Source organism: Harmonia axyridis, chromosome 1 (genome assembly GCF_914767665.1).
Source record: "Harmonia axyridis chromosome 1, icHarAxyr1.1, whole genome shotgun sequence".
Classification (NCBI taxonomy): domain Eukaryota; kingdom Metazoa; phylum Arthropoda; class Insecta; order Coleoptera; family Coccinellidae; genus Harmonia; species Harmonia axyridis.
Genome location: NC_059501.1, coordinates 6,144,585 through 6,288,763, shown reverse-complemented (window position 1 = coordinate 6,288,763; position 144,179 = coordinate 6,144,585). Strand labels below are relative to the sequence as shown.

The 144,179-nt window shown below is 36.3% G+C and overlaps 1 protein-coding gene across 2 annotated transcripts; it reads right to left on the bottom strand.

Annotated features, from left to right (window-relative positions):
* Positions 1 to 36,730: 36,730 nt before the first annotated feature.
* Positions 36,731 to 130,980, bottom strand: LOC123684036 (homeobox protein abdominal-A homolog). Of its 2 annotated transcripts, none has more exons than XM_045623133.1 (3): positions 129,742 to 130,980; positions 128,081 to 128,125; positions 36,731 to 39,616 (listed from the first exon to the last, which is right to left on the bottom strand). In XM_045623133.1, the coding sequence occupies exons 1-3, from the start codon at positions 130,388 to 130,390 to the stop codon at positions 39,210 to 39,212; spliced, it is 1,101 nt and encodes a 366-aa protein (XP_045479089.1). In that variant the 5' UTR covers positions 130,391 to 130,980; the 3' UTR covers positions 36,731 to 39,209. The 2 variants fall into 2 exon arrangements, with proteins under 2 accessions (XP_045479089.1, XP_045479097.1); XM_045623141.1 differs by having other exon boundaries at positions 128,093 to 128,125; positions 129,742 to 130,977.
* Positions 130,981 to 144,179: the final 13,199 nt, after the last annotated feature.

The window sequence follows — 144,179 nt, the reverse complement described above, 5'->3', positions numbered from 1 at the left end:
CAGGCATGATGTCATTCAAAACGAGAGTTAATGAACATCGAATGGATATCATACTAGAACAATCTTCAATGTCTGATGATGAACTTGAAATAAGTTTGAAACTGCGCGTTTTCCAAATTATGAATACTATATTTTTTGGTAGTAAAAAAAACTTAATAAGAAATGATAAAATTTGAAATAGGAAATCAGGAATAACCCCGAAATATTCCCTGACCTTATTAATTGGATGGATATCCATTAATGTTAATGTTTTTGTGATATGTTAGTTGTTGAATAGTTGAATGTTAGTGTTGAATTAATTGAATTGTTTTTATTCCAGATGTTGGAGCGATGACACCAGTTAAGGTTAATTTCCAACTGCTTCAGAAAGAAAGCACTGCAAGATACGAGTCATAGTGTTTTTGAGATTACCACCTCAAACATCATTCAGAAAACGATAAAAATGAGTCTCAGGAAATGTCACATTTGAATTGGAGGATACAAGAAACTTTCTAATGTTATGGAATTTGATTGAATATTATTTTATGAAGGCATATAAACCTATGGAAGAAGAAAATTGGAAATAGTTTTAGGAAATCACTTTAAAATGTTTTCATATGTTCAAGATGCAAATGATGTTACGGCAATTTATTCTGGAGTCATAGAAGTTTAATTTGAAATGCCTTTTGGTAATAAGAATTTTAACTTGTAGTTACTTTGGCTTATTTTTGAAATTCGAGTAGTCTTTCATTATTCAACTTACCTGATGAGATGAAAATATTTTGTCGAAGGATTGAGTAAAGGGCGAAGAATGTCAGTATATTGGCATTGTAGCTATAATCTTTAAGTTAGATATGACTGCTGGAGGTGTTGTGGAAGACTATCAATATTTTTGCATTCATCTTAATCTGAGAAGCATCAAATGTATTCATACTGGCCAAACCAATTGTATGTCTATATCTTGTGATAATTAGTAAAACATTAAAAGGTGTTCATTCTTAATTGTCATTTTCATTAATCCAAGACGTACAGAACTTACTATAGTTCCATCTCAATGTAGGTACGTAATAATTATAATAGAAACTTTCAAGACATTAGACTTTTCCACATTCTACATATCCACTTTTCAAGGCTATCTAGATTTTGGACACGGCAGATCTGAAATGCTAGCTCGAAGAGATAACTACTCTCTCAGGCTGCGCAGCCAAGATTGTCATCTTCTCCCTAAGTTTTTTCTTCTTTGAATATTGCTCTGTAACATTATGTGTACAAAAATTGCAATTTGCCCCTTTTTAATGTAATCACCACAACTCCTTTTTCGTCCTCATCCTCTTCATAGAAATCTCGTTCATCGCACCATCCATTCAGTGGCAGTGACAATTACTCTTTGTTTGAAGTAGAGCTTCGAGTTAATTCTGATGTCCTTGTCGTCCAGCTTTTTTGAGGAATTGAGTATGGCAATGAGCCTTGTTGTCATCTATGAAACACGCATAAAGTGGTTGATTCAAATCAATGCAGCGCTGAACTAACACGTCTTTCTATAGAAAAGGTATTGAAAAGTTGGACGAGCCATGTATTTCTCTTGTCTCTTAAAACTGATAACATAGAGAATCGAAGTTCTAAGGAGAAAATAGAAAATGCGTTTTTACTGGTTAGGCCCTAGACTTATTGAGTAAACTATTAAATGCACACTTACAAGGGCCAAAGGCTACGCCTACTAGAATCGACTCTCACCAAATTGTAACTTTTCACCTATCCAATCATCTCCATTTTCTCTTCGAGATATACACGTTCTAAACCAAACCCCTGTCGAGTGTATAGGTACCTACCTGCCCAAGACCCTCTTAAATCGAGATATTATACACAAGACCCCATCAAACTGCGGCTTAACGATCTATCAGCCGTAATTAAAGAACCTTCGGAACACGACATATCTCAAATAAGACTCTTTTTACCGCCCAATATCAATTTGGATAGTGGGCATCCCGACTGCGTCTTTATAGGCTTATGGCCCATGTAATATTCAACAACGGTCAACATAATTCCAAAAGATGCGCGCCTTTTGAGAAAAACCCGGACGTTTTAACGACCCTCCGTTCTTTTTTTGTTTAATAATCACGAACAATACGAGTTGAGATTCTGTGATTCATTCGTTTTGACGTATCGTGCCGTTCTATGGTCCGGTAAATGGGAATGTGAAATTTTAATGTCGTTTTCGTATAATTTCTGTGGAGTTTTATGGTTTGTTGTTTGGGGTTTTATGTGTTCGATGAACGTGGTTTTATTTGATTATTCATTGGGTTTTGATTGAGGATGATGATTATGGGAGGGGCTTTCGGAATGGATTTATATGGATGTAGAATTAATATTTGAATGTTTTTTTTTATTCTTGTAGTGTAAAATGTGTGTATGTTTGTAATTATCAGATGGAAATTAATTGAATGAATGAGAAGGATCATAAATGTATGAATAACCCTACCCAACCTAATTGGTTTTCTTAAATGAGGTAGAAACATACTGTATGACCAGATAAACAATAAAAAATTGACCAAGTTGGAGTTTGTTCTCAAACCTTGTCAACTAGGTATTGAATTGAATAAATTGTTATTCCTTAACGATTTTTATATGATATTTTCTGTGAGGTTCAATCCAGATGATGTGGTCAATTCTGAATGAAATACTTACAAATTTATGGGTAAATTGAGTAAATTAAAATTGGTGAATGATTCATATAGACCTATAAGAAAGAATGTAGTAGATTCGAGTCAAGTATATTTTATTTTCCAAATATATCAATAATTTCCACTAAGTACCTACATGATATGCTTCAATGTAAATAATGTAATATAGTTGGTATGATTGACCAAAGAAAATTTTTATATTTGTTGTGAATAATAAAAAATATTTTTAAGACAAGGATATTGAATTGCTTAATTTCAATTGTTTCTTCATTCGAAGAAAGGAGGTACCTATATGTATTCGGTATTGTATTTAATAATTCCAAATATACCGAAATTCTCACATATTATCTTGTTCGGATCCAATATAGGTACAGGTTTAGAACTATTTAGAGGGGCACTAAAGGAATAACGAAAACTGTTAGAAATACAGGGACGCTTGAATCACAAAAAAGTTGCGTTTTGAGGGATAAGTGTGTTACTGTTAACAGATCCGGAATATCTCCAACGGCTCCCGAGATATTTCGAAAAAACTAAAAATCGAGATTTTCTTTTTTTCTGTATAACTCATTTGTTTCTGGACTTCATGACTTCATGAAATTCGGTTTGTAGCCATTATCCATTATACAGATTCTAATGGTGTCGTCAGAGTTTTTCCATTTTTCATTTTTCAGACGATAATAATTTTTTTTTCTTATGGACGCTATATTGGTACTCCACATAAGGTGATAAAAAAAAATTCAACAATGAATCACACTCTAAAAAATATCGAGTGTAGCTACGCAAATTTCAACTTCCTTTTCATTTTTTCGATAAAGAAGTAGGCTGGTGCCACAATTGTCAAATAACTTTTGTTATTGCGTTCAGTTGTTATGTAAATTCATCAATTAATTTTTGTAAAAACCTGTGAATGCTGTTTGATTAGTTACGTCCTATTAATTACAATTTATACCAACACTCTACATAGCGTACAACTGGCAATGCCTGGAGAATTTGTTCTACATAATTTTAAAAAACTCAAGTGATGGTTTCAAATAGCAACTGTCAACAAAGTCATTTGACCATTGGAGATATTTGGATCTGTTAACACCAACACACAAATACCTCAATAGCGCAACTTTTTTGTAGTTCAAGCCACCCTATATTTCTAACAGTTTTCGATATCCCTATAGTGCCCCTCTAAATAGTTATAACCCAGGTTACATGAATCAACTTTCTTGCTTTGTCAATGTATACACAAATAATAAAAATGCTGATAAATCTTATATATTTTCACAAAATACAACTAGGAAAGAAACACCTGATAGCCTAGTAACTACCGAGTTGAATTGAAAACAATTATTTTAGTTCAAATTCTCCCTCAAAATCGTTTTCTGAGAAGTGAGAGGGTTTTGAATTCAAAAAAATGGAAATGTATTTAATAATTGTATTTTGAAGAAATATATTTCATTCAGTTTTGCCTACTTTATTTTGTGTTTGGGAGGATTGGATTATTGAGTTAGAAGGGTAGGTATGATTGCCGAATATGAACCGTGAACAAAATCATCTTGTCAACCATGAAAAAGAAAATTAACAAGTTGACCACCGACTGGACCAACACTTTACATTGTCGTCTCGGAAAGATACCCAATACAATACAATCAGTTATGAGAAACATCGATATATCATTTTGTACTGTTAATAGATGTTAAAATTGTTGAGAAATCTTTTATGTCATTCGAGTAACTATAAAGAACGAAAAAAAAATGGGAAATATCTACAATTCCAAGAAAGTTCAATTCGAAGCTCCGAACATCTGCTCTATTACTTTCAAACCTACCATTCACCCTTTATGGCACAATTGTGCCATAGTCCGATTTTAGAAAGTCCTTTATTATGCCGCACATAAAAGTATGTCAACGTCGTAAAACCCTTCATCTTAAGGGCGCTAAGTCAACGAAAAAAACAACCATAAAATAGCACAAGCACCAGCAATAAAATCGAAGAAGATCCCAACACTTGTCTTTGAGTTCAGTTTACTTCAAGTCTTCGGAAGATTCGAAGTACCTATATTTGAAGGTAGATTTTGGCTAGAACGATTAAAAATTCGAGTGATAATGTTGGCGTTTTGTTTTTGTGTGTTTTTGTTGGGTGCTTGTGTGACAATTTGCAAATATGGATTTTCCAACCTAGCATTCAATTGAAGTTTTCACTTTCTCTCAAGATAACATGAATACGGTGAGTTAGAAAAATAAATTCTTCAAATTCTGTCAATGTCTAATGCATTCTATTAAATCAGAAAATATTAGTTCATTATTGACAATTTATATTTATCTAAAGAATTCGAAGGCACAACAATATTAATAGAATTTTAAAGTATTCTAGTAATATTGTCAAATTCCTCCTAGTTAGAGACGCACCTGATAGAAATTGGCTTAGTACCTTTTTTCTCAGTAGTAGTTTGAGCTCCCAAAGTCGTACCAAATTTCATAATTTTTGCAGCTATAGTTTTTACAAAAAAATATTTGAATTTTCCTACATATTTTTGATTTTAAAGAATGGAGATTAATTATTAACTACAAATTCTGCATGAGACCCCTTGTATTGTTATATAGACTTGGTTTCTTTCATAATAAATAATAATAATTGATAAAACAAAATATATATTGTTTCCTGGAGTAAAACATTGTGACCATCGAATAACAAGAAAGATACATTTTTCAACTGATAGCAACGAAAGAATCAATTGAAATAAAAGAAAATTTCTAGAAAATCAAGATCCTTCCTCTATCGTGAGAAATCCTTTTATTTCTATCCAATTCTCTGAAGAATATTATTGACATCAATTACTTGAAGAAATGCATACCTATTGATGCATACAATATTCATAATTTTAATGGTTTTTTTTTTGGGATTAATTATGAGCCTTGGGCAATTCTGATTTTTATAACTAGAGTCGAATAACCCTCAAATCTTCTTTGATTTAATTTATATTCTAATAAATCTTAGATTTTTAATATAACAAAGACAGAAAAAATCAAAAGTAAAAGGAAAATAAAATGAATACTAACTTAATTTCACTCAGATACAAGAAAATCGAACAAAACCCTAATTCACATCACGTCGCGACATCTACCACAAAACCGCCCAATTAACTCCTGAAATCACTTACCTCTGTTATAGCGGCCGATTCCACTTAACGCACCTACCGTTAAGTGCGAGCCCCCGCCGTCAGATGGCACGCCGTAATCCGCAGATCGTGACCTGTAACGAAAAACGAAAGTTCGCCCGGTCTATCCGCCTCGGAGGACCATAAACGGCGCGCAACAATGGAGGCGTGGGCGCGTAGGACGTCCATTGATAAGGAGCAGGTATAAATCGCTAGATCGCTCCATAAAACACCGGCACACTGTTAAAATTGGCATTTATAACTGTGTCCGTAGTTATTTTAACGGCCGTGCTTTATTATCGTCGCGATGTGGAGTCCGCGCGCCCCTGTGCGGTAACAGTGGCGCGTGCCTAGAGCGGGGCCCGTATCTTATTCCACCATCCGGACGCACTTATACAGTTTTAACTGCAGTAAAAGTCGTTTTAACGGCCTTTTTATTGCAACCACCTATACGGCTCTAGTGAGGACACCGTCGTGCGTTTGGGAAAGAGATGGCGGCGATTTTATTGTTCTGATTTTGTAACGTTTTTACTGCCTGATGTGCCGATAAGAGGTCGGAGCACGGGTATATATATAACAAAAGCTGGGGTCAAGAGGGCATTCGAATGGCATCTGTTTTTGTCGGAGAATAGTATTTTTCACAGAAATCCTTTTAATTTTATTATTTAGTTAGAGTGTCTCGATCTTATGGGAGATTCCACCAAAATAAGGTTTTTCCAATAGGAACGATGGATTTGAAATGGTTTTAATGACAACTATGGGATTCAGGGCTTGGCTTGATTTTCGAGCTATTTGGCTTGAGCTTGACTTTATTTCAAGACAAGCTCAATTCAAGAAGTAGTTTTTCAATCTCAATTCAAGTCAAGTATTCATTTATTAAGTACTTGAATCTTATCAAGCTACTTGATTTTCAGCAGTTTTATTGTGTAGTATTACATCAAAAAAAATTATGGAATGAGAAAAAACCTTGCAAAAAACACTTCAATATATTGAATTCATTGTATCAAAGAACAGAAAATATCAACTTTATTGAAATAGCAACAAATTAAATCACTAAATAAATCATTACAAAAAAAAATTATAAAAAAATTAAGTTCACTCAATATTGAAAAACCTCCAGGCTTTGTTTGATTTCATAATTTTCCATCCAGGATCTAAGACACATGAGGTATCTAATAGATTTGCCGCCTATTTTATTGCGAGTTTTTGTAACTGTAGAAGCAGCTCTGGAAAATTGTCTTTCAACAGAAGCTGAAGATGCTCGTGTTGATAAAAAATCCTCGGCCATTTTGGCCCAGTATTTCTGAACCTACCATAATCTACCAATAGATTCCATAGCAATGTGAAAAAACTACTAATAATGACTCACTGGCGAATGATTCAGTCTTTCGGCGCTCGAGGAATCCCCTTATTTAGTCTAAGCGCGCCCAAGATTGCAGAAATATATATTATGCCGTGCGACGCGTGCATATCAAGCTCAAGTAATATCGAGAAGCTTGATGTCAAGTCAAGCAATAAGCTTCTAAAATCAAGTCAGGTAAGGTCAAGTGTGTAATTATTCACGAGCTTGATTTTCAAGTCAAGTGGTTGGTTAAAATGTCAAGCTACTCGGCTTGATGAATCACTAATGACCACACCGTGTATTATATTCACATTTGTTTTATGATCAGTAGGTTATGCCGAATCAAAACCGTGGAAATAAGCTATGATCAATGATTTTTTATGGCCAAAATTGGAAAATATTGATGTGGGCTTCGTTTATTTTCTACTAGACCACTCTACGTGTCACACCAACAAAGAAGCAATCGTAATTTTGCAAGAAGAGTTTTTTGGTGATCACAACTGGCCACCGAGATCTTGTGAATTAACACCTTGAGATATTTTTGTTAGGGCCACGTGAAAAATAAGGTTTATGCCACTGCTCCACAATCAATTCATGACCTTGAAGATATAGGTCAATCCAAATATAAGGTACATTATGCGAAGTTTCAACGCCAATTTTTTTCAGTCTGCTACTAAGACTAAGAAAATGACCTGGAAAGTAACCGAAGTGGTGTCGGCCATTTGACTGATATCGTTTTCCATCGTCAATGGCATATTTTTTTACAATGATATACATGTCCATTGATTTTTATTGAAAAATCCTCAATATGAGACAATGATGTCATCATAATAAATTATAATATCTCATATAATAGGTACGAGCAACAGTTCTGTGATTTTCAATAAGCACATAAAAAAACGACCCATCCGAAGTTCCTGACAATTAAATGCTTTTAGTGAATTTTTCACTTTGAATGAGCACCTTTTATTTCACTGCTTATTTGATCAGTTTTTGGTCTTTTTTATGCTGAAATAGTCGTATGCCTCTTCAGTCATTGAATCGTTGCTTCATCCCATCCAAAGGTCTAGACTCTAGACGAAAACCATTCAAAACACCAAACATTCCCAAATCCCACCCTCCAAACCGAATTCCCATCCTTCCCCCAACGTAAACCAAGAATTAAATCTCGATAAACCCCCCTGCAAAACAACCAAATTTCCATCCAGAAGCGGCATGACCTCTCCATATACACCCGTATATATATACCCAGCAGACAAACTCCAGCCATCCTGCTTCCATATACTCGCAAAGCCTAGTAAGACGAGAGTAAGACGTCTCCGGCGTTATGGTAAACAAACAATTTCTGGAGATGAGGTGGAAATTGACGAAGAACGCAATGGAGACGACGTAACGGGATATCTGATGGGGCATTTTCAACCCTTGAGGTTGGACCTGCGTCTGCCTCGGTCCTTGGAGGGATGCTGCCTCTGTATCCGGTGTAACGTCGTTTTATCGATTGGTCCCCCGGCATAGGGGGGTTTGGAGGTGGTGAAATGCAGGTCCGGATGGGGGTTTGAGTGGGTACGGATGACAATGGGGTGATTCTAAGCGAGGCTGCTGATGCTGCAGGATGATTTCTTGAGACGGAGAAGGTTTGAGAATTGGTTTTCATCGCGTTATTTGTTTTCGCTCGATTGAGGGGGTTATTTTGACGCAATGTTGTCGAAATGGTTGCATGATCAAATTCAGTGTTGTAGGTGCGATAACTTCCATAAAAAATATCTCAGCGAGCTGAAATTTGCAGCACGAATAGAATAATGTCAATCTGCAGAATGTTTTCGACGACTTATACTTATTTCTCACATACTCTGTAACTTTTATATTTGAAAAGGTAAAGATCTGTTCTTACTTATACTGATTAGATGGATAATATAATGAAAACAACTTGATTATTCTTGCTTAATTCAACGGAATCAGTTAATTAATAATAATAATACTTCTTCATTTCAGCCAAGGTTTACAAATAAGTTGTTCTCCTGAAATAAAATACTTAGTATCTCTATATAATTTATTTGTTAACTTCATTAATTTGAATGTTTAATTGTTCTTCAGTTTGCCGGTTGGCTGTTTGTTTCATATCATGTTCTTTTATTATCGCAATGCACTACTATATTTACACTTCAAAATTGCAGTTTTTGATAGCACAACATTTGAAATATTGTGAATTTAGTCTCATTTTTATCGGAGACATCTTATTCCGCCATTTTGATAGGTATCTACCTAATTGGAGATATGCAAGAATGAATTTTCAGAAATGACGAAGATCAAACTGGCAATATTTTGACAAGAAAATATCATGAATTGATAAATTGAAAAGGCCACTTCCACAATTGTTGATGGGATTCTGTCCGTTGTTGAATTAGCATTTTTCATCCTATACAGGCTGTCTGGTAACCAGTTGGACAAAATGTTCAGGTAGAGATAGAGGGCATCTGTGTGAATTGGGAAATGATATTTAGACCTACCTACTTCAGGACTATCTTTTTCGAAAATTTGGAAAATTTACTCACATCTTTCACTTTCATAACAGCCAACCAATTTTGGTGATTTCTTGTAAGATTGGTGATCAGAGAAAGTGGAGTTTGTGACAAAAATTTATTCCCGAAATTCCATGTCCGTAATCAGGACTTTCATTTTTTCTGAAATCAATGAAAAAACACTCTGTGATAATCGAAAGCGGATATCGAAAGAACAGAAGAAATTCTTTCAGATCCATCCATCAAATTGGATGGCACAAATTTCCATCGTCATTTTCACTAGTAAGGATCAATGAACACAACAAAATTTATGCATGTCTGATTGACTAGTCCTTGAATCTGAAAATCAACAGATGCCAGATATATCCCTAAAAATAGTCAGGTATTTGAGATATGGAAGACACATAAGTGGCTTTATAATCTATAGCTCTACCTCTCTAAAAAACATAGTGCCACGTTCCCAAATTTTGCCAATTCCAAGTTTATTCACCTTAAAAAAATCACTTAGTATTGGTCGTGTGGAATTTTCTTTACACGTTACAGGAGAATGAGTAACAAGTTCTTAACAAACTTGTATGTACTACTCTCAAATTTGTTTTCAATACGACGAATAGTGAGTCTAGTGAATCTCATCCATGAATTCTTGAATTTCTTTCGAATGAGCATTCCTTGTAATGGAATAATTCAACAATTCATGAACCTTGTTGAAGCGAGTATCTTTGCATGACCAAATAACATAACCTTCTGAACACAAATGACATAAGAAATGTCAAAAATTCACACACAGTGTTGCTATTACAAACATTTTGAATTGTATCATTTTTATTGGATATCCCTTCATAATCAAGATTAGGCAAATACATCTCCTTTATGTATACTTCCTAACAAAAAAATTAGCAACATATGCAGGTGTGCATCAACCCCAAAAAAAGTATTGCAAATCGTCTGAACAAACAAAACCCGTTTTGCCTCTTCCCCATTTCTATAATCCGCACAAACCTTTTTCCAAAACGCCACATCGTGAGCCGGAGCAAACCCATTCTAATCCTCGATGACACCTCCTGAGCCTCCACAATCTCACTCCGGTCAATTCTACGATCATCTAACCGCATAAATGACAATGAAACAATACTGCGAAACTTAAATCTCCCGCGTAAAATCAACTTAATCGATATTAAACGCCGAACGACCTGCCTCATACACCCGTCTCTCATTGTCCCACATAGTAAAGCGAAACGACATCGTAAACGTACCTCGTAACTTCATTCACCAAATCGCGGAACGATCGATAACGGCACTAACACAAGACGTTCCGCAAGTTCTCCATCTTCGTCCGACTCTAGTGTTTCGTCCTCGTTTACCGCTCGTACGTAATTCCCGGGCAACATTGGGACCAATAGCGTAATCGTAATGGCCTCCGCACGGTTCGTTACTTCGCCGCCAGATAGCACTTAAATAGCACGTCGTAAATTCTCGACGTTTCCCGCCCATGCGGGAGCTAGGCGGTGCTTGATCCGTGACGTCACCGGCGGGCTGTGCCGCCACGTTCCTAATCCCGAGAGCGACTCTCTCTGGTCCTTCGATCCCGGATTTCTTCGTTGGAAACATGGGGCCTACGCTGTTCTACGGCGACTTTTTCTTGGATTTTGAACGTGTCTTTTGTATTTAGATTATTTTTTATGTTTTGATGATATAGAAGATTTCTTCTAAAAATTTAATGTACAGGTATAATAATTTTTTTTCACGATAATACCAATGTGAATGAGAATTTGACTGCTTCGATGTATTCAGACTCGGATTTGATGAAAAACTTATCTTACTGATGTAAGTAAAACTGAAGAACACTGAGCTCTAATATGTATGTCTTTACATAAGTCATAAGTCTATATCTATGAGTTGTATTGAAATTCTATTATTCTTCTTCTAGAATGTTCATCGATTCAAAAACAGATCAGTGATATTATATAGGACCTTACACGAGTACTAATGATGGTTATTATTCCCGTAATGTTCTCCCAATTGTTGATTGATACAATGAAAGAAATTTAAATAAATATAAATATAATTCATCAATATGAAGAACGACTTTTCATTGTATTAATGTTTCTGTTCATCGGTTGAAAATCAATGACCTTTTCCATTGAATTCATGTATACCTTTATTTCAGTGTTGCTATCATTTGTATCGCATTACTTACTATTATTTCGTTTTTATTGATTTCTGTATAAAAACCTTTTCCTAATATGTTAATAAAGTACGAACACCAAAAATGTAAGAACATGTAGTAGGTATATTAATACATTCTAATATGGGGAGTTTTGTGAAGATATGTCAAAATTGAAACGAAAATCAGTTGACTCCATATAATATTTTCGAATTGGTCTCCCTTTAAAAGTTAGGTACAGCCCAAAAAAAATAATTAAAAATTATTTCACCGTATTATACGCATTTTATAGAGATGTAACTCAGAAAGGGGCGAATTCAATGTCTGAGATTTTCATCCACTTGTTTATTTAAGTTTTATTTCTATGTAGGTATCTTATACCGGAAAACTATTGGTTCTTGTAAAAAAATTCATGAGAAATTTATTCCTCATAAATAAAAATTTTTTTCTTCCTACAAAATTTTGCTAGATAAGGAATTGAATATACCTAAATCTATCTAAAAGTAAATGAATAAAAATAAAATCAAATGAAGAATTACAATGATATTCTTCTTGCGAACAAAATCTTTGCCAGAATAATATATCAGATAACACCTGCCTGACCACTACTAAAATGACCTCTGGAGCTTCTTGGATATTAACCTTAACCTTCCGAAAATCTGACGAAGATGACCACAAAAGAATTTTATAAAAATTTGTAGAAAATCCTGAGATTTTTTCACATGGTGATCCTGACATCTGTGTTCTCATAAAATATTTTAAGTGTCTAAAATTTCTTATCGATGTAAACTTGGATCTCTATTTTACTGGAGACGTCCATCTAGATATGTTGTGCTATTCTCAGGTATTCAAAACTATATTTATAGGAGAACCAGAAGCTAGACTAATAGAATTAACATAGTAATGCCCCACAATTTGTATGTAATTATTTTTATTGTTATATTTATGTTGATATCCCGACTATTTCCGAATAAAAACTGTCGAGATGATAAATTCCATTTTTTGGTAGACTAAATTTTTATTCATGAACTTATTTTTATTTTAATGAAATATCAGAAAGCAAAACAATCTCGAAAGACTAGTCTTGTACTGTTTTACATAAATATTTCAGAATTATGGTAGGTATAACATGAGCAATATTTATAAAGGGATAAAAAATGGGTTTTGTCGTCACGACAATAATTGGGCGATAGGATAATGAATAGGTATAGTTGGGATATAAATGATGTAAAATTATTCATCATTAAAACAGGTATATGAACCATATTGTAGACTTCTTCGAAAATATTAGAGAATTTGTATAGAGTAGAGTGTGGCTATTACAACTTTATTATAACATTATGTATATGATGTCGACTGTGGAATTCATATCCTCACTTTGTATTATAAAAGAAAAATTTAGTTCTACTCTAGCATTTTTCTTTCTTCATTGAAAGTGGAAAATTGAAATTTTTCTTCAGCGTTTTTAAAATTTTCTAGAACTAGATTTACAAGTCAAATAATGTATTGAAACGGACGTCTATTATTTCATTTAGAATTCACCAATTTCATTCGACCTCATTACTGAACAAATATTCAGAAGAATTCATGAACCAAATTATTCAGTTAATCGACTCACTATTCATAGTATTGTGGACAAATTTAAAAGTGAATTTTCTTTATACTAAGTATATACAATAGTACGGGACCATTGTTGTCCATTCTTCTCAAATTTCTCACAGTGTACACAAATGAGCACTGACTTTGATAAAACAATATCTAAACTATGTTGAAGCGTGTATACCTTCATGATTGGATGGCATAACCTTCTGATCATAAATGACATGGGAAACGTCAAAAAATAATACACAGTTTTGCCATTATAATCATTTTGAATTTCGTATCGTTTTTATTGCAAAACCACTTATGCATAATATTTAATTATGTAGTCTCTCGACTTCATGGGCGTAGCCAAGGGGGTTTAGGGGGTTGAAAATGCCCCCCGAAATGTCGCCATTTATTAAAATGAAAAGAGGCGAGTAGGCGTGCAGCAGCAGTCGATAATCTGAATCTTGAAACCTGGCTATACGCACGTGCCTGACATTACAAAAATAAGTATATTTTCGAAATTGTAGTTAGTTATGTCATTTTTATGCTTTCAGCAACTCAATTGTTAGTTAAAAATATATTTGACAATTTGATCGGTTGGTTTCAGTTGTCGATTTTATGACTAATTCTGACACTCGTAGAACCAAGTTGTTAAAAGATTCATTGAGAACTTCTTGGTCCAACGGATATTGATTTACTGGTAAAAGGTTAAAAGGATATCGTTAAGATAGATAGATGACTTATTAGCATTTCCAATTTTCAATACGACACTTCGAACTATCAAATCAAAGATTACTCCATAGATTACTAGATTTCTACACCGACCAATTCCAATCGTCACAACAAGATTAAATTTTCTCTCATCGAATGGGTTCTCATGTATAGCAGCTACGAAATTCAATTTTCGGGTAGGATTCGTTAGACAAGAAGAAAGGACCGGTGTCAGATCCCCTGGATAATACCCCCACCAATAAAGTACAGTCATATCCGAACAACAAACGAATAAATAACAGGCAACAGTTGACACTGATATATCGAGGCAGAAAAATTCTTTCATTCGAGTATTCGACCACACATTCCTGTGAAACCAGTTTTCTAGAAACCGAACGGATCTCGGGCCATCTTTCTCTCGAGAGCGAGCACATACGTGCATGTACACCAGTGGCGTCTTTAACGGGGTAGCTAGGGAAGCGCAGCTTTCTAAAAAATACGTGAACAAAGAACAAATGCATCTACTGTTACGACGTACAAGAGGGCAAAAGCAAAGCCTTCACATGTTCGAATCCCCAGCGCTGTGTTGCACCACACTTGAATTTTCTATTGATTTTCATTTGTTTATAGTTTCTCGTTTAAAAGTAAATAACCTCATCCTTCTAGGAAAATTATATTAGTATTTGAGCTTTTGTCCCAGAATATCATAGAAGCCTTGCAACTCATATTTCTTAATTATTAATAACTACAAAATTCATATTATCCTTGTTGTGTTTCACTCGTTTTCTAAACTTAACAGACAAGTTGAACGGAATTCTACAGAAAAAAAAACTATCGATAGAAGTGTTGCAGAAAAATTAGTTGAGGGTATAATTTCAGTATTAAAATATAAAAGAGTTAATATCGATCCTTGCTTTCATTCAATTCTCGATGAAGTAAAAGATTTTAACTGAAGATTGGACATTTTGATACACCTTCCTATAGTCAACGTATATAATAAGACAAATAAATAGGGAAAATGTTGTAACCTTTAATCTTGAAGAATATTGCAGATTCAGAATATTCATCAAATTGTTGGATAATATTTCACAGGATGTCAATTTTCGATTCGGTTCAATTTCTCTGCCAAGTTACCTGCCTGTTACCTTCTCTTATACTGAAGAGAAATCAAGCAGACATGAAAAAAAATGGATGACATTTTGAGCCATTATTTACAATCTTTCTCAAAAGAGAGTGGAGAGTATTTTTTCAATAGATTGCTGTTAGAAATTGAGTTGAGGGTCGAAAATCTCAGAACAACCGAAGGACGTATTCAAGAAAGTGCGATGAAGATACTTTTCCGATCATTAATTTTTTGTTACAATCGATAACAGTCAAGTCCGTAAGTGAAGCATTTGCAGAAATAAAAAAAAACACATAGGATCGACTATAAACTATAATTATGGTTCACGGCTTGGCTTGATTTTCGAGCTACTTGGCTTAACTTGTAGTAGTAGTTTTTCAATCTCAAGTCAAGTATTCATTTATCAAGTACTTGAATCATGACACGCACAAGTGTCATACTTTTGTGGGAGATTTATGTTTGTTCATTCATTAATTAAGGAAGAATTGATGTTTATTATTTTTTTGTATTTCGGAATGAATAAACATTATTATTATATATTATTACTATTATTATTATATCAAGCTACTTGATTTTCGGCAGTTTTATTGTGTAGTGTCACCTCAATAATAAAATGATGAAATGGGAAGGAACCTTGCAACAAACACTTTCTTTTATTACACTTATTGTATTAAAGAACCGAAAATATCAAATTTTTTGAAATAGAAACATGAATTAAATCACTATAAATCATTACAAAATAAAAAATAATAAAAAAACATGATATTGATATTGAGAAACCTCCAGGCTTTGTTTGATTCCATAATTTTCCATCCAGGATCTAAGAGAAATGAGGCATCTTATAGATTTGTCTCCTAACCTATTGCAGGTTTTTGTAACTGTAAGAGCAGCTCTGGAAAATTGTCTTTCAACAGGAGCTGAAGATGCTGGCGTTGATAATAATCCTTGGTCATTTTGGCCAAGTTTGGAAAGATATTTCTGAAACTATCAAAATCAACCAATAGATTTCATAGAAATGTGAGAAAACTATTAATAAAGTGACACTGGCGAATGCTTCAGTCTCTCGTCGCTCGAAGAATCCCTTTATTTAGTCTGAGCGCGCAAGAGGTTGCAGAAATATATGAGGTGCGACGCGTGCATATCAAGCTCAAGTAATATAAAGTAGCTTGATATCAAGTCAAGCAATAAATATCTAAAAACAAGTCAAGCTCAAGTATGTAATTTTTCACGAGCTTGATTTTCACGTCAAGTAGTTGGTTAAAATGTCAAGCTACTTGGCTTGATCAATCCCCATTACCGCGTATACTTAAAGACGCATTCGTCATCAACGAGTCGAACCTTATCATTACAGACCATTCCCGGATCATCATCACCCCCACATCTCAAGGTCCAACCACGCCACTGCCGCTCGCACCGAGGCCCATCGAGACAAAGATATATTTAAATAAGCCATTCGTTATTTACGATGCAATAACTCATAAATTAGTTAAAACGGAATGGTCATAATTCAACATTGTTTCTGTGAACGTACCCGGTTATTTTATTTCCAAACCATAAACATCGGCACACTCGAGCTCTCCGAACAATGAGGAAGTTTATTTTGACTGTGGAATAAATGCCTTTTATTTTGTCGGGTATATTGTTTCTCAACGCGTCTCGAGCCTCTCTAGAGTGCCTTGGAAAATCTAGCGTTCCGCGTTTAAAATGTATCCGCGGGGCTATTCGGCGACTTTTAGCGCGATTTGCTGTTGATCGACTGCGATAATGAGGTTGTGAGATGAATTAGGAGTGACCGGGAATGATGGAAATGAGTTTTTCCGCCAACATCAAAAATTCAGCCTTCGATAACGTCGGGTAATAATTTTGAAAAAAAAAAACACCGATTTGTACGCTCTTATCACCGGATTTAAATCTCCGAAATAATTTGTGCTTAAGAGGGATTACTACCACGTGACATTCCTTGTACCCGAGTAACTTTGGTACCCATACATTTTCATTCTGGCGCTCCTGCGATGACCAAACTTTGTACGGTGTACGAAGTTGTACTTTCACTTCTTCATCTTCTTTCTTTTTTTGAAGCAAATAAGTAGAGGGAAGCACTGTACGACGGTCGATTAGTTTTTCACGAAATTATATGTTTCACCTCTTTTGTTGTGATTTTTGGTAGTTTTTTTTCGCAAATATTCTGAAAATATATCATAAATATAAAGGGTGTTTTTTTTAGAGCTATAGAACTTTAAATTGCAATAAAACAACGATGAATTATTCGATTGACATGAATTTTATTTATCCGCAAGATAATCTTGTGGCATTACATTTTAAATATGATTTCTGGCATATGACCGCCATGGCTGGCTCGGATGTAGTCCAATCTGGACGTCCAATTTTCGATGACTTTTTCCAACATTTGTGGCCGTATATCGGCAATATCACGGCGAATGTTGTCTTCCAAATGGTCAAGGGTTTGTGGCTTATCCGCATAGACCAATGACTTTACATAGCCCCACAGAAAGTAGTCTAGTGGTGTTAAATCACAAGATCTTGGAGGCCAATTCACAGGTCCAAAACGTGAAATTAGGCGGTCACCAAAAGTGTCTTTCAATAAATCGATTGTGGCATGAGCTGTGTGACATGTTGCGCCGTCTTGTTGGAACTACAGCTCCTGGACATCATGGTTGTTCAATTCAGGAATGAAAAAGTTAGTAATCATGGCTCTATACCGATCACCATTGACTGTAACGTTCTGGTCATCATCGTTTTTGAAGAAGTACGGATCAATGATTCCACCAGCCCATAAAGCGCACCAAACAGTCAGTTTTTCTAGATGTAACGGTTTTTCGACATACACTTGAGGATAAGCTTCACTCCAAATGCGGCAGTTTTGTTTGTTGACGTAGCCATTCAACCAGAAGTGCGCTTCATCGCTAAACAAAATAAAATGGACGTAGTGCGCGATACGTTTTCCGCACAGAACCATTATTTTCGAAATGAAATTGCACTATTTGCAAGCGTTGTTCAGGCGTGAGTCTATCCATGCTGAATTGCCAAACCAAACTGAGAACAAATCACTTAACAGCTGTTAAATCGGTCGCCATCTTGAACAGTCATGTTTACTTTAAGTTATATACCTCGAAAAAAACACCCGTTATATATAAAGTACATATATATCATCAATTTTTTTTGCGGAAAACAAAGAGTTACAATGCTGATTATCATTTTAGGAAATTATGTGAATATTCCATAAAAATCAGTGATTTGTAAGAAGAAATATCTCCAATTTCATTTTGAATTGAACAGCCACGTGGTGTTCCATCTTGAGATTTTTTTTTGTAATTCACCAAATATCTTTTTTTATATTTTTTTGGTATATAGCTAAGCCTATCTTCTGCTCCTTTAAGATTGGTACTTCATATTCATACCCCGAAGGGAGCAAAAATTTTGCTTTGTATGGTATCTGTGTGTTGTTTTTCAAAGTTGTTTTTGTTGTATTGTCTAATTTTTCGTGATTTGTGCCTTCATAAGCGAATCTGTGTAATTGAGATTGCTGATGAAATAAATAAATCTGCTTCTCCATTATGTTCGCAGAGGTACATGGAATCTCCCGAAGTGAAACACCCTGTAAATCGCCTCCTGATCGTTCTATTGTTGTTTAACGATCGATTTTCAAGTCGTAAACTATCTGCATGGGTCGTTCAATGGTTCGATTCGAGTTGAGGGTATATGTAGTTGGAAATTTGTCATGGTAAATCGTTTGGAGTGCATTGAAGAAATCGAGTGTTCTGTTGTTGGTCCTATTTTGATTGGTTCCACTTCAGAGAATTGTTGGAGAAATTGTAATATGTTGGAAGCCGCATAACAGAAATCATTTTGATGGCCGTTTTTAAGTTTTTTTTCAAACATTTGAAGACAGCTGCTTTCGACCATCCCATATAAAAAAAATGAGAAGATATGAATGGATGAGTTTTACCAAAATTTCGAGTTTAGTTTCCTCTTCAACTGTGAGATCTACGTAAAATAGGTGAGTGGTGTGGACATTGACGATCTCTTATTAGCCAAATTCCGGTCTCACCCAAAACTTTTTATGTTCAAAATTTTCACTTAAATACGCAATACCTAGACCTTAAAAAATCAAAAAAAAGTAAAAGTTCTTTCATGTGGTGTTTATTTATACCTTTCTTTCAATCGATATCATCACGTATTAAAACAATATTTCAGAAATTATTGGTTATAAATTGAAATTTTGAAAAAAAATTAGATAATTTTTCTCGAGGATGCCTTTTCTTCTGGAAACATCATCATGTTGTAGATCATAACTCGATATTCGAGAAACGTTTTCATTTGTGGAGTCTCTAACTAATATTTTAGGAGATATAACGATTCTCGTGAAAAAATTCAATTTTTACTGATTTTTCCTGAATTTCGAATTTGGTTTCCTCTTAAACTGAGGTCTACAAAAAAATTGGTGAGTGGTGTGGAAATAAACGATCTCTTATTAGCAAAATTATGGTCTTACCCAAAAATTTGTATGTCCAAAATTTTCACTCAAATACACAATACCTTAAAAAATAAAAAAAAAGGGAAAGTTCTTTCATGTGGAGTTTATACTTTTTTTTCAATCGATATTATCACGTAGATCACGGAAATGCTTGAAAAAACGAACTGAAATTTTGAAAAAAAAATTAGATAATTTTTTTTGAGGCTGTCTTTTCTTCTGGATTCAAGATACGGACTGAAAACCTCATCATGTTTTAGACCATAACTCGATAATCGAAAATAGTATATTGTGCAACAACTGGGGAAAGTCCAACTTTTCTCGCCAGTGTGTAAGTTTGTGGCACTCGCCTTTCAGGCTCGTGCCTCAAACACACGAGCGAGAAAAGGACTTTCTTCACATGTTGCACACTATACTTTTCCTACAACTGCACAAATTTCAATAATTCAAGTAATGGACTTGATTCAAATCAAAATGGCCTTCGTTGGCAGTATGTGCTAATTTATTGCGTTTCCATAGAAACGACTCAAAAGCCCAATTTCATTGGTCTACCAAGCGAAGTGTGGGCAAACAGCAGTGAAAAATAATATTTCCCACAGTATGAGCAATACATAGTTTTGAAATTGAGTAAGCTATGAAGAATACGCTAGTTTTCATAGCAGTTGTAGAATAGTTATTTATAATACAAGTGCAGAAGGCATTGATATTCTTCCACGAGTTCAAAATTCAAAAACGAGTCACGAAGTGGCGAGTTTTGGAATGAACGAGTGGTAGAATGAGCCTTCTGTACCAGTATTATACATTATTTTCTCTAATTCATTGCATTTTCATTGAAATTAATGAAATATTTCCATAAATATAATTTAGTGATTTTTGCATTGAAAAATGTTGGTTGGCAGAACTGATTTCTTTAAAGCAATTTGATGAATTGACAGATAAAGCCGTAGCGGAAAGTTCGGAGTGCCAACATAGAATAATAAAATATAACCATGAAAACTGTGCGTTTCTGATATATTCTCGCACGATTTTGTTCTACAAGATGTGGAAGAATGAACGGAATAACCACAGAATTAGAGAAAACGTTTTTATTTGAGTGGTCTATAGCTAATATTTTAGGAGATATAATTTCATCTGTTCGCAGATGAAGCTTCAAAACTGATAAGTCTTCAAACCAACTGCGAAGCCATACCAGCAATCTTCCAAATACATTTCAGTTAACCTTCACGCACAATTAAAAAAACTACCCCGAATAACAAAACCATTAGTTTTCCCCTTTTCTTCTACTCGAAAGCAAACAACCAAAACCCATCCAACATCCAGTCGAGCGTAAAAATCATGAATGACGCACCTCTGGGATCAACCAGGACAATCTCCCGAACCTTCTACGGAACCCGTAGAGAGAATAAAATTAATTTTTCTCGTATATGCGCTCCGCCAATCTGCCGGATTGCCCAGAAACCCATCCAATCCTGGGGGTGTCGATGAACAATACAAATTACGGTTAGAAGGCTGTTCGGACAGGAAGGCCTGACTGCACCCCCTAGTACGGGAGAAAAACGGCCTAATTAGAATAGATAGATGGGGGGAGAGGGTGAGGCGGGTGGGCGTTGAAACCCACCCCCACGGTGCGCCAGTGCCAGACCGTGAAATTGCCGTTGCTGATGGAAAAGTCGACGGAAGAGTTTTTTTTCTCGATTGCAATTAGTAGCAGGATGCGTTATACTAGATTTTATGATCGAATTATATTTGTTTCTGAGGAGAGAACGTCTGCTGTATTAACCATTCAAGTTTGTGCTATTTTCGATATCAAAATATGAAAATTTGTTACAAATCTGTACTGACAGAAAAGTGTTTGATTGATTTGGTCCTCATTTGATGGAAATTCATTCTCAAATAAAAAAATAGTTATTTATGCAACAAGTGCAAAAAGTGAATGTTTATTCCACTCGACGTGAAATTGTCCGACGAAGCCGTTAGGCCGAGTTGGACAACACATCGAGTGCAATAAACAATTTTTGCACGAGTTGCATACAACTTTTTTTCTACGTTCATGCAAAAAGCAAAAAATGATTTATTGAGGTGCAGCACTAGGTGTAGGAAAATGAAAAGCGCAACTTGAATACTTTATTATTAATATCGATTTGCATTGAAACAGGAATTAATACGTCACGAACAATTTAACTCAAACTTTATTTTTACCCTCAATGTTGAAAGTGAATGAACAATTGGTGCAATTTTCAATAAGTATGAATATTTCGTAGTGAAGTACTTTTTAAATCCACTTCTTGATTTGTTACTGCTGTAAACGTACTAGTTCTTGGTAACTGTACATCGTTATTTCCTTCAGGCTGAAATATTTGTTTGTCATGATTACAGCACGTTGAAGTAGAATGACAGATGAGTGCAATAAAAACTTTATTGCACTAGTGCAATAAAGAACTTCTTTTTCCACTAAATATAGTTCAATGAAGTTTTGCTTTTTGCATGAATGTAGAAAAACGAAATTAATTTCCACAAATATTTTAATTATGGCAACTTTTAAAGTTATTTGGTCTATTTTAGCTTATTTCATGGAGTTTTTGGACGACGTTTGAACGTTGGTAATAAAATTTGAAGTTTATCACCGATATAGGTGATTCAATCTCAGAATCCGTACATTAAAGAAAGAACCTTCTACTATGTTGGTTAATTGGTTATAAGCTAAATTCGATTTTTGTGGGAATTCGTTTACAATATGGATAAAAAATTGTTGCAGAATGGCGGATGCGTTGGTTTATTTTAGATACATTTTCAGGAAGACTTGGAGTCAACTATCATCAATCAATGAATATGCCGAAGAATTTTTTAAAGCTTGTTATTATGTTGAATTCGTTGATTTCTTACTAATGAACAAATCACTTTGCAAACGAAATGATAATAAGTCATCTTAAATATTTGTAGATATTTTTATGGAAACTGTTAATTTGAATTGCACTTAGTGTATGACAATATGCAATAGCAGGACATATTTCAAAATCAAGGAATATATCTCAAATTTAAAACAAACAAAACGAGAAAAGGGATGCTATATAGATTATAAGACAGTGGCTGACGTCAGAATAGATAATACAAAAGCCGAATTTAGGCCAGAATCATGTCCGAAGGGTCCACTAGTAATTTTATATTGAGTTTTCAACTAGCTATATGATGAAATTCGAAATAAAAAATTATTCAGGGAGTATTTCATCTATAGTACATATTTTCAATGTTTATTTTTAATTATTCAGTTAGTGTTGGGTTATCAGCATAAACCTGTGACTTAACCTATCCCCAGAGAAAGAAATCACACGACCCAGGAGGATAATTAATTGGACCCTTTCTTGAGATGATTTAATCACCAAATTTTGTTTCCAAAATACATTGTTAAGGTGACTGTGTGGCAGTTGGGACTACCCTGTGAAAAGCACTTATCCTCCAGATTATTCTCAACATCTCATTCATCTCACATTGTTCTGTATCGCTTTCCAGTGACTGTTACTCTTCGACCAACAGTATCGTTTGGATTTTCTATACTCCTAATTCTTCAATTCTGTTTTTTTTTCTTGTTGATTTCAATGTTGTATATTGGTTTGAGATAAAAATTTGTATTCTTCTATATAATGACGATTTCTAGCTTCGTGCATAATTTCATGTTGGTCGTTTTATCAGAACCAATGAAAATTCTTGAAGAATATTTCGAAAAATTATCTAATTTTTCCATGACAATGAAATCGACGAGATTTTAGTGGAAAAAAGTTTCTAAACTCCGTGCAGAATTTTGAGCTGATCACATAACCTGAATCATTGAGATTTTGTGTGTTTGTATCAAAGAATAAACATTTCAAACTTCGTACAAAATGTCGAGAGTATAGCCATGGAAACCATAGAAAGTCTTCTGAACGCCCTCTGATTCATGAACCAATTGCAACCTTGGGGACCGCATAGATGTATATAAATATGTGATCTCGAAGAGCGCAATTGTCGCATGAATGTGGTGCCCTCAAAAGCTGCTGAGTTCCCCACAGTGCTTTCCTTTTCAATTAAATTTCTTGAGATTTTTTACAAAGGTAATATTTTGATTTAATTCTACCTGCATAACACAAAATAAGGAACCTAAAATCGAATGCATTTGTATAAACCCATAAATCCATACACCTAATATCAATATTCTCCATAATCTACCATTCTCCCATCAACAACAAAAGCTTTTCACAAAAATGATAAACTCAAATCCCCATCGACGTCACTGCATCCAACCGAACACAATACCAAATCGAATCGCCGTCCGACAAGAAACACAAAATAATCCATTAAAAAAAACGAAAAACGTTACCTGTACCACCACCCTTCGAATTAATTCCGATCCCGTTCCTTATTTATCCCCACATGCGCGCCCATTCTTCAATGCCGAGAGTGAAAAAAAAATGAGAGAACACGAACCCCCGCCGGCCATTCTCACGTACCGCCCATCAATCTTTCCCTCTCGGCGTCTTACCTGCCCCGCGCGCCCGTCTACACTTTCTTCGTCTGTTTAATTAGAGAAATGCACCCTCTCGTATATATATATTGCGGCAGATCCGCCCTCCACCCGACTCGGGTCCGGATAATGCGATGGCCATTACTAGATGAGCTCTGCCCGTTTCGGTATTCAGGTATATTAATTTCTGCTCCATCTGTTCTCGCCGTTGGACGTGTGGGTGTGATGGTGGCGATGCCGACGCAGGGGAGGGGATGAGAGGGGGTTTGAAGATTTACGGATGATGTGTTGGTGGTTTATTCCACCTATCTGCGTTTTTTTGGTTTTGGTTTGGGGTTACTTTGGTAGGAAAGTTGGAATGAATTCTAATTTGATTTGAAGTGAAGGCTAGAATTGGGTTTATTGTTCTACTATTATGAAATTTGTTCGTAATGTAAAACACCAAGCACCTAATCATTGCTCACATCTTTTTTGAGAGCCAGTTCGCTGAACATTTCGCTTTTTCATTCCTTTACAAGGTCTGTCAGGCTGGAGTTCAATTTACAGGGTTAGGTTGGGTTAGAAACGTTGAAAATGGACTTCCAATTTGGACTAAGCCAACGTTTCGTCTAAACAGGTTGTTTCCAAATTAGACGTTAACCTTGAAGGACTTTTTGATATGACTCATTTGCTGTTGTTTGAGCCATATTTAGTGATAACCGAAAATCAACAATTTTCAAGTTATTTGAGTTCTTTTGATTTTTGAAAGATATCTCACCTTACTTCATTCTTCGTCAATTTTTTTTCACGTTGACCAAATTTGATTATAATCCTGGATTATTTTCGTGGCCAGCAAGAAGTCCGGATCTAACAGCGTTAGAATAGATGATGTGACACGTGTAAGGAATGAAATTTTGAGTTCAATCGCAATAAAAAAATATTAAATTTCTTTACTTTCCTTTGTTTGCTTCTTTCCTCTTTCAAATTAAAATCTACTGAAACAAAACTAATGCCTACATTCTAACGAAAACTCTTAGGAAATAAAGAAAGAATTAGGCAAGTTTTTAATTAATTTTGTTATACATAAATTGTAAAATCCGAAAGTTGCAGGCAAATTTATATTAGCAATTTACTATTCTTTTCTTCATAGGTATACCAACTTTCAAATCATACAGCATAGTTTTGCTTTCTTCATACATACCATATCCTTTTTCTGATGAAGATATTTCAAAATTTAAATCAAACTTGATCAACGTAGAAAAAATTCACGAAAAATTAAGTTTGATGAGAAATTTTTTGAAAAACACAAGAATTCAATTATCTCGGAAACTGTTGATTTTTGGTTATCTATAAATATGGCGCAATCGGCAGCAAATGAGTGATTCTAACACCTCCTTCAAGGTTCAAGTCTAATTTGGAAACACCCTGTTTATGTAGACTTTATCAAGGCTACAGAGAAAAACAAACAAAATAGATATAAGATGAAGTGACAAATATGTATGAATAAGAGGAAACAGAGTCGAAGTTTAAAATATTTGCTCACCATTCAGTCATTTAGTCGAATAAAGATGATATTTTTGAGTACAAAGAATATTGTGAATTAACATCAACATTTTGTTGATTATTTAAAAACTAAGAGAGGACTATACATAAACCCATGAAAGGTTATTATAAAATTGCAATCAGTATGTAATCAATATGTAATATTTTGATTTTCATATACAGATCATATTTACGGGTTGTGGAAATCCCGATATCTATCTGATAAATTGATTTAAAATCTTGGTGTATCGGTCCTGTATCTGACAGCTTCATTCAGTTTCATGGAAATAATTTCGCTGATGTTCTTTCTCTTTCCATTTGTTGCATAATCCACTAGCTCAGCTTTTGCTAATGTTGAACGTATGATCTTCTGTAAAATGTTTACTCCAGAACCTAAAAACACCCAATCAATGTCTGTAATTTTGATCCAGGTATTGCTGCTCACTGCTCAAAATCCAATGAAAAAGTACATTGTATCAATGAAAGCAAGTTGATGATTATCATTCTTAAATACAAGGAACACTTTTTGTTTCAGTGTACAACTGCGGTGAGCATATTCAAGAAGGGTTCCCTTTAGTCGTAGATTGTAACTTGAAACTGGATATCTCCGAACGTTCGGAGAAATCAGAAAAAACAAGATTTGTGAAAGTTTCAGTTCGTATACCTGCTGTCCACATTCAACGGATTCGGTCACAACTTGATGTAAACTCTTTATAAATAAAATAAAACAAAGTACTGTATGTTTTATTCAATTTCTGTTGTTGAATATAACGAAAACTTATCTATCGGAAAAAAACAATATGTATCAATATTTCGAATCTTCAAACTGAAACTGAAAAATGGCTATGAATACAATCAAAAACATCTCCAGAAAATAAGCTGGGATAGAGCAATCCTAAAACCTTGCAGCCAATAAATAAACCTTATTACATCATATTACGACATATTTCCCGAACACGCGCCACCAGGACGAATCGACGTTCCCTCCTCCTTAAAAAATACGTTCCCCCCTCTCCCCCCGGAACCTAATTACCGTCCCAGCCTCCCATTCGGCCCTTCTCCAAACTCGCCGACGAAATAATCCAACTCCGCCAGATGTGCCCAACGACTCTTCTTCTTCTTCTTCTCCACCGCCGGAAAATATTTCCCGGCCCTAGGATCTGCTCCTGACGGGGAGAGGACGTAATTTCCCGGCAAACCTCCCCACTCCCCCTCGCTGCTCACCTCTCACCGCAGGTCCCCCCCCTTTACAAGCCGATGGCCGGGAATATGAAAATGAGGATTTATTATTCCCGATAAAATATAGGAAATCTCCCTGTCGTCGAGGAAAATGTTATGTCAATATTAATAAAAATTTAGCGTTCGCTTGGGGGGGGGTTCGATCCCGGTTTTCACAATTACGGGCGTAACTGAAGAGAATGTTCGATTTTTTTTTGTTGGTATATAGGAGGCCAGAAGGTTTGATGGGGTGGGGATTGAGACCTGTTTGAAGTTATTACAGGACCCGACTGAGCAGTATTTCAACTATTTTTATGAGTCATTGTCGGGATGGAGATGTCGCTTATTTCTATCGGTGTTCTATCTGAGGGAATCTCAGTTTGTTCAGTTCGGAGATTCAGCAATGGAAATTTTGTCTCTCTTTTCTCGATGGGACTGAAATTCGTCAAGTTGTTTATAATAAACGGTTTTCCAATAGAAGGTTTCATTTTGATATTAGAAAAGAGAAGTATATTTCAAGAGAAATCAATGGCTGGTTAATTCACTGTAAAGAGGATAGTACGCCATTAAAGAAATCTACGATTTTAGACATTTGCGGATGTCTATCTTCGATAACTTCACGAATTCCATTTTTTAAGTCTAGAAATTATTGTGGAGCATTGGAATTTATCTTATCTTTCATGTGGCCCCAAAGAAAAAAGGCTAAAGATGTTCAATCACATGATCCCGGTGCCCATTTGGGGTAATCTCTTCGAGAAATAACACAACTATGAAACTTTTCTTGTATAATTGTGATTGTTTTGTTGCTTGTGTGGCATGTAGCTCCGTCTTATTGAAAATAAACATCGTCCACATCAATATCTTCTAATTCCGGCCATAAAAAATCATTAATTATAGCTCGATTACACAATCCATTCACCGTAACAGTTGCGTCAGCCTCATTTTCGAATAAGTGAGGTCCTATCACCACCACCAGTACTAAACCTCCACAAAAAGTCACACGTATAGGCTTTCCAACAATCATTCTTGGATTTTCCTAACCCCAAATGCGACAATTCTGTTAATTAACGAAGCCTCATCACTGAAGATGATTTTTCAATGAAAATCAGGTTCACTTCGAGGCATTTCAAGGACCCAATCAGCGAAGTCAGAACATTGCTGGTGATACGCCAGCTTAAGTTCTTGTGTTAACTGAACTTTAAGAACCTCAATACCTACCAAGTTTTTTATCAAACAGAAGAATATTGTTTTTCGAAAAATCGACATACTTGGCTTTTCGTTAACAATGCAGACTACAGCAGCAATATTTCCAGTTGTTCTTGATCGACGCACACGGCTCTGATTCCTCACATCACTAAGTTGTCCAAACAACCCAAATTTTTCCACCAGGTCACTATTGCCCACCGAGAAGGTGCTTCATAACTACTGAAAAATGCTTTAGTTTTGAGAACCTGCAAAATTTTCACCATTTTGTTGAAGCGTGTATCGTTCCATTTTTCGAAATGACGTAGTTTTTACTTTTTAAATGTCAAAATATGGTTTCAAAGTTTCAAGTTTCAAAAGTAACAGCTGCCCAGATACCAGATAGCAGGCTATTCAAAATGAAAACTCTTATTGAAATAATTGAAAAACCTTTTTTTCGTTTGAGTCAATAGTAGCGTTCTATCGAATCGATCTGTGCCATCTAATTCAGCTGAACTTATATATCTCACCGTTCTTCCTCCTTTTGTTTTGACAAATCATTTTTGTTATTACTAATTATTGATATAATAATAATATAATTAAATTATTATACAAACAAACCCAGCTGGTGAGGTAGTTGAGTTATATAAGATGAGTTGAAGTAATCTCACATTCCTCTTAAGTCTTAGATTATTACGAAAAAACGCTAATAATTTTATATTATGTTTCAATGTTTATTTGAATCTAAATTGGTCATCTATCTATCTATATTTCTCTTGGGAAATATAAGTATGTTATGGAATATGATAACTTAGGGGATATTGCCCTATGTTGTTCCAATCAGAAAGAAAATTGTCGCTCAACTCGAGATAGTAAAATGTAACTTTATACTGAATTGGCACCCAACGTAGGGCAAAATGTAACGTTATTCAAAATTGGCGCCCAACGTGGGGCACAGGTATAATGCACCTAGCTAGTTATCTCTATCCAAGTATTATACTAACGTTTCATTACGTCTCGCTTACGTACTCTACAACAAAATCTCTTTCTTCAAATCTTAACATCGACTCGTGCCGTAAACGATGACAAACGACGTTTTTATCGTTGTTAATTCTACATATTTTCAACTCCAGCCTCAACATACCATCGCGATATGAAGACTTGCGATGCAAGCCGGCCAATTTGACGACAAAAAAAACCAGCTCCGTCGTCGAAAACGAAAACATCGGCGATCGAAATTCCCGAAGCCGCGTTAAAATATCGGCCGTGAAACGGTCGAGACAAATCCGCGACCGTCCGAATTAACACGGAGAAAAGTCGTAAAAACGCCAGTTCGGAAACATGGACCGATAAATCAAGCGAGCCGCGGATTTTCCGACACTTCACGGTCCTTTTCGAAACCTCGACGGGGGGGGACGGGTATACGGGAACCGTTCGGAATGGTTCTGTTGTGGCTGCGGCGTTTCGTTATTGCCTTTGTTTGGTATCGTTGTCGTAACGAGACCGGTCGTTATAATAGGAGACGTGTGTCGGTCAGTTTGTGGATTTATATTGACTTTCTGCAACTTTCAGGGATAGTGTGTAGATTGAGCTGAAAGTTGTCTGAAGGGGCCTGAGCGCGATTTTTTGAGAGGCAATCGAAAGTACTTTACCAATACTAGGTGTTCCTAAATTAAAGGTACAAACGAAAATGACAGATTCCTTGTATTATTTTAAGGAAAAAAAGTTGGCCTGCAAACGCTTCCTTTTCGAGATACAGTATATTGAAGTTTAATTTTTTCCAAGTTTTTTCTCATAGCACCTCCGCTTCACAATAATATTCAACTTAAATTTTGCATATAGATGTTGCAATTTGAAGTTTTCATCATGTGATATGGTACTTTTGAATGCGAATCTATTGGGAACTTTTTTTTCTTGAAACACTAGTAGTTTAGAGTAATGTAAAAATACACTTTGGATCTATACACACTTTTTGATATATCGTGTTTTATCGTATCTGCTACCGATTTCGAGGAAACAATTCAAAGAATTTTCTAATAATCGTCAGGAAAATCCAAATTATCATAAAGATCCAGTTAGTAAGCTGTGATGAATAAATTAATTTTAAGTGTTGCTGCTAATTCACCCAATCAATGGCGAAGTAAGGTTCGATAAAAAAAATTAGGACAAAAAAAACACTCTGTAATGTACTGGAATTTGTTCCTTGATACAATAAATATATGTTTATTCTAAAACAAGTGGCAGAAAGGGCTCCTATCCCAACACGACGAAATTTTCGCTATTTCGGTCAAGTTTTGTGAAATATTGTCCAAATTCAATGCAATTTTCAGATTATACATCATAGTGACCTTTGTATTTTATCTTGGCAGTTGGTTTGACTGTTACGAAAATTGACAGATAAAGGAATTTGAATCGTACGTTTCGAATTTTGAAATAATTATAATTACGCATTAAATTCGTGAATTCTGTCTGACGGAAGTCAGTGTAGACAACCGCAAAAGGGAAAATATAACTGAAACAATAAAATAATGAACTCATTAAAGCATTGTTTTTAGTACTGTCATGAAATCATTACGATACTGAAATAGAAAATAGCCTCATTATGTCAAAATCTATGGGGGCCAACAAAATTTTAGGAAGGGAGCTGGTCTTTTTGGGGGGGAACGGATGAACTTTTCATTTTATTGATATTTCTATAAATGATAACTGAATTCATTAATACAATGAACATTTTATGTGAATTTTTTCGAACTTTTGGTTCAGTGTATAAACTTCAATCATCCCTGCCATCCAACTCCACCCTAAACTAACCCCCTACCCCACCTCCAGAAATAAAAACACAACTCAATTTACGCCGACCCCCCACGCGCGGCGCGAAAAAACAGCCTATATACTTATATATCACGTGCAATATCTTCCGCATTACCGTATATATGCAATATACGGACTTCGCCTCACCTCTATATAAACGTAATACGGGCCCGGGCGTATAAGGCGCAACTTTACCGCCACATTGCGGTTATTGAATTGATCAATTCGGTCCGTTCCTCCACGGCCGCCCGCCGCGCCAGACACGATCTCTGTACGAGCCGTGGGGCGGCGCGGTAAAGGGGGCCCTTATTATGTAGTAAACGGCGAAAGAAAAGCGCCCGAATGTGTATTATACGCCGACCGACATATTGTTATGCCTCATCGCGCATTCAGATATTCAGACGCGTTTTGCTGATGCTGAGACGGGCGGTTTTGACACGGCCGTAAAATTGATCGGCGCCGCGTGGGGCTGTAGGGGGAGAATGGGGGGCTAATTTGGATATCGTTTTTGGGAACGATCTGCATCGTAAAGGGTTTTTCGATAAGAGTCTAAGAAACTTTTTATGTAAAAAAGTTTGACTCACATGATTTCTGTAACTTCCGTCAACTGCTCTGTTCTTCTTGAACGACGCACAAAGTTTCGATTCTTCACATCGCTATCTTGTCCCAATCTCTCAAATTTTTTCAATACTTTCACTATTAGGCTTGGCTTGATTTTCAAGCTACTTGGCTTGAGCTTGACTTGATTTCAAGTTGAGCTCAAGTCAAATAGTAGTTTTTCAATATCAAATAAAGTCAAGTATTTATTTATATTTAAAAAGTACTTGAAACATGTCGAGCTACTTTATTTTTAGCGAGGTTAGAACCGAAAATATCAAATTTTTCGGAATAGAAACATAAATTAAATCATTATAAATCAAAACAAAGTAATAAAAAAATGAAGTTTCTTAATATTAATAAACCTCCAGGCTTTGTTTGATTTCATTCTTTTCCATCCAGGATCTAAGATACATGAGGCATCTTATAGATTTGTCGCCTAACCTTTTGCGGATTTTTGTAACTGTAAGAGCAGATCTGGAAAATTGTCTTTCAACAGGAGCTGTAGATGCTGGCGTTGATAAAAAAATCCTTGGCCATTCTGGCCAAACTTGAAAAGATATTTCTGAAACTACCAAAATCTACCATTAGATTTTATAGAAATGTGAGAAAAATACTAATGAAGTCACACTGGCGAATTCTTCAGTCTCTCGGCGCTCTAGGAATCAGTCTATGCGCGCATGAGATTGCAGAATATATACCTTGCGACGCATGCATATCAAGTTCAAGTAATATCAAGTCCAGTAATAAATATCTTAAGTCAAGTCAAGCTCAAGTATGTAATTTTTCACGAGCTTGATTTCAAGTCAAGTAGTTGGTTAAAATATCAAGGTACTTGGCTTGATGAATCCCTAATTGTTATCCTTTCACAAGTTCAAAATTCAAAAACCAGTATCGAAATGACTAGTTTTTGAATGAATGAGTGTTTGAATGATCCTTCTGTACTAGTATTATACAATATGTCCTCTGATTCAATGAATTTCAATTGAAATTAATGGAATATTTCCATAAATACAGTGATTTTTGCCAAATATATAAAAAATACCAAATATTGGTTGGCGGTTTTTTTTTATCAAAAATTTGATAGATAGTAGATAAATCCGTGACGGGAGAGTTCCGAGCACCAACATTATGATGATATTAACCATGAAACATGTGTGAAACTGAGATATTCCCCCGATTTGGTTCTATTTACAAGCTATGGCAGAATGAACGAATTTTCCAAATAATTAGAGAAATGAAATATAAAGTTCCCGATAAAAGCTTTGGCCGGTGGATGAACGATTTTTTTTAACGATTCCTAACATTAATTAATTAATTATACGAATAAATCGATATCAGTGAGGCACCCTCTATACACATCGTCCAGCACACACATCGAACGACCTAGAAAACATCCTCAAGCACAACCAATCGCAATTAGGAAGCTGATGCTCTCTGCCTATACACTCAAATAAGCGACTATACAATTTAATTTCACGTAACAATGGCGCCCTTCCTCGAAGGCCATTTCGGATATTGGACGGAGTCGACCGTAAATTTTCCGCTTATTCTGCTTTCTGAGAAACACGGCTACTTAACTCAGCTAATTAATTGGCTCTTTGATTTATCGTCCACTGTCATGTAATGGTTAGTTGGAGAGCACGAAGAACACGCAGTTTTAGGCTGTGAACAAGGCATTAGAGTCGTTGTAAATCGTCGATACGTAACGAGGTAGGCGTTGGGAAACTATGGGTGATTTTTGAAAAACGGTATGGGGACCTTAATTTTTGAATGAACGCCGAGAATGGTCTGAAACGATAAGGTTCGACTCAGTGATGTCGTTTTCGTGGTGACATTCAGATCGGTCCGCGCGTAGACATAGGGATTCATCAAGCCAAGTAGCTTTAGTTTTAGTTTAGTTTTTTTTTTTAACCAACTTGACTTGAAAATCAAGCTCATGAAAAATTACATACTTCAGCTTGACTTGACTTAATTTTAGACATTTTTTGCTTGACTTGATATCAAGCTACTTGGTATTACTTGAGCCTCGCACGGCATATATTTCTACAATTTCGTGCGCGCTTAGACTAAATAAGGGTATTCCTCGAGCGCCGAGAGACTGAAGCATTCGTCAATCGCCAGTGTGACTTTATTAGAAGTTTTCTCACATTTCTATGAAATCTATTGGAGGATTTCGGTAGTTTCAGAAAAATCTTTCCAAACATGGCCAAGGATTTTTTATAAACGCCAGCAACTGCAGCTCCTGTTGTTAGACAATTTTCCGAAGCTGCTCTTACAGTTACAAAAACCCGCAATAGGTTAGGCGACAAATCTATAGGATGCCTTATGTGTCTTAGATCCTGGATGGAAAATTATGAAATCAAACAAAGCCTGGACGTTTCTCAATATTAAGAACCTTATTTTACTCTTAATTTTTTATTTTGTTATGATTTATAGTGATTTAATTTATGTTTCTATTTCGAAAAAGTTGATATTATCGGTTCTTTTATGCAATAAGTTAAAACAATAAAAGTTTTTTTGCAAGGTTCCTTCTCACTTCATAATTTTTCCATTGATGAGTCACTACACAATAAAACTGCTAAAAATCAAGCTTGATATGATTCAAGTATTTGATAAATTAATACTCGATTTGAAAAACTACTACTCAAGCCAAGCCTTGAATCCCTGAATACTGAACCAAAAGTGTATATGAATTGAATGAAAAAGTTCATTTTTTATTGAAGATTATAGGACACCATATTGTATGGAAAATAACATTTGAATGACCAGCACGGTCCACGATTTCTCCGTACGCAATCTGCAATTTTTCATCTCTTTTTCTCATGAATTTAGCTGTATTTAATCATTTCAATGTTGATTTTTGAATGTCCAGTGGATGTTTGATTATCATCATAAACTTTTGACCCAAACAGTGACGGCTCGTGCCCTCGAGATGTGGGTCGGCCACACATCGGAAACAAATATATTTGAGAAAATGAATTCCGTAATACCATTCAGCGTATTTGAATTGCCGAAGATAGCATTGTCCGAGTACAAAATTTGTAATTCACGTTTGAGTTTATCCTTATCGAAAAAGTTTCTGTAATTATCGATCAAAGATTTGAAAGGTATTTCCGGAAAATTACGAACGTATATATCAAATTTATTAAAATTCATTAGTTCCAAAAAATGAAGTGATGAAATGTCTTTAAACCTTATTTCAATTTGAGTTATAATTAAATCCAGAATTTCACAAAAAAGCCGTTTCATTGAGGAATTATCCGTGAGCTGAATTTCGGAATCTATTTTACGTTTTCGACGTCTAGCACTCGGTGGCATTACTTCTGGGAGTTTTTCTACTTCTGAATATAAGCGAATGAAATACTCATCTTCTGTGCGAAATTTTTTCAGAGTCGATAATAAAGAAGTGATTCTGGCGTTGCAATAAGTTATATCTGATAACTTATGCTGGATTATAGAAAAAACGGGATCTGTGTATGTAAAAATCAAATTAAAAGAGTGGAGAATGAACAAAAATTCGAAATCATTCAACATTTTCTTCAGACCGGTAGCTTCACGTATTGTAATATCATCCCATTCATCTAAATTGTCGTTGATATGATCAAATACTTCAATTAATTCTTCTCTCTTATCGAATATTGTTTTTACAGCGCGAGATTTGAAATTCCAACAAGTTTCCGAGCTAGAGGGTAATCTTTTTTTGCAAATTTCGTCTAGAATATTAGTGCGTTTACTTGATTTAGTGAAAAACGTTGCTGCTTGACGCTCTGCAATAGGATAACCGGCCAGCCGACCCTGTGTATTGGGAAGCGACCTAACATCGAGTTGTTGTGCCGTTCTACTGAGTGGTCGTATTCTGGGCGTATGTCGTAGTATCTTTTCCTTTACGTAGCGCTCTCGGTAGCGCTGGTTCCGCCATCGGCTCTTGGCCGACCTAACGTGATGAGATGCTTTCAGTGACATTCCAGGAGTTGCAATTGTATAATTGTAACATTTGTGTTACATTTCAGACCTAATGTTACGGTGTTACGTACAATTCTGGAATAACTTGTTTGGGGTGATGTTACGAAAAGTAACCATTTACGATTGTGGTTTGTTACAATTTATGAAAGGAAATAACAACGCTGGATGCTTTGGAAATCGAATATTAGGTGGGTCCGAAAGAAAATATTGGCCGGTATAAGTTATATTTTCCTGTTCTGAGTGGAAATATTCATTACCGAGGGAATTTGGATATCGAAATCGATAACCCCGATTGAGTTTGAATGAATTGAATATCTAGAATTATTTTCTATTTCCCGATAATTTTTGGGTCGGCCCGGCCGACCCTGCCGACCCTGACGAGCCGTCACTGGACCCAAACATATCCTCAAAGATATAAATCACAAGGGGTTAAACCATGCGACCCAGGAGGATACTTAACTGGACCATAACTTTACTGGATCATTTTTTGAGCAAATTTTATTTTCAATAAATCGATTGTTAGGTGACTGTGTGGCAGCTGGTACTCTCTTGTCGATACCATATATTATCCGTTCGATTATTCTCAACAACTGCAGGAAAAAAATTATTTCACATTATTCTGTATTGTTTACCATTGACTGTTAATTCAAAAGATTTAATTTAAAGATTTGAAAACTGAAACCAACGTATATTTCGCCTTCTACTTGCTGCTATCGAATCAATATTCTCTTGTGTGCTTATTTTCTATGTCGTATAGTATAAAGAAAATGTACTTCTTAATTTCTCTCAGTATTTACAGATGAGCACTGATTTTGATAAAATAATCTAACAATTTATAAACGCTCTTGAAGTGTGTATCTTTCCATCATGGAATGGCATAGCCTGATGAACACGAATGACATAAGATATGTCAAGAAATCATAAACAGCGTCATTCCTATTGGAAAATCTGTTATATTTACATCACACATCATATTTTTTTTGACTTTCGTGCATATTACACGAAGAAATAGTAATTGCTTTGAAGGTATGCTGTGCTGAAATACTTATCTCTAGGAAATTAATTCAGTTATCATGAAACAACACAAAGATTTATATCGTTGGAGTACAAAAAAATGGAACAACCTGAAACATTCGTTTCGATTATAATCAGTATTGTAAAGTAGAGATGGGTTCTCGATAAACATAAAAAAATTAATAATTTTGAAAGGAATATTTATTCAGTTCAGACAATCTGTACATTACATAATTAAGGTTACACATCCGGTTATTACAAGAAAAATGGCATCAAAGCTAAGGTAGCATTATTTTACTCCGAAACAGTTAGTCAATGCTTACGGATCGAAAAATACACTCAATAATTCGGTATCGAGAGTTTTAATAAAGTTACAGGACTATCTACATATACACTTAAATACTAAACATTATATTTATGAATTAACAATTTCCTTCGTTTTATCCTCAAATAAAGCTGTGAATACATTCATACAACACGTTCTGGAAAACACAAACTACAACTTTCTTCAAATGATATGCCCTCTATTAAAAGACCAAATTTTTTCCTATCTCAACCCAAATTTAATTCTAATCAGAGTTACTTCAGCGCGCAAATTTCGAAGAAAACGAATTTCCTCTATAAAAATCTCAAATTCAACAGAAAAAAACAAAATGAATGAAAGACATGAAAAGATATAGAAACAATATAAGGAAAAATCCACTACAATTTTCACATTTAACATCACATTGATTGAAATAATACGGGAAGAGAATTGTACCAAGCTTGGGCTCTGTATCGATTCCAATTTTTTTGTATGAATTGGTATACGATGTGATTGCACTATGGCCTCGAAAAACCAACGGAAATACAACAACAAATATTGCACGAAATTTAACTTGTCCACAGACGGATAAAATAAAAAAATCTCCAGCGATAATAGAAATAATTAACAAGAATTTCATAAACATAACAAACAACGCGATACTTCAATCAATGTGAGTGATGTTTCCTATACAATAACACACAATTTTTACGATTTATATGTTTGACCTGTTCAAAGGTTATCCATAAAGATATTTTAAATATCTATCACAGGTTAGAGAGCTGTCAATTTATCAATATTTACAATTGTTTTTGATCTCGACTTTTAAATTGATTTCGAACAAATGAATTATTCTAGAAAAAACTACCAACTCCTTGTGATTTCACAGAACTGCATACTGATAAAATCACATGTTTAACAGAATCACTCACACACAGACTGTACAGGCATTTTAGATTCATTGAACAATGACTAAAGAAAAATTAGGTGATAATATCGCTAATGTGGCAAGTCCCATTATATAAACTTGTACTACAAATCCTTTTTTCGATCTACTTTCCTTCTATGAAGCTTGAAAAAGCGTAAATCAGTTCTTTTTGCACGAATATATGGGAGAATCAGTAATATATAAGTTTACAATGGCCCTAAACTAGAATATATACAATTTCTTTGTACACTTTTATCCTTTCAATAAGAAATAGAGGTTTCTGGAACATTTAATACGTATTCTGGACACTTGTTCAATTTTTTCTTCAGCTTTGCCTTTTCCTCTATTTCATAATTTTGAGTGAACAACATTTATTATAATCGATACAAATTTCTCTGGAATCCTTTAAGGGAAACGTATTAACAAAAATCACGTATACTCGTTCATTTTTACAAAGTCGAAAGATTATTCCTGCAGCAGAAAGTATCGATCTGATAGATTTACAATTTTTTTGTAGGTATTGTACAATTTTACGTATGTATTTTTGTTCAACTTGTTTCTCATTGTCACTTGGATTATTCGATATCTATATAAGACATCAATAAACTGTAGAAAATTATACGGGGGGACGACAAGATTTCTGCAAACGGCATTGCCTAAGTTTGAATAAATCGAGTGCCCAAAAACTAAAATAGGGAGAATAGTGATATTTGGGTGTTCGAGATATTAGTTGTTTAGCAGAGGCGTTTAAAAAATTATCGGCTAAATTTTTAGTTTCACATTTACAAGTAGTATAGACTTTTTCGATAAAATGTATCTGAAGATTTTCTACCCTGACACCAATTACGTATAAGAGTACTAAGAGTAACAATACTCGGCCGATTTTTGTTTCAAATCAAATCAGAGGTCGTTACCAACCTCACAAAACTGCTGAAATAATTAAATGTTCTCCAAAAAATTGGCACAGTTTTCGTAACTAAATCAATTAAAAAAAAAAAGTCAACAAGATCGCTAATAGAAACAAATGGACGAACATAAAACCATTCAACTATACTAACAAAACACCACAAACTTAAGAACGATATGAGAATTTTCCAGTACGTCAAGCAACTTCGCTGTATCGAACAGATAAAACTTAAAACAAAAATTCTAAATCACAACAACGATAACGCAATAACACAACCAAATTACAACTGGTCGTTGATATCGACAATCGAAAATAAATCCATATCAATCTGAACAACATAGAACTATAAACATGAACACGCTACATCTTAGTAATATGTACAAAACTAAACAGAAAATATAAATAACGAAGCTATAAAAAACAAGTAAAATAACGTCAAATCTCACGTTTCACGTTTTTTATACACAACGCTCGTTTTACACAGAGTGTTCCCAGTCACTCAACCATCACTGGTGCAAATTTTTTACGACGGTACTTTAGACACAGCTTTCAGTAGATCAGAACCCCCGGATTTTTCCATGCCGATCTTCATTGGATCGTGGTGGTGTTGATGAAGGGACGAATGATTCTGTGACTCAATTTTTTGTTGCTGTTTCTCCTGCTGTTGTTGTTTGTGTCTTTCTTGCTCTTCGCGCTCCCTTCTAGCTTGTTCGTTTATCTCCTTCACTGCCCTCAACTCCTTCTTCAGCTTCATCCTCCTGTTTTGAAACCAGATCTTTATCTGTCGCTCTGTAAGACACAGAGCGTGCGCGATCTCGATTCTTCTTCTTCTCGTAAGATAATGGTTGAAGTGAAACTCTTTTTCCAACTCCAAGGTTTGGAATCTGGTGTACGTCTGTCTTCCCCGTCGCCTCGGACAGCCATTAGGACCTGAAACGAAGAGAAAGTCTGGTAAATTCAAAAGGTAGATCTAAAGGGTTTCACACAATACAAGATCGCACAAAAGGTCGAATCGAATTTTTGCAAGGTAATAAAAATAAAAAAGTCGAGACCTACTTTCTCCGTTTATTGAACGTCAAAGTGTGACGGGCGACTTGTAAACCCTTTTTTGAAAGGTTTAAAAAACGGTAAGGCGCTGACCGACTTTCGTTTACCGTGACAAAAAGGGTTTGGACAGTTCTGAGGAATGTGACGTTGGTTCTTTGCCCGATATCTTTTTATCATGAAAGTAGGGGGTTGTAACTGTCGTAATACGATCGTAAAATATTACAGTTACGGTCTTAAGCCTTGTTTATGCGTTGTGAAAGGGCGTAATAAAACGTTTTGGGGGGTATTGATCACGCTTTTTTCGGGGATGATTGAAAAGAAGGTCCTTCATATTCGAAAAATAACTTTCCTCAAGGATACGTAGCATATGACATCTGGAAGAAGAAAAATTACCTCGGTGACCGGATTTTTTTTGTTTTTATTACATTTTCAAACTGATGTATTACAATTTGCGCTCAATGATTTTTATACAATTTGAGGAGAGTTCATTCAAGAAAAGTCAATGGATTTCAAGTTGCCTATTTTTCGGCCTTTTGTTGTCAAATGGGTTTTGCTGAATTTGAATTATTCTTATGATGTTTGTAGGACGAGCGATGTTCTTTGAGCTTCCCTTTTGGATTTTTTTTATTTCAATATCTACAATTACAAACTAGTGAACTCCTCCATCCAGTCTATGACTTCTGGACGTGAGAAATGACGAATTTTCGATTTTTCTTGACGAATTATCAAAGATATCACACGCGTGAGCTCTGTGTACCTATTTAAAAAGCGAAATTAGTGTCTTAGTTCGACAAGTCCGGAATAAATGAATACCTAATGAAATGGCATAATTGAATGGATGTAACGGAACACGAAGTTGATTTTAATTAATTGAAGGAGCATTTTGTTCTGTAACCCACATACTGTTCGAGAATATGATTTATGAACGCTGTATGTGAGCTAATCCGCTGAATTATTGCTGCTGCCCAAATAAGGCGATGGGTTTGTTATTGAATTCCGTATCTAGACTTAATGAGGAACGTAAGTACTAATTGATTCTTGTTAATTCCGAAAATTACTTTCGTGATTACCAAATGGTGATGTTTATGAATATTATTTTATGGTTTATTTGTTTTGTTCCACTTTCATTTGATTCGAACAGATTTGATGAACAGAAACATTTATACAATGAAAATACGTTTATCCTATTGGTGGATTTTCATTGTATCAAGAAACAATTTCCATTAAACCAATGAAAAGTTCATTTTTACAATGTTTGATGTTAGGTTCACTATCCGATGCAGAATTGGAGGTATTACTTGATCAAGATTCTCGCCAAACGCAACAAGAATTGGAAGGATCATTGGGAGTGGCGCAACAAGCCATCTCAAAACGCCTAGAAGTCATGGGAATGATTCAGAAAAAAGGAAATAGGGTGCCGTTTACTTGTGAACAGCTGCTTGCAAGGCAAAGACGAAAGGGGTCTGACTGGTTCCAAGGTCATGTTCGGTATTTGGTAGGACCAGCTCGGCGGAGTGTATTATGAGTTGTTAAAACTTACTGAAACAATCACAGACGATCGTTATCGAACGCAATTAATGCGTTTGAGCTGAGCATTTAAATTCAAAATTTATTCTCACATTTAAATAACATTATTTTCACAGTTTTTATTTATTACATTAAAAAACATCGAGAGATATGCAACAGTACCTAGACAAAATGGCTGTTTCTACCATTGCACTCCCTCACGTTCCTCGAAATGTACATACAAATTAACAATTGGCAATAAGACATTATAAAGTGATATTAAGGAGGACAAAGCTCGAATCCGTGTTGCGAAAATGGTCAAGACATACTTGGAAACAATGAAATGGGAAAACCTACCCCACCCGCCGTATTCTCCAGACGTTGCTCCCTCGGACTATCACTTGTTTCGATCAATGGCACAGGCCTGGCTGAACAGCACTTCCGGTTTTATGAAGAAGTAAAAAATTAGATCGATTCGTAGATCGCTTCAAAAGATGATCAGTACATTTTCAACGCGGGATTTGTACGCTGCCCGAAAAATGAGAGAAAGTAGTGGCCAGCGATGCACAATACCTACTTTGAATCCTAAATGTTCAACCAGTTTTTTACAATAAAGGCTCGAATTTCGAAAAAAACGGCGGAAGCAAAGTTGTACGCCTATGTAATATTCAGTAAAAAGGACCCCTAAAGACTAGCTGGCCACTTCGATCATCAGATTTGTCCCCTTCATACTTTTTCACGGATCTAACGCGAAAAGCGTTTCGAGCGACAACCAAGACCCAGCAACCACATTACAAATGAATAAATTGAGCTCCAGGCTGAGCCCCAACAAAGATTAAACGTACTAACAACGCATCTCCTCTAGGCAAGACCTCAGAGTAATAAACATAGATAGAGGAAGCATATGTCAGTTTCAGTAAGCAAATTTTGTCCCCAACATGCACTATCAAATTTGACATGAAGCGCGCGGAAATGAAAACATATCAGTTATACGATATTCCACTCAACTCGCGAGTTTCTCCACAAAGAACGCACTGTCCCATAGTGAATCAATGTTTCATATTTACTCAAAATATATTGAAATAAATACCTGAATATATCAGAAATTTAGGAAACAAACTTCAAGCGCGCCAAACGGCGTGAAACAACCGATGACACTAGGAGAGCAAAATTTGCCAAACCTTGGATTTCCGCAGGTAGATACAGATAATAATAAATATTCTGCTTATTATAAATCCGACAATCAGGAAAAATATCGGATTCCAAATATTCAAAATTGTATATTTAATCGAGAATCACTCAAATAAATATATTTCATTCAATATAATATACATTCATAACGATATAATAAAATTGTAGTTTTGAAAATATATCACAATCCGACAACGTAATCTAACCATATTAGGGACATGTAAAAATTGCGTATACTCCCTCTATCATCTATCTTTATTACTCTATGGGCAAGACCCACCGTCCAATCAATACCGAACGGTCACGTCCTCTGCGGACGTTATCCCGGAGATTCCATTCCTCAATCCTTTTCCTGGCCGCGCTCGACGAATACAAATGTGCCGTACCGAGGCAGTCTCGAACGTCATTATATTTTATTCAATCGGTCGTCCGAGCCCCGAAGAGAGCCCCCGTCATGACGAATGTTAGAAAACATCCGCAGGCTCCGATCTAATACGATCCACGGTCACGAACCGTGCACCGGCTGCTTTTGCAGCGTGTACGAGGGGGAAGATACGTGCGCGGAATGTTCCGGGGTCCCCCAGGCCTCCCCCTCGTCCTCCTATCGGCTTGGGGGATCCGTCTTTCCTTTTCAGAGACGTAGGTAACTTGATTATGCGAAAGTTTGATTCCGGCGTGATTAGGGTTGGAACACATGTTGAAGATTGCGAGGGTAAATCGTGTCGTCCTCGTCTGGTTACACCTTTAGTTCTTCGTGGGGTCTATGTAGACGGTTTGAGTAAGGAAGTTACAGGATTTGCTGTGTAACTGGATGGGAATAGTATATTCTAAAACAAGTTGCAGAATGGGCTCCTATTCCAACACGAATGCGAATGTTGGAAAGGTCTTCTTTAACGAGTATTAGACGATATCTTCTCCATTTCAGTCGAGTTTTGTGAAATATTGTCGAAATTCAATGAAAAATTCAGATTATACATCCTAGTGACTTTTGTATTGTATCTTGGCAGTTGGTGTGACTGTTACGAAAATTGACAGATTACGGAATTTGAATTTGAATCTTACGCTTCGAGTTTTGAAATAAATTACAATTACGCATTAAATTCGTGAATTATGTCTGACGAAATCGATTTAACATCACCAGAAATATGAGAAACTGCGAATAATGTTGCAAATCATTTCACTATATCCAAATGATATTATATTGACAATTGACGTGTGTTGAAAATTGATAGGATCGAAACTCGGTGTTGACAACCACAAAACGAAAAATGTAACTGAAAACAATGCAGTAATTAACTCATTACCGCATTGTTTTTAGTACTGTAATGAACTCATTACGATACTGAAATAGAGAAAATCAATTACATATAGGAGATAATATGCAAATTGTACGACGCATCTTACGGAGGAATGCTGTGACGTGTATTTTCTAAAATAGAATTGTATTGATGGAAAGATTGCATAGATGCAATAATACATCGTTTCCTGTAGCAAAACATTGTAATATTAAAATAACCTTTGTTTTCAAATAATTGAGCGTTTGAACGGGAAGGTCAGGTTACTATAATGAAAGTATTTCTTAAAACAAACAGGTCTAGTTTCTATTTCAGTCTAAAATCATCCTCAGGGCTCTACAATGATTATACAAATATTACTTCAATACATCTTAAAAATAACATTACGACTGTTCAAATATTTTCATATCTTCATCGACAGGACCATTATTGCAATTCGTATATCTGATACGTAATGAATATAGCATTTCAAAGTATTCTCGAAAATGTTGAATTTATTAGTTTTTCTACGATTGACAGCAAATATTGATTATGTAGACATACATAGATAGACAGATCTAATCCGGGAACCAACGTTTAAAAAAAAACTAGTCGAAGCAAAGCAAAACCAAAGTAGTCGTTTTCGGAACCAAAAACCTCACACGACATTTATTTCAGTTGAACGTGTTAACAACACCTTCACTTCAATTTCCAAGGCTATCTAGACGCAACGCCAGAGCGACAAGGAATTCTCCCACGACAAGGTTTTTGAAAAAAAAAAAAAAAGAAAAAACTAGCGGCAACAACGTCCAGCCCACGACATCACTCACGTGAAAACAAGACGACGTCTCGCCGTTTCGTTTGCAATAATTCAAGACGCGGTATTTCGCGTATAGATCCAAGATCCAAGAACGGACATTATGTAAATAAACCGAGTTCCATTCTTGAAATGGAAAACAACCTCTATAGATGATATCGGTTCAGAATTTATGCCAGACTGTCGAGGAAGCCATTTTCGATCTCTGCTGCCTCCAAGAGGACGTTGTCGGTTTCGGCGTCAAGGATACGCATATATACCTACGTTTCTTGTTATTTAATTACCTGCGGGATGGTTACTGAAAAAAAATCGATAGGTGCATCTTGGCGGTAATGTTGGGTATGTCGATTGGAGAATGTTGCGAAATCGATGGAATAATGAGATTTTTGTTATTAGAGTTTATGGTCTGACTTGGCGAGAGACTACAACGCTAGGCGGAGGTGTTGGTTCAATTACCGATATTTTTAATGATTATTTTTTTCAATGTCAAAATCTGACATTTTGGCGATTCCAATTAATAGCAATGCATAATTCCAGCCAATCATTCGGGATTATACCTACTGAATATTTCCCTCCTGTCAAAAATTTTATGTATATGGAGAGCAATTATCGAAAATTAGAGCGATAATTGCATCGTAGGAAGCGAAACAGCACTGCGATAATTGTTCTGTTCATAGATGCATAGTTTCCATGCATCTTACACAGTTCGAATCTATGGAATCTATGTCACTTTGACAAGTTAACAGTTTATTCGGGAAATATTCCCCCGAATTACACTCGTGCATTAAATGACCGGATAATTTCTCCAAAAATGAAAATGAACTCATGCAGTTTTTATGACAACAGGCTGTCATGCAAAATTATCGGTAATTTTGATGCACTTGTGCAATTACTTACGAATATTTCCCTCCTGTCAAAAATTCTATGTATATGGAGAACAATTATCGAAAATTACAGCGATAATTGCATTGTAGGAAGCGAAACTGCACTGCGATAATTGTTCTGTTCATAGATGCATAGTTTCTATGCATCTTACACAGTTCGAATCTATGGCAATTCCATTCTACATCAGTTTGACAAGTGATGTAACAGTTTATTCGGGAAATATTCCCCCGAATTACACTCGTGCATCAAAATGACCGGATAATTTCGCATTCCAGCGTGTTTTCTTTGAAAAACTGCATTCGGTCATTTTCATTTTTGGAGAAAGAGCCCTCCACCTTCGGTGTCGGGCTCTTTCTCCAAAAATGAAAATGAACTCATGCAGTTTTTATGACAACACGCTGTCATGCAAAATTATCGGTAATTTTGATGCACTTGTGCAATTACCTACGATAATACTACCTCCTCATGGATAATACCTTGTATACATTGAAACGTCAAAAGTTTACTTTGAAATCGTCATTATTGACAGCTTAAAGTGCATCATTGAAAAATGATCACAAAAAGGTTCCAAGTCATCACCCAAGAGAAGATTGAACATTTAAATTGCTGAAAAAAATAATCTTCTCAAATACAACTCGTTCTTCAAATTTTATAAGGTAATTTTTTATTTCCATCACTCAAACTTGTTTATTTGAGGCGAAAATATTCAAACAAACCGAATATAGATAAAATCAAGCGGTTTATTTCCATATTTTAGCCAAATGAATAAGGTTTCGTGGAAAAGAAAAAATCGATAATATTTGAAATACCCGTGCTATTACCTTCGATAATATTGCTTCCTCATCGATAATATCTTGTTTACATTGAAACGTCTAAATTTTAATATAAAATTCTCATTATTGACAGCTGTAAATGCTTCGTGGTTCATTGAGAAATGAACACAAACCAATTCAGTGCCATCAGCCAAGATAGGACTGAACAGTTGAATTGTTGAAAAAAAAATCTTTTTGAAAGTTTTGAAAGAAAAAAACCGAACACTGCTGAGCTTAAAATCATTTTTGAATTCCTCGTTCTATTTGTGGCAAAAATTTCTGATTATTTTTTCGTATGGGGCGCCGATTTTATACAAAAAAAAATAAAACATCTAACATCATAACGAGTACGTATTTCGCATTTCTTTGATAAATTATTCATTATTAGATAGCTCTTGATAATGTATTGAGAATTTTTTTTGCAGAAAAACAAAAAGAAGCCCATACGGGAAAAGGCATCAAAGATTGTTTGTCGAACGAGCAATTTGAAAATTACTTTTAGTTTGAAGAATCTCAGTGGTGTAGCATTATTTCTGTAAAAAATTTAGAGCAATGAGTAAATAGTCCGTTTTCATAAAAACTGACCGAACTAAAGTTTTTCGAACACTATGTAAATATATATATTTAACACAGCGGTCACCCATCCAGACACTGACCGCGTTCAACGCTGCTAACCTTCTTGATCTCGATTTCACCAATTTTGTCCAGGGCAGTGCCAAAAACTTCCGATATCTCCCAAAAACGCCATCGTTCTTGCGGCAATTCCGATGCTGAATTTCCGCGAACCGTCGCCCTTTTTCCTAAATTCTGTTCATCCCCCTCGCCTTCGTACCCCGCAAAACCCACCCCTAATGACTTTATGGAACAATCCGGGGATTAATTAGAAATTCTGAACAGGGCGGTAAATCACGACCGGCTGACGTGTTCGTAGTCCTGCCGTTGATTTACAACCAGTCCGAACTCGGTTCCTTCGACGTGGCGTACCGTGATGGAGCCGGGGGGCGGGGGGTTTTGGGCGGTTTGAGGACAGGGCCGGCTCTATTCTGGGATCAGTAATTTTTAATAATAGACTAGATGGTTCAAAAAAATCCAAGAACTAATGGCGTAAGAGAAGAATAAATAAGTAACAGGGTTTTGAAAATTGGCTCTGTAGTACAACATTCTACTCTATTTATAATTGATTTAACATCGCTAGACTACTTTCTGTGGGACTATGTTAAGTCATTGGTCTATGCGGATAAGCCACAAACCCTTGACCATTTGGAAGACAACATTCGCCTTGTTATTGTCGATATACGGCCACAAATGTTGGAAAAAGTCATCGAAAATTGGACGTCCAGATTGGACTACATCCGAGCCAGCCGAGGCGGTCATATGCCAGAAATCATATTTAAAATGTAATGCCACAAGATTATCTTGCGGATAAATGAAATTCATGTCAATCGAATAATCAATCGTTGTTTTATTGCAATTTAAAGTTCTATAGCTCTAAAAGAAACACCGCTTATAAAGCTAACAATTCGCATAATAATAGTAGTAGTGTTCAATTTCCTTCAATAATGTTCAAATAGTATATTCTGAAATAAGTTGCAGAATGGGCTCCTATTCCAACACGAATGTGAAGTTTTCGAACGCATGAGTGTTGGAATTGCTTTCTGCAACGAATATTAGACGATATTCTCTCTATTTCAGTCAAGTTTTGTGAAATACTGTTGAATTTCAATGAAAAATTGATATTATACATCCTAGTGACTTTTGTATTGTATATTGGCAGTTTATGGTGTGACGAAAATTGACAGATTACGGAATTTGAATTAAAATCGTACGTTTTGAAATTTGAAATAATTTATAATTACGCATTAAATTCGTGAATTATGTCTGACGAAATCGATTCAACACCATCAGAATTGAGAGAAATTGCGAATAATATTACAAATCATTTCACTATATCCAAATTATATTATATTGACAATTGAGATGTTTTGAAATTTGATAGGATCGGAAATCAGTCTAGTCAACCACAAAACGAAAAATATAACTGAAACCAATGCTGTAAATAGTTCATTACAGCACTGTTTTTAGTACTGTAATGATCTCATCAGTTATTACGATACTGTAATAGAGAAAATATGTTACTAGTTCATTCATTCAAACGAGCGTATTTGTCCAAGTTCTTATTCTAATAAATAATCATGTCCAGAAAAACAATATTCTACAATTTTTTCTAGAACTATATGTTTCTATAATCTATTATGGAAAGGTATGTACTAATCTTGATTTTTTTCGTATAGGTAGGTGTATCCTTCAAAATGAAGAATCCACACATCCAAACGCAAGATAAAGTTGGAAGTAAATACACCTTAAAGCATTAAAAGTGATGCTCTAAGAAGTCCTACAGAAGAAAAACCCCATAACTACGAAGTTACAAAACTTAAGAAGACTTGTTTCAAGCTGCTACAATCATAGCTACAACACGACTGCCAACACAATAAAACGAAGCACCAGAAGGAAGAAACGCACTTGGTAACAAACGACATCATCACCATAAAGCACCATAATCCAAATATCCCTAATATACCAATTCCATCAACCCCCTCCCGCCCTGTAACAACTGTAGCAAATTCCGAAATTGCAACATCCGATATATACGCCTTTAGTTCCATTATAAATCCATTCCGGGCCGTAAATTCAGGTGAACCCCCGCTAGTACGGCCCTGGAAGGGGTGGTGCATCAACCCCGCCGCTAAGGGTCCTCGTAGCCATGGCAACTGGCTCGGTTCCGCCATGACGGTGTGCACCCCCCTCTGCGTTTTGTCTCTCGGATTCCATTGTGCTCTCCCCGTGCCACGTTTCTGCCCCGGTATCTTATCTTCAGGGCAGTATCGGCACATCCGCAACGACCCGTCTTTGTCGTTAATAATGCCCGGAGATAGGTTATCAAAGACACGAAGGTAGGGACTGTAAGGGTTGGATGATACGTATTCTAATGAATTTAAGGGTGATTCAAAGAGGGGTAGACGGACGCCGGTGTATCGGTGAATGGGGCTGAGATTAGAAGTTGGAAATGTTCGTTTTAGGTATATATGGAACGGTGTTCGGATTGGGAAATCAAGTTTGAATTGTGTAGAACTTCCTGTTCTGACTATGAGGATATCAAGAATTGCATTAAGATTGGGAAGAATTTGAAATATTTGAGATATTATCACTTTGTCTGTCCAAAAAGTTTTAAATCTTCTTGTCTGAATACATTTAGTGCCTTTTTTCTGCAAACGTCAGCAATGCCGAGCATGAAAAAATTATTTTTGTAAGCTCACGACCGAATGAAACGTGACAAAAAATTCAAATAAAAATTGAAGGTGTCTCAATTTCGATGCTCACTGAAAGCATCTCGAGAACTATAAGACTCGGAGGAAAAACTTTCAAGGACCCCTGATCTCTCTTTCGAATTTATAAGACATCAAAAAGCAGATCATAAATGTCTTGATTCGCTGTCGAGTTACAAAGGGCGTTTCTGAAAAATGACTTTTTCAAATATTTCGTTATATTTTGGTTTCTCTTCGAGGTTTTTTTGAAATTATACAATAAACATAAAAGAATTAAATTTTGAAATAAAAAAAAATAATTCTATATAATATAAGGTGCCCATCAAAATAATTTTTGAAATGGATGAAATTTATGGAAAACCGATAACGAGATGCTTTCGATGAATCTGCGATAAAAACTGAGATGAAAATTATAGGGTATTCGAAAAATACCAAATCTCCTCTATATCTCTAAAACAGTAATCATTTTTTATGATCTGATGATTAAAATCAGATAAACAACAAAAATCACTGAAAATAACGTCAAGATATCCATAATCTGCTCTCTGATATATTATTATTTCGAAGAAAGATATCGGATCATATTTCTCGAAATTCTCTCTTTAGTTCTCGATAATCGAGATGCTCTTAGTGAGAGTTGAATTTCGGACACCCTGTACATGGTATCCCTAGAAGTAAAAGCTATACTAAAGTATAGCTTTTACTTAACTTTACATTATGTTATGTAAAGTTGGAGTTGGTGAATGTACCGTAACTATGAAGTACACATATTATTTTTTCTGGAATCATAATTTACATTATCATATTTCTAGGATTTTTTTAAATAAATAACGATTTTCGATTACAATCTCATTTCCTCCTAAATCCTGAAATGAACTGTCTAGATTTAGTTTGGCTACCAATTCACATAAGTAATGCAATATAACAATGTGAATTATTCATCCATGCTGCAAAAATTTCATAGTTTGAATCGTTTGCAGTAGAAATAGTTTTATTTGGCGAAAAGTACTTTTTGAAGATAAAATTGTCAAATTTCGCCACTAAAGTCAAAGTTTACTCCTTAGATATACTCAAATTGTTATACTTTTTCCAAATTACACAAATTTCAATACATTTAAATGAAACTGTAATCAATAAATTCAGTTTTTCAGTAAAAAACGTCACCACAAATCGTAAAGGCGAACCCCACGTCACACACTAAAGGACGACCCCGCGCGCGGACCTGCCGTCCGACCGGACAACTTTCACTGAACTCGCAATTTATCCCCTCCGCTATAAACAAATCGGCTAATTCGGTTAATCCGAGCCCATCTGCATAAACAGACCAAGTACCATTCCCCTCAATTAAGTACCAGTTAACGATACGACCGATACAAATACTGAATACTGATGAAACCATAAAATTACATATTTATGCCCGTTCATAAACTTTATGACGGGAAATTAGATATGAATGCAATTTATCGGCCATCGTCGATTAAATTGTATATATACGGAATGGACTGACGAAACTCGAGAACGTTCTTCTTTATCTTCGCGAGGTTGGGATAGGTTAGGTTGGAGATAACGACGGAAAATTTTCACCACTTTGGCAGGAATAAAATTGTGAGGAGTACCTCAAGGGTGTGTACTTGGGGCAGTCACAATTCACTTTCCACGGACGATACGTTTACAAGAACTTTGATGAGTGTATCTAATGATATTATGTTCATGTTTGTTATGTTTACCATTACTGGAATTGATTGTCTTTTTTAGTGGGAATAGTTAGAGTATCTAAAAGGTGTGATCTTCGATATATTCATTTACCAAATGATTTGGACATAACTAAAGGCAATTATAATTCGAGAATACAATACAATGAAAAATTACTATGTATGAGACAGCCTCTTTTATCGACCATTTTTATCTTCATTTCATGTTCGTTTATATTATTACTTTCAAATTGTTGGATTCCACATAAAACAGGTTGGTTCGAATTGAATGTGTAATTATTTGAAATGATCTTTTGCAGAAAGCTTCTCGTTCTTATTAAATGTGATACGAGGTACTATAACCTTGCATCAGCATGAATGAGGAATACATTAGGATTTAGCTCGATTTTCAACAAAGTTTTTTCATTTATACCTATACACCGATTTCTCTTCACAATTTTATCAACGACCAGTAGAGTTTATGTAGAGTTCTCAACGATTATCAAAAAGTCAGTACATACCTCAATTCTTCTAGTATTCATTTTCAAAATCTTATTCGAATAAATTAATTTATTCGAATAAACTTGGGTTCATTTATTCCATGCATATTTATTAATTTTGTTGGAATGGAAAAAATTAGATGACCTCTTTATTAAAAAATAAATATATGGATGGGATAACTTTCCGAACATATATTATGAATTTTCACATGAAAATAATAAACAAAAAGTCTAATCAAAGGCTGAAAATCCATTTTTACGAAATTAAAAATGAAGACCTAAAAACTTATTGGAATTCTTGCATTTAGTTAAAAAGGACGGTAAATCAGAGGAACGTTAGAGATTGCTACACTCATCCTTGAAAGTGGAGGGATCCTAAAAACGCTGAAAGGATAGCAGTAGTTGAACTCAGATCTCGTAGTATTAACCCATCTTCACTGTAATAGAGCATATAAGCATTTCATTTGTAATTAAATTATATTGATAGATTGTTGACATTGATTTTTCTTACGAGGTGGTATTTTTTTTGTATTATTAATTTTGTTTTCAGATATTAAATCATAATAGTTTCTACACTTACAAATAGAATAATTCAATATGTTATAAGAAATGATCAAAATGTTATATAAAAATGGATACATCCTGAAACTCCGATAAACACATTTCGAAGGCTAAAATACACAATTTTGTATTCGTTCTGGTTCGATTTCGCCACAATGCAACGATCCCAAACTCGTCCCTAAGTGTTTTGTTATTTCCCTCTTCCGCCATCACGCACCATTTACATTTGCGTTTTCCCAAGTTCAGCTAGAATCCCTTCTTATGGCCCTAGTTCGATAACACGGGGTTTCGAATAGGAGGAAATAGGCGGCGGAACTGTTGTAGCGGGACCGTTTGACATCATCGTTCCTAATACGACTGTCTCATCGTCCAAGTTATGGGGCGAGCCATAACGCCTGAATTATGCCAGAGAACAGACACTTTACATAACGAGATGTAGGTACCTAACCCTGCCCGACGACGCTTGGGAAGCATCAACGTAACAATCAGGCCAGAAGGGCCAACATCGTCCTGCCAGCGACGTTCGGGGACCTTTTATATTAACCAGAATGAAAGTTTTGTACCTAGTGTTGATTGATAAATGTTGCAGCTGAACAAACTACAGAAATAAACCAATACCTTGTTGGATTGAAAAGTCTTATAGGCACATAAGGAGAATGTTTGTTGCTCTTTCTCCCTACAAATTTGAGAGGATAAGATAGTAATTTTTGTGGCGAAATTGAATGTGGGCGAATCTTATTCTTGTAATTTTTGCTCTAAGATGCCCCGTTTAGGCCCTGATTCAATATCACACGAACGGGTTTATATAGTATAGACTCGCTCTGCTCACCGAAGGGACTCTGCCCCCTGAACCTCGTCACTATGTGGTTAGATCCACCATTAGGTATTCGTCAAGAAAAAAGGATTTATAGGGACCATACAGTTGTGGTGTTCGTTTAGAACAGATTCCGTTCGAATCCTTTCCTTCGAACAGAAACCACTAAACTCCTATTGAGCAACTGTCCCCGCAACAAGATAAAACCATAAATGTAAAAGCGAAAATAACATTCTCAGGCGCCTATTTGTTATTAAGATAATGCCAACTGATTTACTAATAACGTGAACGATAACAATAAAATTATTGTACAATCGCAACGATGTTTATTATTATTTACGACTTTTGTAGCGCGGTTAATTGTTCATTAACACTCACAAGTCGGGCAAGAGGGCTAATTATTTTTTTACGATCGGAAGATTTCGAATCGAAATTGCTCCAAATAAGGATCTCGGATTCATTAGTGGGAATTTCGGATGATACGTAATAGTTTACGTAATGCGATTGGGAGTTTGGATGGGCCGTCATAACGAAATTATAACGAACGATTTCCCACAATAAAATAATACTAAAATCGAGGTCATCTAGAAATTTTGGTAGAGGAGATTTTTCTCGGAAACTAGATCACTAATCGCAGATTCCACAAAACTTTGATCGTCTGATCAAATCTTTGATCGTTTGAAATCTATGATGGATCAAACAATAAAATAAAATTGAACACATAAATGATTTGAACAAAAATCCTTCGAAAATTTAGTGATCTAGTATTACTGCTTTCGTTGGGATGCAATTGGTCGAGAACCTGAGTCCCTTTAGCCCATATATTTATTATTATTCACATAGATGACACTTATGGAAGTCACCCTCAATGAAAAGGTATTCATATACTTATATTTGTTATGATCGCGAATGAGGACATTGTCATTGATATCTAGGGGGGGCACTGATTTCTCCGTCGAGCCGCCACTGTTTATAGCCGATATCCCTGCAACATCCACAGTAATTAAACGATCTCCCATCCCCAGCGTAATCCGCAACTGCACATAGCAAACGTTCAGATGAAGTCCCCAATTGCACATTCGGATACAAACTGTGCGGGAATCAAGTCCTAGACCTAGCCCATAACCTGCAACGGCAAACTAATTTAGCGACCTTGTCGCCATGGCCGGGTCGTAACACCGCGCCCTTGAACCATCAGATCCACGTACACGTACACATACAAAGGGACCAGTGGCGCGTTTACAATTCGAATTCGGATAGTAATGATTTTTTTCTGGAATCGTTCGAGAATACTTCCTTTGGACACAAACGAAAAATTCCGGGCTTTTTGACGTAGTCTAGTCGGTTTGTCATCTGATGTTTCGCTTTTTACCACGTTGGCAACTTCAGAGATTTCATGTCAGCTTACGAGCCAAATTCTCGTCATTTGCGGAAGGTTTTAATTTTCTGCTTCAAAATGAAGAAATCTGCGGCTGAGGAATGTTTTCAAATACTTATGGTGAGGCCGCTATTAGTGAAAGAAGGTGCCGAGAGTGGTTTCAACGCTTCAAGAACGGTGATTTCACCGTCGAAGACCAGCATGGCGGTGGAATAGAGAAGGTTTTCGATAATGCAGAATTGTAGGCATTACTTGATCAACAAAAATTGGCAGGATCATTGAAAGTGACGCAACAAGCCATTTGAAAACGCCTGAAAGTCGTGGGAATGATTCAGAAACAAGGAAATTGGGTGCCGTACGAGTTGAAGCCAAAAGATGTTGAACGGCGTTTGTCTGTTTGTGAACAGCTGCTCGCAAGGCAAAGACGGAACGGATTTCTGCAACGCATTGTGACTGGATTCGAAAAATGGGTTTGTTACGATAATCCCAAGCGCAGAAAATCATGGGGATATTCCGGCCATGCTTCGACGTCAACGGCCAAACCGAATATTAACGGTTCCAAGATCATGTTCAGTATTTGGTGAAATCAGCTGAGCGTAGTATAATTTTTGATAAAACCGACTAAAACAATCACAGGCGATCGTTATCAAAAGCAATTAATGCGTTTGAGCCGAGCTTTGAAAGACAAATGGCCGTAATACAATGAAAGACATTACCTATATTGATTTTACAGCACGACAATTCTAGACCCCATGTTGCGAACGGGTGCATAACCAGTTTTTTACAATAAAGCCTTGAAGTTTAGAAAATATACTATTCAAATTAATAGGTACACAAAATTTCGAATATCGCCTTAACGAAATTCGAAATCCGACATTTTAGCTCATTTCTTTCGGATGTTTATGGCACGAAATATTATACCGCCCAATTCGGAAAACAAGCGCTCGACGGATCGGGGCAGCTTCCCCATTTCCCAAGGTCCAGACACGCCAATGGAACGAACACACATACACACACATTCGATGCACGCAGACAACGAGGCGGACGTCCCTGTGTCGCAATGCAGCACGTTGCATTTTGCAACGTTATGCGGCGTTATCTGGCTAGCGCCCAGGCGTATACCGAATGGGAAATTGTGCAGTGTCGGGCCGTTACGGGCGTTATGGGACCGGTTCTATACGGCGCCGTCGGTCGTTACCGCTACGAGATATGCAATTTCGCGATGGCGTTCGGGGACCGGGCGGTATAATAGGCCGGGCGGCGTTGTTTAATTGGGGCGATAGGATGGCGATACGCGGGGTCGAATTCGTTGTGAATGGGTTGTTTTTTTTCGTTTTTGGGGTTTATTGGGGTAACGGTTTGGTTTGTGACGGGGCTTACGGTGTTATGTGTAAAAAAAATCTAGATATGTACGGATTTAACTGGATGGTAGAGGGTGGTAATGTGAAATTTCAGTTGGGAATTTATATTGAGCCTATAAAGTTTGATTTCTTCGTAACGTTTTTTCTATAATAACTACTGATATTGAGAATCCTTAGTTGTAACTTATTTCAAGAAAATTGTGTCTAAATCCGATTAAAGTGATGTGGTTTATTCTTACTCTAAATCTGTTGCAAATCCGTTCATTCTGCCGTAACTTGTAGAACGAAAGCGTGCGGGAATGTATCAGTCACAAAGATTTCATGATTATATTTCATTGTCATATGTTATCTGTCAACCTAACCTTACCTTACCTAACCTACATAACATTTTCAAATGCAAAAACCACTGAACGATATTTATGGAAATATTGATTTCAATCAAAATTCAGTGAATTAAAACAATAATTAATATTCAAGCAATATTTCATATTCATATAATAAGAATAATCAATGGAATATTTCCATAAATATCGTCCAGCGGTTTTTGCATTGAAAAATGTAGGTTAGGTAAGGTTAGGTTGAGAGATAACAGATGAATCCGCAACAAGGGAGTTCCCAGTACCAACATAGAACCATGAAATCTTTGAGGAACTGATACATTACCGCACTATTTTGTTCTACGGTACTAATTGAAAATTGAAAAAATCTCTAAATATGGACGAAAATAACCCCTCCAAGAACTGATTTCCCCTCAACTGACTCTCGGGTGCAGCGAACAATCATATTTCCCTTGAATTGTGAAAATTCAACCGACCATGTATCTAGATGCGACCGTTTTATCTTAAACGAAAAAAGTTGTTGTCTCTTAAAGTATTCATTCATTGGCGATGTTTTTCTTCAGAACCGAGCATCACTGGCTGCATTGGTCGATGATGCTGGCCAAATGGGCTGTTAGGACCTGATAAATGTCGGTCTGTTTGCAGAGAGCGTGGTTGTAGACTGGCCGACGTCGTCTGAACTTGTCTTCGTCTTGGTCCACAAGTGGGAGAGAGACAAAAATTGTTGAGGGCATACAGGATAGGATTTCGGTTAGAGACGAGAATAAAAAATTTAAAACTGCGAATTTGTATTAAGAAAATATAAAATTTCCAATTCGTAAACTATAGGACTTACAGAGGGGTTCCAAATACTCTTTATAGGTGCGTTCCTCAAGATTAATTTTATTTATTTTCTTCGGAACCAACGTAACAAAGATCATAAAATTTAGTATGACTAGTATCATTTCTATTGGAAAACTCGCCATAATCGGTTAAAATACCACAAGAGCAAAGACCATATTGGATAGTGCGTGAAACATCACGAGAGCACAGCTCGAGTGGTGTTTGGCGAACTACGTCGAGTGAAGAGGTTCGTATAATCGAAATATATTGTCTACGCTCGAGTGGTATTCGTTACGATTATATAACGAATAATTTCAATAACCATATCCGAAGAGCAGCATTTTGATAATTCAATGACATTTCACTGAGCTAGACTTTTATTTTTTCGTGAACGTCCAAGAATGTTACTGTGGAAATGATCCCAATATGGCATGAGGCGAAACATCAAAACGATTATATCACATCGCCAAGTAGTATAGTCATTTATAAATACGCCGTAAGTATGGGAAATTTACGGATTCTATTGGTTCATCAGACCATGAGTTGTATAATCACAGTTATCTGTGATATGGTATTCTAATCTATATCTATGGTATATTCCTAACTCTATTCGGTTTGTGTTAGACGTTAGACCTATTTAGTTAACTTTCTACGTGCAGCATAAACACAAACTACACAACGAGAGGTTATGGGAAGGTTTAATCAACTACTACGTCATAAGCGGCAGTCATGATACCATGAGCTTCTTTGCGATATATTCAAAGCGCCATAATTTGTCTTGAGTTAGTTTATTGCCGCAACAATGTATTTTCAGGAAATAGTAGATGTATTTCTCATTTCTATTTCGATTTCTAAAAGTGTCATCTAGCCTATCATCGCCAGTGAGCAGCTCTAAGAGGGCGATTGAAGAGAGGATAAAAAGATCAAGTGTTGAAAGACTTAGGCTAACGTCATACGATCTGAGGTAACTCAGAAAACTGATCCTTATTGTGGTTGATATTCATCACTCGAGGACAGTTTAGGTAAAATAAGTTGCAGAGCAATTCGAGAGGTATTTAAAGGCCGCTTTGTTGCCACTTTGTATTTCACGAACATTCCTCAATTCTCCGCCATTCCCCGAACTTGGAACCAAAGCCAAGAAATCCCCCGAACGACTGATCTCTCTCAGAAAATGGATCATCTAACCGAACTGTATCTCGTTTCTACACAAACCCGTTAAAGTTAACGACTCCGTCTTAACAACGTCGACATATTGAAACCCAATCATGGGGCCGTTAAACTGCCGATCACGAGGAATCCGTTCTCTATACTCTTCTTCTTCTTCCTCTCGATGAAAAGTGTTCAATCTGACGGCGGCGGAGGCGCTCCCGACAACGTTCGCAGATGTCTACCATGCCGGCATGTATGCATGTGGTGATTTACGATTGATTTTTACGGCCCCGCTTTGAGTTTATGGCCTTATTTATTTCCCACAAGTGGCCCGTTTCGGCAGTGTCGTTAATGTCTTGTAAAACGCTGCTTTAGTTGCGTAACGGGCATACAAATGAGGGACACGGATTTGGCCATTGTTTCCCTAGAGTTAATTTCTTCTAGTTCCGCAAAAAAAAACGTCACCACTACACACTAGGCTGTTTTGATGGATATTTATGGGCTCTTTTATGACAGACGACTTGCATGAATTTTCCAACTTTTCGACACCATTTTTGTAGTACGATTTATCTTTCGCTTCAAAATAGGCCACAGTTTAGGCGATTACTTCTTCATTGGCGGCAAATTTCTTTCCAGCGAGCATTCTTTTGAGGTCTGAGAACAGGAAAAAGTCGTTGGGGGCCAGATCTGGCGAATACGGTGGATGTAAAAGCAATTCGAAGCCCAATTCATGCAATTTTGCAATTGTTTTCATTGATTTGTGATTCGGCGCATTGTCTTGATGAAACAGCACCTTTCTTCAACTAGGGCCGTTTTTTAACGATTTCATCCAATAACCAATAACACTATATAATAATCGCTGTCGATGGTCTGGCACTTTTGGAGGTAATCAATGAAAATTGCGCATCCCAGAATACTGATGCCAAAACCCTTTCAGCTGAGTGTTGTATTTTTCCTCGTTTTGGATTCGGTTCATCGTATGCAATCCACTCAGCTGACTGCCGATTGGACAAAAATTCAGAGTTATTGCACTTAAACAGCTTCAAACACTGCTCAGAATCATTATCCCGTTGTTGCTTTCGATCGATTGTGAGCTCGCGCGGCACCCATTTTGCGCACAGCTTTCTCATGTACAAATATTCGTGAATGATATGATGTACACGTTCAGAAGATATCTTCACAATGTCTGCTATCTCGATCAACTTCACTTCACGGTGATTCAAAATTATTTTGTAAATTTTTTTGATTTTTTCGTCGGTGACAGCCTTTTTTGGGCGTCCACTGCGTTCGTCGTCTTCGGTTCTCATTTAACCACGTTTTAACTTAGCATATCAATCAATGATGGGGATTGGGATTTTGGATGGGCCGTCATAACGAAATTATAACGAACGATTTCCCACAATAAAATGCGTATCTCTCCATCTGGAGAACGATGTTATTAATATCGAGGTGATCTAGAAATTTTGGTAGGGGACCTTTTTCTCGGAAACTAGATCACTAATCGCAGGTATCACAAAACTTTGATCGCCTGATCAAATCTTTGATCGTTTAAAATATATAATGGATAAAACAATAAAATAAGATTGAACACAGAAATTATTTGATCCAGACAAAAATCCTTTGAAAATTTAGTGATCAAGAATGACTGCTTTCATTGAGCTCCAATTGAGTCCCTTTAGCCTATAGATGTATTATCCTCCTGAGTCCCGATGTCCAATATGTTGGACATCCAGATTCAAGCGTATTATTAATATTGTAGTGAATTTACGACAGTAAATCCTTCGGTCCAACGTATTGGATGAATTTACGAACGCGTTGCATGCCCAGCTGTTTTGCTGTTATGCCACAGTGCGCTGTTATTTGTTTATTAAAATTTTGTTCATGATGGCCGCCTTTCGTCCTACAACTATTGACTGTAAGTATTGATTTTTTCCTATTTTATGTGTGATGTTTGTTTGTGTCACTGCATTAGTATTCTAAGAATGTAATCAAATCATTTTTTTTTTACTACAAGTGTTATTGAACAAAAAATGACTATTTTTGTACCTGTCCATCCAGTTGGACAGTAGGTCATACTCAAACTTTTTCCACATAACGATACTTTTTCTTTCAGCGATTTTCGGGACGAAAAAACGACTGAGATTTGGAGTAGACGATGAAAAAATCGAATAACTTCTGGATGCCGACTGTTCAGACTTAGAATTAGATGATTTTTCTAATGATGAAGTTGATTTCGAGATTCAGCAAGATATCCAGGAAATTGAGGACGCTCCTGAGGACATTTTGTCTGAAGAAGATTCTGATGACGAGCCGCTAAGTGTGATTAGAGAAAGGATAACTACTGAACGGGTTTATAACAGAAACCGCATGAATTGGAAAATATTGAAAAACTTTATTCCACCAAACTTCGTGTTTGAAGAACCTGTTGACAACGTCGAATCTCGCAGAGATTAGAAAGTTCAGGACTATTTAAAAATGTATCTGGATGATGAGATTCTCCAGAATATTTGTGATTGCACGAATGTGAAATTTTTGGAAGAGAAGGGAAAATCAATGAATCTGATATTACCAGAAATTAAAAAGTTTATAGCTATTACAATTTTGATGTCATGTTTGAAATATCCCCAAGTAAGAATGTACTGGGCAAAAACAACTAAAGTTAGTGCAATAGCTACTGCAATGACCAGGGATCGATATTTCTTGATTAGGAATAATCTGAAAGTAGTGATCGATAACAATGTCACACCTCAAGAAAAAACGCTCGACCGCTTGTACAAGATTCGTCCTCTAATTGATCGTATTCGGAAGGGGTGTAAAAATCCAGGTTGCAAATTGAAAACTAAATTTTATTGTGAGAAATGTACCCTATTTTTGTGCTTGACAGGTAGCAATAATTGCTTCAGAAATTTTCATTTGCATAATAATCTATAATGATATCGTCCTGATGTCCATCTCATTGGACATTATTTTTTTTGTACTTCCCCTTGAATAAAATTTTTCAAAAAAATTTTGTGACTTTTTCAGTGTTAAATGAACCGAAATCCCAAATATCACCTTTATATCACCTTTAATATTATGTCGGGACTCAGGAGGATATTCACATAGATGACACTTGGAAGTCATTCCGTTTCAACTTAGCATATCAATCAATGATGGTTGATTTTCCTGGTGCAGACCCCGGAAACTCTTCATCAAGCCAAAGTTTTGCTTCAACTGTATTTTTTCCCTTCAAAAAACAATAAATTCTTGTCGTTTGTATCGGGACTAATTGCAGAACTGCAAACCTTACTGTTTCCTTTGAGGTCATGTTCTGAGTTGGACAGATCAATATTCCATTTCTTTTCATCAATACAAATAAACAAGCAACAAAACGTTGACTTCCGACTATTTGCTGTCACTATTACTGCAAAAGATCAAACGAAACAACCGCCATCAACCGTGTACTCAAAATCACGCAAGTGCTTCAGCTATCCACCCATTTGTTCGCGGCACCATTAAATAATAAAGAACCAATAAAAAGCGAGTTTATAACAACCGAACTAACGACCAGACCTGCGATTTACTTTCACGCCACACCGGTTCAGAAACTGCCTAATAAACGGAATTCCTACGAAAATCCGAACTACGCCAGTTATACGCTCGCTCTCTACAACGCGACCGTTTACATAATAAGCCGCCAGATCGGCCAGATACGCCACCGCGAGACCGCGTACATGCCAAGCAGCAATTACAGGCACCTCGAAATTTTCACTAATAATCATTACCATAAGTGTTTCGCGTAGATGGAATTGTCGGACCCATACTAATGGCGGAATTATGATTATTTTTCCACGTCGGAACAAATTGTTATCGAGGGAGCTTCCTGTGGCCTCACGTCGCTCGGAATTCGTTTGATTATTCGTGAATTTAGTGTTTCACGAATACCAATAATGGAAGAAACAAACGAACACGTTAAATACATCCAACTATTGATTATCCGACTTGAAGAACCAAGGAATAAATCGCAAACAAGACTGGGTTTATGATAAGAAAATTTGGTGCAGATGACTGATCAACAAAACAATATAGCTTCGGATTTCGCAAATTGTATCGATGAAATCAAATTGACGATTGTCATTCTTTAATACAATGAACCCTTCTTTTCAGTGAAAACAATATTCCTAATTTCTGTTGGATATACAAAAATAGTAACATTCTCGCTATTTCAACTTGATAGTTATTACTATATCCCATCGTTATTGCATCTGTTTACTGAGCCCAAATTTCGACATGTATGTTTTTCAGAGCAATAAATATATAGACAGTTTTTTTTAGAAGAACTTAAACATTCCGTATCTCGGAACACGAAGCGAATGCTACTAACTTCAAGGCGTGATTTTGCACGAAAAAAATGATATTTTTCCGAATAACTATCATTATTTTTTTCGTGCAGAATGACGCCCTGAAGTTAGTAGTATTTATGCACTAACACCCTGTATAGGTCTTTTTACGAAAATAAATATGTTTACGTGGCGAAGAAACTATCGCGAATAATACACACACGCACACTTGATAGTCGACAACATAGTTTGTGCGAAAATTGAAATTCCATGTTGCCTCACATCGAAAAGAATGAATTATTCATTTATAAATTAATACATTCACTTCGACCACGTGAAATCCAGTCCGATGCTGTTGATCCGCCTCGGGGGACCAGAAAATCCTACACGGTAGCGAAGTGTACCGATTAGATACGTCGATATGGACGTACAAACGATAAGTAACCGACATCAAAAATGAATATTCGAACAATAATATGATCCTGAACGGCCTTTATTCAAATTAAACGGGATAAAGACATGGAACAGTGCTCTTAATTCCAGCGCCTCGCTTGAAATTCGTACCTTGTAACGGCAGATCACCGGTTTTGAATGCAATCTGGTTATATTTAATCTGTCTTTAGGTTGACGTTTATTGCTTCAATGAATGGGTGTGATCGAATATTGAGTGTTTTGACTTGAAGCTTTTCTCTCTCAATTATTAACTCATTCGTTTGCTGCCTATTGATGAAAATAATATCTGATACAGACGAGAATATACTATGTCAAGGAAGTAGCGGCAATGATATTGATAACTATAATTGGCCAATTTAACACGAAATATGTATTATTCATGCGTGTATCGCAAGATCTATGAATTAAACTAATTGAGCTGTCAAAATATTTCGAAAATGATTTGGGTTTTCACACAGATGTCCACTATCTTCACCTGAGCGTTGTTTCACTGATCAGCAGGCACCTGGTACATACGAAATCTCAGATTCAATTAGAATATAATATTTTCGGCTATAAGTAGCTAAAAATTGTAGTTTCTTCTTCAAAAAATCACTGTACGAAATTCGTTGTCCAGTGAGGGGATCTTTGATTCAAGTTGACCTAGAAAAAATGAATGGCAAATTTGGTGGTCACCGTACATAGGCGTACAACATTGCTTCCGCCGTTTTTTTTTTCGGAAATTCAAATCTTTATTGCGAAAGCGGGTTATACATTTATGGTTCAAAGTATTGTCCATCGCTGGCCACTACTTTCTCCCAATTTTCCGTCAGCGTACGAATCCCGCGTTAAAAAAACTGGTCATCTTCTGAAGCGATCCATGAATCGATCAAATTTTTTACTTCTTCACAACACCTGAAATGCTGATCAGCCAGGCCGTGTGCCATTGATCGAAATAAGTGATAGTCCGAAGGAGCAACGTCTGGAGTAAACGACGGGTGGGATAGGACTTTCCATTTCAACGTTTCCAAGTATGTCAAGACCACTTTCGCAACATTAGGTCGAGCATTGTCATGATGTCTCTCGTTGTATTGCGGCCGTTTGCGGCGTTTAATACTGGGCTCAAACGCCTTGATTGCGTTCGATAACGATCGCCTGTGATTGTTTCAGTTGGTTTTAACAACGACCAAATACTGAGCATGGCCTCGGAACCTTAAATATTCGGTTTGGCCTTCGACGTGAAAGCATGGCCGAGATATCCTCTTGGTTTTTTGCGCTTCGGATTATCGTAATAAACCCATTTTTCGTCTCCAGTCACAATGTGATGCAAAAATTCCTTTCCGTCTTTGCCTTGCAAGCAGATTTTCACGATCAAACAAACGCCGTTCAACATCTCTCGGCTTCAACTCGTACGGCACCCAATTTCCTTGTTTCTGAACCATTCCCATGACTTTCAGGTGTTTTGAAATGGCTTGTTGCTTCACTCCCAATAATCCTGCCAATTCTTGTTGCGTTTGACACGAGTCTTGATCAAGAAATGCCTCCAATTCTGCATCTTCGAAAACCTTCTCTCTTCCACCTCTTCGACGTCAAAATCATCGTTTTTGAAGCGTTGAAACCACTCTCGGCAGGTTCTTTCACTAATAGCGGTCTCACAATAGGTATTTGCGAGCATTGATAAGCCTCAGCCGCAGATTTCATTATATTATAGCAGAAAATTAAAAACTCCCGCAAATGACGAGAATTTGGCTCATAAGCTGACATGTTCAATCGAGAATAACTTTATGATGCAGACACAAACCGACTAATATTTCAATGGCGTTATGTTCACAAATACCTAAACTTATTGTATGACAACTAGGATCTATTTATTACGACTACCAGTTACCGCTACAGCCATTTATTGCAAAACGGCGAATGCAAAGTTCTACTCCTAATAGAATAAATCCGTCAACCGCGCAACATAATTAACAATAAAGTTGATTATTGCTTTCTTTCAACAGAATTAACAATTTGGTTTAAGTGACCCATTGCTTTCAAAGTAAAATAAATATCAATCCGGCAACACCGCAACACAATCAACATATTGTATCAATGAAATGAAGTTGATGGTTGCCATTCTTCAATATGTACGATGAATAATTTGGTTTTTCAGTGATTCAATGCGCTTTCAAACTAAAATTAGTAGAAATCCGGCAACGCCGCAACGCAATTACCACGGCCTCCATAGATTCCATCCTCCGCGTCCGCGCCGCCATCCCAAAGACAAATTATCACTTTGCATTATTGTAACTCACGCTGGAACGACGCGCTAAATAACGATCAGGCCATTATCGGGGAATTGCCGGGACGCAAAGTAGGCCCGTTATTTGCGCGCATACAGCTGACATTTTAACCGGGGTAATTTTTCACGATAACTATCCATTAGAACCTGGCGATCTCGCGGCGTATTTCAGGCGAATTCGTGTCGCGCGTTTAAGGAAAACGCTAATGACTTTAATCGGCCTCTTACGGACATGCCGTCCATTAGGTTTACGACGCGGTCGTACGACGATACGTCCTTGATCGTGATGTGAGTTGCGATGGGTCTTCCGTATCTGCCATCTGTACCGATATGGGTTCGATTGGACGTAGTTGGAATATAGTGAACGGAGGAAAGAAAGAGAACGTCTGGTTCACTGGTTAGAAAGAAGATTGATGAGCAGCGCCGGCGTTTGGGTGAAACAGTGCCATCTCTGGCGTCTCTATTTGAGGGGCGACAATTCGGCTCAGTTTGCTGGCCTCTTCATATTTCAACTTCTATTCTTAAAAACAGCATAGGGTTGTTCCGCTCCACTGCGTTTTCGAGATTTAGACTCAATTCGTTCCTGTGTAGCCATTCGATGTGTCTTATTGAAGAAGTTCGTTCCTGGTCGAATTAATGTATTTTCTTCTTTTGATTCTTGACCAGTGATTAGTTAATGTTTCAAATTCATTTGCAATGTAATATAATATATCAGAAAATAATGATAAATACCTTCATTATTTCATGAAGTTATGAAGGGTGTTTTTTTAGAGCTATAGAACTTTAAATTGCAATAAAACAACTATGGATTATTCGATTGACATGAATTTTATTCATCTGCAAGATAATCATGTGGCATTACATTTTAAATATGATTTCCGGCATATGACCGCCATGTCTGGCTCGGATGTAGTCCAATCTGGACGTCCAATTTTCGATGACTTTTTCCAACATTTGTGGCCGTATATCGGCAATAACACGGCGAATGTTGTCTTCCAAATGGTCAAGGGTTTCTGGCTTATCCGCATAGACCAATGACTTCACATAGCCCCACAGAAAGTAGTCTATCGGTGTTAAATCACAAGATCTTGGAGGCCAATTCGCAGGTCCAAAACGTGAAATTAGGCGGTCACCAAACGTGTCTTTCAATAAATCGATTGTGGCACGAGCTGTGTGACATGTTGCGCCGTCTTGTTGGAACCACTGCTCCTGGACATCATGGTTGTTCAATTCAGGAATAAAAAAGTTAGTAATCATGGCTCTATACCAATCACCATTGACTGTAACGTTCTGGCCATCATCGTTTTTGAAGAAGTACGGACCAATGATTCCACCAGCCCATAAAGCGCACCAAACAGTAAGTGTTTCTGGATGTAACGGTGTTTCGACATACACTTGAGGATTAGCTTCACTCCAAATGCGACAGTTTTGTTTGTTGACGTAGCCAGTCAACCAGAAGTGCGCTTCATCGCTTAACAAAATAAAATGGACCTAGTGCGCGATACGTATTCCGCAGTGAACCATTATTTTCGAAATAAAATTGCACTATTTGCAAGCGTAGTTCAGGCGTGAGTCTATTCATGTGAATTGCCAAACCAAACTGAGAATAAATCACTTGACAGCTGTTAAATTGGTCGCCATCTTGAATAGTAATGCCAACTTAAAGTTATATACCTCGAAAAAAAACACCCGTTATTTGAATGAATTTTGTAACCCATTCTAAGTGAATACATCTGATGATATTTTCCAAAAGAACATAGTCGGTTTCAACTTTTGCCTAATATGTGTCATTTATAATCATTTGGATTCTCTAGGGGAGTAGGCGAGAGAAGAAAAAATCCTAGAAAATTGGCAACGCTGTATAACTCTTGACTCGCCATAAAGGGGGAAGAAAAATTATTGACCCTCGATGTGAGGAGGTGGGGGTTGGTATTCGACATTAGTGATTCCGATACCGTGCCAGCGGCCTCCAGTAAAAGTTCGGAAATTTATATTTTTCAATTTATTTTCGCCAGATATTCCTCGCCGGTAACGGCGGCCGTTAGGAGAGAGAATTTACTGCATTGTGAGGGTGCCGGAGTTTTCTTAATTTCCTGTTTTCGCAGAATTCGCCGTTCGCGGGAAGTTAGAGCTTCGTGCTTCCTCTTTGGGTGGGGGGCTGGTGTCCTCCCGAACTTTAGCGTTTGGGTTCATCATGAATAGGTTGATTTTCAAACTACTTGACTTGATTTCAAGTCAAGCTCAAGTCAAGTAATATTTTTTCAATCTCAAGTCAAGTATTTAGATATTTATCAAGTACTTGAATCATATCAAGCTACTTTATTTTTAGCAGTGTTATTTTTTAGTGTCACATCAATGAAAAAAATGATGAAATCAGAAGAAACATTGCAAAAAATACTTTTATTCATTAAAATTATTGTATAAAAGAACCGAAAATATCAACTTTGAAATAGAAACATAAATTTAATCACTATAAATCAAAACGAAATGAAAAAAGACTGTTTATTAATATTGATAAACCTCCAGGCTTTGTTTGATTTCATAATTTTCCATCCAGGATCTAAGACACATGAGGCATCTTATAGATCTGTCGCCTAACCTATTGCGGGTTTTTGTCACTGTAAGAGCAGCTCTGGAAAATTGTCTTTCAACAGGAGCTGAAGATGCCAGCATTGATGAAAAATCCTCGTCATTTGGCCAAGTTTGGAAAGATATTTCTGAAACTACCAAAATTTACCGATAGATTGCCTAGAAATGTGAGAAAACTACTAAATGATGAAACCATTGCGCAGGCATACAACTTTGAGAATTAGAAAAGAAGAAATTCACGGTGTACAATAAGATATTATATTTGTAACCCAGGTATAAAATTGGGAAAAGGGGAGTTCATTAGAGTAAGATACGAGGTGGCGATACAATGAACTTCCCATTCTCTTCTTCTTTTCTCTTATATCGACTGAAAATGTCTCCACCTATTAAAAAATATTCAAGTCGATAATTCCTGAACATGTTTTGGAAGATCCTTTAATGATTCCAGAAAATTCGCCATTTCAACCTAACAACCCAACAATCTCAACAAAGAAAGATACAATAGAGAGAGAATATCTTTCCCCTACCCTAATTAGTGTACAGGCATCATGATTCCATTGCGCACGCTTATGACTTAGAGAATAAGAAAAGGAAGAAGAAATTCACGGTGTACAATATGATATTATGTTTACAACCCAGGTATAAAACTGATGTGGTGATGACCAGTTGAGTTAGTAGAGTGTTCAAGGATGTTTACAAGTGCTGTACCACAATAAAGTTACCGTCTGTCGTCCATCAGACGATAACGCGATACCCCAAAGGGATAAGGTTTCTGTTCATCGGTTGAAAATGATGATTGAATACATCGATACAATGAACTTCTCAATGAATTTATGTACACTTTTGGTTTTGTGAAAGTACTCGCTGCTACTTTTCTCTTATATCGACTAAAAATGTTGTCTCAAAATCCATCCACCTATCAAAAAATATTCAATTCGATAATTCTCGAACATGTTTTGGACGATCCTCAAATGATCCCAGAAAACTCGCCTTCTCAACCTAACAACCCAACAATCGCAACAAAGAAAGAAACAATAGGGAATATCTTTGCCCTACCCTAATAAGTGTGCAGGCACCATGATACCATTGCGCAGGCATACAACTTAGAGAATAAGAAAAGGAAGAAGAAATTCACGGTGTACAATATGTTTACAACCCAGGTATAAAACTGATGTGGTGATGAAGAAGTTGAGTTAGTAAAGTGTTCAACGATGTTTACAAGTGCTGTACCACAATAAAGTTCTCGTCTGTCGTCCATCAGAAGCAAACGCGATAGCCCAAAGTATAACGTTTCTGTTCATTGGTTGAAAATGATGATTGAATACATCGATACAATGAACTTCTCATTGAATTCATGTACACTTTTGGTTTTGTGTAAGTACTAGCCTCTAATTTTTCCTTATATCGACTAAAAATTAAAAATGTTGTCTCAAAATTCATCCACCTATCAAAAATATTCAAGTCGATAATTCCCGAACATGTTTCGGAAGATCCTTCAATGATTCCAGAAAACTCGCCATCTCAACCTAACAACCCAACAATCCCAGCAACGGCATCCTCGTACAGCGATAACCAACAAAGGCGTCCCTCCCGCCGCTCCTCCTCCGGGATCTCTCCCGAAAAACCCGAGGTCCCGTCCCCGGAAAAGTCGGGGGGCACAAAGCCCGGAACGTCTCCTGCTGAATTGTTATCTTCGACGTTCGGCAATCACGCCGTAATGCCGACTGAGTACAAATTGCGAAAGACGAGAATCGAGAGGATTTGTTCCTACGGTCGCCCGGCTTCCAGGAATTGGGAATCTCCGGGCGATAACGACGCTCCCGGCAGCCGTTCGGCGGGCTTCTGCAGCACACCGCCCTGCGCCCCTTCGTAATCGATCCGGCGGGGGGCGGCGTTGCCGGATCTCGCTGCCGCTGCTGCTGGTTCGCATCTATCGTCTGTTCTAGGTGAGCTGAGAAATCAGTGGATGATGAATCTATTATTATTATAGAATAATACCCATTTTGGGTTGGTTTCTATTTTTATTATAAATGCTTTCATTTTATTGTTACATCATATTAGGCCAATTGAAAAGACCCTGGTCTGATGCACAGATGGCGGTGCTAGAATTAAATCCATATTATTTTAAGGTAGTACCAACCTTCAAACGATACGTGTCAAAATTTGACAGCAGTCCGACCATTAGTTTGGGAGATATTGCATTGTGAGTGTAGCTACTTTAGTTATTTGAATTTGTGTGCTGATAAAATATTGCTTTTTGAAGGCAAAAAATACAGTTGGCATGATAAAGAGTTTCCGGGGTCTGCACCAGGAACATCAACCATCATTGATTGCGGTATGATATGTTTAAACGTAGTGAAATGAGCACCGAAGACGGCGAACGCAGTGGACACCCAAAAGAGGCTGTCACCGAAGAAAAAATAAAAAAGTTCACAAAATAATTTTGAATGACCGTAAAGTGAAATTGATCGAGATAGCAGACATTGTGAAGATATCATCTGAACGTGTACATCATATCGTTCACGAATATTTGTACATGTGAAAGCTGTGTGCGAAATGGGTGTCGCGCGAGCTCATAATCGATCAAAAGCAACAACGTGTTAATGATTCTGAACAGTTTTTGAAGCTGTTTAATAAACCTGAATTTTTGCTTCGATATGGATGAAACATGGCTCCATCATTTCACTCCGGAGTCCAATCGACTGTCAGCCGAGTGGACTGCACACGATGAACAGAATTCAAAGCGAGGAAAAACACAACAGCCAGATGTCAAGGTTATGGCATCAGTATTCTGGGAAGCGCAAGGTATAATATTCATTGATTACCCCCAAAAGAGCCAGACCATCGACAGCGATTATTATATAGCGTTATTGGATCGTTTGAAGGATGAAATAGTTAAAAAAAACCATTTCAAAACAAAAATGTGCTATTTCATCAAGACAATGCGCCGTGTCACAAATCAATGAAAACAATGGCAAAATTGCATGAATTGCGCTTCGAATTGCTTCTGTATCCTCTGTATTCGCCAGATCTGGCCCTCAGCGACTTTTTTCTGTTCCCAGAGCTAAAAAGAATGCTCGCTGAAAAGGAATTTAGCGTCATTGAAGAAGTAATCACCGAAACTGAGGCTTATTTTGAAGCGTAAGACAAATCGTACTACAAAAATGGTATCGAAAAGTTGTAAGATCGCTATAATCGCTGTATCGCCCTCGAAGGCAACTATATTGAATAATAAAATCGAATTTTGCCAATAAAATGTGTTTTGCTAAGGTAGACCGGGGACTTTTCAATTAGCCTGTTAGGTAGCTGGGCATCTTGTGAAATCCCACGACTGAGGGTGAAGTCGTTGCCATCAATATTCCATAATTCCGTCGTTAAACCAATCTCACCTAAAGGTCTCCATACCATCTTTGGCCATTGTTATCCCAAGTTTCGCCACAAAAGACAGGCACATGGCAATTATCCGCCGATTGTCCGCGATAAACACGAATCCCATCGGAGGCTCTCTTCCAACACCCATAAAATCGCCCATCATAACCTCAACTTTAACGACGCCGTAAAGGTCCCACGGACTATACGGCTTCTGGCTCGTCCTCCTCATCCCGACTCCACGCCTGATTTATCGTCGGCGCGGCCGTAAACGCGCTGCATACACGGCGTTAATTTGTATCACAATGGCAATCGTTTTCGAGAGCCGCAATTACCTCGATAATGTCCTTTTGTTTCCAGATAATCGTAGGAAACGATTACTCGGCCGCTTCTCACAGTTTAAGCTGCAATTATCCGATCGTCGCGGCCGTCTTCCCCTTTCTCTACGGCGCGTTTCGGCGGACGTTTGCGAGAATACACCCAATAAACATAAATAATGATGGTGGACGCTGATGGGTCGGTGTGACGTGTTGGATGCGCGCGGTGTAAAAATTGGCCGGGATTTATGACGTGACGGGCTTGGAGGAGGTTGAAACGTACGTTTCCAAGAGAAAACGCGGTTTTGCATCGCTTATACTCTGCAACCATTAGAAATTCATGGCTTGACTTGATATCTCGGATGTGGAGTGGCTTGAAGATCTTCTTAAGTAGGCTAGAAGGACCTTGAATTGCAGTAATCCGGCTCGAAGGAGCATGTATCTGTTGAGATTGAGTTCCCAAAAAGAGTTTCTGCTTTCTTCAATGGGTTGTCAATCCGTAGAAGTAGCAGTGCAGTTTGTATTTATTTATACAGTACTACATACATACACAAATACATACAAGCTGGTCCCACCAGATACTGAGCATGATGCCGTCTTTGCCTTCATCAATTAGTGGGCACGAGTTCAATTCATGCATGCTTCCACAAGGTTGCAGGTAGGACGCAAACAGTAAACTATTCAGGAGCTTTGAATCGTCCAATATTGATGTTAGGTGTGGATGAATAAAACTTATGAATACTGGACAATTGTAACAGAAATTGAATTCATATATGAAAGAAAAAATAGTGTTGCGTCGCTTGGGCTCAGGCGGAGAACCGATCTGATGTGACAATGTGATATCGATATCAATTATCGAACTAATTCAGATTTCGGAACTGGCGTGCTTGTTAATTATTGAATACAATTAGTATAAGAAGGTAGATTCGCTATGTATTTATGCTTTTCGTTATGAATTGTTAATAGGGTTTTTTCAAGCCAAAGAGGCTAGACATTTTAACCAACTACTCGACTTGAAAATCAAGCTCTTGAAAAATTACATACTTGAGCTGGACTTGACTTGATTTTAGATATTTATTGCTTGACTTGATCTCAAGTTACTTGATATTACTTGAGCTTGATATGCACGCGTCGCACGGCAAATATTTCTGCAATATCGTGCGCGCTTAGACTAAATATGGGGATTCTTCGAGCGACGAGAGACTGAAGCATTCGCTAGTTTGACTTCATTAGTAGTTTTCTCACATTTCTATGGAATCTATTGGTAGATTTGGTTGTTTCAGAAATATATTTCCAGACTTGGCCAAAATGACCAGCATCTTCAGCTCCTGTTGAAAGACAATTTTCCAGAGCTGCTCTTGCAGTTACAAAAACTCGCAAAAGGTTAGGCGACAAACCTGTAAGATGCCTCATGTGTCTTAGACCCTGGATGGAAAATTATAAAATTAAACAAAGCCTGGAGGTTCCTCAATATTAAGAAACTTCATTTTTATATTATTTTTTATTTTGTTATAATTTATAGTGATTTGATTTATGTTTCTATTTCAGAAAAGTTGATATTTTCGGTTCTTTCACACAATGAGGTTAATAAATAAAAGTGTTTTTTGCAAGGTTCCTTCTCATTCAATAATTTTTTATTGATGTGACACTGCACAATAAAATTGCTACTTAACTTGACTTGAAATGAAGTAAAGCTCATGCCAAGTAGCTTGAAAATCAAGTCAAGCCGTGAATCCATACTGGCAATAGCAACGATAATTGAATGAATACTCGAAAAAAATAATAGTGGTGCGTCGCTTGGGCTCAGGCCGAGAAACAACCTAATGTGGCAATGTGATAAATCGACATAAAATATCTAACTTATTCAGATTTCTAACCGATTTACTTGTTATGAATCAACAAATGCAATTAGTGTAAGAAGGTAGAAATGCTATGCATTTATGCCTTTCGTTACGTACTGTTATATATTCTCATTATGCAAATAGAAAGTGCTGTGATAAAACAAAATAAAAAATGAACGTAACAACGAGAAAACGTCTCATTTTCTTCCGATTTCATTAATGCACAAAAGCCCCATCCGAGCCGTCCAACCTCTGCAGCCTCATAAATCCTTCAATCCAACCTCCAGGCTGATATTATCTACCAACCCCCTTCGCCCCCCCTGCGAAACTTTAACTTACGTCTGAGTTACGGCACATCGGCGTTGAAATACTCGGCCGTCGTACGTTAACTATCGCTCGAGATCTACGTCCGTTTGGTTGGACGCGGGTAAAAACCGTGCGCGGCTAGGAATCAGAATGGGGCGGTTAAAAATAATGTGTATAAATACCGACGGTAATTGTTGCGTGCAATCGGCCGTCTTTAAATAGGTACGACTGAATTGCAAATCCGTGCACTTTAGATTAAATTTATTTACTGTAAATTGTGGAAGTGCGCCTCGTAAATTCAACCCTCGTTTGTTATGCCTGAGAGGCATGCGATGAGACTTGGTTGGTGCTAGTAATAATATTAGTTTTGCCGATTTGGTTTCGGTGTTTTGATTTGTAAGCTTTGGAAATAATTTTTACGCCTTCATTAAGGGTAAGGAGATGGTCAAGAAGGGTAGGGGTGGAGAATTAGCCTCCTTGACGCCTTCCCAGATACTGGAATCCATTAGAACTTTGGAACTGGAATGCTAGCTGTAGATCACGTTATGGAGAGAATAGCTCTGATGTTGGGCACAATAGACCATAAGGTCACAGTGAAATGGAACCTTCTTAATTAAATCTGATCTAATCTGAAAGGGTTTTTTCACTATGTCACTATGTGGTAGTCAGGCTGCTATCAAAGCATTTAGCTTACATATGATAGATTCTAAACTGGTATGGGAGTGACGAAGAAAACGAAATATGCAAAAATAACAAAGTCTATTTAGTCTGTGGGAATTGAAGGAATGTAGAGGCCAATACACATGCCAGCAAAGGAGCACTAACTTCTTTCATCGGTCCAGAACCTTTATGTAGTACAGGTGAATGTAGCTATAAGATTTTCAGGGAGAAAATCCGAAAGAGAAACACTTTGGTGGCATCTTCCTAGATTGCATCATTCCTAAGAGTTTCATCGAAAATTTGATACTGCAAGTTCCAAAAAGTATCTGGATCTTCGAAAGAATATACTACACTGGATTACCTACAGGACCTTGCCATCTCAGGAAGCACCTCATGAGAATGAAGCCAAGCAGAAACTTACAAGTGCAAATTATGCGGGAAGGAGGAAGAGAACCCGGATCACCTGGTGACGGAAAGCCTCGCCATATCCAGTCAACTCTACAAAATGCTTTGGATAAGAGACTTTTCTCTGAGCGTAACCACTTTGAAGTCATTCTAGATACTGGAGTTCTTTAGAATTCTGTAATGGCTAAAACATCTCTTGTGGAGGCACAATAGACCAAAAGGTCGAGGTGCAATGCAGTTCCCCTCAAGCTGAATCTAAATCTAGTAAACTGTAATGCTATTTTTGTATCCACAAACAACTTCAATAATAAAACCTTTTGTAAAAATACCTACTTGTAAATGGTTGATTAATGCTGGACCAAACCATTGTGTCGTAAGCAGATGGATACTGTTTGTGAGGTCCTCTTCCTGGGATAAGGGTTCCTCCTTGATGGTAGAAAAGATAATTTTTGTCAAAATCAATGACAAAGAAATGTTCCAAATGAAAAATTAGAACGACTGGATAAAGGAGCATATTCAAATCAAATGTCAGTCTGAGATTTTTAACCCATGAATGAAGTTGAAGACGTCACAATTGATACATAATAATAACCACATTGTCCAATAAGCTTATCTTGTTCTTATATATTCGACCGATTCATTTTTTTTTGTACGGCCAACAGGAAAACCGGGCATTCCTAAATTCAACCTCGAATTCGTCACCAGTAAGTTAAAGCTCATCATTCGAGATCAAAATTCGAAAGATCGACATTCATGAAGAAAGATATTTTGACAAAATGAATGTCTTCCAGTGTTATCCACATTTTATTTGAAATGAAAATCTCTAGGTCTGATTTTATCAATAATTTTGTCCAACAGGGTGAAATATCCTATGTTATACTGAATGAAATAATAAATTTAAGCGAAAAAAGTACCCTTCCAATGAAGACCACCAATATTACCATCGCTCACATAAACTATCTCTCCTCAAGGTCCCTCCAGAATCTCTCCACATTCATTTCACAACAAAGCGGAAACGAGAGAAGCAGATCCAGCCAACAAACCGGACGTTCGCCCTGCAACCTCGATGCAACCCCCTCCCTTCACCCCCTCGGACCCTCCGCTATCTAGCTAACGAAAATATGTAGCAATACACGCCAACCGAAAGTATATTTACGACTCAGTTTGGCCTTTACCCCGCATTCGCAGGGCTCTAGATTAAAACTCGTAACTTATATTTTATTCCCACCCCCTACTACGGGGTAGGTTTTGGGGGGATGGAGGATGCAAGGGGAGGGGGGATAGGTGCACGTAGATCTTTCTGGTGTAGTCGATAATACGGTAAATGACAGATTTTTACGTCCCCTCAAGTTATGGCTTATTACAAACTTTATAACATTATAAAATATGCGTAGGACATTGAAGTCGAAAAATCAAGGAAAAAGAATATTGGACATGCCCTCAGGAGAAATGCTAACCGTAGACACGTGTTAGATGAGCAACACTTGAAGGAAAACAACAAACAAACGGAGTCCAGTTGTTTTCCTTCAAGTGTTGCTCATCTGACACCGTACTGATGAGGGCCAAAAGCCCGAAACACGTGTCTACGGTTATCACTTCTCCTAAGGGCATGTCCAATATTCTTTTTCCTTACTTTATAATAATACCCTCGATAACATTTTCACACTCGAAGTCGAAGAATTATATTCTTTAGAAATTAACTGGTTCTCTATGAGGTGCTGATGCCAGCACTCTTCGTACGGGAGCTTTGGCCTTGGGTTTTTCTGCTGCTGAATACTGTTGATCTGTTTGGTTCAATAGTGCTTATAAAATGGATGCACCGCTTAACGTTTCTATGAGAATTATCAGTGGAACTGTTATATCTACACTTTTACATTGGTTACCAGCGCTATAACATATACTTCCGCCTCATATTCGTACACAGGTTCCAGTCGAAGAATCTTGGGATAAATTTCATTTCTACCCGAATTTATTTCCAATTGTATCTTACCTCTCAGATACTAAAACTGCCAGATTAAAGTCACGCAAACCTTTATGGATTACAACTTTCCTTCAATCTAATGAAAGTGACAAGGAAATTTGGCGTTCGGAATGGAGTTCTTGTAATGTTTTCAACAGAAGTCTAATCGTTGATTCCTCAGAGAAAGTTTCAGGTTTTAATCTTCCGAGGAAAATTCGACGTACTTTAAATCGTCTTAGAACTGTCATTGTCGTTGCAATAGTATGCTCTTCAAATGGCATTCTATTGAACGTCTACCATGTGACTGTGGCGTAGAAGAAACCATTGACCTTTTGGCGAATAGTTGTTCATTTTATAAATTTAGTGGTGGTTTCCAAGCTATCCATTCAGTTTCAGATTTTTTTTAAGAATGGGTCGCTAACTTTGTATCAATATAATGGATACTTTGCTGGTACTTTTCTTTTTTGTTGTTTGGTTTATAATATTTGTGTCGTCAATTTTTGTAGAGGAGGAAGGATGGAAAATATTCAATTTGGAAGAAGAAACTTTTCAATACAAATATGTCAGCTTATTAAAAAATACACACACCAAACATTAAACCTATACGGAGAGACAGAGTTTTTGCTGAGGTTTTCATCTGTGCTCTTGTATCATTCTTCGTCATAGGGTTTTGTGCAAACCTCCAAAGAATTCTACAGTGAAGGAAATTTAGCTACAATGAAGGTAAAGACTATTTTTTTTCAGCAAAAAAGGCATTGAAAGGTAAGAGGAGTGCTAAGGAAGGTGACAACGTTGACGAATTTTTGGAAAAAAATTCGTTCTGACAAATTTTTCCTGGAATTTATTAAGTGGAGTGTTATTCTAACTATACCAAGTTTGGGGAGATTCCAATTGTAAAACAAGTTTTTACAGGAGATTAGGTATTCTGGGAATGTTATAAGGGTAAAGAACAATTAAGTTTCACCGAACCAAACACATCTCGAATCAAACAATTCCATTTATTATAGTTTCCTATCGCAATCATGTAATAATAGTTGAATTTGTCGTTAACAGGGGTCACTAACAATCAATGTTGTATCCATTTAACAGACTCGTTAAAACAAGGTCGACGGAAAAGGCTATTTTAGTGTTAACTGTGTTGGCATTAAACTGACCATTATACAATTCCTTTTGCTTTATTTTTAGAGGTTTATTACCTTCGAAATCGTTCAAGGAGAGAAATGTGATCTGCATTTTCACAGTCGAATAGAACAACATAAAATTATAGCAATAAAAGCGTATATTAATGCAACCATATAATCATAGAATTTAATATTCAGCTTCTGAATAACTACTAAGTATACATATTTTCTAATGAGGAGGAATTGTCATGAGAAAACCGATGTAGACAAGGCATATAAGACATTCCAGCTCTTGACGAATAGGAAAAATTCTAATAAAACATAATCGACTAATGGAATACTTAGTTCTTCTCGTCACCATAACATCCAGTCAAAACACCAATTCCATTTTTCTCCGAGCTGAGTAGGAGGAAAAACAGAAAGACATAATTTTTCGGAAATGGCTTTCCCAAGTCCTTATACGTGACTCGGCATTCATCTAGCTTTTAATTTAACCCTCTTAATGAATTTTCCTCGGAGTTAACAAAAACTTTTCAGGGACTTATTGAACGTAGTAAAGTTTTTCTTCGCTCGATGAAGTTGGGAGAAGTTTCGAGAACTTCATGAGTGTTGTTGTCTGAATTTTCCACAACAACACGGTACTGGAAAAAATGCATAACTCATGGAGAACTGGATTCGATATGTTGAATATATTTTTTCCAATTTTGAGATTTTCGAAATTAAATTTCATATTGATATAGGCTCCTACACAATTCATTTCATAACACTGGCTTGAGAAGTATATAGGGATACACTCTTTAACTGGATTTATCAGATTATAGTATGTAAAGTAGTCTCCAATAGGAATGATGCAATTTAAAATAAATAATACGATTCAAAATGGTTATATTGGTAACACTGTGTATAATTTTTTACATATCTTATGTCATTTGCGTCGGTTATGTAAATTATTCCATGTATTGGAAAGATAGACGTTTCAATAACGTTTAAACATTGTTAAATCGTTTTATCAAAATTGGTGCCCATTTGTGGATACTAGGAGAAATTATGAAGAATTCATGGACGACATTATTCAGTTGATCTTTTGACTATTCGTAGTATTTTAGGCAAATTCGATAGTGATTTTTTTTACACGGAAGTAGAAACAACAGTAGGACAAACAAAATAATATTGATTTGTGTAAAAAAACCGAATTTATCAGTTCCACGTCGTTTTCAACAATTAAATCTTTTTGAAATATAAAGAATTTTGAAAGGAGATTTGTGGTGGCATCCGTACAAAATTCAACTGGCGCAAGAACTGATGACATAAGACCACTTTAAACATAGTTTATTTTCTGATTTTGCCATTGAAAAATTTGAAAATGGTGTGATATTCCGATGCCGTCCTCAGTTACAAAAAAAAAAGCCTTTCATTCAAAAATTTTTACAACTGCTCAGATGTTGCCACATTTTTTCTTAACATTTCCTCATGCTATCAATTAGAATATCTTAATTTTAAGAGAAGTTATAGCTTTTTAAATGGTTTCGGTAAGTATCACTTTTTTCACGTCCCTGTATATAATAAAAAAACGGAGTAACTCTCGACTGCATGTCAATAGTTATATTTCTGAAGAATCAAGCTACAATTCAAAAAAAGAATTGCTTCCCCTTATTTTGCCGATAAGTATAATACTGAATTATTATAGACCTAGCTGGACTATAGTTGAGAGAGTTGGGATCGTGGACTATTTTTGCATAATCTCACCTATACCGTTTCTGACAGAATATTTGCACGTTCTGCAATATTCAAATGGGCACCATTTGCATCATTCTTCATTAACGCCCAATTTCAATCTCTGTGACTCACCACAAAGCCAAGGCAATTTCCATATAGTCACGTATCGCCATTACCGCAATTCCAATTATATCGAAACTACACCCCCACCCTCCCCCCACTCCCAATCTATCCCCTGACCAGATAAACCCTTCCGATTAACGAGAGAGTGATCCTCATGGAAACCGAAAACCCATCCAATCTGAAATTTAATTTCAAGAGTGGGTGGGGGGGGGGACATATTCTAATCGCCATGGCAACAATAGCGACCGCCCGTCCACCCCATTGTTCAATAATGCACGTGATTTACCGACGATCGGAGGGTGGTGGGCGAGAGTTGCGGAACGCGCTGCCCCCCTCCACCCCCACCGCGTGCACCTGACAGAGAGAGTGGACGTTTATTTATGTTCTGGGTGGGTTTCGGAGGGGCATTATAAGTCGGCTCTGGCGAGCCGACAACAAAGCCGGACGGGGCTAGGTTAGGGCATAATTCTGTCGAGGAGAAGTGCCTCCTTGATTCATGGGCATCTGGGAGGTATAAATATGCGGCAAGTTAGACGCCCGCGCCCTCTGGCTGATTCTATAAATATTAAAAATAATTAATTCGAAGTGCCCCGCTATGAGCAACGTAATTTATCGGTGTGAGACGCGATGGACTGTTAATGTAAGTTATCGGCCCCCAAAGGCCGGTCAGGATTGTGATTTAGTCCCCAAATTTCGGCAGAAATTTCTTCGTACAATTTTGGTTTTAAGACAATTTTTCACGTTTGATCGAAAGTTTTACAAACAACAACATTCTTATTTTAAATTAAATGTACAGTCTTCAGCAATACTCAGTCTTTTGGGTACCATCTCAAAGCAAGCCTTGGAATGTTCAAACATTAATCCCAGAATTTTAATAAAAATCCGCAGTCTTAACCCTTTATTGTTGCTCGTTTTCAGCTGCCCATGTATGTTTCTAGAAAAAGTAGCCCAGAAATCTTCAATTCTCCCAGCCTTCGATAAATTTGGGGGTTTAAGTTCTTCAGTGCAAATTGTATGTTGTGACCATTAAACCAATTTTGAGTGTCATGGGGCGCAATGACTCCCAGCATCCAGCGAAAACATAATATCATCTTGAGCATAATTCTTGTGGATAAATTTATCGAATTTTGTTGAGCTGTTCTGAATGAACTTTGACTGTCTTCACCTTCGCTTCTTTATTGTCCTACATGAGGCCTGAAATCTGAAATGTCGTCAAAACGACAAATCATTGAATTACTTTTTTTTCCAAAGCCGACTCGACATGTTAAATTTTTTTCATACGTACAGTTGAAATTATTTCAGTTGAAAATTGAAAATCAAGGAAACAATATTAAGATTGTTTCCTTGATTTCTCGATTTTCAAACTCATAATTGGCATTCTCTAATCTCTAGCTAGAAGGATCAATGCGTTATAGCAATAAATTAGTATCAGCACTGTATAGTCTGATCAACTGCTACATGAGTACATGTAGCAACAAATATAGCATAGTTACGCCTAGTCCATTGGCTACGTTACGTTGAAGTAGTTGTTAGTAATCGTGACCAATCAAAGGCCTATTCCTATCATGTGAAACTTTGAATGTACCCCTAGCAGATGTTCTGTGACGTCAACTCTATTGATTTTTGTACTACCTGGAGTGTTATTTTCTTACATCGCTGTTTTTCTCTTCAATAATCGTAGTAACCTTTTCCGGGAACCCCGATGATGTCCAAGGGTAAAAGCACTCGGATCTAACATAAATATATAACAGATATCATCTATTTTGTTGATTTATCAATATTTAGTTCGTACTATACATATATATCGATTTTTGTTTTTATTATTGATTCATTCGTTTTCTTCACTGAAAATCATTTTGATGCACGTAATGAACTTATTATTTTTCAGTAGTTAGGATTATTTCGATTTATAACCTTCTTACTATAGGGTTCAATGTTGTTTTAAGTATCTCAAGTTTTCGAAGAAAATAAATTTTTTCAAACTCTTAATATTTATTTATAAATAACTTTTTTCAAACTCTTAAAATAACTTACATATTTATTGAGGGAAATGTCGAAATTCGCAGAAAAACACTAAAGTTTAGTGTTTTTCTGCGAATTTCCTTTGGGTTTAGTGACTAAACCCAAAGGAACGAAAAAGCAGATAGCAGTACAAAAAATAGAATCAACTGATTCTAATCCAAAAATGGAGAAGACTTCAATCGAATACTCAATTTATTGTTCATCATATTAAACGAATTCGTTTTTGAAATTAACTCCATCTAAACAGAAACAGTAACAGTCGAATAATAAGATAAGCCATTAAATTGAAGAACAATAAAGCTTGAGATAGTTAAATGTCGGGTTTGAATCTGAACACGATTATTCGGAAGTCGACAATTTGGGAAGCACAATTATGATCAATAAAAAGTCGACGACTCACATAAAAAGGCAATAACCTGTCCAAACACACTTACATTAACAACTATAATCTCTCAACTAGTAAACCTTTCAGTGATAGTAAAACCTGTAAAACTATAGGACCTTTGGTTGTAAAGTTGTATGATAGATGAATGGAAGGAATGAAATATAGAGATGGTGTCAAAATAAGGATTTGAAACGGAAACAGATATATATATATATTGACGCATAGACATGTGCCACCATATATTGCTAAAAATTTAGTATGTAACGGGTGTTTTTTTCGAGGTATATAACTTTGAGTTGGCATTACTGTTCAAGATGGCGACCGATTTAACAGCTGTCAAGTGATTTATTCTCAGTTTGGTTTGGCAATTCATCATGAATAGACTCACGCCCGAACAACGCTTGCAAATAGTGCAATTTCATTTCGAAAATAATGGTTCTGTGCGGAATACGTATCGCGCACTACGTCCATTTTATTTTGTTTAGCGATGAAGCGCACTTCGGGTTGAATGACAACATCAACAAACAAAACTGCCGCATTTGGAGTGAAGCTAATCCTCAAGTGTATGTCGAAACACCGTTACATCCTGAAAAACTGACTATTTGGTGCGCTTTATGGGCTGGTGGAATCATTGGTCCGTACTTCTTCAAAAACGATGATGGCCAGAACGTTACAGTCAATGGTGATCGGTATAGAGCCATGATTACTAACTCTTTCATTCCTGAATTGAACAACCATGATGTCCAGGAGCTGTGGTTCCAACAAGACGGCGCAACATGTCACACAGCTCGTGCCACAATGGATTTATTGAAAGACACGTTTGGCGACCGCCTAATTTCACCTAATTGGAATTGTGAATTGGCCTCCAAGATCTTGTGATTTAACACCGCTAGACTACTTTCTGTGGGGCTATATAAAGTCATTGGTCTATGCGGATAAGCCACAAACCCTTGACCATTTGGAAGACAACATTCGCCGTGTTATTGCCGATATACGGCCACAAATGTTGGAAAAAGTCATCGAAAATTGGACGTCCAGATTGGACTACATCCGAGCCAGCCGTGGCGATCATATGCCAGAAATCATATTTGAAATGTAATGCCACAAGATTATCTTGCCCCTTTATCATGACAAAAAAGAAACAATATCAGCAAAAATGGGGAACATCAACAAGAGCTGAAGCAGCTGACGAACATCTCCCATCATTTACAGCTGCAAACCATCGTTATCAGCACTCAGCAGAATATATAATGGTGACAAGTTGACGGCTTCAGATAATACCTAATGATGAATGAAAATAGAACGACAACAATTATTGGCGTCTCTATATCACAAGAAACGGATAAGGTATCAGGGTTCACTTCCTTCTTAACATCAAGGTAATAACAGAGCAGTTATGATAATTATATTTCATTCAATTTTAAGATTTTCAGTACTTGTTTCATCACGAACATTTTATTTTTCATTCTTAAGTATAAAATTTTTAAAGATCATAGATATTTGCTCAAAATAATATACCAAGGAAATTCACCCTCTAAGGTTCGATTATGACTAGCAAATCCTGGAATTCAGTCACATTCTTCTGAATACTTTCACTGAACTACAAAGTTTACTGCAATCCAGTGAATTGATCCTTGAAATACATTTTATGATATTTCAATACTAGATTTATCTACGGATTAAATCAATGACATTTGTCAACTCCTTTGACAAGGTGACCTGTAGATATTTCAAATGTAAAATGGTGTCAAAGGTAATTCCTACTTTCTAAATTATGTAGCAATTGTTTTGAATTTTCTAACATGTCACTCGATAAATACCAGGTCTGGCGCACAGATATAGCACCAAACTTCAAGAGATGCATCTTCAAATTTAGGTCTGGATCAAGATATTGAAGGTGTTGCTACATTTGTTGTTGTTCGATAAATTGATAAGATCTCCAAGACAATGCTCATTCTTGCCACAAATCGATGAAAATCATGGTTAAATTGATCGAATTGCGCTTCCAACAGCTTCACCACCCAGCTTATTCTCCTGATCCGACTCCCTGCGATTATTGGTTCTTTAAGACCTCAAAATAAATGCTTCAGAAAAAGAAACGAGGAAGTGATTGCTGAGGATGAAGCATATATCGAAAGCAAAGACTAATATTTTTATAGAAAAGGTGTTGAAAAGTTGAAATTTTAAGAAAAATTTGTTTTTACTGATTAGACCAGGAACTTAGTGAAGTGCTAGTTATATAATTACTCTTTTTAGTTATATAGTTACTAAATGCTTGGAATCTGGAATACTTCACCCTAATATCTCAAAAATAAACATACTATGCTACAAATGCTCTAAAATTCAGTAAATTTTGTATTATTTTCTTATTGTACGTGTCAAATACCCTCAGTTCTATTATCAAATAAAGATTTCTTATAATTTATCATTAATTTATCTCTCTCACTTTGATTTCAGTAATTAAGTAACAGTTTAATGAAGGAAATAAGGAATAAAAAACACAAAATGGAGAAATAATTTAAAGTTATAGCTGTAAGGAAAATAAACAGTGATTACGCTTGTTTAGGTTAGCTCCAAGCATTGCATGTTGCATGGTATTCTGTGTCAAAAATTCAACTAATCCAAAACATGGTGAAAAACGTATCATTCAAGAAGACTGTAGACTTTTGTTGTTCATTTCCCACCAAAACCATTAAAATTTCAATGGAAAAAATTAACGACCAATTGAGATCGTCCAATTCAAGGCCATATCCATCCAGCGGCACCGTTTCATCTTTCAGGCTATCCCCAGAGAAAATAATCCTCCATCACATTCTCCGTTGTTTAATAACAACGTCCCCCATAGCAATTCCATTCAAATTAAGTCATAAATTAATCGGAATCCATCGAAAACGTCGCAACAGCGCGTTAGTTCAATTGAGATTTACGTTTTCCAATATAGGAGGGACCCCTCCTCTCTTAATTGTAGTTTAATTTCGACAGTAGCACGCCCGTTATAAACAACGAGATACCCCAGGGGGCTGATCTTGGGCCGTCCGTTTTTAAATAGGATTAAAATAAGCAGGGGTGGAAAATTCTAAATGGTGATTAGATATGCGAAAGTTCTGTTATTGCGATTCATAAAGGTTTGACCCCACTGACGAGTCTTTCAGCTGATACATCTAATTTGGCTATCAAATTTTGGGAGTACCATTTACTCCATATGTTGCCAAAGTTTCAGTAAAAAAAAGCTATCTCCATCTACAGAATAAAATTATGAGATTAATTGCAAGAATTGTGCCGTTCTTCATTTTGTATGAGACCTAAAGGCAACCACACATGCGCGGCTCTGCCGGACGCCTCGAAACCGCAAATTATTACAAGCGTCCTTACAATGTTTCACAAGTCAATAACAGGTCATTATTTTCAATTGGCACCACTTGTATGCAGTCGTTATCGTATTGTCAATAATTGCGATCAGGGGCTACGGTTCATATGATCGAGTTAAATGTGTCCATCAATTTCAATTCGAAACGCATCTTTCGAATTTGTTTTCCATACGATGGCCGGTTGATGGCTTAATCAACTGAGCGAAGATGCTCGTTGATCTTGTGTATTATTATTTTTTTTTCGTATATTATGGTCTGCTATTTCGGATGATGAGTGTTTATAGAATAATGCGTGTTCGCTATTGGTGTAGGCGTGCTTTCGTTTGAGTTTTCTACAGGGTGTGCAACAATGGCGCGATGGCTTTATATCTCTAGTGAAAGGAGTGGATTTTTTGAGTTGAATCAGTTAAAAATCTCAGATAGAAAGCATGTTAAGGAGAAATGTTTCGAATGAAAGATTGATGGTTTTCATTGGAAAGTTTACTTTTGCTAAAACCTCTTTTATTAACTTCACCTTTGTTGGGGGGACGGGGGTCAACTTTGTGATTTTAATGGGAATCCCTGTTTCTTATTGCAGTTTCGTTTACTGCTGTACTGTTTGTTTTCAGCAGATTTATTGTCATTGATAATTTGGAAATGGCGGAATTATTTGTTATAGGTGTTTTTGGTCCAAAATACTTCCCATTGAATTAAAAGGAATGTAGCACTTGAAAGAAAAAAAACTAAAATGGATCTATTTTATTTGGGAACAGTAGAAATCCATAGTTTCAACTTATACTAGGATAATAAATTTACACCAAAAATTTCCTAGAAATAGGGAATGTTCTGCAAATTTTCTTTTACAAATTTTAGCAAGTAGTCTTTCACACCTTGTATATCCCTGGTGCATTTAAGAGCAAAAATAAATTTCAATAGGACTCGCCTTGACTTGGTAATTATAAATATTCCGAATATTTCCGAAGTGAGGATTGATATAAAGAAATCGAAAAAGTAAAAAAATATGTTTTCCAGTGGCAACACAAAGTTGGAACCGGACCAGAAAAAACTGAAGACACCGAAAATATTTCAATTACGTAGTGCTTAAGGAATAAAGATATTCTTCGAAAAGTTAGATTTCTATCTCTTCCCTCGTCTCTTTTAAACTAGAGATATGAAGCACCGCATAGGCACTGTTACAAGACCTTGAGGAATAATTCATTGACAATCTTTCGAACTGTATACAGAAACAGTAAAGTAAAACAAAAATAAATAAATTTGAACATGATGAGTTATGATAACATTAAAACTAACTGAGAACAAACTAAAAACTTCTACCTTCTTTTACAGAACGACAATCATCTGTCAAAAACCATTCCGGGTCAAAAAGTGATTCGGTGAACAAAATCATCGAAAATTGTTATAATTGGACGATTAACATAAACCCCATTTCATATCACGAAAGAGCGACATAACCTCCAATTCTGGTCATCAATTTGCTCGGAACTTTATGAGTTTTTTAGGCATCGTAAAAATGCGATTACAGGTACCCCGTGAGAAAGCGTGCTAGATTGCAATTTGCTTTGTTGTCCAATGGAGCGAATGGTGTTTAGTTGCTTCTTTATGGTTGTAGTTGTCGTTGAAGAACATGTTACGTATAGAAAAAAGTATATTTAGATGAAAACGCTTCGAAATTTTTATTGATTTCTGATTGAGATTTTTACATATCTCTTGGTATTAATATAGAGGGAGTATATGCAATTTTTACATGTCCCCAACATGGTTAGATTACGTTGTCGGATTGCGATATATTTTCAAATCCACAATTTTACTATATCATTATGAATGTATGTTATATTGAATGAAATATATTTATTTGAGTGATTCCCGATTAAATATGCAAATTTGAATATTTGGAATCCGATATTTTTCCTAATTGTGGAATTTATAAAAAGTGAAATATTTATTATTTTCTGTATCTAGCTGCTGAAATTCAAGGTTTGGCAACTTTTGCTCTCCTAGTGTCATCGGTTGTCGTTTGGCGCGCTTGAAGTTTGTTTTCTGAATTTCTGATATATTTAGGTATTTATGTCAATATATTTTGAGTCAATATGAAACGTTGATTCACTATGGGACATAACAAGTGCGTTCTTTGTGGAGAAACTCGCGAATTGAGTGAAATATCGTATCACTGATAAGTTTCCATTTCCGCGCGTTGGGGACAAAATTTGCTAAGTATATTCTAATAGAAATTATACAAATACAATGACAACACTGTATTATTTCTCGACATTTCTTATGTCATTTGTGTTCAGTAGATTTATAGCTTATGCCATTTAATCATTGATACATGCTTCAATATTGTTTAGAAATTGTTAAATTGTTTTTTCGACAACTACTCCTTCGTGAATAGTAAGAAATTGGAGAAGAATTCATGTAAGACTTTACTCAGTTAATTGAATCACTATTCGTCATATTGAAGACAAATTTGAGAGTGGTACCAAGGGGTAGGACTTAGTAATGGCACTACTGTATCGTGTAAACAAAATTTACTTTCAAATTTATCTGCCAACTGAATAATTTCGTTCATGAATTCTTCTTAAATTGATAGTTTAATGCCCCTCTCAAATTGAGAGTCTCAATTTGATCAAAATCATACCAACTGTTTTGTTGTCTTCAGACATCAATGAAATCAACACGCGGTGTTGCCAAAACGCAAAAAAAAAACGTTGTGTAATATTCGGCGTAAGTCTCATTCACATCTAAGTGCATCCCACTTTTACATCCATCTCGAAAAGCTGTTAAGTCATCTTCCTCATCGAACTCCAGCCAAAAAAAAATTAAAAAATTTCAACTTCGAGATTACTGGCATATTTCGTCGCTTTTATCTCTCGTTGTACACATTACGGTATACCATTACGCTTGTCGGTATCCTTCAGCCCGAAAGTTTCACTTTACACACGGCTGAAAGAGCAGCTGATATAGAACCGCTCACTCGACATATAACGCTTATTTATAGGTCAGACGACGTGAGCGTAATGCACGCAGTTCCTAGTGAAGAATAACATTTAATCGTCGATCTAAGCTGCAATAATGTTCCAAGGCCGCAAGTGAATGGTCGATCGAAATCTAACGCTTCGTCAAGGATGCCATTTGGAGTGATGTTTACATCAGCAACTGGAGTACGTACATGCAATGCGAGGTGGAAAGGTATAGACGAATTTGAGATTGAGAGCTCGTGGACAGGTTGAATGGTGATAAAGCTGTGGGGAGTGTATCGTTACAAAGTCGTGATCATGCTGCTTTCAGTTGACTATTTTGCTACTTCCATTTATAGCGATCCTCGTTTCACAGCGATAAAACATACAAGCCGGCAAAACCATCAAGTTGGCGATATAATTTTGACATTTTTTAAGATTAATTCTAAAAACGAGGTTCCAAGAAGAGGATAAATTCGGAAATATTGTTAGACAAAATTGCAGAATGAAATTGTCGAACTAGTGCCTCTCAATGACAATAAATCAAGAACGTCTGTGTGGAATCGGAGTTTTCGGAATTCCATTGAACAAAAACTTCTACATAGATCGAGAAACAACTTCAGAGAAACTTGCACAAATATTAGAAGATTAAGCTTCTAAAATGGCGAAGATTATAAATAACCAGGGTGACATCCTTAGGAACACCACTGATCTTCTTCTTCCACTAAATTTAGGGCTTGTCCTGTATTTTTCGATCTCTTCAGTCTCGATCTTGGGATGCTGATGTCCAGGACTCGGCCCATCTCTTTGAAGGTCTGCCTGCTGGCCTTCTAGTATTTGGTTTCTCCTTGAATACAATCTTTGCTAGCCGAACACCGAAAAAGTTGTTTTTTTTTTAAATGATAGATTGATCGATCCGTTCCGATGCTCAATTCTCGAATCACCTCGTTTTAATTCGAAATGCTTCTTCGACCGAAGAGCTTTTGAGATTGGTCAACTGTTACGATGAAGATAAGCCAGATGGGTTGCAAGAGAAGTTCTTCCATATATGCTCTTTCGAATTGACTCGACATGGCAATGAGGCAGCTAATTGCTCATTTCATTACTATGTCTGAGGATAAATTCGATATTGCGGTTGTTGTAATAACATTTCGAGAGAAGTGAAAACAAGATTTAGCTTCGGCAATGTGATGGAAGAGGCATATCTGCGTATATCACAACTCTGAGCTTTTCAAACCAAGAAAGAATTAGAAAAAGTATATGATCACTTATAATCATCAGTCAGGCAATCGATTCAGAAACTCTAAGACGAACAGTCTGAAGAAACAGAGAGACCAACGCATAGTTAAGCTGGTGTGCAAAGGTCGCTGAATGAAAAAAGATTACAAGAAAGATCTAGACTACATTTGAAAGACGATATATCAGCAGACTTAAAATGTTGCAAACGCTGGCGCAATGATGATGAATCTAAAACACCTAGGGCTAAAGAGAAAAAAAAGAAGAAGATGAAAAAAGCTTTTTCACCTAAAAAACAAAGAAGAAGAAGAGAAACAAGCCCTAACCGGCAGAGGATTATGGGGTGGGACAGTGATTACTCTGACAAAATAATATATACAGAGTATATACAGTATATTGATTGTATATACAGTATATTGATTGTATATACAGTATATACATAGTATATACAGTATATACATAGTAGATACAGTATATACATTTATATACATAGTATATACAGTATAAGCTTAATATATAGACATTTGTAGCTTAATATACTACATTTTTCAAAAACGTCTCGATTATAATATTTTTCGTCATCCAAAACCGAACTTTGACTTCGAACCTTCCTTTATCAAACTGAACCACCATCCTGCTACTAAAAGATAGCCAACCATCCGCCCAATCAACCCTGGTTGTTAATTCCTCTCGAAAATTTCACGCGGCCAATTTCCACGACAAATCTCGCCGTGACGGGGCGCTAAAACCGCCCTCGCCCCTTCGCGCCCCCGCCAAATGGGCGTTTTAGGCCGCCCGAGTCGCGAACATCAACATCGAACGCCGTAAGGATATATAAACACGCGTAAAAGAGCAATCTCGTGTAACTTTATCGCCGCTTGGGCGCTTAAAGCGGGCCCCTAGAAGTGCTCTGGAGGTGCGAGATAATGACGCTTGATAGTATAATGACAATGGCCCGGCGCGTCACGACGTTCGAAGTTGGGACGAGGCACGCAAACCAGAGAGAAGATCGGAACATGCTGGATGTGCGAACTAAAATCGTGCAGTACCGTACGATTGGGAAATGTGCCCATGAACTCAAGCGACGAGCCACCCGTCTATTGGTTGTTGGTAGAGATGTGAACTATGCGTTCTAGGATCTTAACCCTTTTGGCTGCTGTTCGAAAAAGCTCGTGTTCACGCAATTCAAGGTACTCACAAGAGTATTGGAACATCTACTTGGACCTTGCACGGATCTTCCTGCGTTTTCGCTTCAACCCACGCATAGGCTTCTTTCTCAACTTAGCTCTCATTTTACCACGAATTAACTCAGACGATTGTCTGGATAACTTGTGATTTCGACAAGTCTACAAAGCTAAAGAAACTCAGAAACTCAAACATAGAATCTGTTCTCTTAGAAGACCTAGTTCCTATAAATTATAGTCAATTATAGTAATTTATCCAATCATGTAAGTATTCATTAAATTCAGAAGAGTCTAGTGAAGAAACCCCTCGATTGTGAACTAGATAGTTAAAATAAACAACATGTCCTATTGAAAGTGTTGTTTGTTAATTATGATTTTCTTCATCAAACTAACACCCATGGGATATATCCGAATCATTCAAAAATACTGAGCAACAGTTGTAGATTGAAGTATCATTACATTCGGCTTGGTTCTAGAAGAGGCCTCTTGAATGATCGCATCTATAGCATTCAGCTAAATGAAATCAAAAGAATAAAAATAGGAATAGCCGACTACAAAACAGCCTTCAGAGTATGATATTGGCAGATCTTAGTATGGTTTGGTACTGTCTGGACCAAAAGTGTACTTTTTAGTATCTGGACATCAACACGGTATATCTTCAGATGTCTCCGATTCCTGTTATCGGAATTCATGTGCTGACTGGCCATATGATACAAAAGGTACATATACCAACACTACCTCATCTCTTTCTCTACAATAATTGGAAGCTAAGCTTGTGTAGGAGGAAAAATTCCATTGTTGAAATATTCTGTTCCACACAAGGGTTCAAAACCAGAGGAAGTTCCTTGTGATGACCTATTTGTCAACTGAATTGCTAAATGTTCAACCCAAAAGCGTTCAGTGTGATGCAATATTCCAAATCCGTGTTCCAATTTGAATGAAATGCCTCTTTTCTGATCTTATTAGGAAATTTCAGAGAGAATTCGAAATATATACAGTGTATATAATATAATATATATTTAGAATATATACAGTATATACATAGTATATACAGTATATACATCGTATATAGAGTATATACACGTCCAACTCCATTTCTTCAAATCGTCTCGATCATAATATGAATTCTCATAAAGATGTTAGTATTCTAAGTCGCGTGTAAATCTGCACGATTCGGTCCTGTAACACCCCCCGAAAACTCCCCCTAATCAAAACGCGAGGCGAAGGGTCGTAGAGACGCGCATTACGCTCCTCCGACGCCGATCTCACGACCTTTATTACGCCAATTTTTTCGCTGCAGCTCGAAACTTTTACCGTTTCATTTTCTGCCCCGTTGCCGAAATTTGGAATTAACCCGGCCGGAAACCGGAGTCTCGGGACCGAGATTCCGAGGGGGGGGCGTCTTGAATTATTCGCGACTTCCGGGTTCCTGAAATAGGAGTGGGGGGGTCGTAGGGACCGGAAGAGTTGAGGTTTTGTCTCTGGAGTACGAGGTAGGAATTATACAGAGTGGGTGTAAAAGTGGCGATTGTGGTTTTGATGTGGAATTGGGGCTTTTGGACGAGGGAGAAATTTTTGAGTGGGGATTTTTATAATTTTATTACACTTGATTATTTTTTATTGGGATTTAGGCGCGTATAGAAGGCTTACAACTCATTACAAACGACGAATTCTTGAGAAAATGTTTTTATTATATCGAAATAGTCAGTCAACTTTTATATTTCATCGATAAACTATACTTTTTCATCACTATAATGAAAAATCATTTCTTAAGGAATACCCCTGTTTATTGATATTTTGAATACCTTTTCATCAATATCACGGCCATGAAGTTGATGTTCCTCTTTTTTTAAATATATGTTGTTTCAATAGGTGCTTCCAGAGGCGGCACTGCCCTGCGAGGAAGACAATGGGGAGATGTTGCATGATTTACTGATATACAGATACTTTTTGGATCTGACAATATTAAAGTTCTGCAGGAACTTTGTGAAGAGTTGCATCTCTGGAAGATTCAACTAGAATATTTCTCTGTCCGTTTCCTCGAGGCTCGGAGAAGAAGTTTGTTATACCACAGAAGAGTTCCGGGCTAGTAAAAGACGTTGGTGCCCTTTTTTTGGCAATTGCATCGACCTCCTCGTTTCCTTCGATTCTCGAGAGACCAAGAACCCAAGAAAAACACCTCACTATTCTTGCCTAATTCATTAATATTCTTTCGGAGCTTCCATATCAACTTTAAATCGATGACATGCGGGCTGAGTACTTTAACAGCAACTTAGTCAAGTTGCTGTCAAAAATGTCAAAAATGTGTTGAAGCAATCAATACTGGTAGTCACCAGTATTGATTGCTTTAACACATTTTTGACAGTTTCTTTCTAGGTTGGTCCAAGCATATTTCGTTTGCAAGTTATTGTTTTAAGTTCGACAACCGCTAACAACCTTCCTGCGTCTTACTGAGATACAAAAACTTTTCAGATCAGCAGTAATGTTCCGAATGAACTTTTTGGAGTATGTAATACCCCTTTCTGTAAGAGTCCACCACAGTAGTGTTGCTATTTTTTCAATTCAAAATCTCTTCCATCCTTTCTCTTCATCGACGGTTGACGACTTTATAATTAAATATGAAAACAAAAAAGAAAAGATCCAGAAAGGAGTAATAAATGTTAGTTTTCATTATATGGATTTGAAGTCGGCGATCCATTCTAGAAAAGAATCCCAAACTGAATGGTTATCTTGGAAACCAGCATGAAATTTATAAATTGGACCAGTATTCACCAAGTGGTCAGTGAATTCTTCTACACCACACTCACATAATGGGCTATCAATAGAATGCCATTTGAAGAGCATAATATTGCAACGACTATGACCAGTCCTAAGTCGATTTAAAATATACCAAATTTTCCTTGGAAGATTGAAACCTGGAACATTCTCTGAAGGATCAACGATTAAGCCTTTGTTGAAGACATTACAAGAACGCCATGTCGAATGACAAATCTCCTCGTCACTTTCATAAGATTGAAGGAACGTATCAATCAATAAAGGTTTGCGTGACTTTATCTGGCAGTTCTAGGATCTGAGAGGTAAAAGAATTAAAGAGTCATTTTAAGCCTAAGTTGTTAATTTTCTTTCGGCACTTTAATATCGATGACATGTGAGCTCAGTGCTTCCAAAGTCAAAGGATAAACTCTATAAAATCGACTTCCATCGGTGTGGATATGTGGAGTGGGTCTACCCATCCCAAAAGAGACCCACTCTGCATATCCACACCGATTGAAATCGACTTTGTGGAGTTTATCCATCCGATCTCTTCGTATCTGCGTACCTACCGTGTACACCAACGCCGCCCCCCACCACCTCCGACCATAAAACCACACATTGTAACCGAACAAAACGAAACAAATTAACTCTCCATAAATATTATCTATGGAACAATAGAGCGAAGGCACCGGGATAACGGCGGTGCGCGAGAGCGATAAACATTACACTTTTAATTAACCATAACGACGTCGTTAAATCCCCGTGTCGTTGCCTAGGCGACCGGCAGCGACCTTCCGGCCGCCTCTTCTAATTTTAGTCGACGCGGAAAACTTATGCACTATCCGCACAAGCGTGATTAGGCACGTACCTACACCTAGGGGGCGATATGTAAATGTTGGAAGTCGAGAGGGATGGCCGGGCAGGGACGCGTCCAGGGAGGGAGCCCCGGTCGTAAAATGTACCTGGATTAGATCGGGGGGAACGTTCTGGAAGAGGACGATGCGAGAGATGACCGATGACGGGCTCAATGACCCCTCGTGAAAATGGATGGGTGGTTAAAATTACATTGTAGTGGCCGATTGTCTATGGCAAATATGACAACGTCGGTGGAAGCACCAAAAGTGCACATTTTCAGAGTCTGCAGAATTCATCAGCCGACTCTCCTACGTGGTACAGAAGTCCACCGTAATATACATTTTTTTTTATTTCATCATTCACTTAATCAGCGATCGTTGCTGTTCTGTTAGCCTTCCGGGAACTGCGACCAATTTGATATTTTGTTCTTAACCCTTCCTATTCATACAAACTAGGGCTGGGACTTTTTCGCCTTTTTGTATTCGAATATTCATCCATAAATTTATTTGATTATTCGAATAATTCATTCAAACAAATATTCATGCTTGATTATTCATGAGTAGTCATGAATACTCAACTATTCGTTGATTATTCAGTGATTATTCAATGATTATTCAGTGATTATTCAATGATTATTCAATGATTATTCAATGATTATTCAATGATTATTCAGTGATTATTCAATGAATATTCAGTCAATATTCAGTGATTAAACTCATGTTTAAATGAACCAATAAAATCGTAGCGTTTTGATGAGTGAATATACCTTTTACGACGTGGTATAATCGTTTTGGTGTTTTGCCTCTCGCCATATACGCTCTATTAGTGTGACGTCACACACCACCATTTTTGGTTCTCCTGTCAGTGTTCGGAATCCAAACAAATAAATTGTCATTCAAATTAGTGAGGTCTCGTTGAAGGAATTGGCTTATTTTCATAAATAAGAGTATTTGAGGAACGATTTCAGTATTAATTGATAGACAGAAGGAACGAGGTTAATAGCAGTAACTTTAAATCCTGTATCATTCCCCAGATTTTGTAAAAAGCCGTGTTTATTAGTTGAACCTCAAGTTCGAACTTACGGCATTAATCTCGTTCCTTCTGTCTATAAATTAATAGTAAAATCGTTCCTCAAATAATCTTATTTATCAAAATAAGCCAATTTCTTCAACGACAACGTACTAATTTGAATGACAATTTGTTTGTTTGGATTCCGAACACTGACAGGAGTTTATTTATAATTTTAATTCAATTGTGTCTATCAATTTCAATATTATGTAATTTCCAGTAATTTTAATATTAATAAAACGATTTGTCCGTAGTGAACTCGGTAGTGAATAACAAAACCTTGTTTTAATCATTCCTCATTCATTTAATATTCATCATGAATAGTGAGTCAAGTGATCATTCAAACTTTCATTCGTAACTTCATAAATATCCAACTACTCACTGAATAGAAAACTATTCACTGATTATTCATGAATAGAAAAGTAGTCATTGATTATTCAACTATTCAGTGAATACTCGACTATTCACTGATTATTCATGAATAGAAAAGTAGTCATTGATTATTCAACTATTCAGTGAATATTCATGATTATTCGAATAAAGCAAAATGCAATTATTCGAATAATTATTCAAAGATTATTCGAATATTCAAATCATTCATTCATGATTCCCAGCCCTAATACAAACCCAGGGAGGCCGTCGATACTGTTAACGAAACCAACGACATCCTTAAGAGCCTTGGCTATTACTTCGTAAGTACCCAGAGATGACTTTCCCATGTGATCCTTTCCACAGAGCCTGTAGACTTACCCATGCGGTAGATATTTGCACTGGCAGTGTTCAGTCAGCAGTCCCACCATTACCCGAAGATCAGCTCGTGGTATATTCAGGAGCTTCCTGGTATAGGTCAGTGAAATGACTACAACTTTCATTGCCTGAGCAAGACCTGGTGTGTTTCTCCAGAGGGTTTTTCCATTGTCCCACTCCCATTGTTGGACCACTGCCAGATATTGATGTTTTCCAAGTGCACAGAAGGATTAGCACCAAAAGGTGTTAACCTTGAGGCCCTTGATTCACCGTCATAATTTGAAGCATAGGTCGTGGCAGCTAAATGAGTTTCTTGGTGCAAGACAGATGAAATATCACGAAACTCCCCGTTTGCTCTAATCTGGGTGCATTTCTTCAGATGAATCTCTTTCCTGGATTGCCATTTAGAGTTTTTTCCAAGCACACAAAAATGTTCATATACAGCAGATATTGACCTTGATGGTTTTTTGCTAGTTCATCGGCTTCAATACCACTATAGCAGCCATAGTCACTTTCCATATTTCCCTTTGTTCAGATCGATGGTATATGTAGCAGCCAGCCTCTAGATGTAGTTGTCTAGTGTCGAGAAAATCATTTCAATTGGACTTAATAGACTTCTGTCCCTTTTTGCTATTGTTCTGTATTATTTGTGAGCATGTTCATGTGCATTTATAATTACAATTCGATGTATTCTGTAGTTGTATCCATCGATCAATAAAGACCATAACTTTCTAAAGAACAGGTATGAGGCAGTTCCTGTGCTTGGATCAAACGTAGGTAAAAGTTGGAAGATACACAGAAAATTGTCCTTTTCAACAGTGTTTCTGTATCACTGTACGGATCTCTATCTGTATCTTTTTCTTTAAATCCAATTAGTACTTACGTATCTGGAACAACCATTGAAATATATGCGTTGTTATTAGGGTTCAACTGTTAATGAACATACTTTCGCTTTATATTATGTCAAATTAAAATGCGCCTTTCAGAAGTGTTAACGATTTTTCGGAGATATAATTGCTGAACGTGATTAGCAACACAGGACTTGTCCACATTGTTATTTCGTATAATGCTCATATGCTCTATGAATTTTAAATTAATATACCTCGTTGTCTGTCCAACATTATGCTCGTATAATCCAGACATTTAATTTCATGAATGCCAGATTACAAGTCATCCGAAATTTCCGTGAAAGATTTAACTCTGCATGTTGCTTGTTTTTTTGGTGGTCTAAGTGTCTGTTTCACGGTGATTTTTCAAGTGTATTTTTTTGTCGTGCTTGTATGTGACTGTTGCATTTTTTGTGTTTATCATAACCATAACCGATTGAGATGAATATATTAAAGACTTGTGTAGCATTCGCAGAGTTTTAAGTTTATTATTTCGAATTCTGAACCATTGGTACCCAAATATATAAGTACCCCCTAACTATTGAGTCTGGAAATTCAAATCCCCTGAATTCTGTGCCCTATAGACGAATAATGTTCAAGAGGTCAAAAAACGATGAGATCCGGCTTTGATCAATGCCTTTTTCGATACTGATTGTTAGACCCTGTTTATCGATTGATTTGGAGGGTCAACATACAGCTCTTTGGTTCATAATTTAAACCAATTCTCAGCTCAAGAAATGAAAAGAGTGAAACTGATGATGTGGTACTATTTTCATCAGCTGAAAAGGGATGACCTTGGCGTGAAGCATGATAATTCACTTATTTTACTGTGAATTGTTATCAAGGGCGATACAGCATTCAAAATCTTCCATAAATTAGCAATGTATAAACGTTCGATTGTACTGAATCTGCATTCATCTCCATCTTTTGTGTACTCTCTTATAAACACAGATTCAGAAACATTTTACATAATATTCATAACCTTGAAAAAGACCTGATTGGATTGGATTTGATAGTTGAATTTTATGATTTAATTTGGGTTATGTATAAGAGAGATATATTATTTTGACACTTACTAACAGTTGAATTAATTGGTTCAAATTATCAATTGATTTTGATATTGATATGAAAATAAAAAAATATTATATGTTATATGTTATTGAAGTGAAGAAAAAGGAGAGAATAATGATGGTTTTCTTTCAAATATTGGATTTACTTGGTCTTTACCAGATGTTAATTGATTTTAATCAGAATTAAATCACAGTTATTCTATGTCTCCTTTTTTTATTTCAAGAACAATTGTTTTACTTAGCAGTAGTATCTTCAGATGTTATTTGGAATGCAAAATCTGAGAAAGCTACTGTGAAATCGAAACAATTGTTATTCAAATCATAAAATAGTGGAAATAGAATCACCATGATTTAATTTTGGGTTTTTCTTCTATTCTTTCTAATTGTTTTTTTTTTTTCATTATTGTGGTTTCGATAAAAAAACTTGTTAACTTGAATTCTAGCGTGATAAATCTATTTCATGAATTCAAGTCTGATTGTTTCCAAATTCTGAGGCAAATGGCGGTTCTTGCTTCATTCTTTTCGAACCCTTTTTCACCTCCCTCCTCAACAAAATGAAATCTACATATCACAAACGTATCAAATCCCCTAGCAACCACTTCTTTTCATCTTTTGCATCACATCATCCCAAAAAAATACTTTCACCATCCCCAAAATCGACCACCATTATATCATCAATTTACCAAGTTGAACGGAATAACTAATTCTATTGTTGCGGCATGGGAAGAAGAAAAGAACCCTCCTCTAACCAACAGACCTGTTCTTCGGCATTGTCCACCCAAACGTCCATAATTAATTGCCGGACTGTACCATTCATCCATTGGTTAGATAAATTGGTAGAGAAAAGGACGTGACAATGGGTTCACCATCGAGTTTGACTACGGGGACGGTGGGAAAAAGAGGAGATAGCGGTGATAGGACGCGTAAATTCTTTGTTTTTTTCTTGGAATACACTCGACGGTTCCGTGACTAACCAGAAAGGACCGATATTTCTGGTTTTTGTACGGTCAGTCGAGTCCGGAGATCGTGGAATTAATTTAAATTAGCCGAGGAATGTACGCTTCGACCGGGATGCATGGAATACATATGGCATCGACAGTTCCTCACGAAAGCTCATTAAAATTTTCGTCTAAAACTTGTACCTAGAACTGCCATATAGGTGACTATTTCACGCTGTAAACGATGGTGTCGCTGGAATCGATTTTCCCATAGCTGACAAGTAAACGATGATGATATCGGAAAATAACTAACATCTACTGAACCAAATCTGTACATAAATTCAACGAAAATGTTCCTTGTACTGATGAATTCAGTCATTATTTGTCAATCGATGAACAGGAACATTAATACAACAAAAAGTCGTTCATCATATTCATGAATTTGTTTCATTGTATCAAGGAACAACTTTCATTAAATCAATGAATTGTTCATTATTATAATGTTTGGTTCATTATTCGATCGGTTGAACCACTTGAACCTTATATCAATATCAATATCAATGTTAATTGAAATTGTCCAAAGCTGTAAATTTACGCTTCATACATCTAATGAAAACATCAATTTCAGAATCCTGATATTTATGGACAGGAAGTCGTGAAATAAATTAATAGGGATATACGTTAAGGAATGAAATTTTATTATATTTAGGGATTCACGGCTTTGCTTGATTTTCAAGCTATTTGGCTTGAGCTTGACTTGATTTCAAGTCAAGCTGGCGTTGATAAAAATCCTTTGCCATTTTGGCCAAGTTTGAAGAGATATTTCTGAAACTACCAAAATCTACCAAGAGATTTCAGAGAAATGTGAGAAAACTACTAATGAAGTCACACTGGCGAATGCTTCAATCTCTCGGCGCTCGAGGAATCCCCTTATATAGTCTAAGCACGCACGAGACCGCAGAAATATATGCCGTGCGACGCGTGTATAACAAGCTCAAGTAATATCAAGTAGCTTAATATCAAGTCAAGCAATACATATCTGAAATCAAGTCAAACTCAAGTGTGTAATTTTTCACGAGCTTGATTTTCAAGTCAGTTAGTTGGTTAAAATATCAATCTACTCAGCTTGATGATGCCAGATCCTGGACAGTATAAAATAACCTGAACGAGATGATGGAAAAACACTTCTATTGAATATTTCAATAGAAATTTCCAGCAAGGTTTCATTGCTTTCATTGCTAAAGTACCCAATCCGAAATTTCCATTAAGAACAAGCCAGAACATTTAAACATTAATAAAGAAGACACGACAAAAAACTGAATATATATTCGTCAAATCATCAAATCGACAATACAATTATTCAATGACTTTTTCATATATCACATACGTCAACCTTGGATCTTGTTCTTTCGATCATTATTCGAGGCCCGTCACCATACTTTCATCTGTTTTAAAAAAATGCAAAAAATCCTAAGCGTGTTGAATCGTATAAGACCTTGAGGACAGATCGTTATTTGCATCTAGTTGAAAGCAACATGTTGAATAAATTTCTGTGAAAAAAATGTGTAGGTTGTCTTCCTCGAATTCATTATCTGAAGTAAGCTTTCATGTAAAACACTTCCCAAAAAAAAAAAAAAAACATGAAATGTACCTACCAACTTCTTGATATCTGCCTTGAATTCAATCGTAACTACTTTCAGTTGGAATATTTTGAATATATTTATCCAATTTGAATACTTCATTCATAAATTACAATTAGGTTAAGGGCAGTTTTGTTACAACTTTTGAGGAACGTCATTTCTGTTTTTTATCACTTTTTCTAAATTCTAATAACAAATAGGTCGGGTTATACTAGAGAAAAACTACCTAATTGAATTTTATGTTTTAGGTAATGAACCAGCACAGTCAATATTTCAATATTTAATCAATCAATTTATTGTTATTTGGCGATGAAAATATAACACAACATTCGTTGAGAAGGACTTTATTTGTGGAGAAAAATTAAGGAATGTTCACCCCAAAATTCAACAAATTCTGACGAATAACAAGGTTGTCCCGTAATATGACTTCAGCCATCTTCGCTCTTTTACAAAACTATAATTAAAACCGAGATTGAAACTAAGAGACAATCTATTTGAGTCAACAGACGATATAAAACCGAATTTGAAGCTTGTATTGGAGTCGATTGCTATATGATTAGGTATTCGTTTCAGTTGAACACTTATGTCATAAGTATTCATGTAGTCGTATGAGCGAAAGCGTATATTTATTCGTTTTCCCTTTTTCTGTCAGGTAATAGCGGTTTATATAAACTTATATTTGATAATTGATGAATTGATATGATTTCCATACGTTATTTTGAAATTCTAAGATGTGTGCTGGGTTCTAGTCACACATCTTAAAATTTTTCAAAATAACTGATAGAAATTATATCAATTGGCGCCCAACGTGGGGCTCCTGAAACTAGTATCTAGCCAAAATTTTCAAGATAACTGATTTATTATATAAGTATATTTGAATACTTGTCTCAAAAAGGTTCAATAAAGAATTCTAGTCACTCAACAGCCTCACGGCATCTGTTACAGCTTTTATTATAACTGAACAGCATAAGCGAGATGCTGGATAAACACTTCGAACGTATCTGATCTTTCATTGTTGCAGCACCCACTAAGATCTTCCAACTCACCTTCCAGAAAGAATTCTAATCCCCATTACATCGCCAGGGACAATTTCGCATCCAGCCTAACCTGGTTATCTTTCAATTAAGGGCGTGCCACGTGAAAGGGAAAAAGAACGGCGTAGAAAAGAGCTCGACGAGGACGTTTTTAATAAAAAGTAACAAGCCCAGTTGCCGTTTCGCAACGCAGAAAACGAGGATGCCGAATTGACCCTGCAATGGAGTGGTTATATGATTAGACGACATCTCGCAACGCCGCTAGTGCCCTCCGGGGTGGCATCCGAGAAATACCCTGTTACGCCGGCACCGGCCTACCGTTCGATTACGGACACGGGTCGGACGGAGACGGGCGCTGTTGCCGTCTCTCTCTCCCTTACGGGAGGCTTATTTGTAAGAGTGGTTTTAAATTTTTATCATATTGTTTTATTAACGCCGCGTTCGCCGTAATACAATGTATATTTGAGGGCCGGCCGTTTCCGGTTTTTTTTTGCCGCTTTCCGAGTCCGGAACTTGACAGCCCCCTAGGCTTTCAGCAATTTGGAAGTTATCATCCGCCCTAGCCTACGCGTTTGGGCGAGCATGTAGGCTGTATTGTCTCGTTCTTATTGGGTGTTATGATGTCTAGCGTGTGGGATCTTGGGTATTTGCGCCTCACCCCTCACGCAGTGAAATGGGGGTTTTATGTACCGGTATTTTCTTTTATTTTTTCAACTTTCTTCCGGATGTCGTGAGTTCGTTTTCAACACTGTCGGATCATTGTTATTAGAGTTGTTTTTTCATTTTTTTTGTACTGAGAGCATGGCCAGCACCCGTTGTTGAAGTGAGGTGGTGTAGGTATATTCGACTCTCAAATTATTCGAATCGGGAGCTAGGAAGATTCATGTAGTTGAGTAACTTCAAGAAGTTGTGAACAAAAATTGTAAGTGGAATTAAGGGATTCATGGCTTAGCATGATTTTCAAGCTAATTGGTTTGAGCTTGACTTGATTTTGAGTCAAGCTCAGGTCAAGTAGTATTTTTTCAATCTCAAGTATAAGTCAAGTATTTATTTATTAAGTACTTGAATCATATCAAGCTTCTTGATTTTTAGCAGTTTTATTGTATAGGGTCACATCAGTAAAATATGATAAAAGGAACCTTGCAAACAAAACTTTATTGAAATAGAAACATAAATTAAACCACTATCATAACAAAATGACGAATAATACAAAAATTGAGTTTGTTAATATTGAGAAACCTCCAGGATTTGTTTGATTTCATAATTTTCCATCCAAGATCTAAGACACATGAGGCATCTTATAGATTTGTCGCCTAAACTATTGCAGGTTTTTGTAACTATAAGGGCAGCTCTGGAAAATTGTTTTTCAACATGAGCTGAAGATGCTGGCGTTGATAAAGTATCCTTGGCCATTTTGGCCAAGTTTAAAGAGATATTTCGGAAACTACCAAAATCTACCAATAGATTTCATAGAAATGCGAGAAAACTACTAATAAAGTCACACTGTCGAATGCTTCAGTCTCTCGGCGCTCGAGGAATCCCCTTATTTAGTCTAAGCACGCACGAGATTGCAGAAATATATGCCGTGCGACGCGTGCATATCAAGCTCAAGTTATATCAGGCAGCTTGATATCAGGTAGCTTGATATCAATTCAAGCAATAAATATCTAAAATCAAGTCAAGTGAAGCTCAAGTATGTAATTTTTCACGAGCTTGATTTTCAAGTCAATTAGTTGACTGAAATGTCAAGCTACTTGGCTTTATGAATCCCTAACGTTAAGGCATGAAATTTAATTATTTTGATGAAAAAGTGCATTGTATCAATTAAATCAAGTTGATCATTGCCATTCTTCGAAACAATGAACAAATTTCAACTTAGTGTAGGTAATAAATGTGATCTTCCAAATGAAAAATTGATTTTTCTGAAAACCACAATAGCATGAGAACTTCGCTTTGGAGCAACTGCTCCAATCGCTCTGTAATTACTAAACCATTGTATTGTTGTACTTCTTCACTTCTCAATTTCTTTCCTGACATCTGCGCTATCATTCACAAGAAATTTATTAATTTAGTAGGCCAAATCTACCTATTTGCATAAAATCCAACTTCCTCCAGATTATTCGTCATTATTCACAGCCTCCTGGCACCAAACGTCTACGCTCGTTCCCCGAACGACCAATTTAAAAAATACTACGACCAACTCCACCAACCAATTCTAGCTACGACCGAAGATCCTCCCGAATTCCACCCAAATTACCGCAGCCCCCCGCGCATTAATCCTAAAACCCCACCCCCACCCTCTACACCGCAGATGTTCACCACCATCGCCGCCCCCCACGTGACGCGTAAAAATTAATTTTAATATTAGAACATTCCGCCTCCGGAATTGTACCGCCAAGGCGGATTCCGGATTCCTCGTTAATTACGCGCGCCCGTCTGGTCGGGGGCGGCGCGGCGGCCCCCTTAATTGCGACGGCGGAGAGGCGCGCGATCGCCCGGCAATATGGCGTTATCTAATGACCGGGAAGGGGACGGCTGAGGTCGTAATTTCGACAAATTAATTCGGCGTACCGCTTAATTGGGGACGGTACGCCGCCCCCGGAGTCGTTTGTATGCTGAGTTCGTTGCCGAATTGAAAAAAATTCGAATAACGAAGGGGTTGAGGCGGTTGGCGCAGATGGGCGCTCCGAAAAACGTGTTTGAGGTTAGGCTGATGTAGTGTAGTGCTTAATATTGCAAAATTTTATAATGACTTAGGTCTAATCTTTCCACACAAATCGTCAAAACTATTATTTATTTGTGGTGCAATCTGCAAATTTTACTCCCCGAATCGTTCTTTGTCTCTTTTATTCTTCTTCTTCTTAAAGTGTCTATCCTCTGTGGATGTTGGCTATTACATTGGATCACATTACTTTGTTCAGTGCCGCTCTAAATAATCCTTTTGATGTCATTCCAGTGCCTTTTATTAATAACTAAATTTTCTTTGACGATGCTATGTATGATTACTTTTGTATAAAATGAGCTTTTCCGGTGTACCAATATATTATAGTTTACAAATGTTGTGGCTGATAGTCAAAACTTTCTTGATTCATTGATCTTATTCTTCCTGTCAATTAAGTAAAACTGTAAGTTCCAATTCAGCTCTCTTGAGACATTGATGCCCAAGAACCTATCCTTTTTTGGGGGCTCTACCCTGAGGTCGTCTAATCTGTATTCGTCGAGTCTATTCAATTCCTGCTACCCTGCTTACATCCATTCTGTTCACGTGGTGATTCCATCCTCGTCGTTGCTTTCTAAGCACATCCTCGATCTTATATTCCTTCCTCATATCAGTTCTTCGCTGCATATTTCACAAAGTGTAGTCTGATACACTGCTGAGGGCTTTCATTACTGTTGTTGGCAAGATTTTTTTGTTCTTTGGTTATTTGTTCGAGTTTCTATGGCGTTGAGGTCTACAAACCTTGTTTTTAGCTTGGGTATTCATTTACTTGCTTTTCCATATCACTTTTCTCAGAACACAACATATTATATTTACTTGGTGTCTCTTAATTCTTCGACCCTGTTCCGACTTTGGATGAGTTGCATCCATTCCATTACTTGCTCTATAGGATTGTTTTCAACTACAGGTTTTCATCTTATAGATTCTTTAGCGATAACGAGTGTTTTGGTTTTTATGGTAAATATTCGCATCTTCCATATTGTATTCTGCAGCCTTCTCATTGATCAATATCAATGAAATAGGAAACAAGTAGTTTGAAAGTAAATTGATCCTTGCCCTGAGTAGGAAACCCTGCCAGTCTGTATCTATGCTCCAGAATATCTGGATAGAAACCTCAAGAGGGTGTAAATTGCACATTACCATCAGTCAAAATGAGGTAATTGAAATCACTCAGTCGAAACACTGGGGCTATTTACGAAAAAACTGGCGAAGTTACTCTGCTATGTGTGCCTGCCCATAGTGTTATTGAAGGCAATGAAAAAGTCGATGAACTTTCAGAAAAAGCATCAAGGATAACACTTCTCGGATACAACCTGAATTATGCAATCAATGGTCCCAGAAAAAAGAGATTCGAGAGAAGGAGGCAACCAAACAAAAAAGGACTGGCAGAATCTTCCTTCAGAGCATTCACAATGCAAGATCCAAAGAGTATTTTAATCTCTGTAAGGAAGCCAGTGGGAAGGTTTAGAATCTTCTCACTGGCTTATTCTCTTATGCTCATGTTGAGAAAAGTAAAGATTGTATTAAGGGAATTGGTCAATTGAAACAAAAACAAAGTTGTAAGTATAATAGGTCACCACCTCGTCTAAAACGACATCATGAAAAATTAAATTCGAATAGAGAGAAGCAATTAGAATATTTCTGATGACCCCAAAAGTCCATAGACTTTAGATCATTCAGAGAACTGAAAATATCAAGGGCTCCAACAAAACGACAATCACCATTAAAATTCAAATAAGGAAACCAACATCTAAAGGGTCACTACCAACCCCCCAAACGACCCCAACCCAGAAAAAAAAATCCCCCAAACTGCCCCCTGAAGAATAATCGACGTCTCGTACAAAACGAGACCGGCTAATCTCCATCCAGATCTCCATGGCTTATCACGATCTTATATTGCGACCGAAACAAGGGCGGACCGGGCAGGGGGGGAGACCGAACCCGAAACAACGAGAGAAAGGGTTCCGTCGTAAAAAGAGGATCCATGTCCGAGAGACCGAGGTCGTTATGCAAAACGAGGGGCCAGTATCTCTCTTGTATGGGGCCCCATAAGCTCATGCGATGGACAATCGTCGGTGAGCACAATACGGCCGACGGGGGAACCATCCCCGAAATTATATCGGGCTCCCCCGGGGAGGGGGGTTTGACGAACCACGCGTTAGAGGGGATGTTAACGGCGGTCGTTGAGACAGTTGCGTCGGCCACTTGATTATGTTATTTTCGCGAAAATTAACGACGTTGTTTCACATTGAAGGTGATGGCGCGGTTTGTTTCTGAAGGGGTTGGTTGCAAGGGGGTTGTGAAATGCGTAGGTGTGAAGGCATCACACTTATTGGTTTATAAGGGGCGTAAAATACATTGAAATATATGGGATCTTAAAAACTTAGGATTGCAAATTCTTCACTCATAAATGTCGTTACCTGGACAAAAAAAGAGATGTGCGATACACTGCGAGTTCATTAAGCCCATGTTTAGCAGATGATTTCATGTCATCTATAGAAAATAAAATTCTCAACCCAAAATTACTGGGATAAATATACTTTTGGTGTCGAAATATAGACTTCTAAGCTTGCTTGCCTTTCTGGAACATCCAGACAACTGAATCAATACCTCAATAGTATGAATAATATCTAAATTGAAAAAAAAAAACCAAATAACCACATAACATTATTAGATCTTTCAATATATCCATAAATCGAATATACCACACCATAAAAACCAAAGAAACTGAAGAATTAGATTCTCTAATTCTAGAGGAAGTATACGCAATTTTTACATGTCCCCAACATGGTTAGATTATGTTGTCGGATTGAGATATATTTTCAAATCCACAATTTTAGTATGTCGTTATGAATGTATATTATATTGAATGAAATATATTTATTTGAGTGATTCCTGAGTAAAGATGCAAATTTGAATATTTGGAATCCGATATTTTTTCTAATTGTCGAATTTATAATAAGCAGAATATTTATTATTTTCAGTATCTACCTGCTGATATCCAAGGTTTGGCAACTTTTGCTCTTTTAGTGTCATCGGTTGTTTCACGTCGTTTGGCGCACTTGAAGTTTGTTTTCTGAATTTCTGATATATTTAGGTAATTATTTCGATATATTTTGAGTTAATATGAAACGTTGATTCACTATGGGACATGAGAAGTGTGTTCTTTGAGGAGAAACTCGCGAATTGAGTGAAATATCGTATAACTGATGCGTTTTCATTTCCGCGCGCTTCATGTCAAATTTGATAGTTCATGTTGAGGACAAAATTTGCTTACTGAAAATGACATATGCTCCCTCTATCTATGTTTATTAACTTGTAGAACAAAATCGTGAAGGAATACCTCAGATTCACACAAATTTCATTATTATATTTTATGTCCTGTCACGTGTTTATTTATTTTATCTGTCAAATTACTGATAGTGATATAGAAAACGGTTCTGCCATTCATCATTTCCAAAAGTGAAAATCACTAAATGGAAATATTCCATTAATTTCAATAAAAATTCAGTGAATTAGAGAAATTAATTTGGAATACTTGTTCCTTCAAATTTGAATTTTGAACATAGAATGAATTTCATAATAAAAAGCGATTCCTTATCTTTGCAACACGTTTCATAGATAATGATCAACTTTTCCCCACAAATGCCAACATGAAAATTATAGACGTGAAAAAAAAAGAACACAATAATTTAGTATCCATCGAAATTTATAAATGAGTGAATGGAAATTGTTTTGAAATTATGATTAAAGAACCAGAATCTGGATTCATGACTAATATCTTTAGTGAGAATGAAAGTTCAAAAATTTCATATGATTCATTGGGAAAAGTTCAAATTCGGAGAAACATTCGAAGAAATATACACGAAATATGAAGTTTTCATTCGAATCTGTTCAGTGTTTACGAAATTGATCGTTAATGTCTCAAATAACCATAAATAACTCTATTAACGCATTATTCTCCATATAATTGAAAACAAAGCGTTTTCACGCTCTTGAATTGTAGTTTGTTGATTTATTTTGTTGAATTAACATTTTTCGTTCAAGGATTCCCTAATCTGATAAGAATTAAGGTCGACGGAAAGAATCAGTAATAAACATTAACGATTTATTATATATTTCGAATATTCCGATTATTAATTCCCCCTCATTAATATACTAGTTACTTAAATAATCATTAACTCCAGCGAAATACGACAATTAGAGGCCAGAAATCTGAATATAAATCAATGTGAACAAAAATATTAAATGACTTTATTAGCTCTGTATTTTACACGAGCCTTGTACTCAAGTCAATTCGAATGAAGCTGAAGTTGTAGCAAACACATTCAGCCCTCCGCTTGTATCTCAGTAGCAATAAACTGTTAGTGATTTGAAATTCCCTGCAATATACCACTCATTCCCAGTTTTAAACAAGCCATATAGGATACTATCAATTCACAACGGTTAAGACTTGTGTAAAGACCTTATTGAGTCATAAATCACTTGAAGTACCCTATCATGCTACATGTTATAACACCACTCATAAATAAATTCCATTTTATTATTGCTGTCGTAAAATACTTCATTGTAGAATACAGTGGTAAAAAAAATTATTCCATTCTTGTTGTCGAGTCAAACGCTGAGAAACTGTGATTTCCAATATTTAATTTCTTCATTTTGAGCTCTGAGTAAAAAATTTTTACGATTCAAACAACAGAAAGTAACAACATTTTTAGCCTTTAGAATGAATTGATGCTTCTCTCACGTTTTGGAAATGAAACTATTCTAATCGTACCAAATTCGAGTACATTTCTTCCTATATGTAATATGAATGAAATATATTTTTCTACATTCATGCAAAAAGCAAAACTTTATTGAACTATATTTAGTGGAAAAAAAATTCTTTATTGCATTAGTGCAATAAAGATTGCATTAGTGCAATAAAGTTTTTATTGCACTCATCTGTCATTCTACTTCAACGTGCTGTCATCATGACAAACAAATATTTCAGCCTGAAGGAAATAACGATGTACAGTTACCAAGTACTAGTACGTTTACAGCAGTAAAAAAATCAAGAAGTGGATTTAAAAAGTACTTCACTACGAAATATTCATATTGAAAATTGCACCAATTGTTCATTCACTTTCAACATTGAGGGTAAAAATAAAGTTTGAGTTAAATTGTTCGTAACGTATTAGTTCCTGTTTCAATGCAAATCGATATTAATAATAAAGTATTCAAGTTGCGCTTTTCATTTTCCTACTCCTAGTGCCGCACCTCAATAAATCATTTTTTGCCTTTTGCATGAACGTAGAAAAAATGTTGTATGCAACTCGTGCAAAAACTGTTTATTGCACTCGACGTGTTGTCCAACTCAGCCTAACGGCCATGTCGGACAATTTCACGTCGAGTGCAATAAACATTCACTTTTTGCACTTGTTGCATAAATAACTATTATATCTTATAAAGAATCCAAATTTTCAAAAATAAAAAAGTCAATCTACTAAATTTAATGCTAAACAAACCAACTAGATATATTATATTTATTAATCTTCAAGGTTTTCCAAACGATCCTTTCACAGGAGAGTCCAATTCGTATCGTCGGACAAATGGCAGTATGATAATAACGTATAATATAAATTACAGGGGGACGCAAAAAAGATGGCTTTCAATCGACGACTACAAAAGATGGGACCGTAGAGGGGAAAGAAGAGAAGGGTGAGTCCGTGTCTAATGCAGGGGATGTTACCCCAGCGAGACTTGGTCCTGAATTGTTGAAGCATTTCGAACAATACAATGTTAAAGATGAACGAAACGAATTGAACGTAGAGATAAAATGGAATCTGAATCTTTGTTGCCACAGATAACTTGAAATAGTTCAGGTTAAGATATTTTCAATCTGAGTAATAAGCAAAGTTTTATCTAGCTCTAATTTATTATTTATTTAGGTATTAGTTGTTGTTATTATAATCTAGATCAGTTTTGCTTCATTTTTTACAAAAATGGATTAACTCAAATACCGATACTTCCTTTGATATCTGAATACTTTTCAAAGATAATAGGCTATGTTTGAAAGTATGAAAAAATATTGTCCAATTTATTGACCTTCCATATATGAGACTTATCAGAAAGATATAATTATATATAAGTATACATATACAAATCGATGAAAAATATGAGAAGGAATATAAAAAAAACTCTGAAAACTGGAATAATTCGTATCCACTAACATACGAAGAGGAATGAACTGAATTGGACGAACTTGATGACGTCAATTTGAAGTAAACATGAATATTATTTGCACTGTGGTTCTTTTAAATTTTTTTGATATTCTTTATCATGAAATTTTGTTCATTTTCCCTTCAAAAAAAGTTGTTGTGCATTTAAGGCCTTTGGAACAATTTTAAGTTCTACTTTCAAACAGATTACTTCAATAAGAATCTAAAAAACCAAAATAATCTTAACATAAGCAAAAACTATGCAATTTTCATGAATAATTTGGGTAGTATTATCATGACATATTGAGGAGCCTTATATTTTGCTCTATACTTATTTAATTATATCAATAAAAACTTGCATACTTACAAAACTGAATTGAATTGCATATTTCACCAAATTATAAATATAAACCAAAAAAAGGCCTGGAAATCCTCAACGATTGCCGAAGGATATATATTGAGAAATGTTTACTATAATTACCAAAGAAGAAAACAGCAATGTAGCAGACTATCTATGTAATATAATGGATAACTTGAGAGCAGCTAACGAGAATAGTTATTTTATTTTAGTTAGTTTTAGTAGGCAGCAAAATAGTAGATTGACTGCCGCGGTATGATAGTTCAGCCAAGGTAGTCAATCTACTTTGCTGCTGAGTTGAACATATAATTTTTTCTTCGATTGTTTATAATGATATTTGTGGGATATTGTAATTGCAAATCATTACGATTCTCATAATTTTGTTATTTTTTTCTTTTGTGATAAATTAAAACGAAATTTGATAGAAATCGCAATTAGGTATTGGAATGGTTGGTTACTATTATAGATGTGTCCATGACAATTATAGTTCGGCAACTTATGAAATATTTGACAGTTTTCTGGAAAAATATCGGATATATTCATATTATGGACAGTAATAGCGACTCAGAAGTACTTAATCCTCCACAAATGAGGAAGTTGACAAAAAATATTGATTGTCAGAAAATATCTAATGTTTTATTCGCATTGAAAATAATCACTTTGCTGTCTAGGCAGGAATAGTAATACTTTGCTGATTGATATGTGTCTGCAAAATCATTATTTGTTGTCAATCGGAGAAAATGAAAATTAATTTTCAGGTAGAATTGTACAAACTGCAACATAACACATAACTACTAATATATAACATTAGATATAGGTAATAAGCGTTCCATAAATGTATCTGTCTACTGATATTTTCAATGAATATATGTTTCTCTAATTCTGTGGTTATTCCGTTCATTCTTCCACATCTTGTAGAACAAAATCGTGCGAGAATATATCAGAAACGCACAGTTTTCATGGTTATATTTTATTATTCTATGTTGGCACTCCGAACTTTCCGCTACGGCTTTATCTGTCAATTCATCAATTTGCCTCAAAGAAATCAGTTCTGCCAACCAACATTTTTCAATGCAAAAATCACTAAATATATTTATGGAAATATTTCATTAATTTCAATTAAAATGCAATGAATTAGAGAAAATAATGTATAATACTCGTACAGAAGGCTCATTCTACCACTCGTTCATTCCAAAACTCGCCACTTCGTGGCTCGTTTTTGAATTTTGAACTCGTGGAAGAATATCAATGCTTTCTGCACTTGCATTATAAATAACTATTCCGATGTGATTTGGTTTTAAGCGTCAATTTACCTTCTATCCGAAGTATATCTATATAAAAAATCAGAAGGAAAACAGTCCAGGAAAATTCGTGCATATAACGAAGGATCAGAATACTAGATTTGCGTATTTTGAGGTCAGAATTCACTCCAAGTAAGTAGACATTCTCGAACGATTCCAGAAAGAAAAAATTGTATCCTGGTTCGAATCGATCGCAAACGCGCTAGAGAGAAAACCTTGAAACACCTCCGCAGATCACTTAGCGATGCCAAAACAAAACGATAGTTTGTCGAAAACCTTCTGTTTCGTTTTCACGAAATGAAGTCATAAATATGACGCTTTGTCGTGTACTTGTATATGTGCAGAACAAGGTTCAAACAAACATAAAGATCATGTAAAAGAATCGAATGCCAGAGTTTACGCCGTTTGTATATCAACAAGTATTACTTACGACCTGCAAACGTGATAAAATTTCAAACTGTATGACAGGATGTAAACATCTTCAAAGCGCTGCACGGCCTGCCGGTACTTTTGGGTTATGTTGGATAACGTATTTATACGGGGTCTTTCCTGGATTTGTTGTTTTTTTCGACGGTAGACCGATGGGTGCCTAGCACTCTCTATACGGTGACTCATTTAAAATTTGAGAATAACAAGAGCATTAGATTTAGGTTAATTATTATAAAAAACTTTCAACCTTGAACTTCCTCCTATCGAATGGTCACCCATCCAAACATCGAACCCGACCAGAGTTGGTTAACTCTCACTTTTATAAACTTCATTTTGTTTGGACCAGGAAGAACTATGTACATATACAACTACCTACATCATCACGAGTTATGTATTCAATCGAAAAAACTATATGTGCTCACAAATGTTGAATGGAATCTGGCTAAAGTTCCTGAGGTAAGTAAGTGTTTCAATTTTTGTCATGTTTCTAGTACGAAATTACTCAATAAATTTTGTACGAACCTTACTGTCACCATTCTACAACTAAAAGCACAACAAATTTCAGACCATGGTTTATTTCCCATTTCAACGTGAAATATCTGGACTGGAATCGGAAATAAAAATGAAAATATCAACGTAAAGAGAAATATTGATTCATATTAATATGTGTATTCTATTTGATGTTTCTCTATTATTTGTATTCGAGAATAGTTATTTATAATACAAGTGCAGAAGGCATTGATATTCTTCCACGAGTTCAAAATTCAAAAACGAGCCACGAAGTGGCGAGTTTTGGAATGAACGAGTGGTAGAATGAGCCTTCTGTACGAGTATTATACATTATTTTCTCTAATTCATTGCATTTTCATTGAAATTAATGAAATATTTCCATAAATATATTTTAGTGATTTTTGCATTGAAAAATGTTGGTTGGCAGAACTGATTTCTTTAAGGCAAATTGATGAATTGACAGATAAAGCCGTGGCGGAAAGTTCGGATAACCAACATAGAATAATAAAATATAACCATGAAAACTGTGCGTTTCTGATATATTCTCGCACGATTTTGTTCTACAAGATGTGGAAGAATGAACGGAATAACCACAGAATTAGAGAAATGAATTTTTTCAAATTTGTTTTCTTGTGTTTCTGCTTTAAAACTTCATGTATCGTATTCTTGAGTTGGGAGGATTTATACAATATAGCAATTGCTTTAAGTACCAAATTGAACGCGAATAACACTATGTTTAGTTTACCAGAAAAGCTCTGGACTGCAGAAGAATATTTTTTTATTGGATTTTGTACTCTACTTACTCTTCGGAATACTCCAAAACTCAAACTATCACCGAAACCTTCCTGCCACTATTCTACTACTGGTAACAACCCAAATTTTAAACTATAGTTTGTTATTCTCCTCTCAAAGTAAAATATCTCATGAATTTGTTTTTCCTCTCGAGCGATTCAAAAGATTCAAAGTGAAAGTCTGGGAATTCAAAAAACTATGAAATACCCATCATTTCTCTACTATTGTTTGGGAACATTATGTTGGATTGATCGTCAAAGGTCAAAAACTTTAAATTGATGAAAAAAGGGAAAGTCTGGATGTACACATGTACCACTGGAATAACCGAGCAATTTAGTAGACGCTCAGAGTAATGAACATAGATAGAGGGTGCATAATTATGTCATTTTCAGTAAGCAAATTTTGTCCCCAAAATGAACTATCAAATTTGACATGAAGCGCGCGGAAATGAAAATATATCAGTGATGCGATATTTCACTCAATTCGCGAGTTTCTCCACAAAGAACTCACTTCTAATGTCCAATTATGAATCAACGTTTCATATTAACTCAAAGTATATTGAAATAAATACCTTAATATATCAGAAATTCAGAAAACAATCTTCAAGCGCGCCAAACGACGTGAAACAACCGATGACACTAGGAGAGCAAAAGTTGCCAAACCTCGGATTTCAGCAGGTAGATACAGAAAATAATAAATATTCTGCTCATTTTAAATTCAACAATTAGGAAAAATATCGGATTCTAAATATTCAAATTTTCATATTTAATCGCGAATCACTCAAATAAATATATTTCATTCAATATAATATACATTCATAACGATATAGTAAAACTGTAGATGTGAAAATATATCACAATCCGACATCGTAATCTAACCATATTGGGGACATGTAAAAATTGCGTATACTCCCTCTATCTATGATTATAACTCCATGAGTAGAAGCAGCTCGAGCATCAAAAACCGAATTTCGATTAAAAATTTGTAGGAATCGTTTTCCTTCTATCTCTTGAATTTATAATTTCAATCAAAATTAAATAACAGTTTTCCAAATGTAAAATCAGAAAAAGTAACTTTTAACATTTAAATTCTATTAAAATGAATTTCCATACCGAGTTAATCCAATACATATACATAATTTCAAATTATAAACATTATTTTAATTTTTTTAATTTTCTGTCTTTGTGATTTTATTCCATTTCTTTTTTGAATTGAAACTTTTTATTACTTTTTTATGAGTCAACAGCGTAATGAAACTAACGTTCGTTTAATCGGTTCCGATTCCTCACGGATCGTAATCGGGGGTAGCGCCGCGCCCATAAAAAAATCCAAAACACAATAAAAGCGATTTTGACGGGTTGCGTAACGCCCGTAACAGGACAGCGATAATGTCCGTCATAATTTACTGCGGTCGTTATCTTTATTTATAAAAATAACAACGAGGAAAAAGCGACGAGTCTGAAGCATCAATATAACGACGTTGAAAAGTAACCGATTCCACGGAGGTAAATAAACCGGTAGTCGAAGAAGGCAGTCGTAAAAGTTTGGATTTTATGGCTTTTTGATGGGCAACTAGCAATAAAATTGAAACACCGAAGCCGATCCCGTTCGGTAATACGTAAAAATCTGGAGATTGTTCCCGGAATTGCTGCCGGGATCGGGAGATGCGCTCCCAAGGATGGGAATCGATTGCTGCTGGTACGATGACGATTACGGGGGTGAATAAGAACGGATTGCTCGAAACAAACAATTTAATGGGTGGCCAGCAGCCAGGGTAATTTGTTCAGAAAGTTTTATTACCTAGAATGGAAATTATTTTGCAAGACAACGGATGGGTTGTCAAAAGTGATTACAATAGAGTGAAAATAAACAGACTCATACTATAGGAGTATTATTGTGGCGACTATTTCTCTCGCCTTAATTTCCAGCAATCACAAACGCTCAATTTGGAATTACAAATGGTTTCTAGATGGAAAAATTGTATGACAGCACCTGACAGCAGTTTTTTCGAGTTTACCCATGGAGTGATTAACATAGATAGAGGGAATATACGCAAGTTTTACATGTCCCCAACATGGTTAGATTACGTGGTCGGATTGTGATATATTTTCAAATCCACAATTTTACTATATCGTTATGAATGTATATTATATTGAATGAATTATATTTATTTGAGTGATTCCCGATTAAATATACAAATTTGAATATTAGGAATCCGATATTTTTCCTAATTGTCGAATTTATAATAAACAGAATATGTATTATTTTCTGTATCTACCTGCTGAAATCCAAGATTTGGCAACTTTTGCTCTCCTAGTGTCATCGGTTGTTTCACGTCGTTTGGCGCGCTTCTGGTTTGTTTTCTGAATTTCTGATATATTTAGATATTTATTTGAATATATTTTGAATTTATATGAAACGTTGATTCACTATGGGACATAAGGAGTGCGTTTTTTGTGGAGAAACTCGCGAATTGAGTGAAATATCGTATCACTGATTTGTTTTCATTTCCGCGCGCTTCAAGTCATATTTGTTAGTTCATGTTGGGGACAAAATTTGTTTTACTGAAAATGACATATGCACCCTCTATCTATATTTATTACTCTGAGGTGTTATCCAAGGGTGTAATTTGCACATGGATGCGAGCGCCCAAAAGTTCTTGACTTCACGTCAATGCTTCTTCATTTATTTCGATATTCTGCTTCAATTTTCTACAGTTCTACTTCTATAAGTCCATTGGCAAGCTCAACCTTTCATACTATGATGCCGATAGTTGATGGAAATATTGGAAGCAGAATTTATAAACCTTTAAATAAACAGCAAATTATGAGATTATTTTAGATGTGCACCGAAAAACAAATGTTCATTGTGAGTATTAATTAAGAATGGCAATCTTCTATATGGTTTCATTGATACACTGCACTTTTTCATCAGTCATCACTATACTAAAATTTCAATCCCTTATGTATAATCCATATTCATTGATATCATGAACTCTTCTTCATCAATATCACATTTCCAAATTTGATGTTGAGTGATGAAATATTCATTGGATGTGAAAAACTTCTATCATTAGATGTATAAAGACATAAAGTCGTACAATAACTGCATCGCCCAATTTCAATGAACAGTAATATCATTGATACAAAGTACAAACTATCCGATAATGAACCGAACATTGTTATAATGAACAGTTCATTGATTCAATGTTATTTGTTCCTTGATACCGAGCTTGATACAATGAACATAATTCTTGTTATGAACGACTTTTCATTGAATCAATGTTTCTATTCTTCGATTGAAAATTGACGACTGAATTCATCAATTCAATGAACTCATTGATTCTCAGTGAACGACATTAAAGAGAATAATTAATCGACCACAACGCAGAGGCAACTTTAGTTGGTCTTGTTATGTTTCCTCAAACATCCTTCGTACCGAGATAAATCTACTCCCTATACCCAAAAAAAATTCCCAAACCGAACCTCCACTTTTCCAGCGCCGTAAAACCGGAAAACCCGAGAAAAACCAAAGAGGTAGGTGCGAAGCCCAGCTTCCCAATTTCCCCAGAAATGAAAAACGGCAAACTTCCCGGCATCAGTAATGAATCAAGTCAGCCTCGGTGGCGGCTGCTGCAGCCGTCGGTTGGGGGCCGTAATTCATGCCTCCTCGCCCCTCCGAGGGGGGCGGCGCTGGTCGTAAAATAGTCGGAGAGGTGCCCCAGGGACGTGGGGAAGGTAGCAAAAAGGTTCCCGAAATTGATTGAGAGAATAGATTGATATAATGGGAGCGGGTTTTCGTTCTCGTGCAGTCTGGGTGGGGGAGGGTGTACTGCGGGGGGGTTTAGGGGTTTGGGCGGGAAGGGGGTGGGATGTGATGCGGCGTTTCTTCGTAACGATCTGGGGGATGATGTTGGAGGAGAGCGGTTTGGAGGAAATAAGTTCTGTGGAATTTGTAGGAGAGGTGCTTTTGGAGATTTCTATGTAGGGGTGGATTTTTGGTTTATCCACTTCGATATACAGAGTGTGGCGGACTTCTGGGGGGATTCTGCATGAAAAAATAATGACAGTTTTCTATACAACTTGCAGGGTGTTAAATCTTATTTATTTCTCTCAATTTTTTTTGGGGCAAAAACGGTACGCCACTGAAATATTTCAAAACAAAAATCATGAGTTACTCGTTCAATTTGTAACAAAACATCTCTCATGTGGTTTTTCCTATAAAGTATTTGAGTTTCAAATATCCCAGTGGCGTACCATTTTTTTCTATCAAAAAATGAGATCATTGCCCGTATGTGCAACAATGGTGAACAGAAAATTCTAAATTGCACGTCAACAAATGCGCAATAACTACCTATTGATATCCATCATTTATTCAAGTAAAGAATTATAATTACCATATCTCCCCAATATTTTCGAAAAAAAGAAAGTTTGACTATGAGTGACGATGTGAATAAAAACGAAAATAAGGTTAAAATTAATTAAAACATGAAGGACAGTATAAGAGCAGAATAACTAATGAAAAGCATAACTGGGTAGCATGATTCAATTGATGTTCATTCTTCAGTAGAATGCCAATACCTATATCGAAGTACAGGAAAATTTACAATAGAGCTCTAACTTAAAAGGCAAAGAATAGAAATTAGCAATACTAAATAATATTTCCGCTATTCAGAATTTATTTAACGATTTATTTCTCTTGTGTGGGTTTATTCCAGCGAGTGAGCATCTTCCGAAACATCTGCGAAAACTATAAGGTCATAACATGCATTAATTTTATGACCGAACAGCTATATAACAGAAAATCAATGAATTGACATCACTATAAATCGCGTTAAGTTATCAATGAATCAAAACAAGCTTTCTCTACAATTTCCTTGAATTTCCTAATCCTAATGATAAATTTATGACAAAGTTGATCATAGAACGAACACATCCAATTTCATCAGGTATATATTTCACATTATCATACTAAACGTTTCAATTGTCGTTTGAATCACTAATCAGATTCATTTCATTCGATATTTATAGGAAATTATAACAATAAAATGTAATGTGTAGTCTCGTTTCGTTTTGTGCACAAATTTAATGTTATCGCTTTGAGGAAAATATTTATGTTTTGATTTCCGATGTAATTTATACAGAAACCTTTCACTACTTATTCGAAATTCATGAACTGTTCTTTTTCAGTAGGCCATTTTGCAATATGAATAAAATGTTGTTCTATTTACTGAAAGTTAAGACTCTCAAAAACAATATGCATTAATTGAAATTAGTTATTGTGTCCTCCACAGTAGAACAAAAAAAAAGGTGTTTTTTTAGTAGGGATAAGGACAAACCACTAAAGAACTTTCTTAAATTATATTTGGCGACGTTTCGCAGATTTTTATCTGCTTCCTCAGACCTAAAGAAACACCAAGGATGATAAAAATATACGAAACAAAAACGGTAAAATATACCTCTATAAATTTTAAGTACATCTTGTACTGTTGGAGAATAAAATTACTGAAATTTATTGGATCAATATAAAATTGATTTCTTCAACTCAAGTATATTTTAGATGCGCAGAGCTCAATTCGAAACCAAAGCAATTGAGAAACCCAAACTTCAAACAAGTTACGGTAAAATTTTACCTGCCTTGGATCAAATCCCGAAAAAATATCCCGTGATTCAACCTCCAAGCAACCAGCCGATTCGCAGAATTCCAAAAAAGAGGATGTGAAAGTTGCCACAACAACGGGTTAAAAAACGTCACAGGTGCCCCAACTTTCACAATCCTTTCAAGACCGATGAGCGTCGCCAAAACAAGAAAGAACAAAAAAAAAACCGTTTTCACCCCTTTTGTACGCAATCTTATTTACGACCCCCCATAAATCCACCGTAAAAAACTTTTATAGTCCACACCACAGATCACTCCGACGAGTCCGACGACCCACTTTCCAAAAAATTCTCTCGAAGATAAACTGACACAGAGCACACAATTTAAAAATTCGATAAACAAAACGTTTCAAATGAGAATAAAACTGGAGTAGGTAAATAAATCGAGGTGGCTTGGCTAATCGTGGATTCGGGGTCCTATTTTTATCCCCCCTTTCGCTGTCTGCATAACGATAATTTTTACCGGTCACAAAAGATTATCGGGAACATCAATTTGGCATTTAACCAGATAGAGCGATCGTTAGCGTGTTTTATTCGCCGTAACTTCGTAACGTTTATATCAAAATAGGCCGTTACAAGCAATAATACGCGATATATGCAATGGGCCGTTGACACATAAACATAATAAAATTGTTTAAAGAACTACGGCATATGCCGTCTTGACGGTCAAGGTCGGCCGATGCATTATTAACGGCCAGGCCGATCTGAAATCGGGTTGCGGAGGACCATTTTTGGATCTGATGGTATCGCGTTATGACGTCATCGCGCGCCATTCGTGACGTGTTGGTGCACTTTCACTACGGTTACGCAAAATGTTTATCATTTTGACATGTTAAGTGGCACTTTTTAACTTATTGACGTTTTGAAACGTCCAGCTCTTCGACTTATATTTCGCCATTTTTTTTAGGAAAATACAGAATAAATGTAAAACTGAATTACCTCATTAAAGCATTAAATTTGATGTACCACATATTATGAAGCTTTATTAATTCATTCGATTTCAGCACGGGAATAAAATAGTATATTCTAAAACAAGTTTCAGAATGCGCTCTTATTTCAATACGAATAAGAAATTCGAACGCATGAGGAATTGCCTTTCAGTCAAGTTTTGCGAAACATTATTGAAATTCAATGACAAATTCAGATTATACATCCTAGTGACTTTTGTATTGTTCTTGGCAGTTGGTGTGACTGTTACGAAAATTGACAGATAACGGAATTTGAATTTGAATCGTACGTTTTCAAAACTACCTAATTCCTAATACCACATTAATTCAATCATTTTTATCAACAAAAAAAAACTGTCGTTACTCAAAACATAACGATATTTCCTAAAAATTTCTCGTTTTCTCACATGAAAGAATGGTGACAATGTTGCGGCGCAGTCTAGGCTTAAACAGCTTGTTGAAACGCTATTCCTGAGACACGTTTTCGCTCACTGATATTTCCCTGTAATGTGAAACGATATGGCGCTAGAACAATGTTGTGGGCGACAAAATGCTCGGATGACTTTTTGTTAGATGTTTTACTTATTCAGTTGCGCTGCAACTATAATAACGGAGGTGCTTTTGTTCGTTTCAGCTGTTTTGTGGAATCGCCTCGGTTCGGAGTTTACTGCCCGGAAGTTTCAAGCGTGGAATCGTTATTTTCGAACTTTTTTTTAAGTTGAAGGTGATTATTATAAGTTGTAGTTGTAAAATGAGTACCCACAAAATAGCTCATACTCTTTAGACGATAGGTTCCAAATTCTTTCAAATTATTCAGTGATATTTTTTCAGCAAATAAAAATGTTACCCAGAAGAGGAAAACACCTAATTCTACCTAACATGAAGTCTCTTGTATATATATATATATATATATATATATAATATATAAAAATGAGTTTCATGTACTGATGGAACACTGTTTGGGTAAAAATGCAAGAAGAGCAATGTCAATAAGTGTTAACAAAGGTTAAATGGCAGTATGTGGACTTTGAACGTGGTCGTAGAACAACCGAAGATGGTAAAACCAACAACAAGGAATATCACATAACATTATTAGTTCAATTGTTTGGGGAAATCAAAAAAAAAACCATTGGCACCAAGGCAATGCTCATTATAAATCGATGAAAACCATGTTGACGGTTATGAAGATCATTTCGATTAAGTAATATGATTATTATTATTTAATAGTGGGTATTTCAATATAATGGCCACTTTGATCACTTACATTGTTACTATTGCAATTCATAGGAAAAGTCACTCTGCTCAAACTCTCAAAATAACTGACAGTGAACTCAAAACAACGAAAAAGCAGATGGCATACATCAAGTGATAGGAGTATGAATCATTCGAATTTTCAGAGCTTTCTGGAATATTTAAAAATATTTTTTCTTTATCAAATCAATGTTGTATTGTTTTTAAAAGTATAATAGGAAAATATTATATCAAATAGCGTAGTAATGAACCGAAATCTGTATCATTGCACCGAACCAAAAGTGTACATAAATTTGATGAAAAAGTTCATTGTATTGACGAATTCAGTCACCTTCCCACCGATGAACAGAAGCTTTAATACAATCAAAAGTCATTCAGCATATTGATCAATTTGTTTCATTGTATCAAGGAACAATTTCTATTAAATCAATGAAATGTTCATTATTACAATGCTCGGTTCATTATTTGATCGACTATGCTTTGTATCAAAAATGTATTACAGTTCATTGAAATTGTCCGAAGCAGTTAATGAACAACTTAATGGATGTTGATGTTGATTATCTGCGGTGTGAAAGAATTTCGATTCCTTGAAAATTGTCTTAATGATTTTAAAAAACGTACAATATTGTTTGTCGTAACTAGCCTTGAAAAAGAAACGAACTGTTTCGAAACGTCGGCGTTGTTACAAATTAAACAATAGAATAAAATTGTGTCCAATATTCCCAATATTTTCTTATTTATTAAATAACAATGGATGATAACCAAGTTATAATTAATGAACAACTTTATACATCTAATGAAGGTTCTTCCAGCCAATGATAATTTCATCGAAACAACGAGGATTCATTAGATCAATGAATAGAGGTATACGTTAAGGAATGAAATTTCATTATATTGATGAATGAATCAATGAATTCAAGTTGGTGATGATTAAGATCCTTTTAATGCAACGAATAATTTTTTTCAGTGTGGCAGTATTCGATACTCCAATAAGTAAACGTGGAATTGTTCAAATCCCATTGGAAAAAATACCTGGTGGAATAATTTATCTGTGCCGAATAATTTTTGTTACCGTCTGACCGAAAGTTATTATTGGCGTTATGAATCTAGATCATCTTCTAAATTTATATCCACAAATTTTAAAATACCGTCTGGCTTCCTCATCTTTTAATAACTGCCTTAAAGCGTGCACACTCGCGGTACGGGGATCTTTGTGTGTATCTCGAGTGTCGTCTGAACTTTCTCGTAAATCTGGTGTGTGCGTGTAGTTAACCGTAGTTTAAATTAGATGTCTCTGCAGCGCTGTAAAACGTCATGATAATTTTTAAGCCGCTCCGTATGGTAGAAGCGGAGTTATTGCGGCTTTTCATGCAATATCGTTAATGGTGGTGCACATTTTTATACGCGATGGTGAAGACTCTGTGTTTCTCTTCTTATGGTATAAGTCAGGTCGAAACAGTATTCTTGTGTATTAACTTTCACTCAGTGAAATAAATTCTATATTTATGATTCTTTATTTAATTCTACCTCATGCAAATAAACGAAAATATCCTTTTACTCGTTCTGAACACTTCAAATTATTAAGATTTTTTTTAAATAAATAAAATTATTTGTGAGAACTCTATCTCAATTTTTCGAAACTGATGGATCGATTTTTGGGAGGACTATTTCTAACACATATTATATACAGTTCTGTGGCATAAATAAAAGAGCACCCAAAAGTTCCTCATTTTATAACCTAACCTAAAAGATAGAATGCCACGAAATTAATGTTTAGGTTTTCACAACCTAATTTATAACCAACAAAACTTCCCATCGTCTTGAGGCATAATAATATAGTCGAACAATACAAATTCGCAACAAATCTAGCTCTCTACACTTAACTCAAAGTGTACATTAATTCAACGGAAACGTTCATTGTATCAATGAACTCATCATTTGTCAACTGATGAACAGAAACATTAATAATACATTGAAAATTCGGTCATCATATTGATGAATTTATTTCATTGTATGAAGGAATAACTTCCATTGAACCAATGAAATGTTCATTATTACATGTTAGGTTCATTTTTCGATCGGTACCTTGTATCAATAATGTGTGACTGTTCATTAAAATTGTCCCATAGACTAATAAACATATATATATGGAACATAAGCAATTTTTACATGTCCCCAACTTGGTAAGGTTACGTTGACGGATTGTGACATATTTTCAAATCCACAATTTTACTATATTATTATGAATGAATGAATATTTGGAATCCGATATTTTTCCTTATTGTCGAATTTATAATAAGCAGAATATTTATGTTCTTCTGTATCTACCTGCTGAAATCCTAGGTTTGGCAACTTTTGCTCTCCTAGTGTCATCGGTTGTTTTACGTAGTCTGGCGCGCTTGAAATATGTTTTCTGAATTTCTGATATATTTAGGTATTTATTTTAATATATTTTGAGTTAATATGAAACGTTGATTCACTATGGGACATAAGAAAGGCGTTCTTTGTGGAAAATCTCGCAAATTCTGTGAAATATTTTATCCCGAATATGTTTCCATTTCCGCGTGCTTCATGTCAAATTCGATAGTTCATGTTGGGGACAAATTTGCTTACTGAAAATGACACATGCTCTCTATATCTATGTTTATTACTCTGAGAATTGTCCAAAGCATATCATTTACGACTTTATATATTCAATGAACAAAATTCTTCTATCCAACTAATATTTCATCGAAACAACAAACATACAACATCCATTTCAAAATCGTGATAATGCTGAACAGGGATTCATAATATCAATGAAAAGGGGTATGAAATTTCATTATATTCATGAAAACATTGTACCAATGAAATTAAGTTGGATATTTCCCTCCTGTCAAAAATTCTATGTATATGGAGAACAATTATCGAAAATTACAGCTATAGGTAATTGCATTGTAGGAAACGAAACAGCACTACGATAATTGTTCTGTTCATAGATGCATAGTTTCTATGAATCTTACACAGTTCGAACATATGGCAATTCTATTCTAAATCAGTTTGACAAGTAATGTAACAGTTTATTCGGGAAATATTCCCCAGAATTACACTCGTGCATCAAAATGCCCGGATAATTTCGCATTCCACCGTGTTTTCTTTGAAAAACTGCATTCGGTCATTTTCATTTTCTCCAAAAATGAAAATGAACTCATGCAGTTTTTATGACAATACGCTGTCATGCAAAATTATCGGTAATTTCGATGCACTTGTGCAATTACTTACGATAACTGCCGTTTTTTGTTAATAAGATGAACAAATGTTCTTTCTGGGTGGAGTGGTCGGCCTCGGGGTTCCACAAGGTTCATTTCCGAGAACGCGAAAATCCCCTACCCGAAACCCAATACCGATTCAGGTCGAGTGTCGGACAGCGACACGGTCGGAAAACGTCTCGAAAAATTTGTTGCAGCGTGGGCAACGACTGCCAGAAAAAAAAAAAGAAGGCCCGTCGCTTGTCAGCGGTGACAAACGATACGAGCTTAGTCTACGCCGTCGGATTTATGCATTTCGCGGACAAAACATGTTCGGGCTTTTTCAACTCTTGCGGAATTGATTGCCGCAACGTTCCGACTGGTTTTCTTGGACTGTGCGGTTGTTTACGTTCGAGTTTTTATTTTTTTTTCGTGCCGTCCTCGCCGCGTTCACGGCCGCGGACGACAAAGATGGATTCGTGGGGTGGTGGAATGCGCCTGCGCCTACTTGGATCGCAATAATGAATTATGGAGGATGTTTTAGTAGTGAAATTTTCAGCGAGAAGGAATAGGCCTATTGCAGAAAACCTTCAAACCTAATTCTTAGGTTCATGCTAAATTCCATTTAGATTGCAAAACCAGAACATTTATAAGTGTTTTTGTCATGTTAAATTTCATTTAGATTGCAAAACTAGAATATTTCAGAAACAACAGAATACATAAGGCATAATAACAATTTGAAGTTTGTTAGAATGTTTCATACTGATTTTGTGGTCACCAGATTCATAAAAAATTAACTTATAATTAAAAACAAACATTGATGGTTGGAAAAACTTGAACTAATTATAACCTTTCAAAACTTCAATTTGGTAAAATGCCACATAAATATTTTCAGCCAGGAAAATAGAAAAACCTGGAAATTACTAGCAAACAATTCGACAACTATTTGAATGAGTTACCTGAAGGCGTAATCTAGGAACTCAAGACACAAATATAACAACAATACCGTATCAAGGTTTGAAAATGTCAATTTCATTATCGATCGAATAGGTAACAAAGAAAATCCTTAGCATTGATTCATGCTATTAAGAAAAAGATTAAGACGTAAATTGTTTAAATTGATATACCTAGGTCTTGAGATATAGAAATTGGAAATTTTGTAATTGTTCTGATTAGAGTGTAATATTTGTTATAATTGTTGTAGCTTGAAGCATGCAGTGAGATTATAATTTGCGCAGGAATGGAAAAACAAAAGCGTACATAATTTCAATGAAAAAGTTCATTGTATTGATGAATTCCATCATCATTTTTGAACCGACGAACAGAACCATTAAAACAATGAAAAGTGCATCATATTGATCAATTTTTTTCATTGTCTCAAGGAACAACTTCTATTAGATCGATGAAATGTTCGGTTCATTATTCGATAAGTTGTACCTACTTTTTATTAATAATGTATTACTGTTCATTGAAATTGTCCGAAGCAGTAACTGTACGACTCAATACATCTAATGGAAAAAGTTCTTCTATCCAATGAATATTTCTTTTGAACAACGAACATTCAACATCAACTTTTATATTGATCAATGGGAATTCATAATATTGATGAATAGGAGTATACGTTAAGGAATGAAATTTCATTATATTGATGAAAAAATACATTGTATCAATGAAATCATGATGACGATTGACGATTCTTTAATGCAATGAACATATTTTTTTCATCGAAGCTGGGCAGACTGATTGAACTTATTTTTATTATTCTCTGACTTGCTTTTCGAGTAGATAATAATTCTCTCCAATAAGTGAGTAAATTTTTTCCTTCAGCCAGGATTTCTATCTTTACAATTGAAATTAAGGCCTTGAAATTATGAATGAAAGAATAAGAGTCAGCGATAAGAGAATAAAAGGTGAAATCATAACAGAACCAGCGTTGAAATATCAGCACATTGAAATTAATAAAACCTTTTATTGAAGAAATTAAAAACTGAATGGAAATGATGAAACATTAAATTATGAACTAGGAGACATATATAAACGTATCCAAAATATATAATAACTTTATAGATATTTTTACCAATCATGAAGAATTATTGGAGAAATAGGTAGGTATAGCATTCGATTATTTTCAAACCAAATTGAAACTGATTTATATTAGTCGTTGTTATAAGCATCGAAGAATAAATTATAGTTTTTATTATAATTGGAGTTGTAGACTCACACAGAGTTCTGAATACTAAACAATAATTGTGAGATATAAAAGGTGTCACTAAAGGTTATATATTTCAATACTCAATCAATCGAAGTTCAGGAACAATTCGAATGAATTATTTGTAATTTTCTTGTCATTCGATAGTGATAATTGGAATTTATTGTACTACTTCCAATACCTATAATATGTAATTTTTTTTTTTCGGATTGAAAGCAAGGAGCTTCCGTTATGAAGATATAGGTATTCTAGTGTCAAGTAATGATTGAATTAATGAGATTAAATTTCACAACTTGATAAAAAAAAACATTCACCTGGAAGTCTAGCTACATTCAAAATATGCTTTGATATTCGATTACACATATTGAAAAATCAACGGGAAGTTGAACATTAATTTTCAAACATAGATGGCGATTTGATCGATCATTTCCAAGCAATCCTCGATGTAAACAACGTTCAATTATATGCCGTCCGAGTTCACTAATTGCAATTAGTTATGATTGACTCGAGGAAGTCATAAATAAATAAAGTGGAACTCCGAACAGTAGTTCTCTTGTTGCGTTCGGAAAAATGCTTAGCTTTTCACCGCGCTAGAAAGCGTCAACTGTAAACACATACACAAGATCAATTTCTTATCGAAAACTACTTCGCAGAAAGTTTCGATATTTACCCATATAAGCAGCAATAATTCAGCGTTGCGAAACTTAAGAATTAAGAAAAAAATAAAAAAAGAATATGTACCATTGTACTCACCACAGACCACTCTATCGAAAGGGCTCATCCAGTCTGAAAGCAAAGAGGAAAATCAGCAATGGAAATTATTCAATCATGGTTTATTGTCACTTTCCATGTTTCTATTATTTTATATTGCCGATATAAACCATAAGACGCTTTAATTCGGTTTTAATGTAGACATAAATGACAATGCAATTGTGATTACACGCAGTTAAGAGCGTTGTTTTATTGCCGTTTTTATTGCCCCGCGCGACCACAAAGTACAGCCGTTAAACCGATGTTTATTGACTTTTTAGGTCGAAAGAAATCTGAACAATCGCCGCCAACAGGTGACGATCGGAGGCGTCCGACGGCGCGTGGCCCGCGACGACGCCCCGCCGTCGGATCCGAAACCGGGACGTCGAACGCCCGTCGCAATAAAATTTTTACGGCCCGGTAAACAATGACTAATTGTTTATAGCCGCCGGTTGCTGCTTTATTAGCAGGATGGCATAAACACCAGTTTATGCCCCGTTTAAAACGCCGTTAACGACGGATTTTCGAGAGCCGCCGACAGAGCGTTCAAGTTTTTCAGGAAAGATCGGCGTTTGTACGAAAATTTCAGCCTACTTTGTAGTTACAAACACATAATTCCATTTACTATGAGATTAACAATTATTGGCACACAATTTTCTATTAAAACCGCCGAATTTGTATGTTTTAATAGTTATCGGCGGATTAAAATAGGGAAATTGAAACGACAATGCCATTTAGCCGATTTGACGACTTTGTATTGTTGTAAACGCCTAGTTTAATGGCAAATATTTGAATGAATGAAGAAAGTTTTATCAACCTACAAGAATCTGACAACTCATTACTACCGGAAAAGTTATCGGCGCTTCAGAATAAATCGAAATAGGCGTTAAATTGCGAAATTCGGCGGATTTGATTATTTAGAACGATTGCCATTAGGTCATTTTAAGACCTAGCGGCTAAATTTACAATCTGTGGGTATGTTTGAATCTTTAACTTCTAATTCGGAGTTTGTTTTGTTTATCGGCGTGTTTAGATAAGGAAAAATAGGCGTTATAAAGAAATTCGGCAGATTTGGCAGATTCAAACGGCCGTTTCACTGATGATCAGCTAAACGAATGGAAGGTCTAAATAGATGTACTATAATTCAAAAACAAATATTAACCGAAGACTCCAATAATAGTTATCAGCGGTTTAAAATGAAGCTTAATGGGAGCTACAACGACATTCGATCGATTTGAAAATTTAGAATGATTAAAATTATGCCATTTTGAAACCTAACGGGAAAATTCACATTCTGAATAATTGTTTGGATCGCTAGCTTAAAATTTGAGCTTCCTATGTGTTATCTGCGTGTTAAAATGAGGAAAAACAGACGTTTATAAACAAATTCGGCCGATTTACAATATGCATACTGCAGTTTTAATGATTAGCTAGCCGAATAGAATATTCAAATGGTTGTACTATAAGTCAAAAACTTGTATTTGCTGTTAACTTCCTTAATGGTTATCGGCGAGTTAAAATGAAGCCAAATGGGAGCTACAACGATTAACGGGGAATAAGGCCGTTTTAAGAAGGTTGTTTTGAAGCGGATTGAAAATCTAAAATACTATTTTAATTGTTAACTTAATATTTGAGGTTCTTAGTGGACTCACCTGTGATTGACATCCAGGGATACCTCGGTATGTCCGGTATCGGCTGTCCCCCAGGTGCCGTGGGCTGGCTGCAGGAATTCAGAGGATCGACGACGGCGCTGGCGGCCTGGTGGTAGAATTGCGCCGCGATGGACGCCGAGGCAGCGCTCACGGAACTAGCCGCCGACACCGCCACCCCATTCTGGTGATGGTGTCCGAGGGTGTAATTGACCATAGAGTCCGTCGGCGCCACGTTACCGCCCAAGCCCGCCGTATACCTGCAGGACTTGTCGTTGGCGGCGTCTACGGCGGCGGCCGCTGCAAGGGCTGCCGTGCTGGCCGAGGTGGAGAAGGCGCCCGGCACCATAGACCCGGTGGCGGCGGCGTTGAAAGCTGCCGCCGCAACGGCCTGCTGCTGGTGATGGTGGTGAGCCGCCGCCGACACGTAGGGGTACATCCTGGAGGCGGGCGAGGTGGAGGAAGCGCTGCTGGAAGAGTGCTGAGGCGAAGATCCCGTAGGAGAGGCTGAGGAGCTGTAGTTGACGGCTGAAGCTAGACTTGCCTCGATTGCGGTGCTGGATGGGTTGCTGAACAATTGCTGATGATGGAACTGTTGATGATACTTAGGTAGCATGCTATCGATGATGAATTTGGAACTCATCGCTAACATGCAGGGCTCCACGTCGAAGACACTAAACGCGCACTTCTCATAATAGTCCGTAATAGTAAAAGATGACAGGTAAAACTTATCGAAGACGTAGTATAATAAATACAGTTAGCACCACACGTTTTTTACGATCGCGCGCCGCACCAGTTAAGAGCTATTCGTAACGGCGTCGTTTAACCTATGCAAGAGTATCTTACGCGTCCTTCTCCTCTACTTCTTCGAATCCTTTATGACCCATGTATGTTCAGTCTATAGCCCTCTATGCCTTATCCACGGTACTAGAACGGTTATGGCGCCCCTCCACGGCAGCGCCAATCGGAGCAGGTGCGGACGGGGACCAATGGCTGGGCCGGCCGAGCTTACCAGTGCGGCACGATAGCACGCGCGTCGAGCGAGTCGATACTTTTGCCACGCCATCCGAGCGGGCCAGGGTACGGCCGTTCGCCGCCTATGCGACGCGAGAGAGAGCGCTCTAAGCGGGGTCTCGATGCAGTCGCGGCGGACGGGACTGAGGATAGATGACTGCCGTGAAGGACCAGCGATACGGCGAGCTGCGATGTTTACATTGTCTTTATTCGTAGGCGGACGATGTCGATGGTAATATGGACAATGGAGAGTGTTTGTTGGATTAGTTGGTATAAATATACGCTGGCAGAATTGTTCGGTTATCTGATTCGAATATAACTAGTATTATTCAGATGTTTATCGCATCTTTGCGGAAACTGTTGAGATGTTTCTTGCTTGATCTTGGAATATTACAATTTATCATTCTATCATTGTCTGTATAGGTTGGAAATGGGAAAATGTATCGTTTTTTTCTTGACATACATCTCATGTTTGAATATTTGTCAATTTTTTTCTTATCATATATTTTTATAGATTGTTTCTTTGCTGTTTTCGGCTATTGTGGAATGTTATGAAACTATTTGAATGCTCATATTATTTTTTTTAAATACAATCGAATGGTTACCCAACTGCAAGCAGCTTAATATGAATAACAACAATTTTTCCATATTTATAACTTGACTAGGTAATCTAAATGGAGCTATTCTAACCTTAAACGATCTATTTCTCTTCTGATCATGATATGAAAAAGAATTTCAAATAAATTATATTTTTTCATCTTTCCAAATTCGGATTCAACTTAGAAATATACATAAATTAGTCTTCCACTCCGAATTTTCCAAAGAATGTTGAAATTCAATTTACAGGGCGAGGACCATTCAAATCAGGTGGCCATTTTGGACTAAGCCAACGTTTCGACTGTATATTTAGACTCTATCAAGGTACAAGCCCAAATTGAGCTTCAACATGTTTACTCAAGGAAATGAAAACATTGAATCTATTCAAATCAAAGAATGATCGTTAGTTTTAATATGTAGATTTTCTTTCAGATTCTCCTTAGAAGAAGCAAAGATGTTAAGTTGCTAGTCAAAAACTACATATATGAATAAAATACATTATAATTATATTATTTTTTTTTTATAAAATTTAAAACATAAGTTATACATATTAGTTATATTTCATAGAAGCCATATTCATCGATAAGAATAGGTGAGAAATCAATATCAATAAACATTCTAGTACAATATGCATTTTCCCTGTTTTCCTCAATTATAATATACGTTATACAGTAATATACAGGGTGTTTCCTAATCACAGTACGAAATGTCAGAGGGTGATTCATTATATGTCTTTTTGAAAACAAAAGTCCCTATGAACCTATGTCCAAAGTTGCTTCGTTTCTGTGATACCTAACCTAACTAAATTGAGACAATTGGGTCCTTCAGTGGAGACCACAGCAAAATTTCGAAAACATAAGGTACGCCACTGACCTTAGTTTAAACAACTGAAAATTCAACTCTGATCTCTTCTTCATGTCAAACTTCGTGTTCGCGAAAAAAATTAGAAAACACCCTGTATAGACAAAATTCATGGAATAAATCAGTTCACTCTGAAAAAACATCGAATAACACATTGAACAAGGTAAGTTCGATCGAAAATAGCTTGTATAAAATTTCTAATAATCAAATTCAATCGAAAACCCAATACCAGATAAAACTGATTATTTAAATAATCCTATTCTATTTTACAATGAAACATCTATAAACATTGGTGAAAAGGAATAATAAACTAGTCATCATAATCATAAAATGTTTCAGGTTGTTCAAAAAATAGGAAGGTACTCATAAAAGGGAGGTTATAAGTGGTAAGTAGTAAAAGCATTTGGGGCAATAAAATTCGGTAGTGTCTGGAAATGAGTCGGTACTACTTATGACTCCCTATAAAAAAATTAACTGCTCATTCTACGTCAATAGATTTTACAGGTATATTCCAAAAACAAGTAATAAATCATGGAACATCGCTGGAAAATACAGTAATAATATAAGAGCGTAAAAAATTGAAATTCTGACAGATGGCATAAAACCTTCTCTTATTTTGTATGCAGTTGATAGAATTCGGTAGTTCATATAAAATTCACTCTATCACTTCAAAATTTTCGGATCATATTTTCAGTAATCACAAACTTCAAATGAAATTACAACTCGTATAATCCTTCCATATAATTCAATTATAATTTTCTTTCATTTTCTATCAATAAATTTCCTTTACGATTACCTCCAGAACATTCTTATATTTTTTTATTCAGTTTAGAGTTCTTGGAAGTATGCTCAAATTTATAATATTAAGTAGCAGAGAAATATTGAAAGAATTTCTTATCCGCAACCACATATTTTCCGTACAAATATACCCATTTAGGCTGAAACAGCCGAACGACATAATCTGAGTGCAAATGACCTCTAAACTATCTTAAATGTAACAACGATGTCATAGACACATGTCGTTACTGTGATTTGGTGGGTCTGGGGACGAAAGGTCCCTTACATTGTCGTGCAACATCTTGACAAACGGCCTTGTGCCGTCAGGGACGCACTAGGTAATTCTAAACACCACATGTCAATCAGAGGCGGATCAAGCCGAAAGGATTGGTCTTCAATAAAGTGTCCAGTTATTCAGAACCAAATAACAAATAGCAGAAATAACGCCTTTTACGGAGATCAAATAGCAATGTGATTTAAATGGAAATAGACTCATATTTTTAGGATGCAAAACCTTGACAGAATCCAATGGAAGTGGAAGAGGTTAAGGCACTTGTGCATTATTGTTATTTGCTATTTGGTATTTGATGCTCTAAAACGCACTAATGCACACGATATTTGCACAATTATTTCGTTTGATTAGACTATTTGGTTACCTAAAAAGAGGTATCAAAATATAATGAAACGCTGGTTTAAGATGACCCCAAAAATCTAGTAATAACTATGAATAGTCATTCTTACCTCAAGGATCAGCTCCTCCATGACTCAAAAGTCCAAGTATCATCACCATCAATAACGAATTTTTGATTCTGAAACAAAAAATGTATCGTTAATCGCTGATTTCCAAAGAGCTTATTTAAATCTTAGGTTTATATGTAACTCCTTCACTCCCCTCAAAAAACACAAATTCAACGTATATTGATGAACCAAACATCAGCAGCTTTTTTTCAAAAGTATATTACTTGCCATTTGAATATTAACCCAGGATTTGGCAATTAATTCTAGTCACCAAGATACGTTGGTATGACAAGTTCTTCTACACAAAGAACATTTCTCAAGAAAGTAGATTAATATAGCAAAAAAGCGTTCGCTAGCAAAACCTAGCTTCTCAAAGAAAAATGGGTCAATGCATTCTCTTGACCAAAACTTACACGAAATAGAGCACTCCTTTCATTTGTGTTCGAATGCGACAGTTTTGCTTATTGCATCAAAAGAAGCTCATACAACTGTCGCAAGCTGAGTTCTGAATCTGTAGGATTTTCGTCCATATTATCGATAATAAAAAAAAAAAAAGATTTGCAAACCCTGTAAATCGGACATGGAAACTATGCAAATATGCAGAACTGTACAAGCCTATTCCAAATGCTCAGGAAGTGATATTTTTTCATATTTTCGAATATGGTTGACAATGTTAGATAGTTATTTGGGCTGTTTTCATCATCTGTACGTCTTCAGGGGGTTGGTCCTGAGAAGGACCGATTATTTTGTTCTGAGATTCTGAAAAGAACCGTTTGCCAAACTTGTTCTGTCTGGACTTGTACGCACCATACTATTTTAGAAATCGTATGAGGGTATCGGGGTTTAAACTTTAGTCGTATCGGTTGCAGATGATGGAAACAGCCCAAATTACTATCTAACATATTATATAGTCCATCATCAGTATCGGGACAACAATTATGGTTGACAATCTCCTTGCAAGTTGTTAAACATTTTATCGCACGAAAGATGAGAAAATAGTAGCTTTCTACATATTTCCTTAAAAATTTGACTTAAATCGTCAACACAGTTACCTTCAAGCGTGATACATGTACTCCAACGCTTCAAAAACTTTTCAATACCTTCTCTGCAGAAAGATTTGTCTTTGCTTTCTGAATAGGCTGCAACTTCGGCAATCAATTTTTCATTGGAGCTATATTATTTTGACTGCAACATTCTTTTGAGGTTTGCAAAAATGCAGTAATCACTGGGGTGCAAGATCTGGATAAGAAACTGAGTGGTCAAGCAGTTGGAAGTGCAATTCGGTCAATTTGACCATGGTTTTCGTCGATTTGCTATAGGTAAGAAGCATTGTCTTGGTGAAGCAAAAATCCTGTTTACACCGCTTGAACAGCTCCAAACAGCTTTCGGAATCAACGATGCGTTATTGCTTTTGATCAGCGGTGATCAAGTGCGGCACCCCTTCTGACCAAATCTTTTTCATGGAAAAATGTTCAGACGAAGACACTACCTTCTGATCTTGATTGCCACCGCTATCTCACACAAGTTCAATTTACGATCGCTCATTTCTATGTTTTCTGAAACAAACTGCAGCATTCGGGCGACCAGCATTGTCTGTGGTTTTACGATCACGTTTCAAGTTAGCAGTCAGCACACCACCTTTTGACAGTTGTTTATAAAGGAGAGTGACGTGGTATAATATCAGTTGGATGCAGCTATTAGTTCCAGAATCTCGTATCTATCAAATCCCTAGCAGGAATTATTGAATTGGAAAGAAGTTGAACCACCCATCTATCAATAAGACAAAAGGAAGGCCTATAATATTCAGACGGGTGTGCCAAAAATAAAAAACCGTTGATCCACCAAAACTACGACCATCATGCACAAGACCCCTAAGTTGACCAGCTGCATCCGACTTCCCCAAAACCCTTATCTCCTCGATGCACTTATCGACATCAACATACCCAATTTCACGCCAATAACCATCGCGATTTTTGACGAGGACCACACACCCCATCGGCCCCTCCAACGCCGCCATCAAGTAAGCCATATATAACCGCCAAAATGGCAATAAAACAATAAAGAAAACGGCCGCATCGTCGACACCCCAAATGGGCCGCTCCGGCAATTCGACAACTCGTTCTGTCATGTAGAAAACGGCCGGTTATGGAAGACATCTCCCCCACCCCCGCAGTGTTTCCGTTACATAAATCTGGTGGGGGAGGGGTGGGGGGCTTGGTTGACACGACAACACGACGATTCCGTCATTACGGTCGATTTTATGATTTCGCACTTGTTTAGGCCGCGGACGGCCAATTTGTCATCCGGTGTGCGCTACGTCGGGGAATCGTGTTTATGGTAATTGGCCGTTCCGACGACGACGGGCCGGAATGGCTGCGTCTCGTCATTAGACGTCTCTGCCGGTGTCTGGCAGTGATGGATCTGGGATCTGGGGGTTGTTTCGAGGTCTGGATAATCGTTGCTACGATTTTGGCTATAGGGAAAGAGGATGGGAGAGGCAGAGGACGAAGGGATGACGTGAAGAGGTTGATGCATTTTATTTGGGCTCAAAAGGATGATTCTGATGAAAGATTGTGTGGTTATCGAGAAGTTTCAGAGATTTGAGAATACGAATTCAAAGTCTTGCAGTTTTATCTATTTCTGTTCTAAAGTGACATCAGGGGTATGTTCCTACCAGTTTTTAACGTATCAATCGACAATAACTTAGTAGGTTCCCACCACTGGTGTAGACATCAGTCAGAAGGGCAATTGATGTTCTAGTTCAAGAAAAACAAAGTTGAATCTCTAAGAATAACAAGTCCAATATGATTGAAACGATTAATATCGTTTCTTGAAAAATCTCTTCTTCTTTAAGTGTCGTCTTCTAGCAAATGTTGGCGATGTCTTCTGCAAATCTTTCTCTGGGTTGTGCCTTTTTTATCGGTGACTGAAAATCTAGGCCAGTCCATTCTTGTATATTCCTCAACCATGTCATTTTTCGTCTACCAGATGCCTTCAGTATTTCCTTCCGTTAAGAGTTGTAGGTAGTTATATCCTTAATGTTCCAGCACGTGCCCAAGGTAGGAAGTTTTTCGATTTCTCACTATTTTCAGTAGTTTCCGATCTATTCTATTTCTTTTCAGAACTTCTTCAATTCTCCCGAAATACTCTTGTCAGCGTAGAGCGTTCAACAGAACACTATAAACGTAGCATTCCACCACACAGTAGTGGAAGGCAAGGCTCAAGCTTCTCAAAACATAAAATGGTCCAATTTTAATGAATACGTTCCTGGTCTAATCCATTCTGCTCTTTATTTCTTGATCTGGATGAAATCTATCATTCACCAGGCATCCAAGTCACCTGAATTTCCTAACTTGTTGAAAATGTTGCATGCCAAAGCTATACAAACTACTATTCAAGATATGTTAAGTGTTATTTGAGTGCCGAAGGAAACTAAATGAAATAGGCAAACATAACAAGGTCTGTTTAGAACGGTTTCCTAGTCACTTAGTAATTGAAAGACATGAAGAGGTCAACATATTTGCCTTTCATTATTCAGAACCTTTCTGTGCCTATAGGTGAATGTATCTACAAGAAAGAGTTTAAGGAGAAGGAAAAAACCCAAAGAGAAACATTCTGACAGAACATCTAAGAAGTATCTGGATCTCAGTAAGCATATACTATATCTCCTTTTGGATTGTTTATCATTGCTGCCTCAGGAAGCACTTTATGAGAGGAAGAAACTCCGAATCACCTCGCTAGCCAACGGAAAAAATACTTCGGATGAAAGTGAGGAAGTGACCTCCTTGAAACCATCCCTGATACTGGAGTTCAAAGGAACTCTGGAACCGCAGGGCGAGCTGTAGACTACGACGAATGATGGCCAGAACAACTATGATCTACTAACTATTGTTAAATTGGATTAGACCAAACGTTGTGGTGGATAACATTTTACTCCAATGAATAACTGAAAAAATATTCTTTGGAATATTTGGGAACACACTTCATTCGATTTTATGCATTCCAATATACTCAAAACTGCAGAAATAGCGAAGTGAATTTTTCTATCTCAAATATCCTCGTTCAAATGCAAGAACCTTCCGAACTGTCACATTGGGAGCTCCTTAGATGCTATCTCTCACCTCCTAGAATCAGGTTACCCGAGTCTCAGGGCAAGATTTAACACCACAAAAGCCGGCTCCAGCGTTCTTCCTCTGTGTAGATGCTTACAAAAAAAAAACAGGAAAAAAAGAGAGATTGGCGACCATGCGCCCGGATCGATGCTCCAGATGGGGGGGGTGGGGGGCTTCGACCCCCTCGGACTGTAAATCGCCCCCCCCCCAACCCCTTCTCGATCCCCAACTGCACACGCCGACCAGATGATGCCAACCCAACCCGATTGTGATCTACGGCCACCTAGAAGATTTTCGTAGTTTTCGCCATCCGACGCGATTTTCGACGCTCTCGAACCGGGTCCCTTTGCGACCGTTAGGGGGCGCTGCGGATGGGTTCGCCAAACTCACCCTCCAGAGCGAGAGGGGGTTTTTCCGTCTTGCCGAGGGATCGGCAGTCTCGATCTCGGGTAATTATCGCTGTTCGATCGGAATGGGGAGAAGTGTCTACCAAAGCCTTCTGAAAGAGGTTTATTGCTCGGACGGTGATCAGATTAGGTTTGGGGTGGTTGCTTGGGACTCTTATTGCGTCGCGATCATTTGGTGGTCGTAGAACTTCTGATATAGCAGAGGAATCCTCAAATGCAGAAGAAAGTTAATTTTCTTTTTTCTCATCCACAATATATCTTTGTATTAGCAGTCCTTGGTATCTCGTACTATCTTATCTAAGTTTGAACGACAATATCGGTTCTATTATTTTCTCCATTTCTTTATTTAATACTTTTCCTGTATTTAAGAGTGGCGAGTTGTAAACTTCCACTAGGTCGTTCAGTATTATTCCAATTTTATTGTGGCTACTTAATTCAAGAGCTTCTTGAAAGGGCAAGTTAGACCCTAAACTTTCCACTTATCAAAGTGGAATAGCACTGGTGGTGCCATCTGTGTGTCAGATCCGAGACTAATTGGGTGTCATACTCCTGATTTATTAACATCATTTGATGTTGAATCCATAGGCGTAACGAGGGGGGTTATTGGGGACATAAACCCCTCATTGATTAGAAGGAATAAAAAAATTGTAAGTAACAATTAAAGAAAAAAAACCAAATTTGTAAACAATTGAAAGATTTTGCTTTTTTAAAGTGGGAAAAACCCCGATGTGTCAACTCTAGTTACGCCAATGGTTGTATCTTCACTCTCTCCGTTTGTTTTAATGAACTAATTGTGGTTCACATGAGTTTCAAAAGAACTTGAATTTTAATAGGTACATTCTTAAAATATTTTCTCAGAAATAGGTACCTTAAGCGTAAAAGACGCAAAAGTCACATACATAATTCTGAAACTGCATCTCCAACGAGTTAATAGAAAGGTTCTGAAGGAAATGAGTATATCCCCAGAGCAAAGTGCGTCCGAAAATATGAAAATGTATTATTATGGTTCTTTCTACTTTGTCAGAATATTGTGAAAAAAAATTTGAAAATACTTTCATCTTATATTGGTTCGAGCCCTTCAAATTTTTCGTTCAACTAGATAACTGAGATTTTCAAAGGAATAAAGCTCTATTTCCTATTTGTAAAATCGAATGTCCCTTCCTTTGTTCAGATGTTATTTGGTTTTGCTAAAACTTAACGTAATCAAGTGAGAAGTAAGTGATCATGTTATTTGGACAAAAAAAACATTGAATAAATAAGATTTAATCGCTTTTGTTCTATCGGTATCGTAAATATTATAATTGGTTATTCAAACAAAACTCACTTCATGCTGAAAATAAACATTTAGAAACAATAACCTAGCAGTTAATGAACTAAAAACCAATACTAAATGGTGGATGCGCAAGACTTGAATAGTTTTTCTCAAGATCTCTTTTATAGTTGAGTTGGTACTATTTTTTCTACTCATGCAGACCTTTGAGCGTTATTCCTCAGTGTTTCACTTGATCAGTCCATTTCATGCTTCTTGATTTCTGAGAAAATTGTGAACTTGGAATCCGTCTGAAATTTTGCATTGCGAATAGAATTTTGTGATTTGAGGCAACAAAAGTCTGATATAATTTTTCAAAAGAGACCAGATTTGTAGATTGAAACTCAGATTTTGAACCACGAAATAGAATTTATTGCCAAACACTCGACAAAATCGATAACCACCTAATATACCTTATTAGGCTTCGATGGATTTTTTTTTACTTCTAATAGTCAAACTAACATTTCTGTTCTGTTGATAAAATGATTCTATAACTCCCTCAAAATTCATAAAATGTGTTCAAATATTTACTAATTGAGTTTGAACATTTCGTAAATGAATTTTTCCTGAAGGAACTTAATGAGATCTTGTTGAATCGTTGATCCAATTCTGAGTAATTTTTGATGAGGCTCCAAAAACTCCAGAAAATTTCATATTGAACTAAGATCACAATTACAATTCTTCAATTGAAACAGCGGAAAGACTGAATCATGAACATAATATTGACAAAAAATTGAAAGGAATTTCAAAGATATCTATATGACATTTGTTTTGTTTCTCACATCTCAATTAGCGTTGACAGAATTATCCGTTTTTTTTTTCAGAGATGCTGTGAACTCTCACTCCCACATATTCCACCAAATTCATGCTACAAATCTAATATTCTATTATAAACTTTTATCAAATTTATAAATTACAGAGTGCTCGAAATCTTTATAAAGATGATTTTGTATGATTGAGTTGTAGGCAATATTTTTATAATTATTTAGTAATCAATAAAAAAATTCAGGGATAACCAAAACAAACAGATTGTGAGTCAGAATATCGAAAACAGAAAATAATTATTGTCCTTTAATAATCTACCATTAAGGAAAATCCTCACAATAGATTGAATAGAGTTAAATACACAGATTAACATAGCTAATTTTCAATAAACAACGAAATTTGTTTCTAATTGTTTCTAAATTTCGTTCGAACATACACTTGCTAACAAAAACGATGTAACGGGTCCTCTATCGGCAAGGGGATGCAATCTCTAGCAGCTTCAAAGTTGCAAATGCAGAAAATTTCACTAATTGAGGGGTTGAAACACGGTCCACAAGTAACACGACCCTTCTATATGCACAATCTTGCCAGACACTCCCCTAGCGACACCTATATTCGCAAACTAGCAGATATAAATTCAGCATACACTGCTCGCACAGTATGATGTTACCGCCTTCCTTAACACGAAGAATTTTGCTAATAGGAGGGTGACGACCCTTCTCTATTCAGTGGTGCTGAACACGTACCTAGTGACATCTACATTCGCAAAGTAAAAGTAAAAAATTGTAATACACTGCCCGCACAAAATGTTGAGTGGGAAGTTTCTAATCTGAGCTGAGATTTTATTAGAACACAAGTACAGTTTTTAAGCGCTAGATCTCGAGCAGAACAAAACTACAGATCGATCGAAATAAAATTTAGAATTCAGGAGTAACATAGCAATTTCAAGCTGAATGCAAAATTTGATATTACGAGAACCCATTTCAGTGTGTTATTTATGATTAATCTTAGATATTTTAAATATAACTCTCGTTTGCAAAGAATTGATTAATGGTGCAGAAATATAGAAAAAGTGGACTGAGATGCTATGGAACCAATTTCGATTCTGGAGTTAAGTCACACGAATCTCCAAGCCGAATTTCAGGAGAACCATATTATCAAAACCCCTCATTTAGTGGAAATAACAACAGTGCTGTAGCCATCAAAATGACACATGAAAACAGGGCTAAAAAGTTCCTCACACATAGTCAGTGCATTTCTCAAATTTTTTTATATCATTTTCAAATTGATATTGGTAGATATGAAGTTTGAAGTTCACTGAAATATATTAATACCAGTGATTTCAGATTATATCCCTGCTGTTTGGGTTTCATCTGGTCTGCTGTCAAAACAAATTGAATTATGGCCTCCATACAAAAAAAATTTCAATTCAACTCAATCTGAAACTGATCTCATACGCCAGAACTGTCATTTTGCTAGTGACAAACGGTTGTTTATCACAATCTTAATTGTTCTCTACAAATCCCAGAGTTGTGCCAATTATCCATGAGATGCATTGTTGAATTTCTTCCAGTTGCTTCGTTATCAACAGACAGATTGTACTTGTCAAGAACGCTACTTGCGTTGCAGATCTTGCAATAAATTAATAATTCTAGATGAACATTTAATGAATATCAATAAGCGCAGTCAACCCCAATACCAGTGGAACAGACTATTTCAGATCAAGAACAAATCGATATAAATTGTATATTTGAATTTTTTATTTTCATCTCAGTTCGTTCCCTCTATGCTAATTTGAAAGGATATTTCAAGGGAAAATAGCCCATAGTAAATGAAGGTTCAAAAGATGAGTGTTTTCGTTCTCAAATCAATGTCTTTATGAAGAATTATTGTCATGATTGTGAAACCTGTATTTTTTTATAGAAATGACGAGGATAGGTTATGTGTTGGATTGATTCTATAGGGTTTTTCAATAATTATCTAATATAACGCGTTTGTTTACATTGTAACTTCTTCAGATGTTCTTAAAAAAATTAACTCAAAAAATATATATCCAAGTGAAGAATTTCAGTACATATTAAAAAATAGTCTGAACATTAAAACATAATTTTTCTGGTATCGAATATCCCAAAAACTCATTCTAAGTATAATAACAATTCAATAAAAAAATAAGAATATATATAAACATGCTATATAATATCCATACAATGAACGTATTTACTATACAAACATGAAAATACGATCCATAAAGATCATATTTGCTGTGATAAAATCTCGTTCAGCCCCACAACGATTCGACGGGGGTGAAAACGCTGACAGTAGCGACATCTGTATGATCACGTCCGAACTACATTAGGGGTAGTTCAGTCCGTTGACGAGAGAAAAAAGGTTTCTCCCTTTTGGCCGCTCCGTTCGATCGCGTCTGATCCTTAGGGATGCTGCAACGAGCAATAAAGTTATAATACGGGGTGAATCAGTTTGAAGTGGCCAAGATATTTCTGGATAAATGATAAAGTTTTAATGGAATGGTTTTTGATAATCACGTCCAGTAATCCATTAAAAATTGTTCCCAATATGGAAACGAAGACAGGTTGTGTCTTAATGTATGCGTGATAGTAATCTTAATCCAGTTTCGATTACTCGAAAATATTCCGCAGTTATAACTAAATGAGTCAGCATATCCAATTAATGAGTATAAATTGTAATTATCGAAGTGATCCAGTCTTTACTTATGCCGGAATGTTTTGAGAATTGTCGCTTATTTTTTTATTATTATTATTATTGAATTGAAAAAAAGGATATTTTCAATTATTGCTTTCTCCATCAATTCGCATTGAAGAGATTATTATCTCTTCGCTTATTAGCTTTTAGTATAATGTACTAATATTTTCGATTCAAGAATATTTTTGGAATCATCAGAAATTCTCAACTGATTCAATGGGATATTTTGTCAAATAATAATAAGCTTGTTAAGCCTCTCATTTAAGAAACAGTGGAGTAATTAAATTTATACACAATTGCAGAACTGATTTACATAGATTCGCTATGAGTGACTTATTTTATGTTTGAAAATTATTTGCTTGTGCAATTAGAGAATTTTTTTTTGTAACCTGTGACATTAAGATGTCGAAATATCAAAAATAAAAAATCCAAAAGCGAGGGAATCATTATTTCAATGAGTTAAATAACAATGAACTTTCTCTGAAATCAAGTTTGAAATAAGGAAAGCACTGAAGTGCTTTGGGCGCTCGTTGATTGATGTGCCAATGCACCCTCGGAGATCACATAATTGTATATGTTGTCTCGAAGGGTGCAATTGGAGCATTTTAACTTCCAGAGGAATATAGGTAAAACAAAATAAGGAAATCGCTTGGAGAATTTTCGAGTGTGTACAATTATGTGATCTACATTGCCTCAATTTCAGCTAAACAACCCCCAACTTCACTTTAGTACTTTCCTCATTTGTTTGAATTCTGTTTTAGTTTTTGATGATTCTGATGAAGCTGTAAGCATGCAATTTGGAAGAGACTTGAAATTTTCATTCTTTATAGCCAAAATTTTAACCTGGTAGGTATACTGAAATATTAGGATTTCTTTCTTGACTTGACTTGATTTTAGATATTTATTGATTGACTTGATATCAAGCTACTTGATATTACTTGAGCTTGATATGCACGCGTCGCACGGCATATATTTATGGAATCTCGTGCGCGCTTGGACTAAATAAGGGAATTCCTCGAGCGCCGAGAGATTGAAGCATTCGCCAATGTGACTTCATTAGTAGTTTTCTCACATTTCTATGAAATATATTGGTAGATTTTGGTAGTTTCAGAAATATCTTTCCAGACTCGGCCGAAATGG

Bases quoted from the DNA above. Each gene is read 5' to 3' on its own strand.
- LOC123684036 (XM_045623133.1), bottom strand. From the start codon at position 130,390: ATGTTAGCGATGAGTTCCAAATTCATCATCGATAGCATGCTACCTAAG. The intron at 128,126-129,741 runs GTGAGTCCACTA...CTTTGCTTTCAG, and splicing joins TCCCTGGATGTCAATCACAG to ACTGGATGAGCCCTTTCGAT. The intron at 39,617-128,080 runs GTACATATTCTT...TCTTCGTTTCAG, and splicing joins GGTCTGTGGTGAGTACAATG to GTCCTAATGGCTGTCCGAGG.